This window comes from Hoplias malabaricus, chromosome 9 (genome assembly GCF_029633855.1).
Source record: "Hoplias malabaricus isolate fHopMal1 chromosome 9, fHopMal1.hap1, whole genome shotgun sequence".
In the NCBI taxonomy this organism is placed as follows: Eukaryota; Metazoa; Chordata; class Actinopteri; order Characiformes; family Erythrinidae; genus Hoplias; species Hoplias malabaricus.
Genome location: NC_089808.1, coordinates 40,346,337 through 40,490,515, shown reverse-complemented (window position 1 = coordinate 40,490,515; position 144,179 = coordinate 40,346,337). Strand labels below are relative to the sequence as shown.

The 144,179-nt window shown below is 46.2% G+C and overlaps 4 protein-coding genes across 8 annotated transcripts in view; 2 read left to right on the top strand and 2 right to left on the bottom strand.

The window, feature by feature from the left end:
* Window positions 1-23,098, bottom strand: part of eif2b3 (eukaryotic translation initiation factor 2B, subunit 3 gamma) — a 48,394-nt gene extending 25,296 nt beyond the window's left edge. The window contains exons 1-5 of the mRNA XM_066681778.1: window positions 22,760-23,098; window positions 21,435-21,594; window positions 17,737-17,894; window positions 10,154-10,313; window positions 8,459-8,570 (exon numbers count right to left, since the gene is read on the bottom strand). Coding sequence (XP_066537875.1) covers window positions 8,459-8,570; window positions 10,154-10,313; window positions 17,737-17,894; window positions 21,435-21,582 — 578 coding nt within the window. The 5' untranslated portion in view covers window positions 21,583-21,594; window positions 22,760-23,098. The remainder of the gene's footprint in view (window positions 1-8,458; window positions 8,571-10,153; window positions 10,314-17,736; window positions 17,895-21,434; window positions 21,595-22,759) is intronic.
* A 38,280-nt stretch (window positions 23,099-61,378) lies between these two features.
* On the top strand, window positions 61,379-76,967 carry klhl20 (kelch-like family member 20). The gene is made up of 12 exons (XM_066680924.1): window positions 61,379-61,494; window positions 62,854-63,220; window positions 65,177-65,383; window positions 68,202-68,360; window positions 69,858-69,952; window positions 70,126-70,241; window positions 72,425-72,608; window positions 72,892-73,035; window positions 73,266-73,399; window positions 73,673-73,881; window positions 75,013-75,119; window positions 75,210-76,967. Exons 2-12 carry the CDS (start codon window positions 62,885-62,887, stop codon window positions 75,292-75,294), a joined length of 1,776 nt encoding a protein of 591 aa, XP_066537021.1. The 5' UTR covers window positions 61,379-61,494; window positions 62,854-62,884; the 3' UTR covers window positions 75,295-76,967.
* A 660-nt stretch (window positions 76,968-77,627) lies between these two features.
* Window positions 77,628-84,305, bottom strand: cenpl (centromere protein L). Its single transcript, XM_066681518.1, has 5 exons — window positions 84,215-84,305; window positions 83,297-83,462; window positions 82,162-82,413; window positions 80,122-80,667; window positions 77,628-80,051 (listed from the first exon to the last, which is right to left on the bottom strand). Exons 1-5 carry the CDS (start codon window positions 84,229-84,231, stop codon window positions 79,977-79,979), a joined length of 1,056 nt encoding a protein of 351 aa, XP_066537615.1. The 5' UTR covers window positions 84,232-84,305; the 3' UTR covers window positions 77,628-79,976.
* On the top strand, window positions 84,300-120,468 carry dars2 (aspartyl-tRNA synthetase 2, mitochondrial). Of its 5 annotated transcripts, none has more exons than XM_066681514.1 (19): window positions 88,520-88,657; window positions 88,753-88,828; window positions 89,319-89,528; window positions 90,113-90,212; window positions 91,069-91,135; window positions 91,670-91,765; window positions 92,988-93,083; window positions 93,399-93,522; window positions 93,601-93,647; window positions 95,660-95,766; window positions 96,057-96,126; window positions 96,371-96,550; window positions 97,549-97,656; window positions 98,792-98,854; window positions 106,240-106,392; window positions 115,662-115,880; window positions 116,926-117,036; window positions 119,183-119,258; window positions 119,831-120,468. In XM_066681514.1, the coding sequence occupies exons 3-19, from the start codon at window positions 89,333-89,335 to the stop codon at window positions 119,998-120,000; spliced, it is 1,983 nt and encodes a 660-aa protein (XP_066537611.1). In that variant the 5' UTR covers window positions 88,520-88,657; window positions 88,753-88,828; window positions 89,319-89,332; the 3' UTR covers window positions 120,001-120,468. The 5 variants fall into 5 exon arrangements, with proteins under 5 accessions (XP_066537613.1, XP_066537611.1, XP_066537610.1 ...); XM_066681515.1 differs by having other exon boundaries at window positions 88,550-88,649; XM_066681516.1 differs by lacking the exons at window positions 88,520-88,657; window positions 88,753-88,828 and adding an exon at window positions 84,300-84,342.
* Window positions 120,469-144,179: the final 23,711 nt, after the last annotated feature.

The following is a 144,179-nucleotide window of genomic DNA, read 5'->3' as shown; positions in this document are numbered from 1 at the left end:
TATTCTCTTATTTCTCCACGCTTGTTGCATCTATTTTGCTGTGTATAACCACTTCTTTGTGCTTTTACATAAACGAGGGTCCAGCGCTGTGATTGGACATGCTCAGACAAAGGGGCGGGGCAATTCTTCAATACCTGCTATCTAAATAACAGGCAGAATAAAATCAGAATGTCCTCCATGCCCTTAGACACGGCGTTGTCCAGATCTCATGAGGTCCTTGGGATTTTTTTTCTTTTTTTTCCCCCCGTAATAAGTCGCCTTTACTGAAACAATTTGACGTGTTGTTGTTCTCCTCCAGGCTTTCAATCGTGTACATTATAATTAGATTCTATAACGTGTCCTCACGCTGCGCACGGTCTTTCATTTTCCCTTCAGTTCCGCTCTTAATGAAGTCCCTCTGAGGCTGTGTATGAGGGTAAAGGCCTCACAGCCTTAAAATAAATGATGGAAATAAAGAAATAGGGAAAAAAAGAAAAGAAACAATGAGGTGACATGAAAGGGAGCGGAGCTGTGTCTGTGCACTGTCCCTCGACACCCCACTCAAGTCCCTCCTCCCTCCCTCAAAGCCGTCCTTAATATTTCCTGCCTATGGAGATCCACTATCCAGATCCGGTCTGGACCAGAGCCGATTCCTGCTCATGAACGCTCACATGGACTCACCAGCAGACCACCCTCCCACAGACACTTTTACAGCCTGCTGCTGATATGACGACAGTCACACAGCGCTGAGGAGTCTGAGACAGGCCCCAGAGTCCGGCCACCTGCACGTCGGGGAGATAACGTAGTGCAGGCTGATTCTGAGCAGAGAGTCAGAGTCAGGAAGAGCACCAGGAACATCACGTGTTCACAGGCTTTAAACTTTCCCCAGAGCAGAGCAAACGCTGTAAAGTATTATTTAAAATAATGTACTGGATGGAGGTAGTGGTGCTGCGGAGAGTGTCGCTGCCACAGCTCCAGGGTTTTTCTGGGAACTAGCCTTGGACCGATACAGAAGATTATCGACTATCGCGATAAACTGATATTAAATGAATTATCGTGTATCATTGTCTTGTACCTTTTTTTCCCCCAGAATGCCATTGCTTTATATTTATTCTGATCTGTGGTTGGCAAAATATAAATGTAAGGCCTTCTGAAGCCCGACTGAGGATTGGTCCAATAAAATCAAACCTAAAATGGCTGTCACTGAAACAAAAACGTCTGTCCCTGTCCGACGCACATCCCAGCCGTCCGCCAACTCTTGGTACATCACGAAGACCTGACTTTCATTCACTGTGTGTGTGACAACGATGGATATGACTTAAACAGCTGAACCGACTGGTCTTGGGGGGTGTCAGTGAGGGTCACTGCTGGTTTCCAGTGTGTGTTAGAAGCAGGTTTAATTTGTAACCGGCGAAAAGAACATCAGCGAAAATGAGATATTTCTTAATCATTTGCAGGAACCACGTTAAAGGACGGGAAAGAGGTTAGGGAAAAAGTTAAAGAGCTGCTGGAGTTTATGGAGGAGTTAGTGTCTGGGGTCTGTGTGTGTGTGTGTGAGAGAGAGAGAGAGAGAGGGCAGACAGGGATCAGTGCTGGTCAGAGTGCTGCTCTCCAGTGACATTTACGAAGAGAGAGAGTAAGAAAAGCATCTCGTCTACAGCTTTACTGCAGCCCCACCGCCGAGTGTCTGAAACACTGAGCTGTTTACTCGCCCCACACAGAAAAACAGACCCACACACAGATCAATCAGCGTGTGTGTGTGTGTGTGTGTGTGTGTGTAGGAGGACAGTATGTAGGTGTGCTTTGTGTAGGAGTTTGGCTCATGAGAGAATATACTTTACAACGACAGAGAGAGAGAGAGAGAGAGAGAAAGAGAGAGAGAGAGAGAAGAGAGAGAGAGACAGAGAGACAGAGACAGAGAGACACAGAGAGAGAGAGACAGAGAGAGAGAGAGACAGAGAAGAGAGGAGAGAGAGAGACAGAGACAGAGAGAAAGAGAGAGAGAAGAGAGAGAAAGAGAGAGAGAAGAGAGAGAAAGAGAGAGAGAAGAGAGAGAAAGAGAGAGTAAGTGTGTGTCAATGTCCTGGCGATAGTGGCCATATGTTCCCAATGCGCTCGGGTCCCACGCGGCCCCTCCTCTCGCACGGCGCCCTGTACAGAGAATGAAAAGCATAAACAGCTATGACACTGATTTATACCGGAGCCCCCAATGTGTGACATCACCTGGGGGGGGGGCAGGGGCCGGTGAGAGAAACAAACTTGGAAGGGGCAAATGACAGAGGAAGTGAGTGATGATCCAGAGGCCCGTGGAGCGAATGAAGAGGGATGACAGATCTGAAGAGAGGGAGGGAGGGAGGGAAGGAGAGCAGCTGAACTCCAACCTGGAGAAACAGGTGTCGTTTACGGAGTGGGGGACGAAACTGTATAACGTTACTGTTCAGATGTGGGTCCTTACTCTGAATTCTCCTCTGATGGTGTGTCACACTCTGGGGAGACTGTGGGCTTTCTGGTGGTCCACACACACACACACACCTCCCTCCCGACAAATTTACTTAGCCAAGACCGCAGTTAAAGCCTTTGTATTGATGAGCTTGTTTTCCCAATCACATCCACGCCCACTGTAGTTACTTCCTTGCGTCAAATTCGTCAGCCTCCTGAAGGACAATTTATGCTTCCGTGTCGAATCGACGCCAAATGCAATGCGCAGTTACAGATCGGCCGTATTCCTGATGCCGTAGCCTGACACACACCTCCTCAAAATGTAACTACACACACCACAGAGCTGTGATTGGTCCGCAGTCGGACGGACGTCGACCAAGTGCAGGAGACGTTAACTGAGGGAGTCTGTCCCAAATGTTTCCCAAAAGCAAACTCCCCTCATGCTTTTTTTATTCAGAACTCTGCATGTTTTAAGGTGGAACGGTGTGTTTGAGCAAATAGCGACTGTAGTGTGAAAGGTGCTGAAGTGTAAATTGTCTACGTTTTTAATTCACGGTTTGAATTACAACAGAAACCTGTTTGTAACTTGTGGGGTTTGGTTTTGTAGCACTTTCGCTCAGTGTTTACTTTGATAAAGTTAGCAGTCACCAGAATTTCTCCAGAGTCTGTTCCACCTTAAGTGATCTGAAATAAGTCAATATTATCCACCTATGAAGCAAGAATAGAGCAGTATCCTCATCACTTTTCATGCTTTTTAACGTTGAGGTCTCATTTGATCAATACAAATACCCCCAGACGCGGTTTCTCGTGGCTCAGCCAACGATGCAGTGATAAAACGCCAGCACCATTTCAGACAGACAGTTATGTTTTTACCATTTACTGAGTTAGGTGCACAGTGGTGCAGCAGGTGGTGTCACAGTCACACAGCTCCAGGGACCTGTGGGTTCAAGTCCCACTCCAGGTGACTGTCTGTGAGGAGTGTGGTGTGTTCTCCCTGTGTCCGCGTGGGTTTCCTCCGGGTGACTGTCTGTGAGGAGTGTGGTGTGTTCTCTCTGTGTCCGCGTGGGTTTCCTCCGGGTGCTACGGTTTCGTCCCACAGTCCAAAAACACACGTTGGTAGGTGGATTGGCGACTCAAAAGTGTCCGTAGATGTGAGTGAGTGAGTGAATGTGTGGGTCGTCCTGTGAAGGCCTGGCGCCCCCTCCAGGGTGTATTCTCGCCTTGTGCCCAATGATTCCAGGTAGGCTCTGGACCCACTGCAACCCTGAACTGGATAAGGGTTACAGATAATGAATGAATGAATGAGTTAGGTTTGCGTACAAACACTGGGGCTTTATCCAATGTACAAAGAGAGTGTTAGCATATGGTGAGGAAACATCCTCTGAGTTTTTGTGTGTTTTAGATTCAAACTGAACATTGGCTTTAAAACCCAGTATGAATATATTATTATTTTCGGACACAGAACATGCGTTGAATGCAGAAAGTGCTATTTTATGATGTACACTGTGCACTACATAGTGTAGAGGAAGATATCTGTGATTCAGAGCGACCCACAAGAGTGAACGCTTACCAGAGCACAGTGCACTCGCACAGGCATAGCACTCGCACAGGCAAGGAAGAACGCAGCTAGCCGACAGAGCTTCATCCTACCATCAACAGGCTCAGAAGGTGTGATAATGGGAATCTAAGTGTGTTTGTAACATTGCAGCTCACTGACTCACCCTCCTCGGCCCTGCGCTTCCTCTCCTCGCTGTCCGCACACGACACTAGCAGCAGGAAAACCCTGGGGCTGGCAGCGTGACTCATCCTAATGGTTTTAATGGCTTTCTGTGGCCCATAGCAGCGTGGTATCGCGCTGAGCTCATGAGCCGCCCAGCGCGCCGTCTGTGGACACATTTACCCAGAACTCCAGACAAGCAGGCCTCTCCGCATCTGAGAACATCCGCTGCTGTAGGACTTTTTTTTTTCAGGACCCTGATAAAAGGATCTGGATACGCTGTGGATGCAGAGCTGTAATGAAGAGCTGACAGGAGCTGGGTTGGTTCCAATGACTCAAAATGTTTCCACACAAGATGTGTGACTGGATCTCTCCCTCCAAACATTCGGAGACATTCGAGACTGAGAGAGTAAATGGTGAACATTTAGATTCTAACAGAGAGAAAAACTAACACTGGCCTGTTAAGGTCAGCCCCCAGTGAGGGTCAAAACTTAGGTCTTTTTTAAAAAATAAAAATAACCCAATGCTCAAGGCCATGTTTACACTTGACATTAAAAAGGGAACATGAAACATCTGTGACCTGCTTTGGTCCAAACCCCACAGCAGTGTTCTCCCCCTGTGTAAACAGCCCGCTTACAGCTCTGGCTCCTTTAAATAATAACGAGTTGCTCGCCGTTCACCCCGACCCCGAGTGCACAGCAGTGAAGAGCGAGGAGGTTCTATTTCTTCTCAATTCTCATCTTCTCAGTTGTTCCCAGTTTGAGGCAACATAAGAATTCTGTACTGCAACTGGACCAAGTCCTTGTTTGTAGGTTGAGAGGACGCACCTCTGTCTCTCCTGTATCCGAAACTACATACTGACAGCTGCATGTGAACAATGAGGGCGGAGGAATAGATTCGAATGTGCCTTGTGTCACTCAGACAGCAAGGTATGTGCAGCATGGTGTTGGCAGCTCAGGACCAATATGGAAGACTCCTGACTGAGGTAATATCACAGAAGACGAAGAATATACACCGAACCATCAGCCAAAACATTAGACCCGTCCCTAGATTAAAAGACAACATTCATAGAAGTCCTCTTTAATACAGTTCTGAGGATCTCTCTCTCTCACTCTCACTAACTGCATGAGTAAACACAGAGCGAAAGAGCTACAAAACTAAACAGCTCGAGCTACACATGAGTTTCAGTGGCAATTCAGACTTCAGCCACGTACAAAACAGTTGTTCTTTTTCCTGTATGTAAACAAACCAGAGAGAACCGTGTTTCCACACAATCGTAGAAGTCCATTTAACCAACGTCACTGACCACTGCTCTTCGTCAGGGGTGACTAACTTCCTCACAGCCATGATTCAGTCTCCCAGCTGCAGAGGGACAAATCTGAATTCCTTGGATGAGCAGGTGCTACAATGTCTTCGGCTGCTGAGTGTAGTGTGTTTGTGTTATACTGGTTGTGTCGTGATGGATGTGTGTGTGTGTGTGTGTGTGTGTGTGTGCGCGTGTGTAAGGGTTAGCATTCTTGCTTTTGACAGTCTAAGTATGATCACAGCTGCTTCAGCTCTTTTCTTATTGGACAGGATTTACAGTGGGTAAGGCTCCTTGAAGTATTTACGAGCTTCGAGCCCAGTTGCTAACAAAGCCCTGTCGCTGCTCCCAGACCCCTGCGGCCCCCCGTTCCCCTGGGCCCCAATCTCCCGGCTCTGCTCCCCCTCAGGCTGGATCCACAGGGGACGCAGCTACACAATATATCGCTTGTTAATCATGATTACAATATTGACCAGTGGAAAAGAGCACTCCCTCAAATCTCAGCGCGTCCCATTGTGTGCCGTGAGCAACTGGATCAATCTCAGATGTTGCCTCTGAGTTTTTACACATGTTTTGATGAACTGAGGCATTCTATTTTCTAACAACTGTATGTTTGCAGGCAAAAGTGATGCAAGCTGCTCACTCTCCGTCAGTCTTAGATGCTGCCCTTATTGCCAGCAATGACAAAAGTGTGCTGTAATTCCTTAATAATTACTTCTCACTTGAAGTTCACTGAAACAAGCTCAAAAACCTGGCACAAGTTCCAATTTAACTCTCAATTCACAACAGATTTCTGTTTATAAGCAGAAGAGGCAATTTTTATGATTTGGTTTTTGATGAGAAGCGTTGTTTTAATTACAGAATAAAGCCTCCTTTTTCTATTACCAAATAAATCAAACAGAAACAAGAGCAGACTCCGCATTCTCTGTCTCTTCAGTGTATATCAGATGTAAATGTAATGCTGCTTGTAAAATAAGCTCAAAGAGGTATGAGTCTGAATCCAGAGTCAGATTAGAGTCATAAATCTAAACGGTGTGAGCTCTTAAATCTCAGGACTAAGTCAAGTCTTGAGACAATGAGTTGAGAGTCTGAGTTCAGTTTCGAGGCCCTGGGTAAAAGTTTGAAGTAAGTCAGTTGAAATGCTGATTAACTCAGGTAAGAGTCCTAAGGTAAGATAGAGGCCAAGCAGTGAGAGTCCAAAGTGAACTTTGGCAATGAGGCATCCTTGTCTCAAGTGTAAAGTCTAAAGCATGTTTCACATATTAACTTCAGAAAAGCTCTGTGAGTCCAAGTCAAGTCCTGGGTCTAAGGGGTGAGAGGCAGAAGTGTAGAGTGTTGAAACCAGGGGGTGAGTGTTGAACTGATTCTTGAGTCTAAGGGATGCGAGTCCAAGACTGGTCACTAGCCTTGTGTCACAGAGTTTGAGTCTAATCACATTTTTGTGATGACCTGACCAATAAATATGTTCCAGAGTTTGTCCCCACAACTAGACTCAGCTCTGAGCTCAGCAGCTTCCAAAAGAGGGGGAAGAGAGTATTCTCCTCAGATATCCTCGATCATTAGATTGGTACCGTACAGAAAAAAGGCCTTTCTTCCATGAGTCCTTGAGGAAAGTAAAAATACGCAGCTCTCCTCCAAAAGCAGGGATGAAGTGGCTGCCCGAAGAAAAGGGAAAAACAAAGGCAGGAGGGAGAAGAAAGGAGAGAAAGGCTGTGGAGTGAGTGGGGCAGGGAGGGAAGGTGGGCAGCGGTTGAAGACCCTGATGAGGCCCTTGTTAACAGGCAGCTCTTGTGAGGGGCCAGTGTGGAGGAGGCCCCTGTTTTTATTAGCCGTCCCACACACAAATGCAGGGTCAGCGCCCTGTGAGGCCGGGGCTTTGTTCTGGACGAGCTGCATCTCCTACACTGCGCTCAACCCTCCTCCCAAAGCCAATAGGCGGATGATAAGGTCCAAGCTTCGAACGCTCTACGGCTCAACTTTTCGCTCAGGTCCGACATTTCTAATTCCACCGTTCATGATAATGACGTCAAGACGTCTATTAGAGACAACGTTCATCTTCATGTCATCACCGACAGGACAACATCTTGTATATTTTTGCCATAGTTCGAAATAACAGCAGCTTTTGATCACGTTACAATTCAATGATAAACCGACCAATAGAAATGGCTCAACCACATTTGCAAAACTGCTCTGAGACCAGTTTACTCTGACAGCTTCGGCTGATTTGGATTTAGGACATAGGGTCTGTTTACACATGGCATTAACACGCTATGGTTTTTTTTTTGTTTTGTTTTGTGATCGGATCATGTTCAGATTTCATGGGTCTTCATGGAAAGCCAGGTGTAATCACCCCAAAGATGCACTGTGACCGGATTATGATCAAATCGCTCAAACCACATTTGGAGCCCAGTAAACATTTAGCCGTTGATTCAACATTGAAATAACGTAATGACTGCCGTCTAATCAACGTTCTCTTAAGGTTGAAAATGAAAGTTGAAAAGACGTCCAAACACAGACATTGAAAAGACGATTATTAGACGCATTTTGGACGTCCACTGACGTTATCGATTGGTCACCACTTAACTAACTTATTAAGATGGATTTTGGACGTCCATTGACGTTTAAAATATAACCTTGACGGACAGACTACTTTTAGACCTATTTTGAAAGTCCAGGGATGTTCCTTGTTTACTGGGAGGTGATCAGAGTCTGATCTCGTCCACATTTATCCCACGTGTGAACAGAATGCAGTTTCCACCCAGATTGCTTTCTGTGTCGTGTCCAAACAATACTCTGGACATTTGTGTCACTGAGCACTGCAGAAATAACAGCATAAAACACTAAAGACTTCCAGGCTTCTGAGTGGTACCTGGTCAATGGATTATTTCCAAAGTCTTATCTTTCCGAAGCTGTTTGACGATGGTGTGCAGGTAAACACACTCTCACTGTCATCAGGAGCAGGATGTGATCCCCGAAACCTAGCAGTGATAAAGGAGTCGAGTGAGAGATCTGGTACTTACTTGCGCATGATGGACTTCCTGATGATCAGACCATCCTCCAGATCAGCTTCATTAGCCATGAAGAGCAGCCTCGTCCCCGTGCTGTCCAGTCCCACAAAGTCCCGCTGTTCTCCTGCCAGAGACCACAGAACCCGTCCATCAGTCATCGCTCAAACATTTTTTTCCCCACTCAAAGCAATATTCTAAATAATGTCTATATTCCAAGAGAATGTTCCACGTCTGACGTTTACACTGCAGACCTGCTGCTGCTGTTTTTGGTCAGAATTTCAGTCGTTAGCTTGTTAGAGTGGAACAGTTAGTCTAAGTGCTGACTCTATCCTCAGTTAATCTCAGGTTCAGCCCCTAGTTGGATCCCCACTGAGGCCAGAAATCAGAGGACTCTCTCTTTCCTCCCTTCATCACACAGCATGGTGCTGGTCTGCACTGGCACCTTTCCGCTGATGTGATAGACCTGAGCAGTCGCCATTCTCCTCTGGTGAGTGCATTGGCAGCTGTGCGAAAAGAGGTCATTTCTCAGAGGAAGCACATCGTGTGATGGGGTTAACGGCTCATGGGATAGAAGCGGAGACGAATAACGGTTGGGTGAAATTCGAGGTATAATGCAGAGACATGCAGTTTCCCTTAAATATTTCACTACGCTTTTAAAGGGAACGCCAGATTGTGGGGAAACTCTGTTCTCTGGTTTGTTTAAGCTTAGACACTGTCTTTTAAGGTGGAATAGTGTATTTGAGGAGAAAAATAACTGCCGTTTATATGCAGCTGAAGTTTTTATTCACTGTTTGAATTACCACAGAAACTCACAGAAAATAACTAAAGTTATTTAGTTCTGTAACTCTTTCGGTCTGTGTTTACTTTCATGCAGTTAACGCTGGAGTTTAGAGTCCGTTCCACTTTAAGTAATGTAACTGAAACAGCAAAAATAAGTCAATATTATCCACCTATGGATCAGGAATAGAGCAACATCCTCATGTTTGGGGGCTCTCCTCTTTGTCTAAATAGGGAAAATTCAGTTTTTCTGCCGTGAGCAGAGAATTCCGCCTGTGGTGAGTGGATGGTTTGAGTTTCCCTTGTCAGGGTAGTCCCACTGTTTCGAGTTTCCCTTGTCAGGGTAGTCCCACTGTTTCGAGTTTCCCTCCCTTGGGGTCTGATGTGCCTGATCTGGGGTAGCACAAGTAGACCACTGGTTCCCCCATGACAGAGATAACAGCTGTGTTTTTGGTTTTGTGCTGCGTTAACACATTTGGCACCAGTAATAATCTACAGTACAGTTTAAATTCAATCCCAAAGACATCAACCGTTCAAAAAGCAAGTCTTTACAACACACAGGTCCCATTCTCTGCACATGTCAGTTTCTCCCCAAACCTGCTTCAACTCATTAGGAATGAAGCTTTGAGCTTGGTCAGGTGTGGTACAGATGGAAAGCACTAATAATGTGCATACCTGGGGTTTCTGAGGCCAGAATTAGCTCCAAAGGTTTTTATACCTCGCCTCTTTACTGGAACTCTCGTAGGTTTGTGTTTAAAAACAAAACAAAATCCCTGGTTAGGAAAAAGGGGGGACCTGGAAAAAGCAGCACATCCCCAGTCAAAAATCTACATGTGCAAAAACCACAGCCTGTTTTCTATGTCCAAACCCAAGCTTTGTCTGTCTGGTGGGAGCAGGGTGGGCAGTTGGCAGCTGGTGTGAGGGATGTACCTGCTTTTTTCTTCCCCTTCTGTCCAGGAACAGTCTCTGTGAACTCGTGCACTTTGCTCATGAGCATGGAGAGCGTGGCGTTGTGGGCGCGGAACAGATCCACCACTTCGTGCAGCGCCACGTCGGTGATCAGGTCACAGCTCACCACCAGGAGGTCTGTCTGTGAGAGAACAGGAGCCCTGTGTCAGTTACAGGACAGACACTTTCTGACTAAAGCTTGAACACAGAGTGCTGTGCAACTCGGACAGTTAGTCATGGTATGGTTGTGATGCAACTGCACATAGCTGTTCGGCTGCTGTCTGATCCGCTTGTATCAGGGCAACACACACTAACACACCACCACCACTACTTCACCAGTGTCACTGCAGCACTGAGAATGACCCACCACCCAAATCATACCTACTGTGTGATGCATCTGTGTGGGTCCTGATCATTGAAGAGCGGAGTAAAATGGGGGCTAACAAAGTATGCAGAGCAGCAAAATAGACTGTAATTGTAGACCTAAAAAAAGTTACTGTAGATCTGTATATAGCGATCATTCAGCACACACACACACACTTTTCAAAAAAGTTGGGACAAACTGTAAATAAACACACAATGCAAAGACACATTTAAACCTTATATTCAATTAAAACACAATATTTTAAAATTATTGAAATTTTTTCACACGTTTCCATTTTGCATTTGTTATTAGCAAGACATTACAAACAAACCTAGGAGAGGGGAATGTTTGCGTGTTCATCACAACATTTTAAGTGAGCGTTTGGGAACTGAGGAGACCAGTCGCTGTAGATCAGAAAGTGCTTTTACATTTGATAATGCATCGAATGTTTACAGTGGGTGACAGATCGGGACAAGATTAGCACTCCTCTTTTACTATAGGACAGTGGTATTGTAATCCATGCAGAATGAGGACTGGCATTGTTTTACTAAAATAAACAAGGCCTTCTGAGAAAAAGACGTTGTCTGGATGGCATCACATTGCTCCAAACCTGTATATATCCTTCAACATTAACGGTGCCTTCACAGATGTGCACGTGTACCAATGCCCCCTTATACCATCTTGGACACTGGATTTTGAGCTATGTGCTTACAACAAGCCGGATGGTCCTTCTCGTCTTTAGAACGGAGGAAACAGCTCACATCATTTCCTAAAAATCCAGTCCATTTTTTTTTAACCTGTGTTTGAGGATGAAGTGGTTTTGGGAAGCGTTTCTGAGCCCATTTCCACTGCAGAAACCTGTCCATTTTTAATTGTGTCGTGTAATGACCCAAAGACCACGGACACTCAATACTGATTATGGATCAAATTTCCAGTTTCTCTATTTTAAGTTGAGAAACGTTATTCTTGAATTGTTTCACTATTTGCCTACTCAGCCTTTTACAGAGTGAAAGTCATTTTGAAGCATGTCTCAAACACATGTTGTAATTTATATTTATATATACACACACATTAAAAATCTATTTAGGCAGGTGTGTACACACCTGAAGGCTACAGTGTACACACACCTTTAAAGATCCCTCTGTGTGTGGAGGGGATCTTTCTTTCTGTATTTCTCTTGACGACAGTCACAACAAAAGCAGGTTTATAACACGACTGAGCGGATGACGTGGGAGCCAGTGTGAATGAGAGGGAGGTCAAACCACCTCCATAAACACTGCGCTCAGGCCTAGCCCGTATGCTTGTGTGCGCGAGCGTGTGTGTGTGTGTGTATGCATATACATATGCATGCGTGCGTATGTGTGTATGAGCAAGTACAGGCACGGAGGGGAAGCGGGCGATAAATCCTGCTGGTCGTTGCCATTGTTTCTGTTTGAGTTGTCTGGATCCCATCTGGTCTGCCCATCTCACTGTGGATAAATAAACGAAGGAGTGCACACAGAGAGAGAGAGTGAGAGAGAGAGAGAGAGAGAGAGAGAGAGAGAGAGAGAGAGAGAGAGAGAGAGGGAGGCCCTGTGAAAGCATGCTTCTACCTCTGGGAGTGCTGCATGCCTCATTGGGGACATCTACTGAGGGAGAGAGTGAAGGAGAGCAAGGCTAGCAGAAGGAGTCTCTCTCTCTCTCTCTCTCTGGGCAGTTGGCCAAGCAGTGGCAGGAGGACCCATGCTGAAACGATAAGAACCGGGGCCTGACCACTCACATAGCTTTAGCCTAACGTCTGATGTTTCCTTGTATCTGATTTGAAGAGGAAAGCACTTCTGGGGTCTGACCGATAAAAATGGACCCAGGAAATCAGTTTCTCCAGCTTGAATCGTCCCACACCCGTAGGTGTTTTCCATCCACGTTCAGATCTGATCTCAGAACACGCGACTCGGTTTAAACAGGCAGATCGGATTTCGCGTGGGAGGTGTCGTCATTCGAGGACAAAGCTTCTTAGCCTTCTGTCCCTAGTGTACTCACGCCTGTGGCTAGGTCAGGAAACAGGACGACAGCCTGGGTGTGAAATCAGATTTGGTCACCTGTAACTTGTGCACACAGAGATCAGATTATTCGAAGAATCGATTTGAGCTGTCTGCCTGAACAAGGCCCATGTTTGTGGTGACATCTGCAATCCAGAACCTGGGGGAAAACTACACCTACAGACGTAGCTTGTTGTTGATCTGATTCCCCTCAAAGTAAAGCTGATTCGGATCCATCCGAGTTATTATAACATTAACTTTTAAAGATTTAATCAACTCTTTAAACCTTCTGCCATCGCTGGGATCCAGTGCTGCTGCCATTTCCAGTCTCGCATGTTGGTCTGTGGCAGGAAAGAGCGATTTGACCTTTGCTAGATAAGTGTGATATGTCTTCTTTTTTCAGCACTCTTCTCTCCACCCTTTTCCTCTTCCTGCCACCACCCCCCTTTCCTAACCCTTCTGGGTGGTCTCACCTGGCTGCCTCAAGGCCTGGGGGTTAGTCAGGCAGAACCACAGCAGTATGTGGGTGGCCTGACCCTCCCTCTCCCAACTCCCTCCCCATTCCTCAACCAACTCTTCCAACCCCCACCGCCTCCCTCTCATCTCTGAGAGCCGCTGAGAGGCTCAACAGCACCAGAAGTGCTCGGACAGTCGGGAGTGGAGCCCACTCTCAGCTCCTGTATCAGCCCCTTATGTCGCTTCCACTTTCCGGCTGTGGTTTTATACAGCGTCACAGTCTTAACGTAAATGAAGATACACTGGGAATATAATCCAGTATTAAGTGAAATCATAGTAAAGGGAACTTCATTCTTTTGCTTTTCCATGAAGGATCACAATTCTGGTTCTTCATATAATATCTGTGACCTGCTTTGCTCAAACCCATACAGCAGCATTGTCCCCCTTTTTAAGAATGGCCGCTTTCAGCGCCTGTTCCTTTAAATGTTAATGAGCTGCTCGCTGTTCACCCCGACCCCGAGTGCACAGCAGTGAGGAGCGAGGAGCAGAAGCTCTGGTCTTTAGCCGTTTTTTCTCGGGTTGTCTTTCTTCTCCATTTTTACTCAGCGCTCTTATTTCTCCGCACTCCTTGTGTTTAACCTCGTCTTTGCGCTCTCACAGAAACGCGGGTCCAGTGCTGTGATTGGACAGACTCAGACGAGGGGGCGGGTCGACCCTAAAGTCTCTGCACTTGACGTCAGAAGTGGAGCAGAAAGATCACAGAAAACTGGGTGGTCTTGTTTCACAATGTGTGGGTTGGTGGGCTCCAGATACAAGCATTTATATACAGAGTAAGGTTTTTATAATAAATATTGGATATATATTATGCATATTATCAGATTATGAACAAGAACATACGTTTTTTCTATTAATTTTTACTAAAAGTGTGTGACGTTAATAAAGGCTGTTAACAACTCAACTTCCCCGAGGAGGAAAACAGCGCCGCTCTGAGGAGGGAGGAGCCCTGCAAACCACTGCAGCTGCAGACAGCAGTGTCTGTTGTGTGTCTCATGGCTAATATTGACGCTCCCACCCTCATAGAAAACTGAACTAGGGCCCAAACCTCAGATCAGAAGTCTACGTACCATTAACAAAGTGCTCCACAAGGGGGCTCTCTTCATTCCTTTGCATCAATGACACTATTAGCAGAGCCAAGGTATAGTGCTCACGCTGGGGCTGGTGCTAGCTGCCGTAAACTGCCCAATATTTTCGTGACAGGCCTTGCATTCCCACTGGAGATCCCAACGTGTGTGTGTGGCGGGGGGGGGGGGGGGGGGTGATTTCAGACCTCCTCCAAAAGTTACACAGTGCAGTCTCTACAGTGCTGAGCCTGGAACAGCAACGACAGAGGCTCTATTCTCCGTTAAAGGACAGTGGAGCATCACAGTGATTTTGAGGCTGTAATTTTAAGGTTAAAATATTATGTAGTGTTCCTTTAAGACAAAGCTCAAAACAAAATCCCATTCCCTTTCGAACCAATAAAACGCACCCCCTACTTTCCAGTGTTCTCCTCTGATCAGCAACTTCTTAATACTGCATGTGAAAACCAGGAGGACATGAGGTGTCTGAGAGCCCTTCAGAAGTGAGGTGAGGATGGAGGGACGGTGACTAAGGTCCACAACAGCAGCTGACACACGCTGACTCCCTCTCGTCCAGAGGAAGCCCACCCTGAGGCCTATGAGGGGGCGAAACCACCAGCGGCCCTCAGGCATTCCACCACTTGTTGGGTCTGTGGCCAAAATAGCAGCAAAGCTATGCCCTGTTAAGTGGTCAGTTCAGCGGTGGCTCAACTTTGAGTGAGGGAGGCTTGCATTGGTCACATTTTTGAGGGGCATTTCTCTGGTGTGTGTGGGGGGGGGGCTCTGCACAGATGGGATCCAAACTTTTTTTTTCCATGAGGACTGCAGTGTTTGTGTATTTATCCCTTGATTTTTCATTCCAGATCGGCCAAAATATTAAAACTACCTACTTGTTCTTACACTCACTGTCCTTTCTCTCAGCTCCACTGACCACACAGGAGCACTTTGTAGTTCTACAATTACAGACTGTAGTCCGGCTGTGGCTCTGCATACTTTATAACCCCCCTGACCCCCTTCATCAACGCTCAGGACCCCCACAGAGCAGGTGTGATGTGGTGGTGGATCATTCTCAGCGCTGCAGTGACACTGACGTGGTGGTGGTGTGGATCAGACACAGCAGCAGCTGCTCAAGTTTTTAAACTCCTCTTTTTAAACGTGTTAGTGATCCAGATCTAATGATCCAGCATTATGAATACGGCCCTGTTGCTGCCATCAAATACTTACAGAAATGTTCTGACCTCTAGTTCAAAGCCTTCCCGTTTGCCTGACACCAATCCCTCGCCTAAACTACAGGACAGGGCTGGACGATACGGCCAAAATGTATAATATTTTATAAATAATGTTGGTTGTTACGATATAATTCCGATATTGATATAAACACAGTGTAAAATCCACTGAAAAACCTCCAAGAACAAACTACCTGAGTGCTGAACTGACGACAGCGCCCTCTAATGACCGTTACTCAGTGACCGATGCCGTAAATAATGTTTACATATAAATGTATAAGTTCAGCGCTCCTCAAAGTCCCCTCACCACAATCCGCACACACTTTCAGATCACCTTTTGCGATTGTCGGAAGGAGCCAATCGGCCCCAAAATCCCGACTATCCCGTAGCAGGAGAAAATAAACTCTATGGTTTCTGTCTTTTCCTGAAGTCTCACCTCTCACCCACTCTGCATTTCACACGAGGAACTGAATGTGTGAACACCAGGTCGCACCAGACATTACCCAGACCTTATCCTGTGCGAACAGAGCAGCTAATGTTCTGGCGAATTGGCAGTGAATTCATGCAGTGTCTCTCCTGCAGGAGGTGGACAGTCACTGTCCCACGCCTGAAACATGTGGAACACTTCCAGCTGTGAGAAACGTCTCTGACCCGGGAAATCTCCTGCTGTACGCTACATGTGTGAAAGGGCAAATCTGAACTGAGAGCTACCGTTTGTTTCACGTACGGATTAAAATGTTCTGTATGTTTTCATGTGAATGTAGTTACATCTACCAGAGTGAGGCTAATCCTCAGGAAGACGCCATTAAAGTGGCATTATTGTTCTGATAATGGAACATACCATTGACTTCACTCAGTAATATTCAGAGATATTAGTTACTGCTGACAAGTACACAGCAAAACACTTCACATCTGGGCCAAAGATGAGCTTTTTTTTTTTTTTAGACTAAATGTCCTAAAATGAAGTCCTTCCTCGTATACACATGGACGCTAAAGAGCATTTTTGGGAGAGTTGTGTACACACATCCTGAAAGAGCACCAGACCTCCCTGAACCTGGGGCTCTGTTTCTGACAAGACCTGGCAGAATGCTGCATAACACAAGATTATTCAGTTTCTGCGCAAACATTGACTCAAGGCGTCAGGACGAACCCAAACAGGGGCTAATGAAAGAGCGCTTTACAGCTCGGCTCTTTGTCAGATTCCGCCATTATGTCGGCGTTATTTGCTGAGGAAGGCGAGTAGCCTACGTGTTTGGGTCTACACAATAAACAGGGATTTGAAGCCCTCATTGCCAGCTGCCGTCTCTCAACACGTAACGGGCTGTTCGTGCACTGGAGGGCTCCGCAACTCAATGCTTCTAATCTCTCCGTTTCTCTGCGGGATTAGAAACAAACGCATCTGCAGCGATGCTAGCGTGCAAGAGCAGGCCCTCCTCTGGAACGTTCCCCTTCCAGAGCAGCCGTGTTTATTATGGCGGAGTTAATCTCCTGTGATGTGCTTTAACACATGTTTTTACCATCCTCATGTGCCTCAGACGGCCACATTTCCATGGACACACACACAGACACGCAAGGTGCTGTAAATGATACACGCTTCTTGCTTTTAAAAAAGAAAAAAAAGCACAGCCCAGATGTGACGACACCTTCAGACTCCCTAAAACCTCGTAACACCCGACTGCAACCCGCACACGCCACCTGTCCTGGGCAGAAGTTGCCGAAAAACCACCACACATGTCCAGCAGGCTGCAGCTGGGTTTGACCAGAGACGGACTGGGAATTCAGTGAGTGGGTGGGTGGGGGCTGGAAGGCAGGGGCTGTGGACACTGGGTTTTCAGCAAATTAAATGAGGCGGTGAACAGAGCTGGAGTCAACAGCACGGATCAGCGCCGCAGAGTTCACCCAGATCCGCTCGTCCACACTGAACCCGCTCACACAGAGTCTGCCGGGTCACTGCAGGGACAGCCACACGCTGGGGATCGAAGATATGGACAAACACTGCAAACTAAGGGTTAACCAAATAGATGTGCGAGTATCTGTAAGTGTTAATGGGGGGGGTTAATAGGTGATATAAATGTAGCCGGGAGTCCAGGAGAGCATTACTGACCTAGCACTGGGTCATTCTTAAATAGTTACTTAAATAGTCTAAATTATGGATCAGGTCAAATCTGGAATTCAAGTAATGCTTTGTTGGAGTACAGCGTTGGCCAACTCTGTAAATAATCTCTGTGCGCCACTCTACTGGCCTGTAGGGGGCACACTGAGTGGAGATCAAGCAGCAACAACGTGCGGAAAACAGACTACAACAAGGTTTGATGTTATTTTAAAGCATGTCATTAGAGGTGTGCCTCAGGGTTCAATGCTGGGCCCACAGCAGTTCCCTCACCTTGATCTTCTGCTGGATGTGTCTCAGGGCGTCTGCCGTGCCCATGTCGGCTTCCTCCTGGATACACACCACGTCCAGCTTCATCTTCACGTCCAGCTTTACCCTCTGTTCCGTGCTCAGGGCCTTCTGCACATCTTTAGTGGTGATTACTATAACCTCTGGAAAAGGCGAGATATAAATATTCAGATAATTGTCCAAAAGGCACATCATTACCATCATTCTTCTTTCTCTGTGATAATCTCAGTGCTGTCATGTGGACTTCCACTTCTGTGAGGCCCCTCTGACCAGAGCCAAGAAACAAGCAACACATCTGATTAAATGCAAGCTGAATCATAGGATAACAGTAGTTGTGTTGCGTTCCCACGGTTCTTTTCCTTCAAGATACCTTTAAGAAAGTAGCCAGCAGCTCTTTCACTCGGGCTATATAACTGTTAACCTGCTCTGTAATAAAACATTGCAGAAAAGAAGGATGGCTGCCTTTAATGCAAATATTGTGGCATTTCAGGCCGTGAGAGCATTAGTGGACATTCTTTGTAAGTTCCACGAAGCAGAACCTCACATTTATCCTAAAATCTGGAGTAAACTTAATGAAAAGTTAGACGTTACCAGGCGAACGCTCCTCAAAATATAATCAGACGCACACTTTTAGAGGAGATGTTTTTGCCAGAGAACCCTGCACTTGGGCCAAATGGACAGGGCTCATCCCGGAAACCAGCTTAAGTGCGTAAACATTTTTGTGCAAAGTTGCTTACTTACTGTAGTTTGTGCTAGGACTTGTAAAAGCTAATTGCGGGGCCTTGCTGGCGGGCTCTCTGGCCGTTAACAGGGAGCACTGAGACACACAAAGGTACACACTGTATCGCCAGGCAGGCAGACGGTCATAGCTACAAACTTTGTCCCAGTGGGATTACTCAATAAGCGCTAGGTGTGAACAATAAACATTTAATTATCATTAATCCCATAAAACTCAATCCCCAGGAATGTGGGCCTCCTTATCCTGCAGTCGCCTGACTGGACTTTTTCTAAACGTTAGTTCTTCGTAACTTACAGAGAAAACTAGTGCGGATAAATTTACTTCTGTTGTGTCTTAAACCAATGTTACAGCAGTAAACCTCAAATTTAGTCCATGCAAATATAAAAGTCAAATCTCCAAAAACCACTGACAGTTTCTATGAACAGATAATAAAGCTGGGGTATCCTCAAAATCAATTAATGTTCATTCATTCATTCATTGTCTATAAGTGCTTATCCAATTCAGGGTCACCAGTTCAAACCCACGCAGACACAGGAGAACACACCACACTCCTCACAGACAGTCACCCAGAGGAAACCCACGCAGACACAGGGAGAACACACCACACTCCTCACAGACAGTCACCCAGAGGAAACCCACACGGACACAGAGAGAACACACCACACTCCTCACAGACAGTCACCCGGAGGAAACCCACGCAGACACAGGGAGAACACACCACACTCCTCACAGACAGTCACCCGGAGGAAACCCACGCAGACACAGGGAGAACACACCACACTCCTCACAGACAGTCACCCGGAGGAAACCCACGCAGACACAGGGAGAACACACCACACTCCTCACAGACAGTCACCCGGAGGAAACCCACGCAGACACAGGGAGAACACACCACACTCCTCACAGACAGTCACCCGGAGGAAACCCACGCAGACACAGGGAGAACACACCACACTCCTCACAGACAGTCACCCGGAGAAAACCCACACAGACATAGAGAGAACACACCACACTCCTCACAGACAGTCACTCGGAGGAAACCCACGGAGACACAGGGAGAACACACCACACTCCTCACAGACAGTCACCCGGAGGAAACCCACGCAGACACAGAGAGAACACACCACACTCCTCACAGACAGTCACCCGGAGGAAACCCATGCAGACACAGGGAGAACACACCACACTCCTCACAGACAGTCACCCGGAGGAAACCCACGCAGACACAGAGAGAACACACCACACTCCTCACAGACAGTCACCCGGAGGAAACCCACACAGACACAGAGAGAACACACCACACTCCTCACAGTCACCTGGAGGAAACCCACACAGACACAGGGAGAACACACCACACTCCTCACAGACAGTCACCTGGAGGAAACCCACACAGACACAGAGAGAACACACCACACTCCTCACAGACAGTCACCTGGAGGAAACCCACACAGACACAGGGAGAACACACCACACTCCTCACAGACAGTCACCTGGTGCCAGACTTGAACCCACAACCTCCAGGTTCCTGGAGCTGTGTGACTGTGACACTACCTGCTGCACCACCATGCCGCCCAAATTCATGTTAAATTCAAGTCTATTTTATAACAAAGCAGCTTTACAGAAGTCAGGGTCCTTTAGAATTAAATTACGGTCCTAAATATTCTGAGCTTGTAACATAATATTCACAAATACTTTCACAATTAGTGGTTGCGATTTTGTGCACATCGAATCCCTGTATCAGAATGTGTGAACTTGTGAGAAGATATATACATTCTCACTACTGTTTGGAGAAAGTATATTAAAGATTTACAGCTGTAGAATTATTTTGTACATGTGTTAAAAACTTTGAACACCCAGATATAATTTGCATGTGTAAACGATTTTGTAGCTGTAGAAATATTTTGTATATAACAAATTAACATTGTTGCAGCAATATTTCCTTCAGTGAGGTTTCACATGTCTGAGACACAGACGAACAAGCTAAAGTTACAAGCTCGAATCTTAAAACACATGCGGTGTGTCCGAAGCTGAGCCCTATCCACTGTATAGTGCACTGTTGTTTTGGGATCCACCATTTTGTACGAGTGTCTGAAAACCTAGTGCAGAATTTTAAGTGCATTTAAACAATCCCACAATGCACCGCAAATGTTAGCGTACAACACATGTACACTAGCTGACACTAGTAGATAGTAGATACCCATAATGCACTTGTTTGGTAAAAACGTGTACAAATTAGTGTCTGAAATGGTTCACTAGCCTCCTTTTTAAAGTTCCCTATAAAAGTGCACTGTATTAAGAGTAATATGAAGGATAGTGAGTAGGGAGCCATTTCGGACAGTGACACTAACACATTTAACCTCATCTTTGCGCTCTCACATAAACGCAGGGCCAGCGCTGTGATTGGACAGACTCAGGCGAGGGGGCGGAGCAACTCTAAATTCTCTGCACTTGATGTCAGGAGGGGCGCAGAATCCGTTCACGTTTAATCCCATGTTTTCTCACTTAAGCCCCATTCAGGTCAGATTTATTTTTCATACCCCCTCTTTGATACAACCCTCGCATCTACACGGCAAAGTAAAAAAATAGAGGATGAGTGAGTTTCTAGTTCCTGGATAATAATGTATTGTCACATGATCATGGGCGAGGTTCTAATTTTTTCCTTCTTCTGAAAACGCTGTCCGACGTCAAGTCTGGAGAACCTTTAAAACCTTTACCAAGTAACTGGTCCAGTAACTCTTCACTTTTCTTATTGTTTTGCTGCACATGGGATTCCTCCGGGTGACTGTCTGAGGAGTGTGGTGTGTTCTCCCTGTGTCTGCATGGGATTCCTCCGGGTGACTGTCTGTGAGGAGTGTGGTGTGTTCTCTCTGTGTCTGCGTGGGTTTTCTCCGGGTGCTGTTGCGTGACGTTACACTTGCACACGTTACAGTAGACTACAGTTTACCTTCAAATCCAGCTCTCTCCAGCAGGTTCAGGGGGTACCAGATGAGGGGCTTGTTGCCCACAGGCAGTAAAGGCTTGGGCATATTGTACGTGAGATCCATCATCCTGGACCCACCGCCAGCCGCCATCACCACCGCCTGCAACTCCATCCCTTTCACTCTCTGCAGAAGACAGGAAATATTTACAACCTTTTCCATACGTTACGGAGGTGTATGATGTTCTACTTGCAATGAGTTAAAATACACAGATCAGGACCCCCACAGAGCAGGTGTGACGTGGTGGTGGATCATTCTCAGCGCTGCAGTGACACTGACGTGGTGGTGGTGTTTTAGTGTGTGTTGTGCTGGTGTAGAGTGGATCAGACACAGCAGTGCTGCTGGAGTTTTTAAACCCCTCAGCATCTAGACCGAGAACCGTCCGCCGACCAAAAACATCCAGCCGACAGCGTCCTGTGTCACTGATGAAGGACTAGAGGACGAGCGACACACACTGTGCAGCGACAGATGAGCTACTGTCTCTGACTCTACATCTACAAGGAGTGTCTCACAGAGTGGACAGAGAGTGGACACAGGGTTTAAAAACTCCAGCAGCCACTGCTGTGTCTGATCCACTCTGGCAGTTGGAATTATTCTTCCTTACAACACCCTGGATTTACGAGTCATGAATGTAAATTAGGATGATTAAACACTTTCCGATAACCCCAGTCATTAGAGATTTGAGGTGCTGGCCCCATTCCCACTCATCCAAGAAGAATTGGATAGAGCTCCATCGATGTTGGGAAAGTTCTAACTCAAGGTAGGCATTTCGTGTGGGGACCATAGGATCATGTGCAGCTGCTCTGGGGCAACTCACTATTGGGCAAACCATGTCTTGTCAAATTAATGTTAGTATGTTAATAAAACAATATTTGTATCTTTTCTGGTGAGGCTTTAGATTCGATTTTGGAACACTGCTGTGAGGGTGTGTTGGCAGCCACTAAACTATCATTAAACTGAGATACAGTGTTGAATGGAGCTCCACTGTTGATCCTACACTCTTGTTGCCCACGCTTGACATTGGGCATGGTGCGCTTAGAGTCACGTGGAGCTGCTCCAGAGCGTCCAATTTCATTACATACGTTTCTAATAAGATCAAACAAGCGGTTTAACGCCGAATGCGGTCATTTTAAAAAGAGAGTTTACAGAATTTGGCGAATATAGAGTAAAACACTTCACATACAAACTTTCCCTGAAGACCAGGCGGTGTGAGAAGCGGGACCCAGCGACTTTATTAATATTTTAAAGTAAATGACAAGTGCAGGGTGGAATTAAATGCGATAGACTGTACCTGTGTGGAGATTCAGATGGTTTAATAACAGCTGGAGTTTAGAAAAGAAGCATAAACAGAGCTCCAGCAGCTGCACAGTCAATGGGACTCAATGCTGTTAGCCACCGGTCGCTAACGGACCGCAGCGGACACAGAACCAGCCTCAGCCCGGGGAACAGAGAGTCCGATTCCCGAGGAAAGAGGGAGAAGCTTTAAAACACGGAAGAACAAAGTCCAAGTCTCTTCTGAATAAACAATATTTATCTCTCTATCTCTCTCACCGCTAGCATGATGACATCCATACCGCTGTTCTGAAACACGCCGGCGGGAAACATCAGCCCGCGACTTTAGTTCCTACCGTAGGGAAGAGGCAGAGAGGTTCCTACGGTAAACAATAACAAAAACAGCGAGAAAATAGTTACTCACACAAACAAACCAGTCCAGTTTCACACACTCAGACCTGTGTACAGTTTCACATACACACCCTGTCATTCATACACACACACACACACACACTCTCACACACACACACACACACACACACTCAGACCTGTGTACAGTTTCACATACACACCCTGTCATTCATACACACACACACACACACACACACACACTCAGACCTGTGTACAGTTTCACATACACACCCTGTCATTCATACACACACACACACACACAGACCTGTGTACAGTTTTACATACACACCCTGTCATTCATACACACACACACACACACACACAGACCTGTGTACAGTTTCACATACTCACCCTGTCATTCATACACACACACACACACACACTCACAGACACCTGTGTACAGTTCACTAGGGGTGGGCGATATGGCCCTAAAATTTTATCACAATATTTTAGAGTATTTTGGCGATAATTATATTCTTCCAAAACACTGAAAAAATCAGTGTTATATTAATTATATTAAATACATTGTATATATATATGAAAAATATGAAATTATTATAAAGGCTTCTTTGATTTCTAACATAATACCATGGTTTATTTTACATCTGATGTATTTATTAATTCATTCATTCATTGTCTGTAACCCTTATCCAGTTCAGGGTCACGGTGGGTCCAGGGCCTACCTGGAATCATTGGGCGCAAGGCGGGAATACACCCTGGAGGGGGCGCCAGTTCTTCACAGGGCAACACAGACACACACACACACATTCACTCACACACTCGCACACTTACGGACACTTTTGAGTCGCCAATCCACCTCCCAACGTGTGCTTTTGGACTGTGGGAGGAAACCGGAGCATCTGGAGGAAACCCACTCGGACAGAGGGAGAACACACCAACTCTTCACAGTGATATATTTATATATTATGTATATCTGATTTATAACCAAACCACCTCCACATGCCACGTCACTTTTTTGGAGCAAATTCCTCCGCCTCAGAGCCACTTTTCATTGTATTTCACTGAGACTAAATGACTCATGTAAAGAACATATGCCGTATTATGGGTAACTGCATGACATCATTACGTAATCAAGTCGGAATATCACTAATATCACACTACAGTTCACACACTCACCCAATCATTCACATACACACACACACACACACACACACACACACACACCTGTGGACAATTTCACATACTCATCCAGTCATTCAAAAATGTGGACAATTTCACTCATTCTCCCAGTCACTCACACATGTGGAAAGTTTCACTCATTCATCCAGTCATTCACACACTCACACCTGTGTACAGATTCACACACTGACTCAGTCATTCACACACACCTGTGGACAACTTCACACACTCACCCAGTCACTCACAAAAATGGACAACTTCACTCATTCACCCAGTCACTCACAAATGTGGACAATTTCACTCATTCACACAGTCACTCACACATGTGGACAATTTAACTTACTCACCCAGTCACTCGTAAATGTGGACAATTTCACAAATTCATCCAGTCATTCACACACTCACACTTGTGTACAGATTCACACACTCAGTCAGTCATTCATTCACACACACCTGTGGACAATTTAACTCACTCACCCAGTCACTCGCAAATGTGGACAATTTCACACACTCACCCAATTATCACAAATATGGACAATTTCACAAATTCATCCAGTCATTCACACACTCACACCTGTGTACAGATTCACACACTCACTCAGTCATTCACACACACCTGTGGACAACTTCACACACTTACCTAATCACTCACACATGTGGACAATTTCACTCAGTCATCCAGTCATGCACACTCTCACACCTGTGTACAGATTCACACACTCACTCAGTCATTAACACACACCTGTGGACAACATCACACACTCACCCGGTCACTCACAAATGTGGACAATTTCATTCATTCACCCAGTCACACACACATGTGGACAATTTCACTCATTCACCCAGTCACTCACTCACTCACACCTATCGCTACATGTTTGAGTAGCCACCTACCAACGTGTGTTTTTCGACCGTGGGAGGAAACCGAAGCACCCAGAGGAATAAAGTGTTAATACAGTGTTTCTAAGTTGTTGCCATGGTGTCCCAGGTGGTTTTTATTCCTTATTATATATATATCTATTACCTCCTGTTATTTTCATTCCTCTTTTTTCATTCTTTCTTTCTATTCTATTTTATTCACGTTTTCACTTGTTTCAATTCCTCTTTTTCCCTTTCTTTTTTCAATAAATTCATTTCTTTCTCTTCTTTATTTATTGATTCATTTATTTTTCTTTCTTTCTTTTTAATTCCTTTCTTTTTTTCTTTCATTATTTCTCCTGCTTTCTTTCTTGTGTACAGCATTGTGCAGAAGTCCACAGTACACGGTCTCATTAGAGTTAGGAGCTTTATACCCCTCTGGCCCAGTCGTGATGTCAGACATGGTGAACTTCATGTAGCTCATGTGCAGCTGCTCTGGAGCATTACTCCATCATTGTATTTCTACAGAGATCACACTGACCGTGACTGCACCTCAGTGCCCACAGGGGGTCCACCCTAAAGTAGCAGAACTGAAGAGATATAAAACTTTTGGACGTCCAGTTTATATGTGAACCGTCAAGGAAAAGGAGACGGGAGAAAAGTAGCTCGCAGTAGAAATGTGAATATAAACTGTACATTTTTTATTTAATTACATTAGAGTCCGGGGATAAAACCCTGGACACACAAAGTGGCAGAGGAAACATAACAGATGCAATATTTTACGTCCATTAAAACGTAGCAGTGTGTGCCAGAAGAGCTGGTGTAGAGTGGAGCAGGAGAGAGGCCTCCACTCCGCCCAGTTCCCTTCAGTCAACAGACATGGCTCAAACCCCAATTCTCAGAGCTCCGATGTAACAGCAAATTGAACTCTGGGAATGTGGCTTGGCTTTGTTTTCTCTGGACAGGAGATGAGCTTCATTGCTCGCTGCCTGTGGAGGAAACAGTGGAATAACAGGGCGAGCTGCAGAAGCCCCTCCTTAATGACAGAACTGAAAACGCAGAGAAAGATGAAGTGAAAAGTCAGTGAATAGAGATCTGGAGAAAGGGCTGGAGATGAGTTGATATTCTCTGTCAAAAACCTGTTCTGTGTTTCTATAAGATGGAGACACTTGGGTCTTAAAAAAAAGTTCAAAGTATGCAGCACATTAAATAACTGTAATTCAATTATAATAATAAATACAGACATATGAGGAACACACTTGTTCAGTGTCTGTGCAAATTGTTTGGATCTGGAGCCCACCAACACACACTCTGTGAAACAAGACCACCCAGTCAGTTTTCTGTGTACCGTCTGAAAACACGGGATAAAGAGAGGCGTTCTCCGCTTCTGAAGTCAAGTGCAGAGACTTTAGAATCAGCCCCACCCCCTCATCTTAGTCTGTCCAATCACAGCGCTGGACCTGTTTTTATGTGAGCGCTGAGTAAACATGGAGAAAATGGGAACGGAGAATAAAGAGAACTGAGCAAAAACAGCTAAAAAACAGAGCTCCTCGCTCCTCACTGCTGTGCGCTCGGGGTCCGGGTGAGCGGCGAGCGGCTCATTATCATTTAAAGGAACAGGCGCAGAACAGAGCTGTGGGGTTTTAACCAAAGCAGGTCACAGGCGTCTCATTAAGAACAACACTGGCCAATCACAAAGCAGCACAGTAGCAAAATGTATCTCCACATAGTAACAAATCAAATTTCTCACTGATATTCTAATGAGGTCACAGTCGTTTGTCCATATTTACAGGGTCTGTGCCCACGGATCCAAACAAAACAAATAGAAATTAGAGCTAGAATTTTGAGTGTGTATTTTCTGGAGCTGTGGTCCATCTTTGGTCTGAATGGATGGGAACACTGTTTCCTGTAGCTCTGAGCATTTAGGGTCTGGTCGAGCCTGTAACAAACAACAAATGTGTCTACATTTCTGGATTGATAACCTTTGAACCACAAGAAATGTTGCAAATCGGATTGCAGCAGTCGAGTTCTGAGTCAAGTCCGGTCTTGTTTGATACGCTACATGACCATCTTCCCATAGGAAAAACTTGCCCTTCATCTAATATTGTGGCTTCCAAGATGGCGGCCATGTTCCAGACACAGCCTAAAAGACAGGCCCCTCCCCCATTACTGGCTGGGGGTATTAAGATATGTCATTTTCTCTTTTGTTTCTGAAATAAAAGGGTGTCCTGAGACTTTTGACTCACGCTGTATAATTTTAACAATTTTAAAAGTAGTGGTGTTTACAGATTGAGCCAAAACATGAAAAACATTTTATACAAGATTTGCCTCTACAATATACAGTATGTTAATAAAGACACCTTATCCAAGATTTTTATATACTACGTGCTTCTACATTAGTATACACCCCTTATAATGAGCAGTCACACAGCTCCAGGGTCCTGGAGGTTGTGGGTTCGTGTCCCGCTCCGGGTGACTGTCTACGAGGAGTGTGATGTGTTCTCCCTATGTCTGCGTGGGTTTCCTCCGGGTGACTGTCTACGAGGAGTGTGATGTGTTCTCCCTGTGTCTGCGTGGGTTTCCTCCGGGTGACTGTCTGTGAGGAGTGTGGTGTGTTCTCCCTGTGTCTGCGTGGGTTTCCTCCGGGTGACTGACTGCGAGGAGTGTGGTGTGTTCTCCCTGTGTCTGCGTGGGTTTCCTCCGGGTGACGGTCTGCGAGGAGTGTGGTGTGTTCTCCCTGTGTCTGCATGGGTTTTCCTCCGGGTGACCGTCTGTGAGGAGTGTGAAGTGTTCTCTCTGTCTCCGTGTGGGTTTCCTCCGGGTGCTTCTGTTTCCTCTCATAGTCCAAAAACACATGTTGGTAGGTGGACTGGAGACTCAAAAGTGTCCGTAGGTGTGAGTGAATGTGTGAGTGTGTGTTGCCCTGTGAAGGACTGGCGCCCCCTCCAGGGTGTGTTCCTGCCTTGTGCCCAGTGAACCCGTGTAGGCTCTGGACCCACCGCTGCCCTGAACTGGATAAGGATTACAGACAATGAATGAATGAATGAAGTGGAGAAACTGCACATAAGCTTTTGACCATGCTCAATGCCAAGTGAGGGCATGTGGAGTATAAAGCCTCCTAACACTGGGCTGCAGAACTGGAGTGACAGAGCGGTACGCACTAAAGTACAAATCCCTCCACACTACTAGAGTACCCTAAATTGAGTAAATGTAACTAGTAACTACTCGCCTCTGAAGTTTACCTTCTGGCACACGGCCCTCTGTGGGGACAGGACCGCGGACGTGTGGCCAGCAGGAATCGCAGTGATGATCGCAAACAAACGGCGAGTACAAACAAGCACAGCCATTTCCATTTCTATACGCTGCTAAACACACAGATTAACTCTTTCGTTTGACCGTGAGAACGTAATGATTCTAAATGAAGTCGGGGACGTGCATCAGATTAAACCTCACACCAGGGGCTTCAGATGCGTGTGTGGAGGTCTGCCGAGCGCATGTCCACATAAACGCACTGCAACATAAATAAACACTGCACTATCACACTGGACCCCCAGCGCTGGCCACAGGCTACTGATCTCATCTGGCGTGGGCTAATGGCGGACATGGGCTTTTATACACGACGAAGTACAACATGGTACCATTGTCCTTACAGCAACAGATTAGACACTAGGAACAGGGCCATTAAATGCCATTCATTCATTCGTTCATTCGTTCGTTTCCTGGACACAAGGCATCACAAACTCACCCAGTCACACCTGTGGACAATTCCACACACTCACCCAGTCACTGACTCGAACACATGGAGGGTATCCTACATTCATCCAGTCACTCACACACTCAAACCTGTGTTAGAGAGTTACACTCATCTTGTCACTCAAGCACTCACACCTGTGGACAATTATACACTCTCATCCAGTCACTCACACACTCACCCTGTCACTCACATTCACACCTATGGACAGCGTTACACTCTCACCCTGTCACTCACACACTCACAACTGTGGACAATTTCACACACTCACCCTGTCACTCACACACTCACCCTGTCACTTACATTCACACATGTGGACAGCGTTACACTCTCACCCTGTCACTCACACACTCACAACTGTGGACAATTTCACACACTCATCCTGTCACTTACATTCACACCTGTGGACAGCGTTACACACTCACCCTGTCACTCACATTCACACCTGTGGACAGCGTTACACTCTCACCCTGTCACTCACACACTCACAACTGTGGACAATTTCACACACTCATCCTGTCACTTACATTCACACCTGTGGACAGCGTTACACACTCACCCTGTCACTCACACACTCACCCTGTCACTCACATTCACACCTGTGGACAGCGTTACACTCTCACCCTGTCACTCACACACTCACAAATGTGGACAATTTCACACACTCACCCTGTCACACCTGTGGACAATATTAGACACTCACTCTGTCACTCCCACACTCACCCTGTCACTCACACACTCACCCTGTCACTCACATTCATACCTATGGACAGCGTTACACTCTCACCCTGTCACACAAACTCACACCTGTGGACAATTTCACACACTCACTCTGTCACTCCCACACTCACCCTGTCACTCACACACTCACCCTGTCACTCATACACTCACCCAGTCACTCCCACACTCACCCTGTCACTCACACTTGTGGACAATCTCTCACACACTGACCATTTCATTAGAAACACCAACCCTCTCTGTGCACTCCCTGACTTCTTTAATATCCACAGAAAGCCATTGCCAATGGAGCATTCTCAGCTGACACTAAACTAAAACTAATCACTCAACCTCAGTACCAGACCTCACTAATGTTCTTATGGTTGCCATCAAATCCTCACAGCAGTGTTCCAACACCTAGTGTAACACCTGCCCAGAAGAGCATGTCGGATGAGATTTGGCCACAGATTATAGGTGTTTCTAATCTAATGGCTGTTCTGGAGAGTTCCCAACACAGCTTTGTCCTTCAAATGTAGAAGAGGCAAACATTCACACACCACCGTCCTCTCCCTAAATCTCCCGTGAACTCGTGTTGACTGGACCTCTCAGAAAACTCATGTAAACACACACAGATTATCTTCACTGTTACCAGTATAAAGTTTAAAGGCTATGTGGTTTCTCATGGTGTTGAGAATGTCTGTTCTTATTATGGTGCAACTGGTGCTGCCTTCTTGGGGACGTCTTTTTCAAAGACAGCATTAAGCCACATTCTGCACGTGTTCCAGCAGCACAGCAGTGTAATTACAACGCCCAGGACAGACTGGCCTTCCTCTGATCAAGATCATATGATAATTAGTAATGTTTTTAAAAGCGAAGGTGTTAACCATGTGGCTGTCGCATGTTTTTTTTTTGTAATGTTTTGCAGGCGTCAGGTTTGAAAAGATCATAAATTTACACCAAACACCTCACACCCTGGGCTTGGCGCTGTTAAACAAGTCACGGCTTCCATCTTTTACTGCTTCTGGATTTGTATTTCAGCACATACCCCAAAGGTTCGGTGGTATTTTTGAGGTTGGGTATTTTTTCACAGCTTTATTCCGCTCGGTTCCACTTTCACAGCCCGGAGCTCATCTGAACACAGGTGTACGACTGCACAGAGCCACAGCACAGACACTAAAGCCATGGTTTGGAAAGCTCTTCGAGACAACAAGTCACACTTAACATTAACACCCTGGCCCCTCCCACAACCCCCCCCCCCCCCCCCCCCCCCCCCCGAGAGGGACAGATAGAGTCCGAGTAAAGCTCAGAGTCGTAAGGCTACCACAGACTTGAAGCTGTGCCCCGATTTCCTCTGATTTCCTATTCTTGGCCGAAGCAGGCCTTGTAAATCATTCTCAATTCCCTTAAACAAGCCAGTTGGATTAGGTTGGCTTAGATCATAAACATTCGCCGGGGCCAGACCACCCACTGAGCCATCGGGGCCCGGACCGCCGCCTCAAGGCCAAAAGCACAACATGCTCAGTGTGGTCTGTGTTTGCGCCTCTTCCAGCAGTCGCACAGAGGGAGGGAGAGAGAGAAGAGAAAAAAAAGGAAAGCAGAGATAAAGAAAAAAGAAAGACTGAGAGTGAGCGAGAGAGAGAGAGAGAGAGAGAGAGAGAGAAGGGGGCTGAGAATTAGAGCAGGACAGAAGGAAGTACAGAGGGCAGAGATTTAAAAGAGTAAGAGGAGAGAAAAAGAAATGATAAACGATAAAGAGAAAGAGTGAAAAAATATGAGGGAAAGAGAGAGAGAGAGAAAGCAGGAGAGAAGGAAATACATAGAGAGCAACAGTGAGAAAGGGAAAGAGAGGAAAAGAGTGAGAAAATGAGGGTGGCAGTTGCCATGGGAATAAAAACACCCCACCCCCCCCACATGCCTCCTTATTCACGCTCAGCCACCGATAGACTGTGACAGAGATAAACACACCTCTCTCCACAGAGCCGCCTCCGTCCCAAACCTGCAAACTTCAGCGAGAGGGAGATATCTGCCATTCACAGGCTTCACGGGCCTGGCCTCGCAGACACAATAACGCTCCGGAGAAAGGGAGACAGATCGTGTTGAGACAGGAGGAGAGCGGAGGACCCGTCCTCCAGAGATCAGGGATTACGAGAGACGACGAGGAGAAATGTGCAGGTTTAGGGACGGCCTGCTGAGACACAGTGGAGGAATTAGGCCAGAGTCCTCTTTGTGTCAGTGATTGAGTGAGGGTGTGAGTGACTGGGTGAGTGTGTGAAACCGTCCATGGGTGTGAGTGTATGGGTGACTGGGTGAATGATTGTGTGAAACTGTTCACAGGCGTGAGAGGATGGGTAACTGGGTGAGTGTGTGAAACTGTCCCTGGGTGTGACTGGGTGAGTGTGTGAATGTCCACAGGTGTGAGTGACTGTGTGAGTTTGTGGGTGACTGGCTGTGTGAGTGTATGGGTGAATGGGTGAGTGTGTGGATGTCCACAGGTGTGAGTGACTGTGTGAGTGACTGCGTGAGTGTGTGAATGTCCACAGGTGTGAGTGACTGGGTGAATGTGTGAAAGTCCACAGGTGTGAGTGACTGGGTGAATGTGTGAAAGTCCACAGGTGTGAGTGACCGGGTGAGGGGGGTAATAAAGTATGCATGCTGTTGCCACTCTGAGTCTGGTAGCATTTTCCACCTGAAGCTCTTTACGGATTTCATTAGCTGTGACTTTTTTTTTTTTGGGGGGGGCTAAACTCAGTTCACTCTGAGCGATTCAATTCTGACTCACAAGTCCACGCTGTGTTTCATACGTCAGTGTACTGAGAACAGTCCACCGACCGAAAACATCCAGCCGACAGCGTCCTGTGTCACTGATGAAGGACTAGAGGACGAGCGACACACACTGTGCAGCGACAGATGAGCTACTGTCTCTGACTCTACATCTACAAGATGGACCAACGAGGGAGCAGTGTCTCACAGAGTGGACAGAGAGTGGACACAGGGTTTAAACTCCAGCAGCACTGCTGTGTCTGATCCACTCTAGACCAGCACAACACACACTAACACACCACCACCACGTCAGTGTCACTGCAGCGCTGAGAATGATCCACCACCACATCACACCTGCTCTGTGGGGGTCCTGAGCGCTGAGGGACAGGGGGAAAGGGGGGGTAATAAAGTATGCAGAGCAACAGATGGACTACAGTCTGTAAAGTGCTGCTGTGTGGTCAGTGGAGCTGAGAGAATGGACAGTGAGTGTAGATGTCCCTGACGCTGAGTCTGGTAGCATTTTCCATTATTCATTATTCACGGATTTCATTAGCTGTGACTTTTTTATTTGGGGGGGGGGGGGCTACAACCTCCGCCACCTTTGCTCTTTGTCATTTGCACTAACTGCACTGAGAGACCCCTACAGCTTTAAGCCCAGGCTTCGCAGGGTGACACTTCATAAAACCTGCTCCCAGCGCCGAGATCAGGTGTAATCAGGTTTTGGTAGTAAGACGACATTCTCACAGTCAATAAACCACAAATAAACTCGCAAAGATGAAAACAGAAACGCTGGTGGGCGAGAAAATGAGACTCCGTCTAATCCACAGCCTTTAGAGAGAAACAGGAATAACCTGGAACAAGTTAATAAACCGGAACAAGGCTTTTCTGAAGGTTTAACTGGAACACACCCACTCCACAGGTGTGAGTGACTGGGTGAGTGTGTGAATGTCTACAGGTGTGAGTGACCGGGTGAGTGTGTGAATGTCCACAGGTGTGAGTGTGTGAATGTCCACAGGTGTGAGTGACCGGGTGAGTGTGTGAATGTCCACAGGTGTGAGTATGTGAATGTCCACAGGTGTGAATGACCGGGTGAGTGTGTGAATGTCCACAGGTGTGAGTGACCGGATGAGTGTGTGAATGTTCACAGGTGTGAGTGTGTAAATGTCCACAGGTGTGAGTGACCGGGTGAGTGTGTGAATGTCCACAGGTGTGAATGACCGGGTGAGTGTGTGAATGTCCACAGGTGTGAGTGACCGGGTGAGTGTGTGAATGTCCACAGGTGTGAATGACCGGGTGAGTGTGTGAATGTCCACAGGTGTGAGTGACCGGGTGAGTGTGTGAATGTCCACAGGTGTGAAAGACCGGGTGAGTGTGTGAATGTCCACAGGTGTGAGTGACCGGATGAGTGTGTGAATGTCCACAGGTGTGAGTGACCGGATGAATGTATGAATGTCCACAGGTGTGAGTGACTGGGTGAATGTATGAATGTCCACAGGTGTGAGTGACTGGGTGAATGTATGAATGTCCACAGGTGTGAGTGACCGGATGAGTGTGTGAATGTCCACAGGTGTGAGTGACTGGGTGAATGTATGAATGTCCACAGGTGTGAGTGACTGGGTGAATGTATGAATGTCCACAGGTGTGAGTGACTGGGTGAATGTATGAATGTCCACAGGTGTGAGTGACCGGGTGAGTGTGTGAATGTTCACAGGTGTGAGTGACTGGGTGAGTGTGTGAATGTCCACAGGTGTGAGTGACCAATGATTACTGGGTAGACTCTGGACCCACTGCGACCCTAAAGCAGTGATTAATATTCAGCAGACTGCGCCTGTCCCTCACCAACAGAGTCACACTCACCTGGAGTCGACACTGTGTCCACCTTGTGTCCGAGAACAGTGTGTAGCTGTTAGCACCGTTGTACAGTTGTCTGTTGTGGCATTTGATTTACCGCGACAACCCCCTCTAGTGTATTCTGAGTGCATATGTTAATGTGAGCGGTGAAATGGTGGGCACCTGGTCACAGTAAACACACTGTCTCCCACTGGACTACAGCTACAGCGAGGGACTGCACAAGCACATGGTTTCCATTACGGCCGACTGGACGCCGCTGGGGCCAGTGAGTGCTCGTTGACAAGAGGTCGAACTAAGAGCGCTCACATTCACAGTCCCATTAGCAAGCGATAAAGAGGCGTAAATCACAACCACACAGTCCCAGGACCCCCGACACCACCACCACCAGGTACAGGCTCAGTGCCTGAGTCGAGAAGCAGAGGTGCGATTGACAAGCTGTGATTTGTCATTCTCGCTACAAAACCTTGTTGGCTGCTATTGGTAATGACATGAATTAAATACTGTTTACTTTCACTCACATGAGGAAGAGTCACTGGATAAAACGACTGCTAGGTCTTGGCTAGTCTTCCTCTGGTTCGTTACCCATGTAGCAACACTTTAAACCTGAGTACACACTCAGGGTGCTCTGCCCACCTCGACTGAGGAGAGTGTGAGGCCCGGGTTACTCTCCTCTTCTGATGGGAAAGTATTTACAGCTTAATTTTATGAATCAAGCACCCAATTACAGCCCTGTTTTACAGCCCAGCCGCATCCACTTGTCCACGCACACAAAAACGAAGAGTGTGTGTGAGGCCGAGAGACAGAGGGAGAGTGTGTATGTGTCATGCTGCAGGTTTTATGGCCTTCCAGCTGCAAACTGGAATGCGAGGCACTTTTAAGAGGAATGATCTAATTGTTCACTGTTCACTCTGAGCGATTCAGTTCTGACTCACAAGTCCACGCTGTGTTTCATACGTCAGTGTACTGAGAACAGTCCACCGACCGAAAACATCCAGCCGACAGCGTCCTGTGTCACTGATGAAGGACTAGAGGACGAGCGACACACACTGTGCAGCGACAGATGAGCTACTGTCTCTGACTCTACATCTACAAGGTGGACCAACGAGGGAGGAGTGTCTCACAGAGTGGACAGAGAGTGGACACAGGGTTTAAAAACTCCAGCAGCACTGCTGTGTCTGATCCACTCTACACCAGCACAACACACACTAACACACCACCACCACGTCAGTGTCACTGCAGCGCTGAGAATGATCCACCACCACATCACACCTGCTCTGTGGGGGTCCTGAGCGCTGAGGGACAGGGGGAAAGGGGGGGTAATAAAGTATGCAGAGCAACAGATGGACTACAGTCTGTAAAGTGCTGCTGTGTGGTCAGTGGAGCTGAGAGAATGGACAGTGAGTGTAGATGTCCCTGACGCTGAGTCTGGTAGCATTTTCCATTATTCATTATTCACGGATTTCCGCCACCTTTGCTCTTTGTCATTTGCACTAACTGCACTGAGAGACCCCTACAGCTTTAAGCCCAGGCTTCGCAGGGTGACACTTCATAAAACCTGCTCCCAGCGCCGAGATCAGGTGTAATCAGGTTTTGGTAGTAAGACGACATTCTCACAGTCAATAAACCACAAATAAACTCGCAAAGATGAAAACAGAAACGCTGGTGGGCGAGAAAATGAGACTCCGTCTGATCCACAGCCTTTAGAGAGAAACAGGAATAACCTGGAACAAGTTAATAAACCGGAACAAGGCTTTTCTGCCCAGCTCCGACGTCCGACTTGATAAATGGGACACAGCATCAGGGGGACATTTATTCACCACGGGACGGGCCCCAGTTTGAAGTGGATACTCCTGGAGGAACAGGCCTCGTACCCTATCTGTAGGTGAACCAGGTTTGCTCGGTTGGTGGGGCTCAGTTGTCTCTCGAGGTTTGAGTGTTTGTGTTGTGTGAGGCACTCCCTCGCTTAAGGGCAAGGCTGCCCAAGGCTGGAGCTTGGAGAGTTCCTCCGAGTCGGGGGCTGGGTCTGTGGGAGCCGGGCAGACCGGTGGTGCCCCCCTGACTAGAACACACAAAAGAAGCTGCACCATTGAGTTTTTAAACAGTGCAATGGACCGTCCACTCGCTGCCCGTCAAGTGTGGGTCACTGCTCACCTGTCGTCTATGGTCCAGTTGATAGGAAAACCTGGTCTCCATTTTGAAAATGAGTAACAATAACGATATAGAGAGACACTCACTTCTGGAGAGCAGCATCTATCTGACAGGTGGTGGAGAGCATCTCACAATCACTTGGACTGGACTGTGTGTGTGTGTGTGTGTGTGTGTGTGTGTGAGAGAGAGAGAGAGAGAGAGAGAGAGAGAGAGAGAAGGGGACTGAGAAAAAGAGCAGGATAGAAGGGAGTACAAAGAGAGCAACAGTGAAAAACAGAAAGAGAAAAAGCGGGAGACAGAGAGAGAGAGTGTAGACAGAAAAAAGATAAAGAGATAGGAAAAGGGGCAGAGACTTAAAAGAGAAAGAGGAGAGAAAAAGAAATGATACAAGAGAAAGAGTGAAAAAGACAAACATGAGAGAGGGAGAGGGAGAGAGAGAGAGAGAGCATGGATGAAGAAGAGAAATACAAAACAGAAAAAAGGAGAACAAGAGAAAGTGAAGAGAGAGACAGAGGGGTAAAAAGTGAAGGGGGAGACAGAAATAAAAAGAGAGAAAGACAGAAAGAATGAGAGATGGGGCAGAGAAGAGTGGGAAACAGGGAGGGGGAGATAGAGACAGAGAGAGAGAGTGTGTGAGAGAGAGAGAGAGAAGGGGACTGAGAAAAAGAGCAGGACAGAAAGAAGTACAGAGAGAGCAACAGTGAGAAATGGAAAGAGAAAAAGCGGGAGACAGAGAGAGAGTGTAGACAGAAAAAAGATAAAGAGATAGGAAAAGGGGCAGAGATTTAAAAGAGAAAGAGGAGAGAAAAAGAAATGATGAAAGAGAAAGAGTGAAAAAGACAGACATGAGAGAGAGAGAGATAGAGAGAGAGAAAGAGAGAGAGAGAGTGGACAAAGAAGAAAGAGAAACACAAAAACAGAAAAAAGAGAACAAGAGAAAGTGAAGAGAGAGACAGAGGGGTAAAAAACGAAGGGGGAGACAGAAATAAAAAGAGAGAAAGACAGAAAGAAAGAGAGATGGGGCAGAGAAGAGTGAGAAACAGGGAGGGTGAGAGAGACAGAGAGGCCTGGAGGTAGTCTCTATCTGTCTAAACAGGGTTAGGAGTGTGTGAGCGGAAAATGGGAGTTTCTTTCTTTCCTTTTCTTCTCCCTCTGTTTTTTATAGGCCCCAAAGAAGAAAGCTGTGGCATTCCGGCTGAAATCCCCTTCCTCAAGCTCTCATTCGCCCGGCTGCCAGTTCTCACGTGTGTTTAGTTTGATAATGTCTCATCTACGCTTGGTTACACACAGATCATTCTCAGCGCTGCAGTGACACTGACGTGGTGGTGGTGTGTTAGTGTGTGTTGTGCTGGTGTAGAGTGGATCAGACACAGCAGTGCTGCTGGAGTTTTTAAACCCTGTGTCCACTCTCTGTCCACTCTGTGAGACACTCCTCCCTCGTTGGTCCACCTTGTAGATGTAGAGTCAGAGACAGTAGCTCATCTGTCGCTGCACAGTGTGTGTCGCTCGTCCTCTAGTCCTTCATCAGTGACACAGGACGCTGTCGGCTGGATGTTTTTGGTCGGTGGACTGTTCTCGGTCCAGACACTGAGGGGTTTAAAAACTCCAGCAGCACTGCTGTGTCTGATCCACTCTACACCAGCACAACACACACTAACACACCACCACCACGTCAGTGTCACTGCAGCTCTGAGAATGATCCACCACCACATCACACCTGCTCTGTGGGGGTCCTGAGCGCTGAGGAACAGGGGGAAAGGGGCTAACAAAGTATGCAGAGCCATGGATGGACTACATTCTGTAATTGTAGAACTACAAAGTGCTCCTGTGTGGTCAGTGGAGCTGAGAGAGTGGACAGTGAGTGTAGATACAAAGTGGGTGTTCCTAATCCAGTTATTGTTCAGTGTCACATTTCACCTGGAATCTTCATTTAAACTTAACTTTAAATGGTTGGTAGAGAACTAATTCATTCATTCATTCATTCATTCATTCATTCATTCATTCATTCGTTGTCTGTTACCTTTATCCAATTCAGGATCAAGGTGCGTCCAGAGCCTACCCGGAATCACTGGGCGCAAAGCAAGAACACACCCTGGAGGGGGCGCCAGTGGTAGAGAAATGACCACTTTTCTAACAGTAGTAAATGTGTCATTTTTTCATACTTTTTGAGTTATTAACACTCAAAAATTAATAAAAAAAAAATACAATGTGTCCATAGGTGTGAGTGTGTGAGTGTGTGTGTGTTGCCCCCTCCAGGGTGTGAGTGTGACTGGCGCCCCCTCCAGGGTGTATTCCCGCCTTGCGCCCAATGATTCCAGGTAGACTCTGGACCCACCGCGACCCTGAACTGGATAAGGGTTACAGACAATGAATGAATGAATGAATGAATAATACAATGTGCTTAATCTATAGTTTTGTACAAGAAATCAATAAATAAATTGCCCTTACCTTAATACATTAATCAATTTCCATATTAAATGATCTGAAACAACACAAAAATGTCAATATGGAGCAGGAATAGAGCAACATCCTCATCTCGGTTTATGCTTTTCCACATCTGGAGTCTGTTCATTGGCTAAAACACTGACAGAAGCCTAGCACACCAGACTGAGACGGTTTGTTTTTTTACTCATTTACAGACACTGTGGCTTCTAGAATTAGACTGGTTTCCAACTCCCATAGAAACATCTTCTGAACTGAATAAAAATGTGTGTTTTGATTAAACTAGAAACATCAAACTCGGCAGGATTACAGACCCTACAGCTACGGTTGTCAAACAGCATTTGTGTAAAATTTAACACAGATTTAACTGACACACACCATCGCTCACACACAGTACACACAGAGCCACACACACAGACTAATGTATCATCACAATACAGAGAGTTCAGAGAGTATCTTGGACTCAGCACTGTCTAATCCTGCAGCGATGGACTGGAAGGTCCTGGTTCTGAAGTTTGTGTGTGTGTGTGTGTGTGTGTGTGTGTGTGTCCCTGCTACAATCACAGTTTTGCAGCCGCCGCAACACACTCACAGTTCCTTCAGAAGCTACACTCTCCAGCTGTATTCAATTTCTTCTAAGAATTGTAAATAAAACAAATTTGTTTTGATTCATTTAAATTTCAAATTTCCCATGAGCCTCTGTCTCTCAAAATATCTGTAAACAGACTCAGCAGAAGACCCCAGGGGGCAAGCCACAGGAGTGTACAAAAATGTGCACACATGCATGCTCTTTTCCCCTCCTGACACACACACACACACACACACACACACACACACACACACACACACACATTTGGTTGGCTCTTAAGATCTGTGTGTGTGTCTGTGCTGAGAGTTTGCTCCAAACCCATCAATCTGTGAGGTCTGACCACGCTCTCTCTCTGTCTTTTTTTTTTCATTTTGATGAAATGGTCACCATACTCAATGCCAAGTGTAGGCTTGAAGTGTATAAATCCCCTAGCCCTGACCCTGATGAAGAGCTGTTCATCCACCATCAGCCCCTGACCTCACTGCTACCATCAGCTCCTCACAGAAATGTTCCAAACGTAGTGTAAAGACTTCCCACTTCAGCGACTAAAGCAGAACGGAACAATTTCTTGATTGATGGCCTTCAGAAGAACTTTAGACAAGCAGGTGTCCACAAACATGGGGCCACGTGGTGTATCTGGACGTCTTTATTTCTGCGGGGACTGGACTCAATGCCGCGAGTGGCGTCCAGCTGGCCTCGGTCCTCCAGGCCTCGGGCCGAGAGGGAAATATAAAAATCCCAAAGCGGATTCATAAAGATTTGATTTATCCTTCGACGACAAGGAAGGGAATCGCTGGCAGCTCTCTGGACAAACTCAGTCGCGGTTAGGGGGGAATATCTGTCGGGCGGCATCCCTCGCCCATGTCTGCGCTGCACTGGAGGGAAATTAAGAAGAGGTGTGTAAACCCTACTCAGATTTAGTCGTGTTCTCCAAGAGCTGAAAATATAAAACAGGCCACATTTCATCTCTCGCTCTGAAAGCACAGCTGTACACAGCTGTCCAGCTCTTACAACACACAGCACAGCTGTAGAGGACCCTGCGATTGTGAACCGTTCCCACCTGGGCTCTTTCTCTTTCCTGGCTCCACCCTCTCATCACCCCACACCCCTGCAATCACTTTCTGGACTCATCAGAAGATAGCAGCCTTGAATGAGTCAGTGGCTGCGTCCCAAACTGTGATACTATACCGTACATACTATGTGTGCTAACCTTAAAACCAGGCTAGTTCACAAAATATCAACAAGCTACACTGTTTCTTACTAAAAGGATGTGATGAACTGTTGCTATGACAACGCAAGCCATACCAAGCTGTTGTTGCAATGTTGTGTTCCGCTTTTTTAAAAGTTGAAACTCAAATATTTCCCTCCACACTGCGTAGTGCACAGTGTGGGTCACAAAATGACTGCTTCTGCACTATAGTGCACTCTTCGTCAGATAATAAAACCATATTCAATAAAAGCTTTCTGTCTCTCTGACATTTAGTGCACTGTTTAGTGTAAAATTAATTTATAATCTGTGAAGTGCACTTTGTTTGGAGCAGGGCACTATTTGGAAAATCTGTGAGACCCTCCTCCCTTTACGTTTCCTATTGGATTATGGGACAGTGTCCATCACCACCCTCCTCAAAAATCGACTGGTTCTAATGGTGCACTGGGGATGTTTTAGTATACGCAACTTTGACATTTGTAACTACACACTACACACACAAACACTAGTCAGATTAGTATTTAGTGCACTATTGGGACACAGCTACAGTCTCAGTAGGCTGGGTTTGAGCTTAAAACCTATAACTGAAGTGAATTGTATACACACCTCAAAAACAGCTGTATTTCATGGAGAACAACAGGCTAACGTTAGCTAGCTTAAATAACTGGAAGGGTTGGAGGCAACAACAGAGTGAGAAATCTGTGGCAACTCTGGCTAGTGTTGTTCTGAGGTAACCTTTACTTGTAATTGTTCAGAAACATAGCTGGGCCCATCACGTCACTGCTACGTCTGCTGTTTTTGTCTGACGTATGTTGCTAACCCTGCTGGTTACCCAAATGTAAGGCAGCAAATGTTACATACAAGTGTAATAAAAACACTCGATTCAGACCTGATCTGCCACCTTCAGAGCACCCCCTCAGGCTGTTAGACCCTTGCATCCAAAAGTCTGTGCTGATTTTCTCAGCTGTTCGAGTCCAGAAGGTGAATTCACTGTGAAGGATCCTTCATTTACAGCAGAGAAATCCAGGCTCCTATCAGAAAGACCTGGAGGACAGTCCCGATGTGTCCTTTACCTCCCTCACTCACATAGTTTACTGTACTATATTCAATTTGGAGATAAGAAATGCACCAAACTTGGTGAGAAGTCTCCTGACTGGAGTTATTCTTAAGAAATAGAGTTGTGTATAAAAGTGTAGGCTCCTTTGGCCAGATCAGACCTATTTTTGCTATTTTTCATTGACGAGTTGAAAACACAGCCCTGGTAGCCAATCAAACATGAACACTATCACCACATCCATCAAAGGGCTCTATCATGTGCTTACATTCAGTAAGAAGCCTTTATTTACATGGATTTTGCAAAATACTGGCAGATTGTGTTCCCGCCCTGGAAAAAAAGAAGTGGGGGAATGCTGCACAGCCCTCCCCTTACAGAGTGAACTACCATTTACTCGTAGCCAATGTTGTAGTTTTTTAAAAACATTTATTAAAGCTTAATTATGAAAACTGAAACATGTAGTTTACATGTAAAAATATTTCAGTTTCAGATTTTCAGTTATTAATTAATAAAAAATAAATAAATAAATATTTCAGGTCATCTGGCGTACCACTGGTCCAGTATTTACATTCATTCATTCATTCATTGTCTGAAACCACTTGGTCCGGAGCCTACCCAGAATCACTGGGCACAAGGCAGAAACACACCCTTGAGGGCGCGCCAGTCCTTCACAGGGTGACACACACTCACAAACTCATACTTACGGACACTTTTGAGTCTCCAATCCACCGACCAACGTGTGTTTTTGGAGCATGGGAGGAAACCGGAGCACCCGGAAGAAACCCACACAGACACAGGGAGAACACACCACACTCCTCACAGACAGTCACCCGGAAGAAACCCACACAGACACAGGGAGAACACGCCACACTCCTCACATACAGTCACCCGGAGGAAACCCACACAGACACAGGGAGAACACACCACACTCCTCACAGACAGTCACCCGGAAGAAACCCACGCAGACACAGGGAGAACACACCACACTCCTCACAGACAGTCACCCGGAAGAAACCCACGCAGACACAGGGAGAACACACCACACTCCTCACAGACAGTCACCTGGAGGAAACCCACACAGACACAGAGAGAACACACCACACTCCTCACAGACAGTCACCTGGAGGAAACCCACGCAGACACAGGGAGAACACACCACACTCCTCACAGACAGTCACCTGGAGGAAACCCACACAGACACAGGGAGAACACACCACACTCCTCACAGACAGTCACCCGGAGGAAACCCACGCAGACACAGGGAGAACACACCACACTCCTTAAAGACAGTCACCTGGAGGAAACCCACACAGACACAGGGAGAACACACCACACTCCTCACAGACAGTCACCTGGAGGAAACCCACGCAGACACAGGGAGAACACACCACACTCCTCACAGACAGTCACCTGGAGGAAACCCACGCAGACACAGTGAGAACACACCACACTCCTTAAAGACAGTCACCTGGAGGAAACCCACGCAGACACAGGGAGAACACACCACACTCCTCACAGACAGTCACCCGGAGGAAACCCACGCAGACACAGGGAGAACACACCACACTCCTCACAGACAGTCACCTGGAGGAAACCCACGCAGACACAGGGAGAACACACCACACTCCTCACAGACAGTCACCCGGAGGAAACCCACGCAGACACAGGGAGAACACACCACACTCCTCACAGACAGTCACCCGGAGCGGGATTTGAACCCACAACCTTCAGATCCCTGGAGCTGTGACAGAGACACTACCTGCTGAACCACCGTGCTGCCTCAGTATGTACAGTGTGTTTGGATTATTTTATGACTGATTTTTATCTCCTCGGGTTGTCCATGTAAAATTGTTGGTAAAGCTTGTGAGGTAAAGCTTTAGCTTTTTTGTGGAATCAATTCTTCCCTCCAACGATGCACTATTGCCAATGTCACAACACAGCAGCAAACCAACACACCACAATCAAAGCATGATGCATCCGCCCCCATGCTTCACAGCTGTCAAAGTGTGAAATTTCCTTTATTTTTTTCCAAATGTACCTTTGCAGATCATGGCCAAAATGTTCTGTTCTGACTTCATCCGTCCAGAGCACGTTTCCAAACTTCATCAGGCTTGTGTCTGCTGTTTAACTGAGTTCTAAGCCTTGTTCTTGTCTCTTTTACTGACCTTTACCTTATTTTTGAGGATTTTTGATTACACACTAAACAAAAATGCATTTCCCAGCCTGTTCTTGGGCCCCAGCCCAGAGTTTTTGCATCCTGACGACATGCCTCCTGCACTGTAGACCCCTTCACTGCACTAGGTGTCTTAATCTGCTGATACCTGTTGCTCCTGGACAGAGTCTGTTGAAGTAATTCAGACTGTGTGATTAATACAGAGTGAAAATAAATAACAGCTTAAAAAAATATCCAAGTCTATACAAATATGGCGTGCACGTGGGGTGGGTGCGTGTGAGGGTGGTGTCGGTTTAAAAGCAAAACGTAAACAAGCCCCAAAGTAATTCGTCATGAATCAAATTCCAATGAACACTTAATGAATCTCTCCTGTCGCTGGAAGCGCTCCGAGATGAAAGGAGAACATGAAATGAGGTCATGAAGCCCTGAACGACAGCAATTACAGAATTAGAGTCATATAGCTTCAAACACTTTGGACAGAGGTTCAGTGTTAAGTCTTTTTCAAATAGAACTACAAACCTGGGGTGCTTTCAAAATCACTCTGAGTGTGATGGAGGTCTCCCACAGTAAAGAGCAATCAAACAACATCTGTCAGAACGTAATATCACTATAATGTATTAATTCACTGTCTGTAAACTTTGTTGGTGGTGGGTCCGGAGCCTACCCAGAATCACTGGGTGCAAGGCGGGAACACACCCTGAAAGGGGCACCAATCCTTTACAGGGCGACACACATTCACATATTCACTCACACATTCACACCTACTAACACTTTTTAGTCTCCAATCCACCTACCAATGTGTGTTTTTGGAGTGTGGGAGGAAACCAGAGCACCCGGAGGAAACCCACGCTCTGTCGTGTCTCTTTAATATCTCTGTTGTGTCTCTTTAAATATCTCTGTAATATCTCTTTAATACCTCTGTAGTGTATCTTTAATATGTCTGTAGTGTCTCTTTAATATCTCTGTAGTATCTCTTTAATATCTCTGTAGTGTCTCTTTAATATCTCTGTAGGATCTCTTTAATATCTCTGTAGTGTCTCTTTAATATCTCTGTAGTATCTCTGTAGTGTTTCTTTAATATGTCTTTAGTGTCTCTTTAATATCTCTGTAGTATCTCTTTAATATGTCTGTAGTGTCTCCTTAATATCTCTGTAGTATCTCTTTAATATCTGTGTAGTGTCTCTTTAATATCTCTGTAGTATCTCCTTAATAGCTCTGTAGTATCTCTTTAATATCTCTGTAGTGTCTCTTTAATATCTCTGTAGTATCTCTGTAGTGTCTCTTTAATATCTCTGTAGTGTATCTTTAATATCTCTGTAGTGTCTCTTTAATATCTCTGTAGTGTGTCTTTAATATCTCTGTAGTATCTTTTTAATATCTCTGTAGTGTCTGTTTAATATGTGTGTAGTGTCTCTGTAATATCTCTGTAGTGTCTCTGTAATATCTCTGTAGTGTCTCTTTAATATCTTTGTAGTGTTTCTTTAATATCTCTGTAGTGTCTTTTTAATATCTCTCTAGTGTCTCTTTAATATCTCTGTAGTATCTCTTTAATACCTCTGTAGTGAATCTTTAATATCTCTGTAGTGTCTCTTTAATATCTCTGTAGTATCTCTTTAATATCTCTGTAGTGTGTCTTTAATATCTCTGTAGTGTCTCCTTAATATCTCTGTAGTATCTCTTTAATATCTCTGTAGTGTCTCTTTAATATCTCTGTAGTATCTCCTTAATATCTCTGTAGTATCTCTTTAATATCTCTGTAGTGTCTCTTTAATATGTCTGTTGTGTGTCTTTAATATCTATGTAGTATCTCTTTAATATCTCTGTAGTATCTCTTTAATATCTCTGTAGTGTCTCCTTAATATCTCTGTAGTATCTCTTTAATATATTTGTAGTATCTCTTTAATATATTTGTAGTATCTCTTTAATATCTCTGTTGTGTCTCTTTAATATCTCTGTAGTGTCTCTTTAATATCTCTGTAATATCTTTTTAATATCTCTGTAGTGTCTCTTTAATATATATGTAGTGTCTCTTTAATATCTTTGTACTATCTCTTTAATATCTCTGTAGTGTCTCTTTAATATATATGTAGTGTCTCTTTAATATCTTTGTACTATCTCTTTAATATCTCTGTAGTGTCTCTTTAATATGTCTGTAGTGTCTCTTTAATATGTCTTTAGTATATCTTTAATATCTCTGTAGTGTTTCCTTAATATCTCTGTAGTGTCTCCATAATATCTCTGTAGTATCTCTTTAATATCTCTGTAGTGCCTCTTTAATATCTCTGTAGTGTCTCCATAATATCTCTGTAGTATCTCTTTAATATCTCTGTAGTGCCTCTTTAATATCTCTGTAGTGTCTTTTGAATATGTCTGTAGTGTCTTTTGAATATGTCTTTAGTGTCTCTTTAATATCTATGCAGTATGTCTTTAATATCTCTGTAGTGTCTCCTTAATATATCTGTAGTGTCTCTTTAACATCTCTGTAGTGTCTCTTACATCTCTGTAGTGTTTCTTTAATACGTCTGTTGTGTCTCTTTAATATCTCTGTAGTGTCTTTTTAATATCTATGCAGTATCTCTTTAATATCTCTGTAGTGTCTCCTTAATATCTCTGTAGTGTCTCTTTAATATATCTGTAGTGTCTCTTTAATATCTCTGTAGTGTCTCCTAAATATCTCAGTAGTGTCTCTTTAATATCTCTGTAGTGCCTCTTTAATATGTCTGTAGTGTCTCAGTAATATCTCTGTATTGTCTCAGTAATATCTCTATATTGTCTCAGTAATATCTCTGTAGCATTATTGTATTCAGTGATATTACACCCAAGTTTTACAGTTACAATGTCTCAGTGGTTAATAACATTAACAACTTACTTCACCCAAGATCTTATTAGTATTAATTTATTCATTTAATAAATTAACTGTGATATGTTTTTGGACTAATTCTAATATTATTATGAATATTATAATCGTATTTAATTGTCATAAAAATAATTATTTATTGATGATATAGATTTTATTTAATAATCCTTAATAGCAAAGCTATCATTCGTAAATGATGAACATTACAGGAACAGGCTGGATTTAAAATGTTCTCATTTAATAAGATGTCACTGTTTAGTGTGTGTGTGTGTGTGTGTGTGTGTGTGTGTGATTGTTTTGATTGTGTTTGTGGCTGGGCTTCGGGCTGTTCTGGCAGTTCCTCCGAAGCTCCTCCAAATTTCCTCTCTCTGCCTGAGGGTGACTGCCAGCCTCTCACACACACACACACACACACACACACACACACACACACACACACACACACACACACACACACACACACACACACACACAGAGTGTCGGAAGCTGAGCGCTGTGTGAGGTCCACATTCACTGCGAGAGCAGACTGCTGTTGGCAGAACAAACATGGGTGGGACCACTCACCACACACAGATGCAAACACATATACATGCATGCATAGAAAGACACACACACACACACACACACACACACACACACACACACACACACTACATGCTGAAAGTGCTGAAAGTTTGTAGACTCTATAGAATCACTGAATTCTAATTCTGAATACTGAGAGGTTGCCGTGGAAACTGATCACTGAACTCCCTACACAGAGGAGAAGGGTATAACTGCAGATCAGGACGCAGCAGTTCCAGGAGCCTGTGTTTTCATGGCACTGCCACTTAGTCGAGTGGATATAATGACATGGAGAAGATGAATGACAGTCGGCTGTGTGTGTGTGTGTGTGTGTGTGTGTGTGTTGATATCTGATACATATTACACATTTTTGTTGACTAAAATGACAATTGTAATATTTAATGGTAGCCAGCAGTCACTATATTATGTCAAAAGTTAGAATTCTGAAATACAGACACAGGGGGTCAGTGTGCATGTAAACAGTGCAGATCTCAGCGTTAGTGAGGTCAGGTACTGATGTCGCATGCTGAATTCTGGCACTCAACCACATTAAAATAAATCAACTAACAGGACTAATCAACCAACATCAGCACCTGACCTCACTAAAGCGCTCTTGACTGCCATTAAATCCTCACAGAAATCTTCCACATCTAGTGTAAGGCTTCCAATAGCTAACATTCTGCACTTGTACTTGTTACATTAGGATCAAGATATCCACAAAGGGTCCACCTTAAAGGGGATGCAAAGTTCTGCCTGTTAAAGGAACGCCTGTTCCTTTAAATGATAATGAGCCACTCGCTGTTCACCCAGACTCCGAGCGCACAGCAGTGAGGAGCGAGGAGCAGAAGGTTTTTTAGCTGTTTTCTCTTTCTTCTCCATTCTCTTTCTCTTATTTCTCCGCGCTCGTTGTGTCTGCTTTGCTGCGTTTTACCTTGTCTTTGTGCTCTTGCGTAAATACAGATCCAGCGCTGTGATTGGACAGACTCAGACGAGGGGGCGGGGCCATTCTAAAGTCTCCGCATGTTGGAAGTGGAGCAGATTCAGAACAACTCGTTTTATCCTATGTGTTCTGACTAACTGTGGGTGGTCTTGTTTCACAGTGTGTGGGTTGGTGGGCTCCCATTAATGTGAACATACACTGAGCAAGGGATTTATTTTGTTTTCTTTTTCCTTTAAAGTAACATTTAGCCCGATATCGGGGTCACACCATGACACTCTCAGGGTTATTTAATGACCTCAGGGCCTCAGTTTTACATCTCATCTGTAGGAGAGGTCTGTTTATTCAGTACAGTGTCCCTGTCACTGCGCCCAGGCATTGGGGATCCACACAGACCACAGGGACAGCGCCCTCTGTTGGCCCACAACTCCGGCAGCTTTTACGGGAGTCCTGGCCCGGACCTGCTGAGCTTGAGTGGATCTGTTTCTTTAAAACTCCCAGAACATGTGTGTATCTCTGAGTGCTCATCTGCAGAGATATTTGCGTGTTTTTTCTCGCTGGAATGCCGGCCTGGCCCGGATGTGTTTATTATTGCTCTCAGGTGGAGAAACACAGTTTGAAATGGAGCAGTTTTGGTCGCTGTTGAAATAAATGTTTACAGCCATTCCAGCCATTTTCTGCAAGACGATACGTGTGGTCCTGTCAGCACCTCGACTCACAAAGGTGTGCTCCATGTACCTGTGTGTGTGTGTGTGTGTGTGTGTGTGTGTGAGAGAGAGAGAGAGAGAGAGAGAGAGAGAGAGAGAGAGAGAGAGAGAGAGAGAAACAAAACCTTTATGTGACTGTTTCTCAGGAGCAGGGCCCATCTGCTGAAGAGCTCATGACTGCGGCCGAGTCTCCTGCTGCACCTCAGAGGTGTTTCAAATGGTCTGTGAGAGAAAATGAGGGGAAGGGAGAAGGAAAAGGACGACAACGTGTGACTGAAGTATAACGGCAGGTGACTGTCACACGACGATGGCAGGGTCCGCTGGGCTTGTATCAGTGATGGAGATGTACTCGGGCGGTCAGTCTGGGAGGTAGCCGCAGGCCTCGGCCGCACGGGAGAGTAAACATCTCCACTGAGACCATAACCGCAAACACCATAAAACCTGTGGAAACAACAGTGTGCAGTAAAGACCTTTATTAAACCAGAGGGGAGAGAGAGAGAGAGAGAGAGAGAGAGAGAGAGAGAGAGAGAGAGAGAGAGAGAGAGAGTGATAGAGAGAGAGAGGGTAGAAGACAATAAACAAGACCTAGAACTACAGAAGATTAGAAAGAGGATGGCGAAAAAGGAGTGAGAGAGTAAAGGATGAGAAGCAAGGGACAAGATAAAAGAATGTGTGTGTGTGTGTGTGTGTGTGTGAGAGAGAGAGAGAGGGAGAGAGAGACTTGGCCCATTTTAGAATAATGTACAGTAAATTCTTTCCCTCCTTGGTTTTCTGACTCATTTTCACAATTCTCTGTTTTTGCTGCACCTCCTGGTGGTCGGAGTGTGAATTACAAGTGCTGACAATAGCATTGTCCTCACTATAAATTTATTCATTCATTCATTCATTGTCTGTAGCCCTTATCCAGGTCAGGGTCATGGTGGGTCCGGAGCCTTCCCGGAATCACTAGGTGCAAGGCAGGAATATGCCCTAACAGGACGACACACACACACACACACTCAGTCACTCACACACGCCTATGGACAATTTTAAATCACCAATCCATCTACCAACGTGTGTTTTTGGACTGTGGAAGGAAACCGGAGCACCCGGAGGAAACCCACACAGACACAGGGAGAACACACCACGCTCCTCACAGACAGTCACCCGGAGGAAACCCACGCAGACACAGGGAGAACACACCACGCTCCTCACAGACAGTCACTCGGAGGAAACCCACACAGACACAGGGAGAACACACCACACTCCTCACAGACATTCAGCCGGAGGAAACCCACGCAGACACAGGGAGAACACACCACACTCCTCACAGACAGTCACCCGGAGGAAACCCACACAGACACTAATAAAGTCTCTGGGTGAAGCCTGAGGCAGGGCATGTGAGAACGGAGCGGGAAACCTTCCGGAGTTCCTCCTGCACGCACTGCACAGGCTCCGCCCCCAGGCCTAAAGCACCTGTTTCATCTCCCGCGGAGAGAGCGTGTCTCACGCTGAAAATCTCCCGCTCCGGGACATCTCCTGACCCGAGACTCTGGAGTTTCTTCAGAAACTGTGTGAAAGAGGTATAGGAGTGTCTAGCTTTGTGTGAATGTGGTCTATACACACCAAACACACACAGATTCTCAGCTACACACCACAAGGTTCACAGGGGACAGGAGGTGAAACAGCAACCTCGGGCCACAGGTTAAAGCCTTGCAATGAATTTGCAATCACTTTGCTGTTGTTGGTTGAACTTTAAAAATTACAACACTGAAAAATAAAATGCCTCAGATCTGTGTCAGTGAACACACACACACACACACACACAGAGGGGCAGGCAGCCATCCCAGCACCAGGGGAGCAGTTGGGGATTGGATGCCTTGCGCAAGCATACATCAGCCGTGGATGTTGAGGGAGAAGACAGTGCTGTTTCTTCACTCCTCACCAAAATGTGTGTTCCAAACATGACCAGGGATGTTCAGCACATTTGAATGGGAAGGTATCTTCAGTCCAGAAACCGTGGACATAATAAACATACAATGTTTCGAATGAAACAGAAGCTCTGCATGCTCTGAGACTGAATTGTTGTGATGTTAGAGGCTCGCGGAGGTGGATGTTCTTCACAGACACTGCTCGGTCAGAGCTGATAAATGATTGCCATCTGCTGGGAGTGTCGTGCAACATCATACAGAGCTTCCAAACGAGCCATGGGTTCCGGATTTGTCTCTCAGACCCTCGTCTGCAGTGAGCTCATGGCACGGAATCTACTTCTGCCACTTGTATAAGTATACAGCCATTTAGTGAGTCATGATATCAGAGTTCTGGTGAGTTTTTAGGATGTGTATGACATGCTATCGTAATACAGACAATAATTAAATGATTAAATCTTTAAGGGGGGGGGGGGGGGGGTAGCTACATATAAGGTGATGTGAGTTAGCAGATGCTGAGGAGTCAACATTAAAAAATGCATAACACTTGCATGTAAATAACACACAAACCTGTGTACACATGGAACACTATAATGTGAAGTCACATTAACTCATGTAAAAGTTTATTCATTCATTCATTCATTATCTGTAACCGCTAATCCAATTCAGGGTCGCGGTGGGTCATGTAAAAGTTTAAAGGGATGAAATAATTACTGGAGTAAAATGAAATGAAACAGTGTGGGATTCATTAGTATCAGCTTCAAAAAGCTTCACTCTCTGACTGGGTGAGTGTGTGAGTGACTGGGTGAGTGTGTGACACTGTCCACAGGTGTGTGTGTGTGTGTGAGTGACTGTGTAAACTGTCCACAGGTGTGAGTGTGTATGAGTGACTGGGTGAGTGTGTGACACTGTCCACAGGTGTGTGTGTGTGAGTGACTGGGTGAGTGTGTGACACTGTCCACAGGTGTGTGTGTGTGAGTGACTGGGTGAGTTTGTGAAACTGTCCACAGGTGTGTGTGTGAGTGACTGTGTAAACTGTCCACAGGTGTGAGTGTGTATGAGTGACTGGGTGAGTGTGTGACACTGTCCACAGGTGTGTGTGTGTGAGTGACTGGGTGAGTGTGTGACACTGTCCACAGGTGTGTGTGTGTGAGTGACTGGGTGAGTTTGTGAAACTGTCCACAGGTGTGTGTGTGTGTAAGTGACTGTGTAAACTGTCCACAGGTGTGAGTGTGTATGAGTGACTGGGTGAGTGTGTGACACTGTCCACAGGTGTGAGTGTGTGAGTGACTGGGTGAGTGTGTGACACTGTCCACAGGTGTGAGTGTGTGATTGACTGGGTGAGTGTGTGAGTGACTGTGTGAGTGTGTGAAACTGTCCACAGGTGTGTGTGAGTGACTGGGTGAGTGTGTGAGTGACTGGGTGAGTGTGTGACACTGTCCACAGGTGTGAGTGTGTGGGTGACTGGGTGAGTGTGAAACTGTCCACAGGTGTGAGTGTGTGAGTGACTGGATGAGTGTGTGACACTGTCCACAGGTGTGAGTGTGTGAGTGACTGGATGAGTGTGTGAAACTGTCCACAGGTGTGAGTGTGTGAGTGACTGGATGAGTGTGTGACACTGTCCACAGGTGTGAGTGTGTGAGTGACTGGGTGAGTGTGTGAAACTGTCCACAGGTGTGAGTGTGTGGGTGACTGGATGAGTGTGTGACACTGTCCACAGGTGTGAGTGTGTGAGTGACTGGATGAGTGTGTGACACTGTCCACAGGTGTGAGTGTGTGGGTGACTGGGTGAGTGTGTGAAACTGTCCACAGGTGTGAGTGTGTGAGTGACTGGGTGAGTGTGTGAAACTGTCCACAGGTGTGAGTGTGTGAGTGACTGGATGAGTGTGTGACACTGTCCACAGGTGTGAGTGTGTGAGTGACTGGGTGAGTGTGTGAAACTGTCCACAGGTGTGAGTGTGTGGGTGACTGGGTGAGTGTGTGAAACTGTCCACAGGTGTGAGTGTGTGAGTGACTGGGTGAGTGTGTGAAACTGTCCACAGGTGTGAGTGTGTGAGTGACTGGGTGAGTGTGTGAAACTGTCCACAGGTGTGAGTGTGTGAGTGACTGGGTGAGTGTGTGAAACTGTTCACAGGTGTGAGTGTGTGAGTGACGGGGTGAGTGTGTGACACTGTCCACTGGTGTGAGTGTGTGGGTGACTGGGTGAGTGTGTGACACTGTCCACAGGTGTGAGTGTGTGGGTGACTGGGTGAGTGTGTGAAACTGTCCACAGGTGTGAGTGTGTGAGTGACTGGGTGAGTGTGTGAAACTGTCCACAGGTGTGAGTGTGTGAGTGACTGGGTGAGTGTGTGACACTGTCCACAGGTGTGAGTGTGTGGGTGACTGGGTGAGTGTGAAACTGTCCACAGGTGTGTGTGTGTGAGTGACTGGGTGAGTGTGTGACACTGTCCACAGGTGTGTGTGTGTGAGTGACTGGGTGAGTGTGTGAAACTGTCCACAGGTGTGAGTGACTGGGCGAGTGTGTGACACTGTCCACAGGTGTGAGTGTGTGGGTGACTGGGTGAGTGTGTGAAACTGTCCACAGGTGTGAGTGTGTGAGTGACTGGGTGAGTGTGTGAAACTGTCCACAGGTGTGAGTGTGTGAGTGACTGGGTGAGTGTGTGAAACTGTCCACAGGTGTGAGTGTGTGAGTGACTGGGTGAGTGTGTGAAACTGTCCACAGGTGTGAGTGTGTGAGTGACTGGGTGAGTGTGTGACACTGTCCACAGGTGTGAGTGTGTGAGTGACTGGGTGAGTGTGTGACACTGTCCACAGGTGTGAGTGTGTGAGTGACTGGGTGAGTGTGTGACACTGTCCACAGGTGTGAGTGTGTGGGTGACTGGGTGAGTGTGTGAAACTGTCCACAGGTGTGAGTGTGTGAGTGACTGGGTGAGTGTGTGAAACTGTCCACAGGTGTGAGTGTGTGAGTGACCGGGTGAGTGTGTGAAACTGTCCACAGGTGTGAGTGTGTGAGTGACCGGGTGAGTGTGTGAAACTGTCCACAGGTGTGTGTGTGAGTGACCGGGTGAGTGTGTGAAACTGTCCACAGGTGTGAGTGTGTGAGTGACTGGGTGAGTGTGTGACACTGTCCACAGATGTGAGTGTGTGAGTGACTGGGTGAGTGTGTGACACTGTCCACAGGTGTGAGTGTGTGGGTGACTGGGTGAGTGTGTGAAACTGTCCACAGGTGTGAGTGTGTGAGTGACTGGGTGAGTGTGTGAAACTGTCCACAGGTGTGAGTGTGTGAGTGACTGGGTGAGTGTGTGAAACTGTCCACAGGTGTGAGTGTGTGAGTGACCGGGTGAGTGTGTGAAACTGTCCATAGGTGTGAGTGTGAGTGACCGGGTGAGTGTGTGACACTGTCCACAGGTGTGAGTGTGTGAGTGTGTGAAACTGTCCACAGGTGTGGGTGGGGGGGCTCTGAATTTAGTCCATGTTTAGATTTCAGAATCTGAACTGATGTCTCTTCAGTTCTTTGGCCAGTCTGGGTGTTTATCAGTAAACTTCACAGAAATGAGGACTGAGTGTTCTCCTCCAAGCGCATTGAGCTGATGTTGTTAAATGTCAGTTTCACTTGTTTTGACGGGAACATGTTTTAGCCTTGTTCTAGCATCATGTGACTTGGTGAGACATGGATACTGAGACCGAGTGAGACGTGGCAGATGATGCAGTCTGTTTAGTATTTATCCCAACTCAAGGACAGAGGCGTGAGCATGTGCCCGAGCAAGTCACACCTCTTTCAAAGATCGAGGACAAAACAGTGTCCAGTAAAAAGTTAAAACACCCAGAGGAAAAACAAAATTATAAGAGGATATCTTTGCACTTTCTCTGAAACAATAATGAGATCAGAAGGAGAAGCAAAGGAGACTTCACCTTACGTCTCCTGCTGCTCACACATTCTTATCTTCATCTTCTTATATAAAACCCTCAGTGATCTCACGTGTGTCTTCTCTGGAGCTGTAGTGGAGACCTCAGTAAAGATTTGCCACATGAACTGAATCCTAGTCTCTCCTTCATCTCTGTCTTCGTCTCATGTCTCATTTTTGTCTCACTGTGCGGACTACACTCATAAATGGTTTAAAATGTGTTTATTAAAAGTCTATTAATTCGGGTGTAAACACTTTAATGGTCAGCAATAATCAGCAATTATCTCATGTAGAGATAAAAAGGGAGATAGGTACTTCACTTTTTGTCTCATAGTGAAAACGTAAGAGAACTTACTGAAAATGTCGACGTAAAGATTAAGACCCGAGAGTGTGAATGTGGTCATTTCACATCATCATCAGTGTTTAAAGAGACTTTCTAGCGATGGTGAACTGATTAAACGTGGTGGTGAAATGGTTAAACTTAATAAAGGCATGCTGGAGCTGACAGGGCTAACGTCGACTGATGGAGAAGACAACGTAAGGTCAGTATCTGGCAAGATCTAAGCTTAATAGTGTAGATGGATATGGGTTCACTATTTGGCAAATAACAGGTCACTGTTACCCCTTCTATCTAAGTGTTATAAATGATTATAAATGACTTTTAATGACTTTACCACCTCACTTATAAACCATTTATAAGCCTTTATAAGAAATTTAGGAGCAGAGCAACCTTTGAGCAATAAAATGTTCCTTTGGTGAACCTCCGGCTTCTGTCGAAACCACACAGATAGAACTGATACTGTGGGAAATGAAGAGGTCTGTGTCTGTAAAACCAGTAAAATAAAGCATCTCAGATAAAGGAAGGCAATAAATATTTAGTCCAAGCCCAGAATGACAAAGCTACGTGTGCCCAAAGTGAGCCAATCACATCTCGGCCAAAGATCAAGGTCACAACAGTGTCCAGTGAAATGGATTAACCTCCAACAAGCTCAGCTGAGAGGAGGCTGTGCTATAATCCCCTGCAGGGGCAATGAGGCACGCCCCGTACCTCTTCTCCCTCTGCAAGGACCCTTACACACACACACATACACATATGGACCCCCCCCACCACCACCAACCTCACCATACCCCCTTCGCTCCTTCCCCCTCCCTCCCCCTCCTCCTTGCTCCTTTCTCCTGGTTGCCGGGGCGATGCCTAACAAAGCCATCATTTTACCAATTTCCACAGAAACAGGTGCTGGCACAATGGCCGCTTCCTTGGCGGCTGAAAGGGAAGGTTAGTGAGGTTCATGGGAACCCACGAGGACAATCTCGGGCCTGTCCAAGTGTCGTCCTTAGGCCCTGACATAAAAGAAGGCTAATTTGTTGTCGCTGTTTTCCCAGGAGGGGGAGGAGGGAGTGAGGGAGGATGGAGGAAAGAGGGTGGGGCAACCCCCAACCCCACCACCCCCACACACCCCAAATACAAACCTCCTGATATTAACCTCAGTGACGTGTGTGTGTGTGTGTGTGTGTGTGTGTGTGTGTTTATGCAGAGTCAGAAGCCCAAAGCAAAAGGAGATCCACACACACAGGTTTGAATGAGTGTATGTGGCCCGGTCTGGATGATACACACACAGCCCCACTAACCGTCTAACAATCTACACCACCCCCTCCGCCACAAACACACCACGTGTCCCCTGCCCAAAACAAAGCCAGCCAGTGGCCCACTGGCAGCACTACAAAGCAAAGCCCCGTTTTTTTCTTGTTGTTGTTGTTCCTGCTCTCCAGACTTACTCACGTTCTGTGGGGGGCACACACACACACACACACACACACACCCCATCATCTGAGAGTTTCCACTCACTGTGGGACTTGGCTGTAACACACAATGGCCTCTGCCTACAAGGTTTTACATGCTCTCCGTCTGTGGGCTGCAGGTTCAGGGCCCTGTGTTTAATTATGTGGAGATATATCCATCTCATGAAAGAAAAGAAAGGCCCGTAAACATTCCTGGATCCTGGAAAATGAGCTTGGCCCAATTAGTCTGCGTGCTAATCCTATTTGTAGGTCTTTGAAATACCCTGTGTACAGTTTTATACATCATCAAAACCTTGTATCATGGCTTTAGTTGTTTTGGATGTGAAATCTCGGCCGGGCAGCATGGTGGCGCTGTAGGCCCTGTCTCTCTCACACTGCTCCAGGGTCTCGGGTCCTGGGTGGGATCCTCTCCTCGGGTCACTGTCTGTGAGGAGTTTGGTGTGTTCTCTCTGTGTCTGTGTGGGTTTCCTCCTTTTGCTCGTGTTTTTCCCACAGTCTAAACACACACGTTGGTAGGTGGAGTGGCTGTGTAACACTGTCCACAGGTGTGAGTGACTGGGTGAATGTGTGAGTGACTGGGTGAGTGTGTGAGTGACTGGGTGAATGTGTGAGTGTGCGAGTGAATGGGTGAGTGTGTGAAACTGTCCTCTGGTGTGAGTGACTATGTGAATGTGTGAGTGACCGGGTGAGTGTGCAAGTGAATGGGTGAGTGTGTGAGTGACTGGGTGAGTGTGTCAGTGACTGGGTGAGTGTGTGAAACTGTCCACAGGTGTGAGTGACTGGGTGAGTGTGTCAGTGACTGGGTGAGTGTGTGAAACTGTCCACAGGTGTAATTGACTAGGTGAGTGTGTGAGTGACTGGGTGAGTGTGTGAAACTGTCCACAGGTGTGAGTGACTAGGTGAGTGTGTGAACCCTCCACAGGTGTGAGTGACTGGGTGAGTGTGTCAGTGACTGGGTGAGTGTGTGAAACTGTCCACGGGTGTAATTGACTAGGTGAGTGTGTGAGTGACTGGGTGAGTGTGTGAACTCTCCACAGGTGTGAGTGACTGGGTGAGTGTGTGAGTGACTGGGTGAGTGTGTGATTTTTATGTCCAGGGTGTAATCCTGCCTTGTGCCCTGAAAATGAACCCAGGAATTAATGAAAAATCTGAGTTCCTTGATGAGTAAATGAACAGGCGCCCAGTGATTCTGGGAAGACTCTGGACCCACCGCGACCCTGAACTGAATAAGCGCTTACAGACAATGAATGAATGAATGAATGAATGAATGAGTGAGTGAGCAGACAGGGTCCAAAATGACTTGGTGTCCGAGTCGGCTCCAGGCCGCCTTCCAGTAAGAGATGTGAAAATGTATGGTGTCACAGAGTGAGGTGTGATTTTTATTTGTAGCTAACACCGTGCTAACTGTTAGCACAAGTCCAAGAAAAAGGTGAACAAATGGTGTATTTGTTTCTGCGCTAGAACTCAGCAAATGCTGTGTAGCAAACCGCACACACACTATCTAACTTTACGCCAAATAAATACATTGATTTTGAGATTTTGAAACTGATTTGGTCTGAATTTAGCCCAATGGAGATAGCATTTTGGACCATTTACCACTCTTCAACCACTTGTTACAGAGATCATCTTTCACCTTTCACCTCTCAACCAGACCTCAAAACTCTTCAGTCGTCTGATCTTTGGAAAAGTCGTCTTTTCAATGAGTTTGATTTGTGAGGGTAGGGGATAACTGTAGCTAATTTTACATGCAGACTAATTATTTATTAATAATCCAGCTCAAAGGGAATAGGATATGTCCAGACACACCTCAGCTGGAATAGAGCAGTCTGACTGAGGACGGAAGGAGGTGGTGATCTTGTAAATAATCAAATGAACAGGAGAACTATAGCAATGTTATCTTCTGTATCTGATTACATTCCAATGTTTTGTAGTTGTGAGTAATTTATTCTAATGCAGTTTGGACATTTTGACGTGTTCTCTGGATTCCTTTAGTCCTCCTCTCTCTCTCTCTCTCTCTCTCTCTCTCTCTCTCTCTGTCTCTCTCTCTCTCTGTCTCTCTCTGTCTCTCTCTCTCTCTCTCTCTTCATCTCTCTCTCTCTCTCTCTCTCTCTCTCTCTCTCTGTCTCTCTGTCTCTCTCTCTCTCTCTGTCTCTCTCTCTCTCTGTCTCTCTCTGTCTCTCTCTCTCTCTCTCTCTCTCTTCATCTCTCTCTCTCTCTCTCTCTCTCTCTCTCTCTCTCTCTCTCTCTGTCTCTCTCTCTCTCTGTGTCTCTCTCTCTCTCTCTCTCTCTCTGTCTCTCTCTCTCTCTCTCTCTCTCTCTCTCTCTCCATTTCTCTCTCTCTCTCCATTTCTCTCTCTCTCTCTTCTCTCTCTCACCCCCCCTCTCTCTGTCTCTCTCTCTGTCTCTCTCTCTCTCTCTCTCTCTCTCTCTCTCTCCATTTCTCTCTCTCTCTCTCTCTGTCTCTCTCTCTCTCTCTCTCTCAGTTCAGTTCAGCAGTGCTTTATTGGCGTGAATGTAATACAATACACTGTTGCTAAAGCATATTACAGAAAATACATAAACATATAGATACAGTTACAATTACAACAACAGGAAATGATATTTACAAGATTACTGATAATCAAATAAGAAAAGGAAAATAAGAGCATGGAGACACACACATATATATAATAATCATTAATAATCAGTAATAATCAGTAATAATTATTTACACTGTTGACTGACCACACTGGTTGTCCCTCAGGTTGTGGCAGTCTGTCACGTATTTGGCTGCGTGTGTGATCAGCTCCTCCTTCTCTCCCAGTTCATACTGGAGCTCTCTCTCTCTCTCTCTCTCTCTCTCCGGTCTATACTAAGTACACGATGCATGTGATGCTCACTGCCTTAGCTCACTACGCTTAATGAGAAATGTGAAAATCTATGAATGTGAACATAGCTACAGCTGCCCCCTCACAGATGGCTGGGTTCAGTGCCCATCTTAGGCAACAGCAACTATACTAAAAAAAACAAAAGAGTGATATCCCTAAGGCTGTAACAGGTTTAAAACTGTGAGTCAGTGTGGATGAGAGTGTCAGACCAATGCTGTTGTTGTGTGTTAACAGTTGTTCCTACAGTATCCACACCCTGGAGCTGCCACAGCTCGTAGTAAATGAAATGTCTTGTTGGCTCTGTGCTCTGTGGATGGGGGGTGGGGAGTGGGGTTATTTTCTCCCCAGGACTAAGGAGCTTGTTTCCCCCCACAGTGCTGCTGTTTCCCTCTGATCCCTTTAGAAACCATGTCCTCTATAGAACTGCACTGGGGGGCCACCAACAAACACACACACACACACACATCCCATAAAGAGCTGAATAAGATATCCGTACCAGCAAGAGAGAGAGAGAGAGAGAGAGAGAGAGAGAGAGAGAGAGAGAGAGAGAGAGAGAGAGAGAGAGAGTGTGTGTGCAGGCATCACTGAGCTTGTAAACCGCTCTGTAAACATTCCATTGAGGAGTGAAGAATGCAGACCCATAAGAGTGCTATTCAAACACACACACACACACACACACACACACACACACACACACACACACACACACACACACACACACACACACACAATGAAATAACACAGAGCTCAACAGAATCAGAAAAGGCTGCCAGACAACTCAGCAGCGACATGATCCATCCATAACACAGCACAGTACATGGACAAAAGTTTAAAGACAACTGCGTAACGAAGTGTAATCAGCGGGAGCTGTGTCTCATGTTTGATGCAGTAACAGCTTCTTCTCTGATGGGAAGGCTTTGAACTAGATAGAGCATTGCTGTGAGGATTTGAGGACACTGACCATCTAAACATTAGTAAGGTGCTTGTGTGTGTGTGTGTGTCACATGTATCTTTTAGTGAGGATGTGATATTATTATTATTATTAGTAGTAGTAGTAGTAGTAGTAATATTAGTATCAGTGATGGATGTACTGTATTAGGGCCATTAACTTTGTTCAAGTAAAGTGTTATTGTAAGCCTTTCCCACCAGATGGCGCTGTAGGTCCCATTCTGAAGACTCTAATCCACTGTCTGGTCAGTGCTAAACTCAGAGAATAGACCTCCAGTGGCAGACCAAAGGAATTACAACAATATACACATGACAACGACCAAGAAATACTGGCGCCCCTCCAGGGTGTGTTCCCGCCGTGCGTCCAGTGATTCGGGTACGCTCCAGGCCCAGCGCCGCCCTGAACTGGATAAGCACTAACAGACAATGATTTTACTTTCAGGGACATGATTTAGGGCTCTTCAGTTCACTTCAGCGTTATAAGCTCTCATTTGTTCATCTGCTGATCAAACTACTCTGAGTCCTGCAATGTTTTGTGTGATGTTTATTTTTTGTAGTGTAATATTTAATATAGTTTTTTTGTGACACTGGATGAATTGAGGAGGACTGGGAGTCACAGATAAATTTTCCCAAGAGGATAAAGTTTAATTTAATAAATATTCAGTTAAATCAGAATAGAAAAAATAAATAAATAATAATTAACAAAAAATATAGATTATTATTATTATTATTATTATTATTATTATTATTATTATTATTATTATATTATTATTATTATTATTATACCTGTTACCTGTGTAACCTAGGTTATTTACTAAACGTATTTTAAACATGTTTTTAAAAACGAATGAGAAACTAGATATTTTAAATTATTTTAAATATTATGTCGTTTGCACGCTTTCAATTATTATCTTTTTATCAATTATATTATTACTTATGATATTTGCTTATGATTAAAATCAATATTTAATCACTCCACCAAGCCTTGGGCTGCCGCTGGAGTTTTAAAGTCTTTCAACGACTCTTATTTTGAAGTGCGTCGCAGGGGGCCACCATTTCGCTGAGCGCTTATTGCGGTGGTTGTGTTGGGGCTCGGCTCGGTTCTGTTTCTCTGTGTTTCAGAGGCTTAAACTCCACTCTGGACCGGTTGAATGGGCAGATAAGGTACGGAGGCACTGTTTGTTGGCTGTTGTGGTTGGAGCGAGGAGTTCTTTGGGTTTGGTTCAGACGAACTCAGAAATAGAACAGACAGCTCAGCACCATCAGAGCTTTATTAAACCCAATTTACTCCTCTCACTCTCTCTCTTTATATGCATGCGTGTGAATGTATGTATATATATATATATATATATGTGTGTGTGTGTGTGTGTTAGTGTACGTCAGCAGTGTATTTATTTACTCCTCAGGTACAGTATTTTCGGCCCGCTGTCTCCTAGTGACACTTTATCACGGACCTCTGCTGGTGACACCCCTTCGTTTTAAAATGTAGGCGTGCGATCGACATAAGGCCTGAGAACTTGATGTCTAATGCGTGGGAACGCCTTAATAAGACACCCAACTAAATTTTAAAATGAATTCCTGTGCATTAAATATTTCAGGGGTGAGCCTGTGCGGTTGTCCACAGGTGTTTGTGTGTGTGTGTGTGTGCGCGCGCGTGTGTAAGACTGGGTGAGCCTGTACGGCTGTCCACAGGGGTGGGTGGGTGTGTGTGAGTGAGAGAGAGACTGAGTGAGTCCTGTGCGGCTGTCCACAGGTGTGTGAGACTGGGTGAGCCTGTGCAGCTGTCTACAGGTGTGTGAGACTGGGTGAGCCTGTGCAGCTGTCTACAAGTGTGAGTGAGTGAGAGACTGGGTGAGCCTGTGCGGCTGTCCACAGATGTGTGTGAGCCTGTGTAGCTGTCCACAGGGGTGTGTGTGTGTGTGAGAGAGATATACTGGGTGAGCCTGTGTAGCTGTCCACAGGGGTGTGTGTGTGTGTGAGAGAGATATACTGGGTGAGCCTGTGCAGTTGTCCACAGGGGTGTGTTTGTGAGACTGGGTTTAGTCTGTGCAGCTGTCTACAGGGGTGTGTGAGAGAGAGATAGAGAGAGAGAGACTGGGTGAGCCTGTACAGTTGTCCACATGGTGTGTGTGTGTTTGTGAGAGAGAGAAAGAGACTGGTCAGCCTGTGCGGCTGTCCACAGGGGTGTGTGAGAGAGAGAGAGAGACTGGGTGAGCCTGTGCAGTTGTCCACAGGGGTTTGTGTGAGAGAAAGAGACTGGGTGAGCCTGTGTAGCTGTCCACAGGGGTGTGTGTGAGAGACTGGGTTAGCCTGTGCGGATGTCCACAGGGGTGTGTGTGTGTATGAGACTGGGTGAGCCTGTGCAGCTGTCCACAGGTGTGTGTGACTGGGGGTGCCTGTCCACAGGGGGGTGTGTGTGTGTGCGTGAGACTGAGTGAGCCTATGCAGAACAGATTTTGCTGCTCACACTTTCTGTATATTATTATCAGTCTTCAGATTATTTTTCTGTTACTATACCCCCAGGGGTTCCAGCGTGCGCTCGGAAACCGCCGCCATGGACATCACCAGCCGCTGCACCCTGGGCGACCCCAACAAGCTTCCGGAGGGTGTCCCCCAGCCCGCCCGCATGCCCTATGTCTCTGACAAGCACCCACGCCAGACCCTGGAGGTCATCAACCTGCTGCGGAAGCACCGGGAGCTGTGTGACGTGGTGCTGGTGGTCGGAGCCAAGAAGATCTACGCTCACCGGGTCATTCTTTCAGCCTGCAGCCCGTATTTCAGAGCCATGTTCACGGGGGAACTGGCCGAGAGCCGGCAGACCGAGGTGGTCATCCGAGACATCGACGATCGCGCCATGGAGCTCCTCATTGACTTCGCCTACACGTCACAGGTCATTGGGGATCTCGGACTGGGCTGTGGAGGGCTTCTGGTTTAGTGAGGTTTATAACCCCAAGCCCAAAGTCATAATTTTATATTCTAAAAATATAGACTAAATACACCAAATGTTCATTACCATACAACAAATACACATTACTCATTCACAAGGCTTAGAACAGCGCCTGTAACAGTGGGAAAGCTAGAACACTTTCAGTTTCACACGTTCATTCTTTCATTGTCTGTAACCATTTATCCAGATCAGGGTCGCTGTGTGTCTGGCAGTGTTTGTTTACCTTTGGGAGTGTTTATTTGAGAGAAGCAGCCTGATCTATGGCGTCGGATCCAATAAAAAATTTACGAGCGGAGAAAATAATTTCGTGTGAGGGAAAACCACGTCAGGCAACGAACAGCGCTCTCACAAACGGGAAGACATTTCCCGGGAGGACAATACACTTTGAGGGAAAGTTTCTGTGCTTGTGTTCTGACAGGGGGTCACCATTCCAGACAAAATACACCCCAACACACGGGGTGAAGAGGAGCCTATCACATTAATGTTTATATTTGTATCACATACACACAAGCACTTGAATTAAGCCTATTACAGTCTTGTTGACGTCCTCACGTTCATGACGTCTCCTATGTTACTTTACCGTAATAACATGAGTACACGCACCTGATGCGTTAACCGGGAATAGAAATGAAGGTTTATTGAGCTCTGTTACCCAAAGCTTATCATCGTTATCGAGTTAAAAAGGTATCACAAAACAAATCGATATCATTTTATCGCCCAGCACTAATTGAAAACACTGTCAACACTAATTAAAAGATAATGAAGCATATACACACACAGAGAGCTAAGCACGTTACTGAACAGCCCTGAAAAGCTAGAGAGGAAAAGTAGGTTTTCAGGTGTTTCTTAAAAGATGATATAGACTCAGAGGACCTGTTTACACCTGCCGTTAAAATGCTTATTTTCAATGCTTTGAATAAAGTAGACTGGTCATTCCAATGTGTCTGACCAGGTGAGGTCCGATTTCAGCACCGTGTACATCACTTCATTTTTCCTTTCGCTGACCAGCTGTGGTTTCTGTCCTGCTGCTCCCAGTGTATTACACTCTCTCAAACTTCAGAAATAAACTTTTAAAACAGGTAGGGAAACAGTGGCCGAGTTTAAAAAGGCTGCATCCTTTATTCGCTGGGAATTCTGCAGAGGGATTTGTGCATGCAACAAGAATTCAGGACTGCAAAAAGAAATGTTTCCACTTTTGAAACGTAGGATACCAGTCATTATTTCACATGTGCACCTTTCACACATTCGCAATAATTCAGAAATGTTCCAGAGTTGACCCGGCGGAGCCGTGTGTTTGAACGCAACAACCCACACCATTCTTCCCGGACATTACTCTGACTTTATCTTAGTAGCGCCCTGGTTAAGAACTCTGAGTAAAGTCAGAGTCAGCGGCTGTGAGAACGGAGTGTTCCAGAGTTTCGCCTGTACACACTGCACAGTCAGTGCTCTAAGAAGCACGTGTTTGATTTCCCACTGCGTGAGCCCGTCTGATGCAGAAAATCTCCCGCTACGCCCTGCGTGTGAACGACTGCTCTGGAACAGCTCCAGACCCGATCCTCCGGAGTTTCTCTAGAAATGGTCATTCAAGTAAATCTGTGAAAAATCTGGCCACTTATCTCCAGGAAAGCACCACATCTCTAAAAATCACTCTACCTCCTCTCGACCGATGCGTTTCCGCTCGCAAAACTCACGGACACGGAAACACATTCAGTTTACACTTGTGTTAAATGTGAATGAGATCAATCTGTGTCTTCGGGGTGTTTACACCTGTCTCTCACATGAAATCCGAAAATGATCTGATCCCCAGGAGCACAGGTTAATGTCAGGTGTAAACAGGTCTCTGCAGCCCTTATTGTAGCTGGTCCACTGAAGATTAACAGATGTGTTGGTGCTGCTCAGGTGACCGTGGAAGAGGGTAATGTCCAGACTCTGCTGCCCGCTGCCTGCCTGCTGCAGCTGGCTGAGATACAGGAGGCCTGCTGCGAGTTCCTGAAGCGACAGCTCGACCCGTCCAACTGTCTGGGAATACGGGCCTTCGCCGACACACACTCCTGCCGAGAGCTGCTGCGCATCGCCGACAAATTCACACAACACAACTTCCAGGAGGTGAGTGAGCACTCTTTACTGTGTGCAAACTCCGGGTCAGAGAGTTATAAATCATTAATGTGATTAATGACAACTTCACAACTGCAGTGACTTCTGCACCTGGTTTTGATTTTGAAGGAGAGGATAGGGGTTTAAAAATAAATTACAGATAAATATATTAATCATAGAGTACAACAGATACATTGTTTGAAATGTTACCTGAAATATTATCAAGAATAAAATCATCCATCCATTATCTGTAAGCACTTATCCAGTTCAGGGTCGTGGTGGGTCCAGAGCCTACCTGGAATCACTGGGCACAAGGCAGGAATACACCCTGGAGGGGGGCGCCAGTCCTTCACAGGGCAATTCACACATACGGACACTTTTTGAGTCTCCAATCCACCTACCAACGTGTGTTTTTGGACTGTGGGAGGAAACCGGAGCACCCGGAGGAAACCCACGCAGACAAAGGGAGAACACACCACACTCCTCACAGACAGTCACCCGGAGGAAACCCATGCAGACAAAGGGAGAACACACCACACTCCTCACAGACAGTCACCCGGAGGAAACCCACACAGACACAGGGAGAACACACCACACTCCTCACAGACAGTCACCTGGAGGAAACCCACACAGACACGGGGAGAACACACCACACTCCTCACAGACAGTCACCCGGAGGAAACCCATGCAGACAAAGGGAGAACACACCACACTCCTCACAGACAGTCACCCGGAGGAAACCCATGCAGACAAAGGGAGAACACACCACACTCCTCACAGACAGTCACCCGGAGGAAACCCACACAGACACAGGGAGAACACACCACACTCCTCACAGACAGTCACCTGGAGGAAACCCACACAGACACGGGGAGAACACACCACACTCCTCACAGACAGTCACCCGGAGGAAACCCATGCAGACAAAGGGAGAACACACCACACTCCTCACAGACAGTCACCCGGAGGAAACCCACGCAGACACAGGGAGAACACACCACACTCCTCACAGACAGTCACCCGGAGGAAACCCACGCAGACACAGAGAGAACACACCACACTCCTCACAGACAGTCACCCGGAGGAAACCCACGCAGACACAGAGAGAACACACCACCCAACACTCCTCACAGACAGTCACCCGGAGGAAACCCACGCAGACACAGAGAGAACACACCACACTCCTCACAGACAGTCACCCGGAGGAAACCCACGCAGACACAGGGAGAACACACCACACTCCTCACAGACAGTCACCCGGAGGAAACCCACGTAGACACAGGGAGAACACACCACACTCCTCACAGACAGTCACCCGGAGTGGGAATCGAACCCACAACCTCCAGGACCCTGGAGCTGTAGTGTAGGGTCCTGGAGGTTGTGTGACTGCGACACTACCTGCTGTGCCACCGTGCCACCCCACTGAGCACACTGAACTTCTATTAGAGAGTTAGACCAATCAGAAACAACCAAACACTGTACTGTGTACATAACAACCACAAACAAATAAGATTCTGGCACAGAGTGCTCAAATTTAAACACAGATTTTCTTGGTCTTATTGCGTCAGGCCTGCATCTTCATTTGAAAAAAATACACATGTCAGATACTGATTATTTTTGAAGGTATCTGATCATACTTCTATGATTTTGATGCTATTGTTTATTTCTAGATCTTCCACTTGGTTCTAGGAGTTGTCTGTACTTCTCTTTAATATACACCTTCATTTCATTTCCTTCTGTTTAAGTCGCAGGGCCCTGTCATTGAACCTGCTGATAAAGGATTGTTTTCTGTTAAACATTACATGAGATACGGTGATCTAAAACACTAGCGTTGCTGTTAAGTAACAGTGTCAATGAGGAAAAGGCAGGAACGCCTTTGTGTTTGTGGTTACCTCAGGCTAGTAAAAGTTAAGTCCATTTGAGCGTGAGTAAGAGTGAGTGGAGTGTGGCGTCCCCCGGGTTAAGTTTAGCTGTGCTCCATGGTATTAAACTATATTATGTGTCTCCTGTTTTCCGTTAGCTTCGTGTTTCAGAGATGAAAGTGCACACCAACGTTATTTTTAACTCCGAGGAGTGAGTTTAAAACCTCACTCCTTCCCTGGAGTCAGATTGACTTCCCAGTCTCTGCTACTGATCTGTAGAGTTTTTCATTGTTTATTTATTGTATTGGACACAGCAAAGAGACACAGACTGCACTGTGAATAGAAGGGATTCAAAAATGTAACAGTAATTCAGTGCAGTTTATTTAAACAGTGATTTTACAAAGTGTATCATCATGCACACGTGTCTAGACGCCTCAGAGCAGACGGAGAGAGGACACAAACTAATTTGTAAGGGCTCTTTCAAAGCCATTTTTCTTCTGTAACTTTATTAAACCCTTAAACTCCTTTTTAGTTTGATCCATTTTGGCTTTTTGTGAACGGTCCCCTTCCCCGTCCCTCCCCATCACCAGCAGGAGGAGGCAGGACAGGCATAAAACTGATAAAGTCATTTTTATTCCCCTCATTTCTCTCTTTGTTACTGAATCCTACAAAATGTTTCTACACCTTTGGCCCATTTTCACCAGAAATGTTCACTGTGATGTTGAGTCTCAGGTTTAGAGGTCTCTCCTCCGTCAGTGAGAGTGAAGCCTGTTGTTGTATGAGCAGCAACAACGGTCCAGTGATGGCCGCAGAGTGGACGGATGTTCCTGAAAGATCTGCTGCTGAGTTTCACTTTGCTGACTGTGGGAATGTAGCTTTGCACCAAACCAGCACTCCGGGGCTTGTGTTAATCTTCTCTGCTGTCTTGCTGAAGCCTGTTTCTCTGTTTATTTACCCCCCACCCTCAGGTGATGGAGAGTGAGGAGTTCATGCTGCTCCCGGCCAATCAGCTGATCGACATCATCTCCAGTGACGAGCTTAACGTGCGCAGTGAGGAGCAGGTGTTTAATGCGGTCATGGCCTGGGTCAAATACAGCATCCAGGAACGCCGGCCACAGCTCCCCCAGGTCTCTCTCGCACTACACTGTCACGAACGTTACCACCGCTACACTGTCGCACACATTCGGACTGTCCGAGAAAAATCTCCCTCAGCTCTCTTCCTATTGGACAGGCTTGAGTTTGAGCTTTAGTTATCTGGCTAAACTGAGAAACCCAGCTTCATGGAACCCCGAAACGAACGTATTCCGTCTTCTAACCCTCTACAATTCTAAGACTGTCATAAGCCAATGAGTTAACAGTGTGTTTAGTGAGTAAGAAAGCTCTTCTTAAAGGCTAAGCACCACTTAAAGGACCTCCATGAATATTCCACATTATTGTAGTTACTGACAGATATAAGTATGAATTAAAATTAAAATAGCAGCTTAATTTGCTTTAAAACTGACAATTTTATTAAATTGACGAAAAAACCCGAGCTCTCTACGGAAATTCTCGAACACAATCGTGACGTCACTGGTGGACAACAGCTGAACAACGCAGTGGTAAAACACCGTTATGACTGACTGTTATGACAGTATCTAGCTAAATAACCAACATTATTCATGACAATAGCCTAGCAATAAACTAAACTCAAATTTAGAGGTACCGTTATTCTTGTAAATGTGATCGAAGTCGAACTCGAATTCATCCGACACTATAAACCTCCGTAATGCAGCTACGTAGCCGAGTATAATCTGAGACACCGAGTTTAGCGAGTCAAGCTAACGTTAACTAACACCAACTAAAACAGGCGAAGTGAGTGTCCTTACCCTGTTTACCTCCATGTTACAGAGGCTCTTGAACACCTTTCGTTGGTGTCCTTACATGCCCATATTGTTGAAAAAGCGCCAGTGAAATGAGCTACAGATAACGGAGTGAGCGGATGGTCCTTTCCAAAGTGTCCGTTTAAAGTGGACAGATTTAGTCCATTTTCTGGATATTTTGGGATCTTTGGGTCATTTGTTCACAGATGTCCCACTGTACATTGAATGATTGCAGCCAAAACGGTCTTTTAAACCTTATTCCTTCAATTAGTAAGAAATAACATGTTTTCTGACTATCAATAAACACAAGTTAGGAACTCAAACTCCACTGTATTTATTTGTTTGACACTTTCATATCGCTGCTGCTTAGCCTTTAATTAAATGGTGCTTTGCTTTCCTCTTGTTTACCTTCCCGTGTGTTCCTGTCTGTGCTCTAATTTTTGTTTTGCTCCTCGCTCCTCCTTTGCCCAGCCCTAGTCATGTGTTGCCCCTAGGAGCTGGTCCCATGTGTTTCTTATTCCAGACCTTTGTCTCAGTCCTGTTTTGGCCTTGTCTTTTTAACGGTAGTTTGGGTAGTCGTTGTGTAAGCTTGTATCTCAGTGTACGTGTACGTTTTACTCAATTACTTAAATGTACTTGCATTTCTCATCAAGCGTTACCTTTAACTTGTTAACCTCTTTAGTCCAAACATGAAGAGGCCAACCTCTGATGGTTAAGGTCTTGTCTGATTTTTCTAACCCTCTGTGTAATCTATATTTCACACAGGTCCTGCAGCACGTCCGTCTTCCACTCCTCAGCCCCAAGTTCCTGGTGGGAACGGTGGGTTCAGATCCGCTGATCAAGAGCGATGAGGAATGTAGGTGCGTACTCAGACAGAACTTGATTAGTTTCTACGTTACAGAGGACATATTAAAATATCTCAGAGTTAAGCAGCATGTCGGGTTTAACCTTGAAATAAAGAAAGCGCTGTTATTTCTGCAGATCACCTCATGATTTGGTGTCAAAGTATTTAAAGCTGTTTTTTTCATTGTAGGGATCTAGTGGATGAGGCGAAGAACTATCTTCTGCTCCCTCAAGAGCGCCCCCTCATGCAAGGACCTCGCACCCGCCCCCGTAAGCCAATCCGCTGTGGAGAAGTCCTGTTTGCTGGTAGGTGATTCCTGCCCATGTGGACTGTGATTTAATGAACAGATCAATGCTACGCTGTAGTGCTGAATGAGAGGGACGTATTTTCCCCTCTTCCTCAAGGGAGCGCAGTTCTGGGTTTTAAAGGCGATGCCTGCGATTGTGGGGAAATGCTGTTCACTGGTTTGTTTGACGTTCAGAAGCTCTGCGTCTTTTAAGGTGGAAGGGTACAGTGCCAGTCAAATTATTATTATTTTCTGAATTGTAAATGAATGCGGAAAAGACATTAACACTGAAGGAACACATATGGAATTATGTAGTAAACAGAGAAGTGTTAAAGAAAGCAGAATGTGTTTTACACTTTAGACTCTTCACAGTAGCCCTCTGTTGGTTTGATGACAGCTTCACACACTCTCTCCATTCTCTCAGTCGGCTTCATGAGGTCGTCACCTGGAACGGTTTTCAGTGAACAGCTGTGGCCTCGTCGAGAGTTAATCTGTAGAACCGCTCCCTTCTGAATGTGTCTGAGACTGTAACTGGGGTTGTACAGAGGTAGGGGCTGGTACACAGCTCTATACAGTGATTAGCTCTACTCCACCAATCACTGATGAGGAGGTGTGTCCACACTTTTGACTGGTACTGTACATCTGAGGAGAATAATGACTGTTATTTGTATACGTCTGTAGTGTAACTTGCCTGTAAGTGTTTATTCACTGTTTGAATTCCCACAGAAACTCATTTGTAAGTCGAGTTGGTTAGTTGTGTAGCACTGTCGCTAATGCAGTTAGCCGCCTCCCGAGTTTGGAGACATTCCACCTTAAATTATCAGAAACAGCAAAAATAAGCCAATATTACCCACCTATGGAGCAAGAATAGAGCAATATCCTCATCTCAGTTCACGCTTTTCAATGTTTGGAGCTCTCTCTGTCGTCTAAAAATAAATGAGGGAGCGTGAGAGCCACAGCAGAGCTTTCAGCCTGTTTTTAAAATGATCTCTTAAGTGGCACCTTAAGAAATGTAACACAGTAACGCTCAGTTTGGGAACTGCCTGTCAGCGAGGAACCAAGCCCCTGCACTGGGACATGACACGACCCCTCCCCCCCAAAACAAACCTGGACCCTAAGGTTTAGACAGTAATCACAATGTAAAGGGACCATCTACGATTGTATTCAGAACACAATTTTTATAAAATTCAAAAGATGATTCCTCACCTCTCCAGCCGGTTTGTGCTGGAAACTGGTCTAATGTCTCCCTCTCTCTCTGTGTCTGTCTCCCTCTCTCTCTGTCTCTCTGTCTCTGTGTCTCTCTGTCTCTGTCTCTGTGTCTCTCTCTCTCTGTCTCTGTGTCTCTCTCTCTCTGTCTCTGTGTCTGTCTCTCTCTGTCTCTGTGTCTGTCTCTCTCTGTCTCTGTGTCTGTCTCTCTCTGTCTCTGTCTCTCTCTCTCTGTCTCTGTGTCTGTCTCTCTCTGTCTCTGTCTCTCTCTCTCTGTCTCTGTCTCTCTCTCTCTGTCTCTGTGTCTGTCTCCCTCTCTCTCTGTCTCTCTCTCTCTGTGTCTCTCTCTCTGTCTCTGTGTCTCTCTCTCTCTCTCTCTCTGTCTCTGTGTCTCTCTCTCTCTGTCTGTCTCTCTCTGTCTCTCTCTCTCTGTGTCTCTCCCTCTCTCTGTCTCTGTGTCTCTCTGTCTGTAAGTCTCTCCCTGTCTCTCTCTCTCTCTGCTCATGGCACAGAAACGGCAAAAGAGAGAGCCCTCTAAACATTGAAAATCATGAAAAGAAATGTGATAATGTTGACTTATTTTTGCTGCAGTTGGAACTGACTCTAAATTTTGGAGAGCAAATGCATGAAAGTAAACAAAGACAGTGCTACAAAACTAAACTCGAGTTACCTTAGAGACAAGCTCCACATCAGACACCAACAAGCAACACATTTCTCCTCAAACACACCCTTCCACTTTAAAAGACGCTGAGCTTCTGATACATAAACGATCCAGAGACAACTGCAGGCCCCCAAAACTGTAGACTTTCCCTTTAAAACAAACAGAACCAAGAGATCGCACTGAGGCACTTTCCCCTGATCTTTCAGCCCTACCACAGCTCTCTTATTTCACATGGAATATGTCAGAGCTTGCACCACTTTCAGTTTTAGCGGCACATTTCCAGCACTGTGTCAGAGGGTGATCTATGTGTGTTGCTCTGTGTATGTATCCCTCAGTAGGAGGATGGTGCAGTGGCGATGCCATTTCCAGTGTGGAACGCTACGACCCTCAGACGAACGAATGGCGAATGGTGGCGTCCATGAGCAAGCGTCGCTGTGGAGTGGGCGTCAGCGTCCTCGACGACCTGCTGTACGCCGTCGGGGGACACGACGGCTCGTCTTATCTCAACAGCGTGGAGAGGTGAGGGGTCTGGATTAAGTCAGAGAAACTACATCAAATTTGATTTGAATTGTTCCCATTTTTGTGTCAAATCGTCATTTCAGTTGAATTAAAGTAAAAGAGATTGCTTCTCTGCGTTTGACTCGTCCGTGGCCGTGAACACACAAACACACACTAGTGAGGAATTCTCCACACACACACACACCAGGGAGCCGGAGCAGGGGGCTGTGACCACAGCCCAAAAAACAAGATGTCTTTTGGGCTTGTAGTGTCTATAACACAGCGCTGTACTGGTTGATTTCAGGTATGACCCAAAGACGAACCAGTGGAGCAGCGACGTGGCGCCCACCAGTACGTGCAGGACCAGCGTGGGAGTGGCCGTTCTGGGCGGGTATCTGTACGCTGTTGGAGGACAGGACGGAGTCTCGTGTCTCAACATCGTAGAAAGGTTTGTAGAGCAAGTAAATCATGGATTAATAGTTGCTCATATACACCTCACTATTAATGATCACAGTTATCATAGAGCCTTTTACATTGGTAACTTCCAATAAATGATTATTACAAGGATATTTCTACAATTGACAAGCCTTTACAACCGTTATATCACTAGCGTAGGTTCTTCAGGTCCTGAATGTTCATAGCACCCAGCCATTCTTCGTATTCTTCTGTCCTGTGCAGATATGACCCTAAAGAGAACAAGTGGACTCGAGTGGCCTCTATGAGCACCCGGCGCCTGGGCGTGGCGGTCGCAGTCCTGGGAGGATTCCTCTATGCAGTGGGTGGCTCAGATGGCACCTCCCCCTTAAATACAGGTACGTCCATCAGCACAGACTCCGGTTCGGTGGTTGTATTTGACGTCCTGATGCTAATAACATTAGAGGGCTTTGGTGAAGTGAAAAGAATCATGAGTCATGAAGCATATGGTATAGACACCAAATAGTGGTTCAGAGTCAGAGTGTGAGTCAGAGTCCTGGTTTCTTATTGTTGTACTCACTTTAGCACATTGTCTTTATTTGTTTCTAATGTTGTTTACGGTGAATTGCTTTGAAATGTGCCGTAAAGATAGCTGTTCTTGTTGTGTGCAGTCGAGCGGTATAATCCTCAGGAGAACCGCTGGCACACGGTAGCACCCATGGGCACGAGGCGGAAACACCTGGGCTGCGCCGTCTACCAGGACATGATCTACTCTGTGGGCGGCAGGGACGACACCACGGAGCTGAGCAGCGCAGAGAGATACAACCCCAGAACCAACCAGTGGTCTCCCGTGGTCGCCATGACCTCCAGACGGAGTGGGGTAAGGCTCCAGCTCGACCGCGGTGGGGTCTAAACTCGACTTGGGCTTAAAGACGCTGCTCTCAGAAAAGTTTGCTGCCTCTGGGGGATGTGCAGTCAGAGTCTGTGAAGAGTGTGATGTACTCCCCCCTCCACAGTGAAAAACACACGTGTTGCGTTGGCTGTGTGAAATTATCTACAGGGGTGTGTGTGTGAGCAACTGAGTGAAATTTTTCACTGGGTGTCACCTGTGAGTAATTCTACACACACACACACACGCCCACAAGTGGGTGGGTGACTTGGTGAGGGAGGGAGGGAGTGAGTGACTTGGTGAGGGAGGGAGGGAGTGAGTGACTTGGTGAGGGAGGGAGGGAGTGAGTGACTTGGTGAGGGAGGGAGGGAGTGAGTGACTTGGTGAGGGAGGGAGGGAGTGAGTGACTTGGTGAGGGAGGGAGGGAGTGAGTGACTTGGTGAGGGAGGGAGGGAGTGAGTGACTTGGTGAGGGAGGGAGGGAGTGAGTGACTTGGTGAGGGAGGGAGGGAGTGAGTGACTTGGTGAGGGAGGGAGGGAGTGAGTGACTTGGTGAGGGAGGGAGGGAGTGAGTGACTTGGTGAGGGAGGGAGGGAGTGAGTGACTTGGTGAGGGAGGGAGGGAGTGAGTGACTTGGTGAGGGAGGGAGGGAGTGAGTGACTTGGTGAGGGAGGGAGGGAGGGAGTGAGTGACTTGGTGAGGGAGGGAGGGAGTGAGTGAGTGACTTGGTGAGGGAGGGAGGGAGTGAGTGAGTGACTTGGTGAGGGAGGGAGGGAGTGAGTGAGTGACTTGGTGAGGGAGGGAGGGAGTGAGTGAGTGACTTGGTGAGGGAGTGAGTGAGGGAGTGACTTGGTGAGGGAGTGGCTGAGTGAGCGTAAAATAGCCCACAGGTGTGTGTGTGTGTTTGATTGAGTGAGCAAACAAGGGAGCGATTGGGTGGGTGTGTGAAATTGTCCACAGGTGCGATTTTGTGACTGTGTGCGTGTCCAAGGTGTGTCCCTGCCTTGTGATCAATGATTCCACCACAGAAAGATGAATGAATGAACCCTCTGGGCTTGTTGTGACGACACTCGTCGCTCGTGGGGTAACTCAACGTTGCTGCGTTTGTACACGTGTGTTTCAGGTGGGTTTAGCCGTGGTGAACGGCCAGCTGATGGCAGTGGGGGGATTTGATGGAACGACCTACTTGAAAACGATAGAAGTCTATGACCCCGACGCTAACACGTGGAGGTAAGTCACCGGACGTGGAAAGTCTTTAAAGGATCCTGTGACGAACTGAGGGCATTAACTAATCACCTGTGTTCTTCTGCTCCCTCCCAGACTCTACGGAGGAATGAACTACCGCAGATTAGGAGGAGGAGTCGGGGTGATTAAAATGACTCACTGTGAATCACATATATGGTAATGCACTCAGCCACCACCACCGCCCCCTCCCCCCACCCCATAGATGCCTCGCCATAGCTTGTGCCTCTCATTGACACATTGTGATTCATGACTGAGGAAAAGACTTCATACGCTGAGACTCTTACATCTCAGGCCATTGAGATCGCTAAGCCAAGGATATATCCATCTGCGACGCGCGTGCGACGCTGATCCGGGAAGACGCTGAGCTGTGGCGCTACGGTTCATCGCTCTTGGAAAAGTACCTGCCCATAGCCAAAGGCCAGTGTCCACAGACCTCTTGAGTCATGTCTCCGCCGTGTTGTCGGCTTCATGGCCGTGTTAGGAGTCCCGGGTCTGAGCTGGAGTTCTCTGTAATGGAAATGAATGGGGTTTTTGAAAGCTGTTCCATGTGCTTTACAGGACCTTAAAATCACAGCTAGAAAATGAACGTGACGCTCAGCCGAGCTGTAACAGGGTGAACACAGCCTCCGTCCTTGCTACTCTAGGTTCAGCACTGCAGAAACTGCACTATGTATCTTTAGGATGATGGTAAAAATGTCATTTTCGTAAACCCCAGTCATTTCTGTCACAGAGACATCCGCCAAGGACTTTTAATCTGGCCACAAGGCGACTGCAAATCTACAGAGGACTTCAGAGCTCCGTTCGAGGCGACGTCACTGCAGCGGCACTCCTCGGTCGCGTTTTAGGACACGCGTCTCTGGATCTTTACTGCCAGTTTGAATCGCGTTGAGGATGCACCGCAGTCACGCGTTCATTTGGGTTGTAGTTTGTCTGAATGAGGTTTTAATTTTATAAAATGATGCACTGTGATTTACTATTATTTCTTTTTTTGTTTCTCGTCCTCCGTCAGTCGCTCCTGCAGTAACGTGGGCCCCATTGGTCCAGTGATGCATGTTTTTCTTTTATTTCTAATAAAGTGGTGCTCATCCAGCTGTAACTTATGGAACATGCACTGTACGTCCAAAAGTTTGTAGACGCCTCCTTATAATAAGGTGTAAATAATTAAGGTCAGTGCTCAATGCCAAGTATGGGCTAGAAGGGGTTAAATCCGCTCGGCACCGGCCTGTGGATCATGGCCGCTGTGTCCTCCGGAGGGATGGAGCTCCATCCAATAACTCTGGCTTGAGCTGAAGTAGCTTTGACTAATCCTCCATCAGCACCAGACCTCAGTCGCTTTAACGCACCATCAGATCCTCACAGCAATTCCAGGGTCTAGTATAGAGCCTTCCCAGAGAAGCAGATGAAAAACTACTCTGAAGAAATGAGGTGTCCACACACTTTTGGCCCCAGTGTCCAGTCCTGTCTCCAGCCGCTGCAGACTAATGAAGGCCTGTGCATCACTGAGCTGGGTTCATTTTCCCTGAAGTGTTTTTATTTTTTCAGCATTTGACACTAGCGCTGTTTGCTGTTGTTCCACAGGAAGCATCACTGATTGAATCTGTGCACTTTATCTTTATCCTTTTATTTTTATTGGAAAGATGTTCGGTTTCTTTTTCTTTGTTTAAAACCCTAAAAACATTTGGTAAAGTCATGGTTATTATGAGTTTAGATCGCAGGTTTCTCCAGCTGTGGGCTGTAGACGGTTCTTTGAAGACGGTATACACAGTTTTCAGCCTTAGCCCGCACTCTTTGCATCTAAATGTTGAGAAGAACTAAATAAAGGGATGCAATGCATTGGACTGTTACACTGTGTCTGTTCTGCTGCTGAAAATGGGTCACGACACAAACAGAGCTAAAGGAAAGAGATAAAATGTGGTGCTGGAACTGAATATATCTGATCTCTACGTTATTTAGCCGCTTATTGGTTCTATCCTGGTTTATCCACCTCAGAGGAAACTGTCGCACATGAAGGGTCGAGGTGGGTCTGGAGTGTACCCTGAATCATACCCTGGAGGGGGCGCCACTCCTTCACATGGTGACACACACATTTACTCACAGCTAGGGACACTCAAGTTACCAATCCACCTACCAACATGTTTTTGTATTGTGGGAGGAACCTGGACCACACTCACACATTCACTCACACCTACGGACACTTTTGAGTCGCTGATCCGCCTACCAACGTGTGTTTTTGGACTGTGGGAGGAAACGGGAGCACCTGGAGGAAACCCACACGGACACAGGGAGAACACACCACACTCCTCACAGACAGTCACCTGGAGGAAACCCACACAGACACAGGGAGAACACACCACACTCCTCACAGACAGTCACCCGGAGGAAACCCACACAGACACAGGAAGAACACACCACAAAAATAAAAATGTTAGAAATCCACTACACAAAAATGGAGATACAAGGTTGGTGTGCGTCAGTAATAATTACATTTTATTTCAATCAATAATTCAACCAACACACGGGGGGAAATAAGACTGAGGAAAGAGAGTCACTGCTCAGGTCTTGAGGTGTGGAGGTGTTAAATATCCTGGAGTCCCGGAGGGGGCACAGGAGTACTCCACAAAGCAGGAGTCCTCGGTTTAAATGGATAACAACTCAAGAGTCAGCTGTGTCCAATAGGAAATGAGCTGAGGGGCTTATGGAGGTGACTCGCACCCTTCTTTAGGAGCAGTTCCCCAAAGTTAAAAAAGACAAACACAAAAATATTTACACTCTGTGAAACACGTAAGTTTACTTTATATTGTGTCTCTAATAACAGTGTAGTCACACATTAAAAATGCATTCAGCGGCAGTGTAACCGAGGCTTTACAGACTGGGTTCACACCTGGTGTTGTATCAGAATTCTGGATAGAGATGATCCACATGTAAAAGCACAGATTCACTCTCAGCACTTTCAGAGAGGCTCTGAGACGCACTGGAGCCACACGTAATGAAAGTGTGAACGCAGCAGTCTCTCCGAGCCACGTTTGAGGACACGTGATCACAGGGGAGACGCTCTGACCACTCGGGGTAAACGTACACGGTTAAAACCCAGTCAGGACACAAGCCACGCGCTGGACTCCTGAGATGATCAGGGGGTAAACAGGGTCATATATTTACACTAGTGTGTCTCGTTAGTAACAGGTAAATCACCAGTAATTACACTGTTAGTACACGTGACTTTAATATGTAACTACACAGTAATTGGAGCTCGCACTTTAAAATACAGAAGTATAAAATGTAAAAGAAAACCGAGGATTAAACTGAAAGCTTAACTACATTTCAGAACTTTCTAAAGTAACTGCAGGCACATCGTTTACAATCATTCAGTGCTCTTGATTTGGAGAAAGAGCATTCATTCATTAATTCATTCATTCATTATCTGTAACCCTTATCCAGTTCAGGGTCGCGGTGGGTCCAGAGCCTACCTGGAATCATTGAGCACAAGGCAGGTATACACCCTGGAGGGGGCGCCAGGGAGAGAGAGCATTTCACCACAAATTCATTCAAATTCTCCACAGGGACCAACACAGCCTCAAAGTCGAGGGAGCAGACCACGTATCCGATGAGAAGGAGCATGACACCGTGTTTGATTTCATCCGTTTCATCCATGTTTTGATAGAACAGACTCTTGTTTGAGCTATGACCGAATCAATCATCAGACGTTTAGCTTGTATCTGACACTGACTTACAGGAGCAGTCCGCCATTTTCTCCAGTGACTCTACGTCATTGTACTTCAGTTTACACTGACACCCAGTGGCCTGAATGTGTCAGATTCTGTAACTAAGCCTGCCACTGCCATGTGGGAGACCCACTCTATGGAGCATAACCTGGTTCGTTCAGAGTCAACACAGCGGTTTGGTTCTTTGTCTTGTGAGATTTTATAGAACGAATGGAATATAAAATTGTAAATCACTTTTTTTGCTGGCTCCTTTAAGTCGCATAAACAGGAGACGGGAACTACCCCAGGTTTAACCCCTGTCTGATTACAGTGATTCAGTCTGTTTTTATGACGTTTAAAAGCAAAATGCTGTACACTTTCTCAGAGGCAGCACACAGCAAGGTCGCTCACTCGATAACGAGACACAGCCGGTGTGACTCACTAAGGTCTTCCTAAAGGGTTTAAATATTAGGTGTAGAAATAAGTTTCAAAGCATTTTGTGTGTGTAACGTATTCTTGTAATTCAGACATTCTCCTGCTATTTTTCAATTTACAGTAACTCCTGTAAAAACATGATTTATTTTTCTCTGTTCTGTGTGAGGTTTGGTTTAGACACAATATTTCTACAGCTTCAAAATCACTGATGCTCCACTGAGCTTTAACAGGGAGAACAGAGCCTCTGTTGTTGCTACTTCAGGCTCAGCGCAGCAGAAACAGCACTATGTAACTTTTGGAGGAGGAGGGTAAGAAACCACCACCCCTCCCTCACCTTCCCCAGAGTGGCGTAAAAATTTATGGCACTGGGGGGAGCCCCAAGAGCAACGAACCCAAGTCGTACTTTTCGATGTTGGAGATGGTGACCACTACGTATTAATACTTTGTAATATTATAGGTTATTTTTTGTTGAAATGAGCTGCCATTTTAACCACTACACACCAGTTACCGTAAAACGGCAAAAGAGCTGGAGAATGTTTGAATTCTGAATTACATTTATACATTAAACGCTTTAAAACTTCGGTACGCTTAATATTTTAAACCCTCAAAGACAGATCTTTATCCATGGAAAATAACAAAAACAATAAATACAAAACTGAGGGACAATTTACAAAAGTGCACTAGTAAGAATACGAAACGACTAACAAACTCAATCGGGGATTTTCAGCAGGGCACACTCCGTCAGCAGCGTCAGTAACAGGGTGATGTAGTCACTGCAGCCGATCTGAAACGAGAAAGAGTCTCAGTCTCGAGTCTCACGGCCAAATAGAAATAACTCAAATGTAAACCACTACCTTCATTTTCCCATCATGCTGCGCTGAGCCCAGGGCAGTGGAGACCCTCGTGAGGGTACCGGCCGAAAGGTAGATTTTAAAGTGTTTGAAGAAGTGAGTCTCCAGCCCGTTCATGAACTGCTGGACCTCCTCGATGTCGACTCTGTCGTCTGCGCCGTCCTCCGAGTGAATGCTGCTCCAGAGTTCCCAGGCGTCCTGTGGGTTGAGGCTGTATTGGATGTTCAGAGGCGGCTGAGAGGGCATGGTCCAGGACAGTTTCAGGTAACTGATGTTGCTGGTTGAGTGGCAGCCGGTCCAAAGGGCAGCCAGCCAGCGTAACGTGGTGGAGCTGAGCCGCAGCGAGCCGAAGTTACAGTCAAACGTTTGCTGGAACCAGGACTTCACCAGAACCGTGAGGCTCTCCGGACCGCTGCTGCAGAACAGGGGAAGGCTCACAAAGTCGGGAGGAAGCGACCTCAGATACTCGGGGTCTCCGTTAACACACGTCAGCCAGCCGCGCCACACGGACTTCAGAGCGTCCTCCCCGAACAAGGGCTTCGAGTGAATCTGAGATTAATCAGAGAGAAAACAGCATGGCGTCTTATCAGCTGAACCAGGTCACTAGAGGTGTAGAATTAGAGTGGGTCAGGATTACGGGGTGTGACAATACACTCATGATCCATGATACACAGGGCTCGAGGCTAACATTGTCCCAGACCGATATAAATACCACACGAGTCAAGGCAAAAGATCTTTTAGGATGACAGTGTTATGTGCGGTAACACTTGGTGTCTATAAAAGACGTATGTCTTTTGCCACGTATGTCCTTTGCCACGTCAGTCCGTGGACTAGTTGCTTAATGCTATGCCCTCCTTGATTCCCATGGCAACGGTAATCTGGGAAAGTGCACGACCCGCCCGGTAACTACGACCATATTTTAAGGCCACTAGTTTAAAATACAGGAGGTCCTTGGGTTACGTCAGTCCTGAGTTACGGCGTTTTGTGGTTACGACACATCTCCCATTTACGATATAAAGCCTTGTTTCGACGTAAGTGGTTTTGCGTCGTAAGTGTCGTAACGTGAACTTCACGTGTGGTGTGTGCGGCGGAAGAATACACGGTTACGCGGCTCGGGACCGAGGAGGATAGGTGTGAGGATAGGATAAGTGCTTACAGTATGTTATTTACGTACAGTATGTACGTATGTTCCGACTTACACGGAAAATCGGTTTACGACGCGACGTAGGAACGGATCAATGTCGTAAGTCGAGGACCCCCTGTATATAACATGAAATTAAAGTCGTAATATTTCGAGTACTGATTTTGGGCTAAAAGTGCGTGAGGGGTTAACGGTAGAGTGCTTGGGTCTGTCCAATCACAGCGCTGGGCCAGCGTTTATGTGAGAGCACAAAGACGAGGTTAAAAAGCAGCAAAACAGACAACGAGCGCAGAGAAATAAGAGCACTGAGTAAGAACAGAGAAATCAAGAATGGAGAAGAGAACTGAGCGAAAATTGATAAAAACCAGAGCTTCTGCCCCATGATAAAATCAACGTAATGTGCGATCTCCAGTGGCTTAAATTACACCAATGATCAATTCATAAATGTATTTATTTACAAATAAGATCAAAAACTCCTGTGTATCGTTGTGAAGGTTGAACTCTAGTGATGTGGCAGAGCCACTCCAGGAGATAAAAAGTGTTTGTGTTTATTCAAGGTTTTCTGTTGAGTAGAAACACAGATTTTTGTCGTCTTTCTGAAGGGACTCTTACTGTAGAGAAGTTGCAGGAAGGGCATGTGTCTGCTTTTAGCCTTAAGCTCAAGAAGGTGAGCATCATTAACTTCTCTGATTAATCTGTAGCACAGTATTTCTGTCCTGAAAGCACGCTGTTTTAAGAGGCATATATCGCCCCCCTCCTCCCATCTGCGTTACTGCAACCCCAGCCCCACCCTCCACTGATAAACCTCTGGTGATGTCCCTGTTCTGGACAGAACTGACTGGGTTTAATACGCTAGTGCATTACTATTATTACTATTTTGTGTCTTCTGTGTCTGAACTCACCTGAATGAAGACCGTCTCAGCGTCCTCCTGTGACTCAGCCATTCCCAGAATGGCGGTGAACATGACTCTGAATCCAGCCTCCAATCCCACCTCCACAGCGACGCCCTGCTGCTTCTCGGCCATGATGAAGGCGCAGAGGTGTTTGGAGTAGAGTTTCAGCTGCGTGTGTCTGAATCTGTACAGAGGAGTGACGTAGGACAGCTTCCACTCGTTTTTCACCAGAAGAGCCACGTGCTCTGGGTCCACTCTGGCCTGTGGAGACAGAGGGGGAGCACAAGAGGAAACTGGGGGAATCAGACTTCAGAAGGGAAAGGTACACAGACTTACACCGAGCGCCCCGTCGAGAAAGACACGTCTGTACACGTGCCACACAACACAGCATTGAGGAAAACAGCTCGGAAAATGAGGAAAATAACTTTCTCTTTTGTATTTTTCTGTCTCTAATAAATATAGGAAAGGGTTTGTAAAAAGGCTGGGGTTCTTCATCACAGTTAAAGGACATGTCTACGATTCGGGGCACCTGCTCTTCTCTCTGGTTTGTTTATGTTCAGGAGCTCTTGTGGAACGGTGTGTTTGAGGAGAATAATGACAGTTGTAAGTGTTTATTCACTGTTTGAATCACCACAAAAACTCATTTGTAACTCATGTGGTTTATTTTTGTAGCACTTTAGGTCTGCGTTTACTTTCATACAGTTAGCGCTCTCCCAAATTGAGTCAGTTCCACCTTAAGGAATCTGAAACTGTAAAAATAAGTCAATATTACCCACCTATGGAGCATAAATAAGAACATATAGTCAACTCTTTTCATGCTTCTAAGTGTTTGGGGGTCTATCCAATGTCTAAAAGCCTCCAGATGCCATTTCCTGCCATGAGCAGAGAAAGAAAGCGTAGCATGTCCACCTGAGACCCTTTGATATTTTTTTTTTTACTGTTTACTGGCGTTGAGCTTCGTAAAATTTAAATTGTATACGTCACCTTTAAAAGGGAAACAATATTCAATGTCTTGAATATTTACCCATTTAAAGTGTGTGTGTGTTATAGCCCCCTGCTATGAACAACCCCAACGCCACATTACAGCTGCTCTGTGCTACAGGGGACATGCCCTAATGGATCAGTGGGACGTGCGGCTGCTTACGGTGATGTTCTGAGACTTGGCGGCTTTCCTGCTGGTGGGGATCCTGTGTCCCAGAGTCGTTAAATGTCCCGGCGTCTGCCAGAAAACAGACGGAGACTCCATGCAGCTCCTCCCGTAACTCTTACTCCTCCTGGTGAAGGGTCGGTTCACTGGGGTCTTCACAGCACTGAGGAGCACAGTTAAAGTACCTCAGACCATATCTACTCCATCACATCAACATCAGGACTTCTTCAGTATGGATTACCTCACAGACCCTGCATCAGCCATAACATTACAGCCACCACCTCGTCTCTACACCCACTGTCCGTTTTACCAGCTCCGCTGACCGTACAGGAGCACTTTAAAGTTCTACAGTTGAATACTGTGGGTCATCTGTTGCTCTGCATACTTTGTTAGCCCAATTACACCATGCTTTCCAATGCTTATGACCACAACAAAGCAGGTATGATTTGGGTGGTGTTAGTGTGTGTGTTGTGCCGACAGCGTCCTGTGTCACTGATGAAGGACTAGAGGACGAGCGACACACACTGTGCAGCGACAGATGAGCTACTGTCTCTGACTCTACATCTACAAGGTGGACCAACGAGGGAGGAGTGTCTCACAGAGTGGACACAGGGTTTAAAAAAGAAGGAGGTGGTTTTAATGTTGTGGTTTATATACCTGTCGTTTTCTCTGAGCTAAAAACGCCACTTTAATAAAGAATTAACGTTAAAAGGTAACGTTTGTCGAGTCTCGGTCTCTCCCCTCTGCTGACACAGACCCGAGGTAAACACCGCGCTCCTCTCGCTCAAAACACGGATATTTAAGGTGGAACTGCGGCGGTACCCTCCCTCACAGCGGGCAGAGCCTCTCCGCTGGGGTTTAACCGTGATACCAACGAGAAAGGTGATGTTTATCGGGGAGAAAGAGGTTTCTGACCTGTTCGGGGGCTCCATGGCGGACGGCGGAGAAACGGGTTCAAACTGCGCGCTCTCGGATGCAGCAGCCAGGCATAAATAATCAACCGCCGAGCCCTGCGTCACTCGGCACTCCTAAAAGCCGTTAAGGTCTGAATTAGATTCACAAATCGTTCCCACGATAGATAGATAGATAGATAGATAGATAGATAGATAGATAGATAGAAGCTATTCTGATCACTTATTTATTTAAAGATTACTTTCGATATCTTTTTGGCTTCTTTCATAATTCTTTTTCTTTCTATTTTAATGTATTTGTGGTGTTTACATATAATACATATTATTTTCTTGAACACAAACCCTCTCCCAGAAAAGGTAATTTGTTAAAAATGTGTTAATATTTGCCTATTAAATTTAACACTTCCACAAAATTATAGACTACAGCCCATAGCCAAACACTACTTATGTTTTCTGCTTTGAATCAAGCCTACTTTGTAAAAACAAGTATTATCATCGCGTTCCACAAGTTGTGTTTGGTCTGAGAGCGATTAGTCGAGTCTGAGTATGACGCGATTGTGGATTCACGAGCTCCGCTAGTGTCACGTGGTTTCACTGAGAGGCGGGGCTGGGGTCTCAGTCCCTCTTTATGGAGATAAAGGGAGTGCGGATGGACATTCCCACTTAAGGAGACCGGAACTCTTTCTGCTCCTGTGGCTCGAACAATCAATGAATCGTCTTTAGGTTGTTCATAATCTTCAATAGGGGACACGAGAGTTAATTCATTCATTCATTAACTCGATTCCTTTAGCCGCTTCACCCCGATAAATGTGGCAAGGGGTTAGAGCTTACCCAGAATCACTGAGTAAAAGGCAGAAACACACCCTGGAAGCACTCACCCAGTCACTTACTCTCTCTCTCTCTCTCTCTCTCTCTCTCTCTCTCTCTCACGCACACTAGATTAAAACAGCTAATAACAGAATTACTAAAAAACAGAACTGGTGTAGTGCCGCATTTTAACGGCGGGTGGCAGCAATGCGCTACAGCAGCGTCTCAACCTGTCAAAAGCATGGGAGAAGAATAACAGGTCATGTTCCAAACCACATACTACCACACTAGATAGTGCGCAAATATTAGTAAAAGGGAATTCCTTACTGAGTCTGAATCTTCATCATACCTCACCATGTGTTAAATCAGTGTGTGGTTTTGAATGCAGGTTTTTCAGGAGGAGAGTGTGTAGTCCCAGTCTTTTAGTGCCATGCTCATCATCTTAAAGTGGCAGATTAATATCAGATTTTTGCTTACAAGACTCTGCCTCAAACAGGAAGGATATAACTTCAGATTCAGAGATGGACTGACTGCGCTGTGGACCAGTGGAATATGGATCTCCATCTATAGTCCGAATGAGATGGGAATCAGACCTAATCCCTCAGCATCAGTATCTGACCTCCCTAATGCTCTGTCTGCCATCTAATCCTCACAGCAGAGTTCCCACTAACGTAAAGAAGAGGAGACACTGCAGCAATGGGGACAAACTCTCCTGCACTTTTCAGTAAATCCAACAACAAGAGCAACAGCACAGGGGAGAAGTGTGGAAATGTGTGAGAGTGGGCTTGTGGAAGTGTAGGAGTAAGTTTGGAAGAATATATGTATAGACGTGTGGAAGAGAAGAATTATACAAAATGTAGACATTTGTAAGTCTATAAATGCAGAAATGTGCAAGTGTAGAAGTGTATCACTGTATACGTGTGGAAGCAGTAGTGTGAAAGTGAAGAAGTGTAGAAGTGTCAAGTTAAAGTCTGGAAATCTGGAACAGACTGGACGTGAAGTGTCAAAGAGAAGAAGTGTGGTAGTGTTGGTGTGTGTTAGTGTACAAGTGAGGTAGTGTGTTAGTGTAGACCTATGCTAGTGTGTTAGTGTAGACCTGTGGTAGTGTGTTAGTGTAGACCTGTGGTAGTGTGTTAGTGTAGACCTATGGTAGTGTGTTAGTGTAGACCTATGGTAGTGTGTTAGTGTAGACCTATGGTAGTGTGATAGTGTAGACCTATGCTAGTGTGTTAGTGTAGACCTATGTTAGTGTGTTAGTGTAGACTTATGCTAGTGTGTTAGTGTAGACCTATGCTAGTGTGTTAGTGTAGACCTATGTTAGTGTGTTAGTGTAGACTTATGCTAGTGTGTTAGTGTAGACCTATGGTAGTGTGTTAGTGTAGACCTATGCTAGTGTGTTAGTGTAGACCTATGTTAGTGTGTTAGTGTAGACCTATGGTAGTGTGTTAGTGTGGACCTATGCTCGTGTGTTAGTGTAGACCTATGCTAGTGTGTTAGTGTAGACCTATGCTAGTGTGTTAGTGTAGACCTATGGTAGTGTGTTAGTGTAGACCTATGGTAGTGTGTTAGTGTGGACCTATGCTAGTGTGTTAGTGTAGACCTATGCTAGTGTGTTAGTGTAGACCTATGGTAGTGTGTTAGTGTAGACCTATGGTAGTGTGTTAGTGTAGACCTATGCTAGTGTGTTAGTGTAGACCTATGGTAGTGTGTTAGTGTAGACCTGTGGTAGTGTGTTAGTGTGGACCTATGCTAGTGTGTTAGTGTAGACCTATGCTAGTGTGTTAGTGTAGACCTATGGTAGTGTGTTAGTGTAGACCTGTGGTAGTGTGTTAGTGTAGACCTATGCTAGTGTGTTAGTGTAGACCTATGGTAGTGTGTTAGTGTAGACCTGTGGTAGTGTGTTAGTGTAGACCTATGGTAGTGTGTTAGTGTAGACCTATGGTAGTGTGTTAGTGTAGACCTATGGTAGTGTGTTAGTGTAGACCTGTGGTAGTGTGTTAGTGTAGACCTATGGTAGTGTGTTAGTGTAGACCTATGCTAGTGTGTTAGTGTAGACCTGTGGTAGTGTGTTAGTGTAGACCTATGGTAGTGTGTTAGTGTAGACCTATGTTAGTGTGTTAGTGTAGACCTATGGTAGTGTGTTAGTGTAGACCTATGGTAGTGTGTTAGTGTAGACCTGTGGTAGTGTGTTAGTGTAGACCTATGGTAGTGTGTTAGTGTAGACTTATGCTAGTGTGTTAGTGTAGACCTATGGTAGTGTGTTAGTGTAGACCTATGGTAGTGTGTTAGTGTGGACCTATGCTAGTGTGTTAGTGTAGACCTATGCTAGTGTGTTAGTGTAGACCTATGCTAGTGTGTTAGTGTAGACCTATGGTAGTGTGTTAGTGTAGACCTATGGTAGTGTGTTAGTGTAGACCTGTGGTAGTGTGTTAGTGTGGACCTATGCTAGTGTGTTAGTGTAGACCTATGCTAGTGTGTTAGTGTAGACCTATGGTAGTGTGTTAGTGTAGACCTGTGGTAGTGTGTTAGTGTAGACCTATGCTAGTGTGTTAGTGTAGACCTATGGTAGTGTGTTAGTGTAGACCTGTGGTAGTGTGTTAGTGTAGACCTATGGTAGTGTGTTAGTGTAGACCTATGGTAGTGTGTTAGTGTAGACCTGTGGTAGTGTGTTAGTGTAGACCTGTGGTAGTGTGTTAGTGTAGACCTATGGTAGTGTGATAGTGTAGACCTATGGTAGTGTGTTAGTGTAGACCTATGGTAGTGTGTTAGTGTAGACCTATGGTAGTGTGTTAGTGTAGACCTATGGTAGTGTGTTAGTGTAGACCTATGGTAGTGTGTTAGTGTAGACCTGTGGTAGTGTGTTAGTGTAGACCTATGGTAGTGTGTTAGTGTAGACTTATGTTAGTGTGTTAGTGTAGACCTATGGTAGTGTGTTAGTGTAGACCTATGCTAGTGTGTTAGTGTAGACCTATGTTAGTGTGTTAGTGTAGACCTATGGTAGTGTGTTAGTGTGGACCTATGCTCGTGTGTTAGTGTAGACCTATGGTAGTGTGTTAGTGTAGACCTATGCTAGTGTGTTAGTGTAGACCTATGGTAGTGTGTTAGTGTAGACCTATGGTAGTGTGTTAGTGTAGACCTATGGTAGTGTGTTAGTGTAGACCTATGGTAGTGTGTTAGTGTGGACCTATGCTAGTGTGTTAGTGTAGACCTATGCTAGTGTGTTAGTGTAGACCTATGGTAGTGTGTTAGTGTAGACCTGTGTTAGTGTGTTAGTGTAGACCTGTGGTAGTGTGTTAGTGTAGACCTATGGTAGTGTGTTAGTGTAGACCTGTGTTAGTGTGTTAGTGTAGACCTGTGGTAGTGTGTTAGTGTAGACCTATGATAGTGGGTTAGTGTCCGAGTGAAGAAGTGTGGTACTAGGTCTAGAAGTCTGGAAACTTTGAAGTGTCGAGTGTGGAAGTGAAGAAGTGGAAGTGTGCGGAATGGGACGCGCCCCGCTCCATTGACTCTAACCCTCTGCACTGTTCACTCTCCATGTGTGAATGTTTATCGCTGACAGTTGTAGTCGGACTGGACTCGGTACCGTCCCGGAGAGATTCGGTGGGCTATATCCCAGAGGACAGGCGGCGAAGGTGAAGCAGTAGGTCTCGGTGAAACTGAAAGGTGACCGAGACCGGGGCTCGTTAACGTTTCACTCAGTCACACAGAGCTGCTTGTGTTTTTTAAACCATTCAGACAGTGAATAACGGGCTGTGTCTCTGTGATTGGACCCTCTCTCTGGGCAGTTTTGTCTCCTCTGGACTATAAACAAGTAAGTTAATAACTATATTGTAAACGGATCAGCCATAAAATTATGACCACTTCCTTGTTTCTAAACTCACTGTCCACTCTCTCCACTGACCACACAGGAGCACTTTGTAGTTCTACAGTTACAGACTGTAGTGCATACTTTTGGCAGCCCCCTCTCCCCCTGTCCCTCAGCGCTCAGGACCCCCACAGAGCAGGTGTGATGTGGTGGTGGATCATCCTCAGCGCTGCAGTGACACTGACGTGGTGGTGGTGTGTTATTGTGTGTTGTGCTGGTGTAGAGTGGATCAGACACAGCAGTGCTGCTGGAGTTTTTAAACCCTGTGTCCACTCTCTGTTCTCTCTGTGAGACACTCCTCCCTCGTTGGTCCACCTTGTAGATGTAGAGTCAGAGACAGTAGCTCATCTGTCGCTACACACACACACACACACACACACACACACACACGTATAATCAGCTAGACGTTCTAATGAGGCTCTTCTTTCTTTTACAGCTCATCCTGACACCATGTCCCACAGATGTTCCTGTGCACTGCTGAGAACAGTTCGCCACATTTCGCAACGTCCACATCACACACTGTGTGCCCCCAGAAGCAGAGTTTTGCCTGTGTTACCTGTAAAGACACAGAACCATTGTACTTCAGAAGGACCACCTCTGTCCTGGTCCAGAACCTCCTTCAGACACAGTGCTACCGTCTCCTCAGGTAAATAAACATCAACCAATGAACACAGCCCTCAAAGCTTGTGATTTCAACTGTTCCACTGGATTCCCATTGTGGTCACAGATGTTCAGTGGCACACATTTGAGGGGCAGTTGTACATAAGGTAACAAGGTAACCCAGTGCTAGTAGTAATCCAGTGATTATACACAGCCCTGGCTCTGTAAGGCGCAGCCTTAATGCAGCTCCATCCAACTTATCATCCAACGTTAGCCCCAGAGCTATGTTGCTCCTGTGGCTTCCATCAAAACCTCACAGCAATCCTGCAGCATTTAGGGTAAAGTTGTCCCAGAAGAGTCGAGTCCACAAAATTTTGGACATGGTGTACTTGTTGTCACTGAAAAGCGGAGGTGTGTGGCGTGTCCTGAATTCATCCTCCTGTGAATATATTGTTGCTGTGTGAAAATACAAAGCTTTCAGCTCAAACCACAAGCCACTGAAGTCCAGAGTGAGGGTGCTGTGGTCAGTGGACCGTCAGGAGGTCCAGCGTCCATCGGCGCAGGAGCTGAGATGTTCTGAATCCAAGAAGATGAACACTTTTGCTGAAGAATGTCTTTCTTTTTCTGTAGATTTAAGTAGCCTGTCCATACGAAGCCACACCTGTGGGGAACTGTGTTCCAGTCACATCGGAGAGGAGGTCACGCTCTGCGGCTGGGTCCAGTACCTCAGGTTTGCTCACTCTAGCCTCCAGAACCTCTTCTGAGCTTTCACTGTATCATCATCCACCTCAATTTAAGGAAAATATGATGTGTCTTTTTGTGCTCTAACTGTTTAAGGGGCATAAAGACCTACCTTACACTGTTTAACCTGGGTGTGTGTTTACTACGTAACGTTTTTCCACTGCATGGTACCTACACTACCCAGCTCTACTTTGGAAACCACAACGGCGGCGGTAACGTTAAGCATTGTTTACTCATGGTGTATTGGCGTGTTGTTGTTGTTTGGGACTGAACACAGCTCCGTCATCAGTTCAGACAGATCAGTAGAGTTTGTTCCTTCCTTCTTGCAGCGTCCAGCTCTCGCTGGATTCTTTCGTCGGCCACCGATCCAAGGAGCGTTTGAACCTCTTCAAAAGACCACGGCGTCATTTTACGAGCTGCCGTCGTGAGTCGGATAAAAACAAACCTGATCTCTGCTGCAGCTGGAGATTTTACAGATGGAGAGTTGGTGCTGGTCGTCTGCGTTGCGTGGCGTAGAGTGACGACTCTCTCTGGACAATCAGCGCTCTGCAAGGTTTACACGCCACGGTTTAGTCCCTACTCGACTCGCTCTGAACCACGAGAGAACAGCCACTAAACAAGAACCAGGACCAGGGCTAGATTTAACTGATGGAGAAGAAAAATAGCCGAGTAAAGCAGGGTAGTGTAGGTACCATGCATTGGAAAAAAGTGTATGGTTACTGTATCATCCGCAAGTCGGGGATGTTATTAAATTTCTACACCACGTGACGTCAGCATTGTACATGATGTAGTTCTGTAATGCAGTGCACACTTCAAGTAATTTCTCTCTTCTTTTGAAATGCCAGACAGGATCTGTTTGTGATTTTGAGGGACTTCAGCGGACTGGTGCAGGTGCTCATCCCTCAGGACCAGGTAGCTCTGCTCTGTTCAGTTTGTAATGTAATATTGTGAGAGTGTTACATTTGTTTTTTAGCTTTCCTGAAATTGTGGAGTGTCCCTGGTACTGGGAAATGCACATATAATAATATATTATTATTATTATTATTATTATTATTATCATGATCTTCAGTTTGACTGCGATAAATCAATCACATTAAAAGAAGAGTCAGTCACTTTCTTCAGTATGTTTCCTTCACATCATAAAACAGTGGTTATGCCCCCTAGTGGCCTGAATGTGTCAGAGATTCTGTAACGGAACCTGTTTAAAACATGGCCGCCCCCATGTGGGGGACCCGCTCTTTGGAGCTTAAGTTCATTAATTCAGGGAAAATAATCTTCTGTTAGTTGAACTGTATAGAAAAACATGTATGAATTTTAAATAAACGCATTAATAAATATTGTTTGTTTACGTTTGGAGGTAAAAAGTGACAGTGTGTTCCTTTAACTGTCATCTGTGAAAGCTGGGATTGCCCTTAATCTGAGCTCTTTTTCCATTTCTTTTCCAAGCCTGAGCTGAGGAGCGCTTTCTGCGGCTTGTCTGTCGAGTCGGTCGTCAAGATCCAAGGAAGGGTCAGGGCACGTCCGGCTGGCCAAGAGAACAAGGTCAGTGTCTCATATCTCTCCGTGGACACCGCAAAATGTCATAGCATTAAATCAGGGGAAAACTGGAACTAATTATTTGTTCTAAAACTTGTTACACGTTTGGCTTTCGCTGGAGATTTTCCCCGGCCACCGACCCAAGGAGCGTCTGAACCTCTTCAAAACCCCTCGGGGGAATGTTACGAGCTGCGAGTCGGAAAAAACAAACGTGAACGCTGCTGTAACTGGCGAGTTTGTGCTGGAGCTCTGCATTTCTCCGGCTCTGCAGGGTTTACACATCACCATTTATTACCTACTTGGCTCGGCTGGAACCGGAACTGAGCAGGGATGTAAAAAGTACCTGGTTCCAGGGACCAGGACCGAGTCGAGCCGTGCCGAGTCGAGCGGTGTAGGTCCCATGCAGTGGAAATGTGACATATCCACAATCCATTTAGTATTTCCCTGAATTCAGTTATTATTTTATTAACAGGAATCACATGTGAGCTGGGTCACATGACTTGAAACATCTCCCAGGTGTGGGGCGTGGCCAGAGGAGACACACGGGAGTAACATAGGACAGGAAACCTATAGAACACAAAGCAGACAAAAAACAGAGATGAATCCTGGGGCGTTGTGTTTTATTCTGACTCTGTTTGCTGCAGTGTGTAACAGTGGCGTGACTGTGGTTTCAAAATCATAATGTCAGCCCCATGTCCCCCCGTTCTTCAGCGCTCAGGACCCCCACAGAGCAGGTGTGATGTGGTGGTGGATCATTCTCAGCGCTGCAGTGACACTGACGTGGTGGTGGTGTGTTAGTGTGTGTTGTGCTGGTGTAGAGTGGATCAGACACAGCAGCAGCTGCTGGAGTTTTCGTACCTGCTCTGAGGAATGTATGCAGATGTACAGATGTTAATTTTTTCCCAGATACATCCATAAAACACAAAACACACTTATGTAGGTCAGATAAACTCGGCTGTGCGCTCCTTGAGTAGAGGGCTGTCTAACCAATCACATTTCCAATAGACGCTTCCAGTTCCACGCTTACTGTGCACTGAAATGTTGCTAATCTGCGATGAGAATTAATGTTCACAAGCGTCATATCTGTCATAAATAATCACAGTAGTCCGTCTGAACATAATTACCCAGCCCCTCACGTCCAGCCCGCTTCACTATAACGTACATGAAGCGACCGAAACGGAAAGCCTTTTGAGATGCCTGTTTTTGTGTGTGTTATCCCGACTTTCAGAACATGTCCACGGGAGAAATTGAAGTGTGCGCCGAGCACTTGGAAGTGCTGAACACCTGCCGGAAGCTGCCGTTTGAGATTAAAGACTTTGTCAAGGTAAGGTTGAATCTCCTTGTGTATTACAAGGAGGAAAACATTCATACACTGCTCTGAAAGCTTCCCTTTGTAGCCTTTAGTGTTGATGAGGAATTAGCATTCACAGTTTTCTCATTAGTATGCGGCTTGCTTTTTTTCTCCACACGGCTTTACAATACCGAGTACCGGCTGTACGTTCCTGCCGCAGAGCTGTGCTGGAAACAAAAGCCGTGGCTCCTTTTAGTTTGTAGAGATCGGCATTGATGTAAAACCTCAGTGAAATGTGCTAGGGCCCGACCCGTGCCTGACGTGGCGCTGCTTGCTCTCTCGCGGCAGAAATCCGAGGCCCTCCGGATGCAGTACAGATACCTTGACCTTCGCTCGTCTCAGATGCAGTACAATCTGAGACTGAGGTCACAGCTGGTGATGAAGATGAGAGAGTATCTTTGCAATTTCCACGGTAAGACAAAGACAAATCTCCACTCTCTAGTGTTCAGCTCTGTGACTGGGAGTTAATGGCGTTGTCCTTGTGTTTCAGGGTTTGTGGATGTGGAGACCCCAACGTTGTTTAAAAGGACCCCTGGGGTAGGTTCCGTCTCGTCTTTTTGAAACCACACTCAATCAGGGAGAGGCTGGTGGCCACTAAAAATAGCAAATAGTTTAAGAGAATGATCATTTACTGCTTTGTATTCATGGTAAGAACCAGTTTAGGCTCCATAGAGTGGGTCCCCCACATGGGTGTGGCTATGTTTATAATAGATTTAGTACAGAATCTCTAAAACTGGCCACTAGGTGTCAGTACAATGGCTGTTTCATAACATGAAGAGGAATTTCAGGGGAATATGTAGCATATAAAGGGATTGCCCCCTCAGCTCCTCTGTTACTGACTTAACCCAATTCAATGCATAGTCCAGTGGTACGGTGCTTTTCCACTGCATGGGCTCGGCTCGACTCGACTCACTTTTAGCTTTTCGCTTTTTCAGTAGCACAGCTCTCCCGCGAAATGAGCTGGTGACATCACAAAACCCCATCTCTAATGGGTAAAGCAGGCTTTAAAGACCACACCACGTCGGCGGTAAAGTCAGGCGCTGTTTATTCGTTGTGTATTTGCTTGTTGTTTTGGATCTGCGCCCCAGTTCTCACAGATTGGTTTTCCTCGTCGCACGTTCGGCTTCCGCTGGAGATTTTTGTCGGCCACAGAGCTCTTGAACCTCTTTAAAAACACGCTAATGTTATGAGCTGACGTTGTGAACGCTGCCGTAACTTCAGGTTTGTGCTGGAGCTCTGCATTTTGTGGTGATTGATAGGTCTCTCTGGCCAATCAGCGCTCTGCAGCCAGTGGAAAAGCAAAAGAGTCGAGTCGAGTAGGTTCCATGCAGTGGAAAAGAGCCATAAAATAGCTTTTCTGTTATGTGTAGTAAAGTTTAAAATACATTACAGCCCCGTCCACATGCATCTAAATGTAGGTCCTGACCAGTGAAAAATGGGGATAAGAAAGTATGCAGAGAAACAGATAGACTACAGTCTAATTGTAGAACGACAGAGTGCCCCTGTGTGGTCAGTGGAGCAGACAGAATGAACAATGAGTGTAGATACAGTTAGGGCTGGACAATAAATCAATATCAATATATATCACAATACAGGAGGTCCTCGGGTTACGTCAGTCCTGAGTTACGATGTTTCGTGGTTACGACACATCTCCCATTTACTGTATAAAGCCTTGTTTGGACGTAAGTGGTTTTGCGTCGTAAACGTCGTAACGTGAACTTTGTGTGTGGTGTGCGCGGCGCGGCGGAGGAATACATGGTTATGCGGCTCGGGACCGAGGAGGATAGGTGTTAGGAGGAGGATAAGTGCTTACAGTATGTTATTTACGTACAGTATTTACGTATGTTCCGACTTACACCGAAAATTGGTTTACGACGCGACGTAGGAACAGATCAACATCGTAAGTCGAGGACCCCCTGTATAAAATGTTTGAATAACAATGATATGATGTTTAAACACATTTTCATAATTTCATATACTCAATGCACATCACAGCATCTGCCACTGACTGACGGTCATTAGGGGGCGCTGTTGTCAGTTTGTTGAACTCATTTTTAAAGTTAGTTTAAAAATATTAATATTAACAAAGCCGAGAATTTACGTTTGAGGCTGATGTCTTGTTCATGGAAGTTTCAGTAGCTTTTATACGGTTCGTATCGATATCGGAATTATATCGTATCGACTGAAATTAAGAAATATATCGTGATATAGATTTTGGGCGTATCGTCCAGCCCTAGACACAATATAGGTGTTCCTGATCCAGTGATGGTTCAGTGTATATTGTGAAACGTCTCTGACTGATGCTGTAGGTAGTTTTTTGATCATTTTTACTGAATGTTGTGTGGCCTTTTTTTAAATATATATTTTGTATTTATTTAGTATTTTTTCATCCTGATGCAGTTTCTGCCTCATCTATTATTTGCAGTGGACTGTATATTATCTCTCTGACAATTACGCACTCCTCTACGATCTCATTTCTGTAATACGCGTGAGCTGGAGGGCCGCGTTAAGGCCGTATTCAAATTCCGCTGTCACTCTTCATTTCTCAGGGAGCCCGAGAGTTTGTGGTGCCGTGCGGAGAAGCGGGGAAGTTTTACTGTCTCCCGCAGAGCCCTCAGCAGTTCAAACAGCTTCTGATGGTGGCAGGTCTGGATCGGTAAGAGTAGGCCTGCTTCAGTGGAGCTATAACCTGAAAAACTTCACATTCCCTGTCTCACACACACACACACACACACATACACACACACACACACACACACAAGCAGCCGTCGAGGCTTTTATCTGAAGTGGGTCGCGCAGACATCGCGCTGGTTCATTTTCCCTGGCCCTCTTAAAGGAGCGTTTAGATTTAGTGTGAGGTGCCTTGACTTAAAGAGGTTACAGGAGTTCCACACACCCACGCAGACACTCTCTTATTTGTCTTATGTTTGACTGCTGTAATCTCAGGTACTTCCAGCTGGCGCGCTGCTACCGGGATGAAGGCTCCAAACCCGACAGACAGCCCGAATTCACGCAGGTAAGGGACTGTTCCATCACTCCAGCGGAATGCAGTTTGACCTGGATGCTGAGCCGACTTGTAATGATGTCTCTCTCTCTCTCTCTCTCTCTCTCTCCGTCTCTCTGCCGCCCACACATGTCGCTCAGTGTGCTAATAGGCTTCTCAGCCAACTCCGAATAAAACACAAGCAGAAAAATTGAAAGAAATACGAGACCTTGGTCAGCGCCGACCGCCTCTAACACGACCCTGTCTGCCCACGCAGGTGGACATCGAGATGTCCTTCGTGGAGCAGGCCGGAATCAGGGCTTTGATCGAGGGCCTGCTGCAGTTCTCCTGGCCCCGAGACAAGCAGCCGCCCAGCGTCCCCTTCCCCAATATGACCTACGAAGAGGCGGTGAGGGATTACGGAGTAGACAAACCCGACACCCGATTCGGAATGAAGGTATGTTCGTTTTCCAGCAGCCGCGTCCTCCAGAGGGCTCCACAGTGTTTAATAGCGCTCTTCAGGCACGAGAATACGGCATGTAAACAAGGCTACGATTAAAGGAAAACAATGTAATGACAGCTTCAAAATGACTGTGATGCTATAGAGCCTCTGTCATTCTGGGCTCAGCACTGCAGAAACGTCTCTGTGTAACTTCAGGAGGAGGTAGGAAACCAACCCCCACTTCCCTCCACCTCCACATTGATTTCTGTGGAGTGCTGTGAACATGACTTACACTAGGGGGAGCCCCAGGAGCACAAAAGAGATACAAATATGGGGTAGAAATCAAACAAACGGAACAAATGGAAAGTGTAATGATGATTAAAGAATGAATGCTGTACGCAGCGGTTACCGGCAAATGACATCACTACATCACTCGAACCCAGCAGCTCTTCATGAGGAATGAACCAATAGAAACGCTCCGAAATTATTTGGAATAAATCTTTTACTTTCATTTCCACTGACAGTTAGGACAGGTTTATTTTCCTTCTCCTGTAAAGGTGATATTTTGGGAGATACATGTTTTTAATTGGACAGAGACCATATGCATTTACCGCGTACCCTTTTAGTGAAAGGGCTGAGTACGATGCAGTGGGAGGGATTAGATCAGTGAGATGTGCCGTTACTTTACCAACACCATTCAGTTACATTGCCGCTATTTAAATATTTGGGATATCAACCCTTTAAAATCCACTTGTAACGTAGCCGTTCAGGAGGTCGTGACTATCCGTAGATGCCCTGCGTTAAAGAGAGTTTTCAGTTGGTAAATGTTTGTTAAAAAGTGGAAGTCACGACTCTGTGAGGCTGGAGTTTCTTATTCTGTGTTGTGTATGAGTTCGGTCTTTGTTAATGATTCTCCAAGTGTCTCATTATTGCAAGATTCTATCGGGTAATGGAGGTTATGGTGTGTGTGTGTGTGTGTGTGTGTGTGTGTGTGTGTGTGTGCGTGTGTGTAGCTGGTGGATGTCACCCAGACGTTCCAGGACACGCAGATTGACTTCATCAGGGAAGCGATGGTCCGGCCAGGCGGCTGTGTCCAGGCCATCTGTGTTCCAGAAGGAGCCGTGAGTAGACGAGACCCCTGCTCTCGCTCTTTCTCCTCCGACGCTGAGTCATCTCACTCCGAGAAACTTCTGACTCTGTCCAGCTGTGCCTCTGTCTGGAAATTAGTCAAAGACGGATGAGACTGCTCCTGAATCGTGGAGCCGTCCACAGACACAGCGCTGAGCGAATGTTAGAGACCACCCTTCTTTTATTTCTTTCTCGGTCCAAACACTGAACACGTTATTCACACATTTTTTCTTTGCCTCTCTTTCTTTTTCTTTGTTTTCACCCTGTTCCTCAGTGATCAGGACCCTCACAGAGTGGGTGTGGTTTAAGTTCTGGATCATTCTCAGGGGTTTAAAAACTCCAGCAGCACTGCTGTGTCTGATCCACTCTACACCAGCACAACACACACTAACACAGCACCACCACGTCAGTGTCACTGCAGCGCTGAGAATGATCCACCACCACATCACACCTGCTCTGTGGGGGTCCTGAGCGCTGAGGAACAGGGGGAAACGGGGGGGCTAGAGTTCGTAATTGTAGATCTACTGAGAGAAATGCAGTGAGTGTAGAAACAAGGAGGTGGCTTTGATGTTAGGGCTGGGTGGTGATCTATTTATATTCTCTTTGACTTTTATCGTTTTTTAAAACTCCTTTAATTTCTAGTTTTTCTTTTGTTTTGTATTTAATCTCCTCAAAAATAATATCTTCCGAAAAAGGAACCTGCTGTTGACGTTAATGGGTGGTCTCTCTCTCTCTCTCTCTCTCTCTTCCTCGGCACTGTGTTTGATGATGGAGTTAGTGGAGTGAACGTTACAGGGCTTTACATTGCACTGTAATATATAACATTCGCTTTAATATTCACAGAGAAACGGCGTCTATTTACGCTGTAAATGTGTGTTTGAGAATTGCTGTTTGCGACTTCTACAGAGATCAGTGCGGAGATTTCCACGAGCCTCTGTTCTGCGAGCGCTCACGCACCCAGCGACGTCTGCAGCGTTAAGATAACGCTAATGTAAACGCGCTCTCCCAGGCATCGCGCAAATATTTACAAACTGCCACGAACCTCCACATTGTGTAAGAGGCACATGAGAGTAAACACAGGGGGCTTCGCCGGGAGCTGATTTGCATGCGCTTGTTTTGCATTTTCAGAAACACTTGAAGGGCAAGGACGTGGAGGCACTGAAGCAAACCGCCAAGACTCAATTTGACCAGGTGAGTTCTCTTTCTCTCTCTCTTTATTCTCTCTCTCTTTCTCCTGGAGCATCAGCAGCATTTAGAATGCACACGGCACACAGATACAGACAGCTCTCATGAAATATTTATCTGAAAGGTAATCCACGAGGCAGGATGATAGCGCGGTAAAAGCATCAAGCACAGCATATGGCGCACTTACCCCCAGGCAAGGGTAGACCTCAGGCTCGATTTGTGGTGGAGGCCCCTAACTCACGGATAGAAAAGGAATGATAAATACAGAGTATCTTCATCTCACACACACACACACACAAATGATAAGCACACACCCATAATTTGTAGTCCGTGGTGATTTGCCCTGCTTTGTTGAATAATTAATTAATGGCTGATAATGGTTCCTCCTTTTGCAATTATCTGTTTGTAATGAGATGGTAATTATGCAGGTAATTTGGGCGGAGGTGCTGAGGCCAGTGGCTTTCACTCTGGGGATGTTTAGGGAATAAATATATAGTGCAAACTCTGCTCCTGGAGGATTAACTAATGTGTCGTTCAGTTGCAAACTTCATCCATCAGGTGCCTGACACATGCGAGGTCACAGATACGTCATACGCCGATGAACGGAAAACATTCAGTTATTATTATTATTATTATTATTATTAATGTTATTATTGACGGAACTACATCTCATTATTACCATGAACACATCTGCATCACAGTTCAGTTTGTCATCACTGGGATGGAGCCCTGCGTTCGATCCCCACCTCGGGGTGACTGTCTGTGAGGAGTGTTGTGTGTTCTCTCTGTGTCTGCGTGGGTTTCCTCCGGGTGACTGTCTGTGAGGATTGTGGTGTGTTCTCTCTGTGTCTGCGTGGGTTTCCTCCAGGTGACTGTCTGTGAGGAGTGTGGTGTGTTCTCCCTGTGTCTGCATGGGTTTCCTCCGGGTGACTGTCTGTGAGGAGTGTGGTGTGTTCTCCCTGTGTCTGTGTGGATTTCCTCCGGGTGACTGTCTGTGAGGAGTGTGGTGTGTTCTCCCTGTGTCTGCGTGGGTTTCCTCCGGGTGACTGTCTGTGAGGATTGTGGTGTGTTCTCTCTGTGTCTGCGTGGGTTTCCTCCGGGTGACTGTCTGTGAGGAGTGTGGTGTGTTCTCCCTGTGTCTGTGTGGGTTTCCTCTGGGTGACTGTCTGTGAGGAGTGTGGTGTGTTCTCCCTGTGTCTGTGTGGGTTTCCTCTGGGTGACTGTCTGTGAGGAGTGTGGTGTGTTCTCCCTGTGTCTGCGTGGGTTTCCTCCGGGTGATTGTCTGTGAGGAGTGTGGTGTGTTCTCTCTGTGTCTGCGTGGGTTTCCTCCGGGTGACTGTCTGTGAGGAGTGTGGTGTGTTCTCCCTGTGTCTGCGTGGGTTTCCTCCGGGTGACTGTCTGTGAGGAGTGTGGTGTGTTCTCCCTGTGTCTGTGTGGGTTTCCTCTGGGTGACTGTCTGTGAGGAGTGTGGTGTGTTCTCCCTGTGTCTGTGTGGGTTTCCTCTGGGTGACTGTCTGTGAGGAGTGTGGTGTGTTCTCCCTGTGTCTGTGTGGGTTTCCTCCGGGTGATTGTCTGTGAGGAGTGTGGTGTGTTCTCTCTGTGTCTGCGTGGGTTTCCTCCGGGTGACTGTCTGTGAGGAGTGTGGTGTGTTCTCCCTGTGTCTGCGTGGGTTTCCTCCGGGTGATTGTCTGTGAGGAGTGTGGTGTGTTCTCCCTGTGTCTGCGTGGGTTTCCTCCGGGCGACTGTCTGTGAGGAGTGTGGTGTGTTCTCCCTGTGTCTGCGTGGGTTTCCTCCGGGCGACTGTCTGTGAGAAGTGTGATGTGTTCTCCCTGTGTCTGTGTGGGTTTCTTCTGGGTGCTTCAGTTACCCTCCCACAATCCAGACACATGTTGGCTGTGTGAAATTGTCTGTGTGTGTGTGTGTGTGTGTGTGTGTGATGGACTGGATGAGCGTGTGAAATTGTCCACAGGTGTGTGTGTGTGTTTGTGTGTGTAGGGACTGGATGAATGTGCGAATGATGAATTCATAATGAATGAATGAATGTTTAAAAATCATATCGTTATTGAAACATTTTATATTGTGATAAATATTGCTATTAAATCATTGTCCAGCCCTAATTCAAAGATATGAAAAGAAAAAGTTATCTCACAGTTACTTTATCTGTTTGTTTACATCTTGCTCATTAAAATCCTCACGTTTTCCACGCTTTTCCACAAGAGTGTTCAGTCAGGGACAGTGTCATGTGGAGCCTTTAGGGAAGAAGTAGAATTCATAAATAGTGGATGCCGAACATCGGTGGCGGCTGAGGCGCATCCCTAATGTCCCCCCAAAAAATGTAAAGCGCTTTGAGTGTCTAGAAATGTGCTGAATTACATTTATTCAAAGAACCCATCTAAGACTAAGGTACCCAGAGGACAGGTGTGATATGGAGATACACAGAGGGTGATGTGAGTGCTCCCTCGGTGTGCATTAGTCGGTGCTGATTTGGGGGGTGGTATCTGAGATCAATGAGGAGAGCTCTCCAGTAAATGGAAGATGAAATTAACCATTGAGGCAGAAACGTAGCGGCTAAAACAATGATTCATTAAAGCTGCCGCTAATAATTAGCAATTGATCGGTTCTGCTCATGATCAGTTGGGGAATTAGAGAATAAAATAACTCAAATAATAAAAATGAGCTTCACTGGACTGTAACAAACAGCGCGTAGCTTTTTAAAGATTCTACAAACAAATGTATTCATCGTAATGTCAAAATATACCTTAATTTTTACAGACGCCTTTTGTGATTCCTGCATTCCCATCCTTTACGAAGGACCACTGCGGACACCCTCCTATAGGTTATCAACTCTAGAAAAGCAGGAAATGAAATGTGACACTCTGGAGCAGCTACACATGAGCCATGCTCAATTCCAGTAGGGCTGGACAGTAATGCAATATCCATGTTGAGGGTGGGCCATTTATATGGATACACCTTAATAAAATGGGAATGGTTGGTGATATTAACTTCCTGTTTGTGGCACATTAGGATATGGGAGGGGACTTTTCAAGATGGGTGGTGACCATGGCGGCCATTTTAAAGTTGGCTTCCAGTATCCATAGTTTCAGGTGCTGCACATCTTGATGGTATGGTGTGGTATATGGGATACAAAGATAGTGGGGCCACTCTTCATCAATGGAAACCTCAAGGCCACTGGATTTGTGAAATTGCTACATGATGATGTGTTTTCCTCTTAATGCACTGAAGCTGGCACTTTCCCTGAGTTTTTCCAGCGAGATGGTGCAACACCACATTATGGGTGTCAGGTTCGAGCATTCCTAGATGAACAGTTTCCTGGAAAGTGGATTGGTCGTCGTGGGCCAGTTGAATGGTCCCCAAGGTCTCCCGATCTGACTCCCTTAGACTTTTATCCTTGGGGTCATCTGAAGGCAATTGTCTAATGCTGTGAAGATATGTGCAGCACCTGAAACTACGGAGACTGGAGGACTGTGCTAGCATTTTTCCTGTGGTGTTGCTATCAGTGTTTGAAGAGTGGGAGAAGAGGTTTGCATTGACAATCCAACACAATGGGCAGCACTTTGAACATAAGTGGTCAGAAACATGTAAATAACTCATGAAAGAATGATGTTACGTTAAAACCAAGCAAATCGTTGTTTTTCTTGTGAGATTCCCAATAAGTTTGAGGTGTCACATGACCCTCTTCCCATTGAAAAAACAAAAGTTGGATCCAAAATGGCCGACTTCAAAATGGCTGCCATGGTCAGCACCCATCTTGAAACGTTTCCCCCCTCCCATATACTAATGTGCCACAAACTGGAAGTTAATATCACCAACCATTCCCATTTTATTAAAGTGTATCCATATAAACGGCCCACCCTGTATATCGCAATATAAGCATTTGAAACACATTTTCAGCATTTCGATACACATTATTTACACCTTCTATCATTGACTGCCGTTCATTACAGGTCCCTATATATTTTAACATATAATAATATTGACAAAGCCAAACGTTTAGGTCTGTGATGTCATGTTTCTTGTATCTTGCTGGCTGTTATCCTGTGTCTTTTTTATTGTTCGTAACGATATCGGAATTATATCCTATCGACAGAAACTAAAGAATATATCATGATATAAATTTTGGCCCTATCGTCCAGCACTAATTCCAAGTGTTGACTAGGAGAGTATAAAGACCCCCCACTACCCCTTCTCTTTGGAGAAGTCAATGTGTGTGCACTGTGCAGTGATGGAGCTCCATCCAACACCTTTGGGATGATTCGGAGCAATGGTTCATTCGGAGTTAAACATCCAGCATCAGAATCTGACCTCACTGACGATTACATGGCCGAATGCAATCAAACCCTCACAGGAATGTTGCCAACAGGGAGGCACCATGTAAATACCTTAAGAGAACTCTAGGTGAGATTTGGTATATTACTCCTGGGCTCCCCCTAGAGTTGCAGAGTGTAATTCACTTTTACAGCACTGTCTTTAAATCCTCCAGAATTTACATAGTGCAGTTTCTGCAGTGCTGAGTCTGGAGTATCAAAGACAGAGGCTCTGTTCTCCTTCTTACAGCTCAGTTGAGCATCACAGTGATTTTGAGGCGGTAATTTTAAGGTAAAAATACTACCTTCATGCTCCATGTCACACTGTAAACACAGTAAAAAGCTGGACAATTCATCAAAAATTAATCAGAATCGACAGTCAGAATTTCTAATTTCTAATTTTGTCTATAACTATTATATCAATTATTGTTATTCTGTTATGTCCCCACTGTCCCTTTAAAACCCCGCTACCAAGCTGCAGTCACGTGATTCTGCCCCCTATCTGCCACATGGAAGCCACCTAAACACTGAGGCCGACCAAGCGACTCGAGCTCGTACCAAAGAAAAACACAGTGTCAGTGGTTTGGACGTGTTTTGCTTTTGACTTTAATTAATTATAACGACACTGAACAAAAAGAGGTCAAATGTAAACGCTGAACACAATAATTGTTCATTAATCGTAATCAGGGCGGCACGGTGGCACAGCAGGTAGTGTCGCAGTCACACGGCTCCAGGGGCCTGGAGGTTGTGGGTTCGATTCCCGCTCCGGGTGACTGTCTGTGAGGAGTGTGGCGTGTTCTCTCTGTGTCTGCATGGGTTTCTTCCGGGTGACTGTCTGTGAGGAGTGTGGTGTGTTCTCCCTGTGTCTGCGTGGGTTTCCTACGGGTGACTGTCTGTGAGGAGTGTGGTGTGTTCTCTCTGTGTCTGCATGGGTTTCCTCTGGGTGCGCCAGTTTCCTCCCACATTCCAAAAGCACACGTTGGTAGGTGGATTGGCGACTCAAAAGTGTCCGTAGGTGTGAGTGTGTGTGTTGCCCTGTGAAGGACTGGCGCGCCCTCCAGGGTGTATTCCCGCCTTGCGCCCAATGATTCCAGGTAGGCTCTGGACCCACTGCGACCCTGAATTGGATAAGCGCTTACAGATAATGAATGAATGAATGAATAATCATAATCATGGTAAAATGTACAATTAATCGTGATATTGATTTGCGCTCATATCGTCCGGCAATACCGTTCAGGCATGGTTTGAGGAGCATGATATAAAGTTCATGATGCTAACTAGACCTCCAGGTTCTCCAGATCTGAACCCGACATCGGGGAACTGAGGGAAAGTCTGATCCAGACTTTAATACAGGGATTAAAGTATCAGTCCACAACGTCTTGGTGCCAGAGACAGCGGGACCTTCAGAGGCCCTAAGGAGTTCATGCCTCAATGGGTCAGAGCTGTTGTGATGGCACCAGTTGGACCTAAACAATATTAGGCTGATTGTGTAGAATTATACACACACACACAAAAGGATTTGCATGTCCTCACAGTCTCTAATCCTCCATAAATGTATTTAAAGCTGTAGAGAAACAAATATATTACATTATAATCTCCTCAGTGCAATATGGATGTCATTTATTTTTATCTTATTTTCAGAACAACGGAACAGGAGAACCTCTTAAACGCTTAATCAGACTCTCGTGACTAAGTTAATACAACTGTAACGTCTTCACCGCACAAATCTTAAGTGCATCTTTGATACCTCCCCCTGCCGAGGCTCCAGGATCCGCGAGGAACCCAGTGATTTCACACGAAACGTGTCAAGTGTCTGTTTCATCTCATTCACTCTGCGCCCCTGGCGTTTGCGTCTGAAGTGAGTCATGCAGTGATGTGCTGTCTCATGTCATTTGCGCGCTTTATGTCGACTTATCAAGCTCTCTCTCTTCACAAAGTAAAGTGACGCTTTCTCTGTTTCCACACCAAGAAGAGTGTGTGTTAGTGGAGGAGAGAGAGGGTTGTTTTTGTTCACTCTCTGAACTGCTTGTGCCAGTTTAAAAAGAAAAAAAAAAAACGCTTTACACTTTGTTGTGTGAAGGTTATTTTCTGTCATTACTTTAAATAATCATCTAAAGCTCAACACACTCAGAGGAGAACACTAACTAGAAAGGAGTTAAAACACTTCTGGCAGGTTTTCACACCATGGGCAGCTGCAGAGTCTGGGGTTTAAACCCTGTCTAATACGCCTTATACAGTTGTGTGTGTGAGGGACTGAGTGAGTGTGTGAAATTGTCCTCAGGTCTGAGTGAGTGACTGGGTGAGTGTGTGAATTTGTCCTCAGGTATGAGTGCGTGACTGGGTTAGTGTGTGAAATTGTCCTCAGGTGTGTGAGTGAGTGACTGGGTGAATTTGTGAAATTGTCCTCAGGTGTGAGTAAGTGAATGGGTGAAATTGTCCTCAGGTGTGTGAGTGAGTGACTGGGTGAATTTGTGAAATTGTCCTCAGGTGTGAGTAAGTGAATAGGTGAAATTGTCCTCAGGTGTGAGTGAGTGACTGGGTGAGTGTGTGAATTTGTCCTCAGGTGTGAGTGAGTGACTGGGTGAATGGGTGAAATTGTCCTCAGGTCTGAGTGGGTGAATGGGTGAATTTGTCCTCAGGTGTGTGAGTGACTGGGTGAGTGGGTGAATTTGTCCTCAGGTGTGTGGGTGAATGGGTGAATTTGTCCTCAGGTATGAGTGCGTGACTGGGTGAGTGTGTAAAATTGTCCTCAGGTGTGTGAGTGTGACTGGGTGAATGTGTGAAATTGTCCTCAGGTCTGAGTGAGTGACTGGGTGAATGGGTGAAATTTCCCTCAGGTGTGTGAGTGAGTGACTGGGTGAATGGGTGAAATTGTCCTCAGTTGTGAGTGAGTGAATGTGTGAAATTGTCCTCAGGTGTGAGTGAGTGACACGGTGAGTGTGTGACATTCTCCTCAGGTGTGAGTGACTGGGTGAGTGTGTGTCTCTGGGTAGATCCAATGAGACCCTGAACACTGTAAAGCTATAAATGAATGAATGAATGAATTCCCTCTCTCCCTCTCTGCAGGAGGTGAGCGTTGTGCTGGTGAGGGCAGACGGCTCGGTGAAGACTCCTCTCGCTCGGTTGATGACGGACGCTGTGATGCAGCAGCTCCTGCAGACCACTGGAGCTGGGGCTGGAGATCTGCTGCTGGTCAGCGCTGGAGCACAGGAGGCAGTGGTGGGTAACATCTGAACCACACACACACACACCCACTCACACACTTTAGCTTCATTAGTGCTCTGTCAAACACATCAAAGGCCGCTGGACTCCACTCGCTGTGGAAATGTCATTTCTCTGGGTCACTTCTAATTCCAAATGAAAGGTATTTACCTGAGGCAGGTTCACAGTCGTTATGCAGGGACACTGAGAGTGTGTTAGGTGTGGGGTGCTTATGTACATAGTGACCTCATGTTAAAATCATGTTAATATTTGGTTCATTGGAATCCACTAAAAGAAATCTGTGTCAATATTTACTTTTACATATGAAACATGCTCCCAATAAAGATGTCTATATTTCTGAGCTGTACTGTGCTGTGATTGGAGAGACTCAGTCGAAGGGCGGGACATTTGCGTTGCTGTGATTGGAGAGACTCAGTCGAAGGGGCGGGACATTTGCTGGGCTGTGATTGGAGAGACTCGTTCGAAGGGGCGGGACATTTGCTGGGCTGTGATTGGAGAGACTCGTTCGAAGGGGCGGGACATTTGCTGGGCTGTGATTGGAGAGACTCAGTCGAAGGGGCGGGACATTTGCTGGGCTGTGATTGGAGAGACTCGGTCAAAGAGGTGGGACATTTGCTGGGCTGTGATTGGAGAGACTCGTTCGAAGGGGCGGGACATTTGCTGTGCTGTGATTGGAGAGACTCAGTCGAAGGGCGGGACATTTGCAGTGCTGTGATTGGAGAGACTCGGTCGAAGGGGCGGGACATTTGCTGTGCTGTGATTGGAGAGACTCAGTCAAAGGGCGGGACATGTGCTGTGCTGTGATTGGAGAGACTCAGTCGAAGGGCGGGACATGTGCTGTGCTGTGATTGGAGAGACTCAGTCGAAGGGGCGGGACATTTGCGTTGCTGTGATTGGAGAGACTCGGTCAATGAGGCGGGACATTTGCTGGGCTGTGATTGGAGAGACTCGTTCGAAGGGGCGGGACATTTGCTGTGCTGTGATTGGAGAGACTCAGTCGAAGGGCGGGACATTTGCAGTGCTGTGATTGGAGAGACTCGGTCGAAGGGGCGGGACATTTGCTGTGCTGTGATTGGAGAGACTCAGTCAAAGGGCGGGACATGTGCTGTGCTGTGATTGGAGAGACTCAGTCGAAGGGCGGGACATGTGCTGTGCTGTGATTGGAGAGACTCGGTCAATGAGGCGGGACATTTGCTGGGCTGTGATTGGAGAGACTCAGTCGAAGGGGCGGGACATTTCCTGGGCTGTGATTGGAGAGACTCGGTCAATGAGGCGGGACATTTGCTGGGCTGTGATTGGAGAGACTCAGTCGAAGGGGGGGGGATATTTCCTGGGCTGTGATTGGAGAGACTCGGTCAAAGAGGCGGGACATTTGCGGTGCTGTGATTGGAGAGACTCGGTCGAAGGGGCGGGGCATTTGCTGTGCTGTGATTGGAGAGACTCGGTCGAAGGGCGGGACATTTGCTGTGCTGTGATTGGAGAGACTCAGTCGAAGGGCGGGACATGTGCTGTGCTGTGATTGGAGAGACTCAGTCGAAGGGGCGGGACATTTGCGTTGCTGTGATTGGAGAGACTCGGTCAATGAGGCGGGACATTTGCTGGGCTGTGATTGGAGAGACTCAGTCGAAGGGGCGGGACATTTCCTGGGCTGTGATTGGAGAGACTCGGTCAATGAGGCGGGACATTTGCTAGGCTGTGATTGGAGAGACTCAGTCGAAGGGGCGGGACATTTCCTGGGCTGTGATTGGAGAGACTCGGTCAAAGAGGCGGGACATTTGCGGTGCTGTGATTGGAGAGACTCGGTCGAAGGGGCGGGACATTTGCTGTGCTGTGATTGGAGAGACTCAGTCGAAGGGCGGGACATTTGCTGTGCTGTGATTGGAGAGACTCGGTCGAAGGGGCGGGACATTTGCTGTGCTGTGATAGGAGAGACTCGGTCGAAGGGGCGGGGCATTTGCTGTGCTGTGATTGGAGAGACTCGGTTGAAGGGGCGGGACATGTGCTGCTGTGATTGGAGAGACTCAGTCAAAGGGCGGGACATTTGCAGTGCTGTGATTGGAGAGACTCGGTCGAAGGGGCGGGACATTTGCTGTGCTGTGATTGGAGAGACTCAGTCGAAGCGCGGGACATTTGCAGTGCTGTGATTGGAGAGACTCAGTCGAAGGGCGGGACATTTGCTGTGCTGTGATTGGAGAGACTCGGTCGAAGGGGCGGGACATTTGCAGTGCTGTGGTTGGAGAGACTCAGTCGAAGGGGCGGGACATTTGCTGTGCTGTGATTAGAGAGACTCAGTCGAAGGGGCGGGACATGTGCTGTGATTGGAGAGACTCAGTCGAAGGGCGTGACATTTGCTGTGCTGTGATTGGAGAGACTCGGTCAAAAGGGCGGAACATTTGCTGTACTGTGATTGGAGAGACTCAGTCGAAGGGGCAGGACATTTGCAGTGCTGTGGTTGGAGAGACTCAGTCGAAGGGGCGGGACATTTGCTGTGCTGTGATTAGAGAGACTCAGTCGAAGGGGCGGGACATGTGCTGTGATTGGAGAGACTCAGTCGAAGGGCGTGACATTTGCTGTGCTGTGATTGGAGAGACTCGGTCAAAAGGGCGGAACGTTTGCTGTACTGTGATTGGAGAGACTCAGTCGAAGGGGCAGGACATTTGCGTTGCTGTGATTGGAGAGACTCGGTCAAAGGGGCGGGACATTTACGGTGCTGTGATTGGAGAGACTCGGTCGAAGGGGCGGGACATTTGCTGTGCTGTGATTGGAGAGACTCCGTCGAAGGAGCAGGACATTTGCGTTGCTGTGATTGGAGAGACTCGGTCGAAGGGGCGGGACATTTACGGTGCTGTGATTGGAGAGACTCGATCGAAGGGGCGGGACATTTGCTATGCTGTGATTGGAGAGACTCAGTCGAAGGGCGGGACATTTGCTGTGCTGGATTGGAGAGACTTGGTCAAAGGGCGGGAAATTTGCTGTGCTGTGATTGGAGAGACTCGGTCGAAGGGGCGGGACATTTGCTATGCTGTGATTGGAGAGACTCGGTCGAAGGGCAGGACATTTGCTGGGCTGTGATTGGAGAGACTCGGTCAAAAGGGCGGGACATTTGCGGTGCTGTGATTGGAAAGACTCGGTCAAAAGGGCGGGACATTTGCGGTGCTGTGATTGGAGAGACTCGGTCAAAAGGGCGGGACATTTGCTGTACTGTGATTGGAGAGACTCAGTCGAAGGGGCAGGACATTTGCGTTGCTGTGATTGGAGAGACTCGGTCGAAGGGGCGGGACATTTGCTGGGCTGTGATTGGAGAGACTCTGCCAAACAGGCAGGACATTTGCGGTGCTGTGATTGGAGAGACTTGGTCAAAGGGCAGGACATTTGCTGGGCTGTGATTGGAGAGACTCGGTCGAAGAGGCGGGACATTTGCGGTGCTGTGATTGGAGAGACTCTGACGAAGGGGCGGGACATTTGCTGGGCTGTGATTGGAGAGACTCTGCCAAACAGGCGGGACATTTGCGGTGCTGTGATTGGAGAGACTCGGTCGAAGGGGTGGGACATTTGCAGTGCTGTGATTGGAGAGACTTGGTCAAAGGGCAGGACATTTGCTGGGCTGTGATTGGAGAGACTCGGTCGAAGGGCGGGACATTTGCTGTGCTGTGATTGGAGAGACTCGGTCGAAGGGGTGGGACATTTGCAGTGCTGTGATTGGAGAGACTTGGTCGAAGGGGCGGGACATTTGCTGTGCTGTGATTGGAGAGACTCGGTCGAAGGGGCGGGACATTTGCTGTGCTGTGATTGGAGAGACTCTGACGAAGGGGCGGGACATTTGCGGTGCTTAGATTGGAGAGACTCAGTCGAAGGGGCGGGACATGTGCTGTGATTGGAGAGACTCAGTCGAAGGGCGTGACATTTGCTGTGCTGTGATTGGAGAGACTCGGTTGAAGGGGCGGGACATTTGCAGTGCTGTGATTGGAGAGACTCGGTCAAAAGGGCGGGACATTTGCTGTACTGTGATTGGAGAGACTCAGTCGAAGGGGCAGGACATTTGCGTTGCTGTGATTGGAGAGACTCGGTCGAAGGGGCGGGACATTTGCTGGGCTGTGATTGGAGAGACTCTGCCAAACAGGCGGGACATTTGCGGTGCTGTGATTGGAGAGACTTGGTCAAAGGGCAGGACATTTGCTGGGCTGTGATTGGAGAGACTCGGTCGAAGAGGCGGGACATTTGCGGTGCTGTGATTGGAGAGACTCTGACGAAGGGGCGGGACATTTGCTGGGCTGTGATTGGAGAGACTCTGCCAAACAGGCGGGACATTTGCGGTGCTGTGATTGGAGAGACTCGGTCGAAGGGGTGGGACATTTGCAGTGCTGTGATTGGAGAGACTTGGTCAAAGGGCAGGACATTTGCTGGGCTGTGATTGGAGAGACTCGGTCGAAGGGCGGGACATTTGCTGTGCTGTGATTGGAGAGACTCGGTCGAAGGGGTGGGACATTTGCAGTGCTGTGATTGGAGAGACTTGGTCGAAGGGGCGGGACATTTGCTGTGCTGTGATTGGAGAGACTCGGTCGAAGGGGCGGGACATTTGCTGTGCTGTGATTGGAGAGACTCTGACGAAGGGGCGGGACATTTGCGGTGCTGTGATTGGAGAGACTCGGTCGAAGGGGCGGGACATTTGTTGTGCTGTGATTGGAGAGACTCTGACGAAGGGGCGGGACATTTGCGGTGCTGTGATTGGAGAGACTCGGTCGAAGGGTGGGACATTTGCAGTGCTGTGATTGGAGAGACTCGGTCAATGAGGCGGGACATTTGCTGGGCTGTGATTGGAGAGACTCGGCCAAAGAGGCGGGACATTTGCGGTGCTGTGATTGGAGAGACTCTGACGAAGGGGCTGGACATTTGCGGTGCTGTGATTGGAGAGACTCGGTCGAAGGGCGGGAAAAACGAATGAAAAACACACATTCTTTGAAGTTGCCTTTTGAAACAGCAAGTTCTAGCGGAAGCTCACAGCAGAAGATCAGGGCTCTCTTTTCCTTCACCACACCCCCCTGACCCCTCTGCGCCCTGGCCGTCCTCTCTGTTACTGCGCAAAGGCACGGCGTTCCCTGAGTGACTGATGACGGAGAGCTGCAGAAATCTGCTGGAAGTTGAATCCTGACGCGATCCAGTTGCTTTCGTTTGAAGGTGCACGTCTTTTGCTCAGATGCCGCTGCAGATGGCGCACTTGGCGCCGGGCGAGCCGACTGTTTAGTCACAAAGCACAGATCTGTGGAGATGGCGGGGGATCAGTGGCAGCTTCTGTGATTGGAGGCTGTGGAAGGAATTACAATGCCACGGTGTAGACCACACTCCCCTGGGGAACAGGAGAGCCCTTTCACTTGAAACAATGTAGAATAAATGAGGAGAAAGGTGTTTTTAAATATGGAGATGAGTGCTATCCACTGTTCAACGTTGCACTGTGAAACATTTCACCAGCTTCAGCTCAAAAACTTCAGTTCAAAAGCTGCCTTAGAATTTTAAGTTAAATCCAAATCGAATGACTATTTATTTCAGCACAGGATTTTAAGTCAAGTTTGGCTTGGAATTCCTTTCTGAAAGTTGATTTAACTATGTACTTTGAAAGTCAAGGACTTTTTCCATCCAGCGTAGGTAAGTAGTTAAGATAAAAGTATTGACGACTGGTGTCAAAAAGAACTGTCCAGCTTCACAGCTGCCTTTAACACTCTTTATAAAACAACATCAGAGAATAAGACCAAGCGACAGGAAGCATTTGGAGAATCAGCTGGAACCTCACCAAAGCTGCAGTGTTTCACTCTGAGGGTGAGGCCTCAGAAAAAACACAGATCTCACTACAAAGAAAGACGTAACAGACCCAAACACCAGTAAACATCCCATATATTACTCCCATGCTCACAGCACACAATAATGAAAATAAACCCCACAAAATGGAAAGAGGTGGGCCAGCAGTGCATGCTGGGAGCTCTTCCTGAGTGGACCTAAGCCCCGCCCATCGCCATGACTCTCAGTTTCAAGTTAATTTCACTCCCTCAAAGGGTATTAATTAGGAGAGGTTTTTGCTGCAGGAACAGTTTCTAATCCTCTGCAGCATTTCTGTGAGGATTGGGTGGAAGCCACAAGATTCTTGATAATGAGCCGCTCGCTGTTCACCCCGACCCCGAGTGCACAGCAGTGAGGAGCCATTTTCGCTCAGTTCTCTTTCTTCTCTGTTCTCGTTTTCTCATTTTTTCTCCGCACTCGTTGTGTCTGTTTTGCTGAGTTTAACCTCACATAAACACGGGTCCAGCGCTGTGATTGGACAGACTCAGACGAGGGAGCGGGGCCATTCTAAAGTCTCTGCACTTGACGTCAGAAGCGGAGCAGAATCAGAACGACTCGTTTTATCCCATGTTTTCTGACTCAGGCAGCGCACTACAAAACTGATGGTTGGTGGGCTCCAGGTTCACACATTAATGTGCACACACACTGAACAATAATGTGTTCTCATTAAATAGCTAGATTAATTCATTATAGTCAATGTCTGCAAACTTTTGGACACGGCTGTATTGAGTTTTTGACTGTTCTCATATTGGAACATGACAAAAGCAGTAACACAGACCAGTGTATTATAGAAGTTATACAGCACCATTAGGAAGCATTCCTATTACTGTTAAAAAACATGGCTACTTTCTTGTACTTCAGCACTAGGAAGGCCAATTACGGTGACCTCCTTTTGAGAGCATTGCTCATGCGCCAGTATAATATTCCTACAGGCGCCCCCCTGTTAAAATGGGATTAGTGAATGTAAGCTATGCTTTGTCACTCGGCTCTTTCCTTTAGTTTGTAGCAATTACAGAGATGTCCTGGTGCGTATGGCATTATGGTGAAATGATGTGTTAATTATAGGGACTCCTGTGTTTAGGAGGACTCCCAGCACAGGTTCAGGATCTAGGGTGAGTCTTTTAGTGATTTTGATTGATTTGCTGATGTTCTACTTTTGTATCTATTTCCTTTTCTATAATTGGTGTCAGCAACAACAGACAGCACAAACCCAGCTGACTCCAGTAAACAGCCGGAGAAACTGGTCATTTATGATCCTATTGTTTTAAACTTTTAATACTTTCTTGTTTTAGAGCTTTTAAAGGGGTGAGGACAACTTTTTTTGTTTGGTAGATTACACCGACCTGTCCACTGGGCACCAGGGTTTTATTAGGTCTTGTGTGTGTGTGTTAAATATTGTTTAAATAAATATCTGTTCGTAAAATAATAACTTTTCCCAGTTGCTTTCCTATAACTTCACAAGATACAGAACTGAACATTCCACAGATTTTACTGAGAGCTGGGAAAGAGTCACACGATGTAAAATATCTCAAGATCTTTTGTGATGCTTGAATAAATGCAGGATCCGAGGTCATTTAAACACTGCATTAAGAGATGAGCCTTTGGTCTGTGTTTGAACAAAGGGAGGGACTCTATTATTGGGAGAGAGTGAGAGACAGTGAGGGACAGTGGGAGAGAGTGAGGGAGAGTGAGGGACAGTGAGGGACAGTGGGGGACAGTGGGGGACAGTGGAAAACAGTGGGAGACAGTGAGAGAGAGTGGGAGAAAGTAAGGGACAGTGAGGGAGAGTGGGAGACAGTGAGGGAGAGTGGGAGACAGTGAGGGACAGTGAGAGACAGTGGGAGACAGTGAGGGAGAGTGGGAGAAAGTAAGGGACAGTGAGGGAGAGTGGGAGACAGTGAGGGAGAGTGGGAGAAAGTAGGGGACAGTGAGGGGCAGTGGGAGAGAGTGAGGGACAGTGGGAAACAGTGAGGGACAGTGGGAGACTGAGGGAGAGTGGAAGAAATTAGGGGACAGTGAGAGAGAGTGGGAGAGAGTGAGGAACAGTGGGAGACAGTGAGAGAGAGTGGGAGACAGTGAGGGACAGTGAGGGGAACAGTGAGAGAGAGTGGGAGACAGTGAAGAACAGTGGAAGACAGTGAGGGACAGTGAAGAACAGTGGGAGACAGTGAGGAACAGTGGGAGACAGTGAGGGGGACAGTGGGAGACAGAGAGAGAGTGGTAGACAGTGAGGGGAACAGTGGGAGACAGTGATGGGGACAGTGAGAGAGAGTGGGAGACAGTGAGGAACAGTGGGAGAGAGAGTGGGAGACAGTGAGGAACAGTGGGAGACAGTGAGGGGGACAGTGGGAGACAGAGAGAGAGAGTGGTAGACAGTGATGGGAAGAGTTGGAGACAGTGAGGGGAACAGTGGGAGACAGTGATGGGGACAGTGAGAGAGAGTGGGAGACAGTGAGGAACAGTGGTAGACAGTGAGGGGGACAGTGGGAGACAGAGAGAGAGAGTGGTAGACAGTGATGGGAAGAGTTGGAGACAGTGAGGGGGACAGTGGGAGACAGTGATGGGGACAGTGAGAGAGAGTGGGAGACAGTGAGGAACAGTGGGAGACAGTGAGGGGGACAGTGGGAGACAGAGAGAGAGAGTGGTAGACAGTGATGGGAAGAGTTGGAGACAGTGAGGGGAACAGTGGGAGACAGTGATGGGGACAGTGAGAGAGAGTGGGAGACAGTGAGGAACAGTGGTAGACAGTGAGGGGGACAGTGGGAGACAGAGAGAGAGAGTGGTAGACAGTGAGGGGGACAGTGGGAGACAGAGAGAGAGAGTGGTAGACAGTGAGGGACAGTGGGAGACAGTGAGGGGAAGAGTTGGAGACAGTGAGGGGAACAGTGGGAGACAGTGATGGGGACAGTGTGAGACAGTGGGAGACAGTGATGGGGACAGTGAGAGAGAGTGGGAGACAGTGAGGGACAGTGAGGAACAGTGGGAGACAGTGAGGGGAACAGTGGGAGACAGTGATGGGGACAGTGTGAGACAGTGAGGGACAGTGGGAGACAGTGAGGGGGACAGTGGGAGACAGTGATGGGGACAGTGTGAGACAGTGAGGGACAGTGGGAGACAGTGAGGGGGACAGTGGGAGACAGTGAGGGACAGTAGTGGGAGACAGTGAGGGACAGTGAAGGATTTCCAAGTTAAAAGATGAAGTTATATTCAATCTCCTCAGAAATGAAATGCCTCTTGAAGATACTACTTTGACTGAAAAGTAAATAAAAAAGCGTGGTCTCTGACTTTTGCACCTACAGATTTCACCTGTGTGTTTCTGATAAATTGGCCGGTGACGGCTATTGCAAGCTCACTGTACCTATCAAAGTGGCAGGTAATTATTTCTAACTCTGATGTGGCACCAACTCCTTCCTGTTGTGTGTTGTCTCCTGTAACAGCTCCCTCTCCTGGGGAAGCTGAGACTGCAGTGTGCCGAGCTGCTGGAGGGCCACGGCGTCCCTGTGCGCGACCCTTCAGTCTTTCACTTTCTGTGGGTGGTGGACTTTCCCCTTTTCCTGCCCAAAGAGGACGACCCGGGGCAGCTGGAGTCAGCCCATCACCCTTTCACTGCCCCCGTCCCAGAGGACGCTCACCTGCTCTACACCCAGCCCAGCAAGGTCAGTGTTCAGCTGTTCACTCACTGTGTCTCAGGAACGTATCGCCCACAAATACACAGCCCCTGAGTGAGTCACTGAGTGTGTGTGAAACTGTCCACATGTGTGTGTCTGAGTGTGAGTGTGTGTGACTGAAATTGAAATTGTGAGTGACTGGGTGTGTGTGTGAGTGACAGAATGAGTGACAGGGTGAGTGTGTGTGACAGGCTGAGTGTGTGAGTAACAGTGTGTGACAGGGTGTGTGTGTGAGTGACAGAGTGAGTGACAGGGTGAGTGTGTGAGTGACAGAGTGAGTGACGGGTGAGTGTGTGAGTGACAGGGTGAGTGAAAGAGTGAGTGTGTGAGTGACAGGGTGAGTGTGTGAGTAACAGTGAGTGTGACAGTGAGTGTGTGAGTGACAGGGTGAGTGTGTGAGTGACAGGTTGAGTGACAGGGTGAGTGTGCGAGTGACAGGGTGAGTGTGAGTAACAGTGAGTGAGAGGGTGAGTGTGTGAGTGACAGGGTGAGTGTATGAGTGACAGGGTGAGTGAAAGTGTGAGTGATAGGGCGAGTGTGTGAGTGACAGGGCGAGTGTGTGATGACCTGTCCAAGGTGTACTCCAGCCTTGTGCCCGTGATTGTGTGTTGGCTCCTGTCCCCAGAGGGTCCCCAGATGTGGGCGGTCAGTTGTAATAGAAGTGTACTACACAGTCTCTGACACCAGCCAGTGATAATGTGGAGCCTGTGCTGCCTGCTCAGTAAAGGCCGAGACCCAGTGAGGCTTCGCAGCCTCCACATGAGCGTTCCTCATCATTATGTGCGGTGAGTTTCTCCGACTCTCGAGAGACGGCCGTTTTCATAAATCTCAGTCTCTGACTTACATCACCAGCGCGTTCCTCGCGGGGAGAGCGAGGGAGATTTAGAGCGGCACGGCCGTCCGTCTCGCACCACTTTGTAGTGGTCAGTGCCGGTACCCGGTTTAGCCCGAGGCCAGGAGAAACCTTCGCTGCTTTCTTTTTGACTCCACATCCACACCGCTTCCTCCATTTAACCCCCGTCTCCTTCCTCAGGTCCGCGGCCAGCACTACGACCTGGTGCTGAACGGCTGCGAGATCGGCGGGGGCTCCATCCGCATCCACAACTCGGCCCAGCAGCTCTACGTCCTGGAGAACATCCTCAAGGTAAAGTATCTGTGATGGAAATTGAATTATTAACAGGAGCATCATGTTTCCATTTGCATTGTTTTAATTATAAATCTGTACTCAGCTTCAAGTCCAGTCTCATGTTGCGTTTAAAGTAACACTATGTAATATTTTTACCTTAAAATTACAGTTTCAAAGTTATTGTGAAGCTCCACTGAGCTGTAATAGAGCCTCTGTCTTTGCTACTCTGGGCTCAGCGCTGCAGAAACTGCACTATGTAACATTTGGAGGAGGGTAGAAATCCAGCCTCCCTTCCTCCCCCCTCTATCTCTATGTTTTATCCAGTGAAAGTGTCAGATCACTTGTTTAAAGTGGATAATTCTCCAGTTCTGTTTTAAATGAAATGTGTGATCTGCTTTTGTCAAAACCCCACAAGGATCAAACCCCACAGCAGTGTTCTCCCCCTGTGTAAACAGCCCTGTACAGCGCCTGTTCTTTTAAATGATAATGAGCTGCTGCTCGGTTCTCTGACTCCTCCCCTCTCCTTTTCTGAGCATTTCATAATCTCTTAATGAGAAATATAAAATGTATTGATCTGATGGTTTTGCAGTGCTGCGGCTGCACGTCTGGAAGACCATCCTCGGAGCAGAGTGTCTGCGATGAAAGACAAAAATAAAGAGGTTCCCGAGTGTCCTCGGGCTGTGGAGGATCCTCATGGCTGTGCTCTGGCCACATGTTTTTCCAAGAGCACTGTTTCCCGGCACTTCATCACGAGCGCCGCTCGCTCCTCTCACTTAACGCTCCCACTCGCTTCAATCAGCTCGCCCGCTCGTTGCCGTGGTAACCCGCCGGGCTATATTTAATGCTTAAACAATGGCTTTAGTTGCCGAGAGCTGGGCAAGAGGAACATTACGGCTTAGTGCTTTTATACGTGCCTACACAGTACCTTGAGGTTTGTTCCCACACGGCGCAGCTATTTTAGAGACTCGGGTCTGCTTTGTTTCGTTTAAAGCGGGACGGCAGGTTGATGCTGTTTGATCTTTAAAGGCTGCGTGACTGAACGCTTTTCCAGGACCAAAGCTGTGGGTACGTGCGGCTTAGAGACGGACATTTTAATATCGGCTTTAATATCTGTTTTCACACATCCCCAATAATTTTAGATTAACATTTTTCACAGTTATCTTCAGAGGCGACTCGTAATCTCATTGTGGTTTTCTATCAGTCGACCTTTGCTTTCAGAAAGCAAGGGATTTAAAAGGAAAACAAAGGTCAGGGCTGCTGCTTCTGTAGACCCTCCCCCCTCCCACACCCCCCTTAAAGGAACACTAGGTAAGAATTGGGCTCCCCCTGGAGTTGTGGTATAATTGATTTTTACAACACTGTCCTGAAGGGCGGCACGGTGGCACAGCAGGTAGGTGTCGCAGTCACATAGCTCCAGGGGAGGTTGTGGGTTCGATTCCTGCTCTGGGTGACTGTCTGTGAGGAGTGTGGTGTGTTCTCTCTGTGTCTGCGTGGGTTTCCTCCGGGTGCTCCGGTTTCTTCCCACAATCCAAAAACACACGTTGGTAGGTGGATTGGAGACTCAAAAGTGTCCGTAGGTGTGTGTGTGTGTTGCCCTGTGAAGGACTGGTGCCCCCTCCAGGGTGTATTCCTGCCTTACTCCCAATGATTCCAGGTAGGCTCTGGACCCACCGCGACCCTGAACTGGATAAGGGTTACAGACAATGAATGAATAAACACTGTCCTGAAATCCAAGGGGAGGGGGATGGTAGAGGTGGTTTCCTATCCTCCTCCAAAAGTTACATGGTGCAGTTTCTGCAGTGCTGAGCTCAGAGAAGCAACAACAGAGATACTGTTCTCTCTACTACAGCTCAGTGGAGCATTACAGTGATTTTGAAGCTGTAGTTTTAAGGTAAAATTAATACCTAGTGTTCCTTTAATTATATATATGTTATCAGTCCTCAGGGTGTGTCTCTCATCCAATCAGATTATTGGCCAGATTATGTGGAATATTAAAATATATATTAAAATATTCACTGACCTAGGTTTATTATCGTTCATTTGTTTATGTGCTGTGCCAGATAATGTATTACAAATTCGCTAAAGGAGGGAAGAGTATTACATTTCTCTTTTTTTATTATTCTCGAATGTACATTAAAATGTCCCAAATTCTCTGTTTTATCAGGAAGACCCCTCCCTCCTCTCTCACCTGTTGGAGGCGCTGGACTCTGGAGCCCCCCCGCACGGTGGGATCGCATTAGGTGAGTCCACACCATGACACCTGCTCCCCTCAGACCCAGCAGATCCATCAATCTGAAAAAATGAGGTCGCGCAGGGCCCTGACGACTGAAAGACTTTCTAAAGTTATCTCCTCATATCAGACGGCAGCGGTCATGCTCCGGGCCCAAATTGATTGTCCGACGGAGATTACTTGGCAGCACTGTGACTGTTGGAGGACTTGAGACTCGGGCGAGATTGTCCTCCCTGTGCATTCGAGCTTAGGAAGGTGCCCTCAGTCAAACGTCGGCCCGAGAAACGACGCCACTGCTTTTTTTATTCCGTCTGTGCAGGTTCATGTCGAGCACTTTTGAAAATGTAATTTAAAATGGTAAGAGTTTACAGGGTTAATGCTCCCCCTTCCTCGCTCCATCAAAGTACACATACAGTAACATACAGAAGAGTCAAAAGTCTCCGGACACCTCCTCCAACATTTATTAATGAGAAGATGCGAATCTTCTGGAAGATTCTGTATTTCTGCATTGATTTAAAGGGACCTACCACCTTGGATTTTCAGTGTGAGCAAGCCTTAATTTACTGTGACCCCTCCCCCTAGGTCTGGACCGCCTGGTGTCAATCATCGTGGGAGCCCCCAGCATCAGGGACGTGATCGCCTTCCCTAAATCCTTCAGAGGTCACGACCTAATGAGCCACGCTCCTGATTTTGTGTCTGAGGAGGAGCTGAAACCGTACCATATCTCTGTGGCGTGGCCGAAAGATGGCTGACCGCTCCCTCCCTGCTCCTCCTCCTTCGCCCAGTGTAACTCAGGACAGTTAAGAGCTGTGTGGACGGGGAGAGACTGTGGTGAGATTTCATGCTGGTCGCTCTTCATGGTCAGTGTTTGCCGCTGGTAAGAAGCAGAAGAACAGTGACACCCCCAAACCAAAGAGCTACAAAGCATCTGTATGGGTGAGGGAGGGGGAGACAGGAAGAGGGAAGAATAGAGAGAGAAAGGGAGAAGGAGAGAGAGAGTTCCACATATCAGTACAGTCACCACTAAATGTCATGTACACTGTCTAAACGTCTAAAGCCGGGGGGGGAGTTTGGGTCATTTCTTCTTCTTATTTTTTTTTTTTTTCATTGTTTTGATTACTGCATATTGTCTCATTGGCTTTTGTTTGCTGTTTTTCATCATTATTATATCCTTCTTTTGTGTTCTCCTTTCTTCCCACAATCTTCTGCTGTAAATAAGAACATGGACAGCATCTGTATAAAATAAATACATTTTACATTTAACAGAGCCTCGTCTGTTACTCCCCGGGCTTTAGGAGGAGTGTCTGAGCGGGGAGCTCCATCACTGCTGGTCCCAGACATGGACATCCTTGTTAAATACATGTATTTAGTCTCTGTGCTCCATCGTCTCACTCGCCTTCTGATGGTGCCCCTCACTGACAGTGTGGCCGAGGTAAAACATAAAATGAATAGGTGATGTTTTGTAACATGAAACAAATGAGATATTCATTCATGGTCTGTAACCCTTATCCAGTTCAGGGTCACGGTGGGTCTGGTGCCTACCTGGAATCCCTGGGTGCAAGGCAGGAACACACCCTGGAGGGGGCGCCAGTCCTTTACAGGGCGACACACAATCACACATTCCCTCACACTTTTGACAGACAGTCACCCGGAGGAAACCCGCGCAGACACAGAGAGAACACACCACACTCCTCACAGACAGTCACCCAGAGGAAACCCACGCAGACACAGGGAGAACACACCACACTCCTCACAGACAGTCACCCAGAGGAAACCCACACAGACACAGAGAGAACACACCACACTCCTCACAGACAGTTTAAACAAACCATTTAAAATAATAAAAATTATTGGAAACATTCAAGAATAACTAAAATTATAAGAAAAATTAAAACAATATAAAAGCTAAAACAAAAGTAAAAGGATTACTTAACAAGACCTTTAGTTCTACAAGGTGTTAAACAAGAATCTAATAAAACTAGACCAGACTTATGGTGAATCCCTTTTCACCCCTTAGCTCTAACCCTCCGGGTTGTGTGTGTGTGTGTGTGGAGGCGGGGGGGTGGTTATAGTCCTTTACTTTATAACAAGCAGCAAACTACTATTTTGCTCCCTGAAATTCCAGTTCCACCTTAAATGGCAAAGCAATTACATTTTAGTGCCTGTGGCTACTGCAAAATTTAAGATGGAACTGGAGGATTTGAACAAAAAGACGTCTAATAAACAGCTGAATCCAGCTCCTTATCACAGACTGTGTGTAAAGGAGTGGGTGATGAAATATGACTGTGGAACTCTTTGAAGACATGACGCCTTAAATTGCACTACCTTAAAATCCAGAAGCTCTGATATCACCGCAGACCAGCAGCAGAGCGCCGCTGAAACACAGCTTTTTAGTGTTCTGATGATGTATCAGGGTCTAGAAGATTCGTCCTGGTTTATAGGGGATGATTTTAAACACTACACCCTGTAACTCAGCTGCAAGGAGCAAGATAACACTCCAGATCAAGGGGTAGGGGTAAAATAAAGAAATATGATCCATCCCAAGAGTACGGTGGTGTATGGCCAGTGTGTGCTTTAAACATGAATCAGTTACAGCTTCAGTTACAGATGCTGCTTCTCTGAGGATGCTACGTTCTGCCACATAAACATGAGTGAGGTATGGTGGGACCAAACTGAAGTAAAGGGTGTCCACAAACATGTGGACATACATTTGTTGTACTTATTTCTGTGTCTTCTGTTTTAAACCAGGGAAGCCACTGTTTGTTTTTCCCCTCTTTATTAACTCTGACTGAAATGCTCTGGCGTGTGAGAGCGAGGGAAGGCTCCAGTAGGGGGCACCCTTGTTCCACCTCACTCTTTTCTCCACTGTGAACCTCCTGAATTCAGGCAGCGAAATGCATATCTTTACAGCATCTCCAGCAGCAGCATTGGACTTCCAAATCCAACTGGAGTTTTGTGTGGAGGGTCCAGGGCAGCAGCAGCATGCTGATCTCCCAGGCTCGACTCCACCGTCCGTGACATTGAGTGTTATTTCGGGCTACATCCTCCCTCCGTTCTGAGGGGAGAGAACGGAGATGAGCCAGGGCTGGATCTTATTATTACTTTTCTTTATTTTTGGTCCTCGTTCTTTTTCTTTCCTCATGTCTTGGCTCCTCCTCCTGAGGGTGAGAGGAAAAGCGGCCAGAGGGGGGTCTCTCCAGTTTAATTGGTACCTCCTTTTTTTCCTCATCATCCGGAAACGGGTCCAAATTTAAGTTTAAAGGTCAGAGGAGCGAGGAGGTTTTTCCACAGATGTGTCTTACACTGATTTATTTCTTGCAGCACGTTGTGGAACATTGTTCTCCGCCTCCTCAGTTATAGGGAGGGCCCTAAAGGTTTGATGAGAAGACAAGTGACTGAGTGTTGATCCCTCACTTCCGTCCCCTGTGCCTTAGCTCCTCCCCCTGGAGGCGAGGTGGAGGTTTGAGGTGTGTTTACCAAACGAGACGTCTATCACTCTAGAAAGAAAGCAAAGGTGAAAAACAATTCATGTGAATGGGATCCGCCCCAGGTTTTCAGTGTGGTTGAATACCTCCGGTTCACTCCTCTCTCCTGGTTAATGATGCCCAGCCCCCACCCCGCTGCACTGAAGGCCCCTCCTCTCAGCAAAGCCTCACCGAAACCGACGAAAACGCCATTCGCTGCGCCTTCGCTCCCTGACATCAACAGCCTTGCACACAGATGTTCTCATTAATTCTCCACACACACACACACACACACGCAGGTCCCTCTCAATGCATACAAACATCCTCCCAACCTGGCAACCCCAGATTCCAGATTTTGAAGGTTTTGAAAGGTTTGAACTACATCCAGATTAAAACAGCTTTTTAATTTGTTTTTCAGTCTTGCTTTTAATCCACTTTCATTTTTGCCATTTAGAGTTGCTGTGTATGTGTGTGTGTGTGTGTGTGAGTAAGGGGGAGAGAGGGGGAGGAGTAGATTAAAAATGTAAGATTTATTGCATATGCCTATAGTATTTCTACTTTCTGACTGGAGCATCCCACAGAAAACTGACTAGTGGGTGGTCTGTTGTTTCACCGTGTGAGGGTTGGTGGGTTCCAGATATTCACATCAAAGTGAACATGCACAGAGAGGGGATTTTTCTCGTAATTCCCCCTTTAACGGTTGTGTTGTAGTGCATTATTTTGTATATTGTTACTGCCCAATTAAAACTATGTATCTCCATTCATTCATTCATACATTGTTTGTAATCCTTATCCAGTTCAGGGTCACGGTAGGTCCGGAGCCTACCCGGAATCACTGGGCACAAGGCAGGAACACACCCTGGAGGGGCGCCAGTCCTTCATAGGGCGACACACACTCACACCTACGGACACTTCTGAGTCGCCAATCCACCTACCAACGTGTGTTTTTGGAGCATGGGAGGAAACAGGAGCACCCGGAGAAAACCCATGCAGACACAGGGACAACACACAGACAGTCACCCGGAGGAAACCCACGGAGACACGGGAAGAACACACCACACTCCTCACAGACAGTCACCCGGAGGAAACCCACGCAGACACAGGGACAACACACCACACTCCTCACAGACAGTCACCCGGAGGAAACCCACGGAGACACGGGAGGAACACACCACACTCCTCACAGACAGTCACCCGGAGGAAACCCACGGAGACACGGGAGGAACACACCAACTCCTCACAGACAGTCACCCGGAGGAAACCCACGCAGACACGGGAGGAACACACCACACTCCTCACAATCACCTGGAGGAAACCCACACGGACACAGGGAGAACACACCGCACTCCTCACAGACAGTCATCCGGAGGAAACCCACGCAGACACAGGGAGAACACACCACACTCCTCACAGACAATCACCCGGAGGAAACCCACGCAGACACACAGAGAACACACCACACTCCTCACAGACAGTCACCCAGAGGAAACCCACGCAAACACAGAGAGAACACACCATACTCCTCACAGACAGTCACCCGGAGGAAACCCACACAGACACGGAGAACACACCACACTCCTCACAGACAGTCACCCGGAGTGGGGCTCGAACCCACAAGGTCCCTGGATCTGTGTGGCAGAGACACTACCTGTTGCGCCTGTTGTTTTTTCTTCTTCTGGAAAGCTACTATTTTGGAAGAGAAATGTTTTTAATTACCCCATGATAATTTTTTTTGTCATGTTCTGCGATGGTGGTTGTTTGTTGGTAGGGTACTCACCATTCCTGGGTGCCCGGGTGATGCTGGTAACCTCTGGTGTTGTATGTGTGCTTGCGTAATGCTCTAGGTGCTGCTTTGCCAAGCTCACTGAATAGCGTCAGTTTAGTGAAAATTGTCCTTTCTTCTCTTTCATCACCAAGACCGCTACAATACGAAAAACAAGCATCAGTCATCACAGGCTTTGTGCCGAGGTTTCAAATGGCAGCAACTTTCTTAATCTGAGCAGATGGAGAGACGCTGTCGGCCCAATCACACCTTCTTCAGAAAGCCGAAGCACCCCAATGGGGGGGAAAAAAAAGCAAGCCTCTCTAGTGGCGCTCTTCCAGGCCTCAACGCTGTTAGGAAATTGTTGTTTAACTCCTGCTCCCCCATCGTGCGTCCTCGCTCTCTTTTTTCCTCCCCGAGCCCAAATCACCACCACCATGCTCAGTGGTGCACTCCACTGCACTCAAACCACAAATCTCAAAACGGCCTAAAATAAGCCGCCGCTGGTGTTTGAAGTACGTGACAAACAGGAAAGGTCAGGTAAAGGACTGCGAAGTTTCTCCCCGCTGCGTAAAGCACTTGGAACAGCCGAGTTTCCCCCCAGCGTGGCGTCTCTCCAGGGCTGCGGAGGAAGAGTAATTAGAATGGATTCCAGCTGAGAGTCCTATTCCTCCGCCGTGGTTTAATTTGTCTCCATGTGAATCTCGCCCCTTTTTGTAATCTCTCGGGACCCTTCGAGGCAAGTGGACGTGGTCAGCAGGGAGGACTCCTTTACGAAGCTCCCAGGCTTGCAGCGGGGATAACGAGCCCAGATTGATGGACCCAGGACTCTGGCAGGAAATCTAAAAGGAGATTTGACAGGTATAAGATAAAGGAATACAGATATAATCCTGTTATATCATTTTCTCCCCTCCAAAACCAAAAGATTTACACATAATTCATAGCTGAAAACGCTGGCTTCTCAGATCTTCCCCGCTGACGTTTATTATCTATGAGCCTCAGACACGGTGGTGTAGAGCCTCAAATGGTTGAAGGGAGTCTCCGATACACTTTATAGCAGTCTTTTTGTTGTACTTTTCACCAGAGATGTCTGAGTAGTCACATGTATGTGCAACCAAAAAAACAACCAACCATAGCCTCTTTTCGAACATCTGCTAACACAACAACACAAGCTCAACACACTTGGAGGAGAATGCTAAATGCCCAGCTCTGCTACGTCAGCCAACTCATGCCTGTGCTGGCTAGCACCATGCTTTTGTAATAAGAGTATAGCTGGGGCCATACTACCCAGCAAGAGAGTGAGGGCAGTTGTGCTGTCTTGGACTCCAACCCTCAGATAACTGCAGCATCACCAGAGGTCGATCCAGCGACCTCCTGGTGATAAGCTAATGCTAAGCCTGCTGCACCAAGCCTCAATTATGTCTTGGCTTCTTGCTTGGATTTCCCTCATGCTGGCAGACCATCGTTCAAGGTCACAGCCGTTCACACACCATTGAGACAATGATTGCGTTGCTATGAATGTATAGAATCTGTGCCGGAGGTTGGGTAATGTTCAGAAAGGCAATGTCCCATGTGGACCAGGAGCCATATCTGATTTCTAATGAGGGATAAGGCCATTATCAACACTTCTCTGTCTCCTCCTGCCGTCGCTGCATAGGAGCAAGGTGGAATTCATGTGACATAAATTATTCTTCCAACAATGGATGGAAAACTAAGGCTCGTCAGAGCTGCAGAGGCCATGGAATAACTCAAATGTTGGGGAAAGAAGGCAGAAGACTTTGTCACTAATCAAATCTGAGGGGAAAATGACCCCAAATGGACACCATGAATGTTCCATGACCCCAAGTCTCCTAACCATTTCTTTTGCATTTAACTCCATATTTTTGGAATATTTTTACATTTAATCAAATAACGTACACACATCGCCAAAATAAAAACCCAGTTGCACCCAAAAGGAAGTGTTGGATTGTATTTGAAAGGATGATAAAGGTCACGAATAATAAAATATAAAAAAATTATACTCGTCGGCAATATATATTGAGCCACACATGCAGAAGTAGATTCCCTCAGTGTGGGACTGGGCCGCCATGTTTGCTAATGTCTCGCCACTGAGTTGTTCATCCCACCCCTGGAATGAAGACCAAAGATCATCTGGCATCATATGAAATTGCATCCCACACCATGACACCAGGCCATTCATTCATTCATCTCAGTGCTGACCACAGTGTCTCCAGACATGAATTCGTTGCTTGTGTCCACCAGCACAAAAGTGGGACTCATCACTGAAGACGACCTGCTACCATTCTGAGTTAGTTTTTCCTGAGTTTCTCTCTGTCCGTGGTCCATATAGGTCTCCCAGAACCTTCATGTCACCTGTGTGAGCCATCTCTTACCCACTGCCGGCCATAGCATGCTGTGGTAATATCCACACGAGTGGTGTTGGGCACAATACATCGAGAAGACCCTCCTTAAACTCTTCCCAATGTTTGAGTTGCTTTCAAACTCTTCTAAGAGGCATACGTCACTTCCAAACATGCTACCAACACAACAAGAGGAGTCAGAATGGAAAGCACACAGAACGAGACGACCTTATATAGTCAGGAACAGTGATGTGTCTTGCATAATTTACTTAGGCAGCTGAGCATGAAACTTGAACCATTCACAGGTCTTGTGATGTCAAACCTACCCACCAAGTTTCACTCCTGTCAGTTAATTCCTTCCTGTGTATACACTCACAAACACCCACACACATTTTACAGGTGTAAAATATAAGTAAGAAATAACCACAAACAGGAGGGATGTATATAAATATATATCACATGTAAGTTTGTTACTTATCAGATCTGAGCAGTTAGTATTCTCCTGAATGCGTGTTAAAAACCATTGGCTGGCCTCACTCATCTCAGAGGAAGATGGAACTAGTACTCACTCACAGCTTTTTAGCATCGTTTGATTGAGGGAGTCATGACTGGGTGGGTGGCACTAGCACTGGATAAGATGGGAATGAGGGAATGAAACACCGCAGAATGGCTGTTTTGTGAGTAAATTACAACTGTTCAGTCATTTCCAAGTAATTGTGCTAGGGTCTTGCAGGTAAATTGCACCCATCTTCCTGGGATTTTGGCTGTATCCACATTTAACCCTTTTCCGGTGAATTACCATTAAACCCCAGCACAAATGTGGGCTTTATTGTGCAGCGGGACCCCACACAGAGCCGGTATGATTTGGATGGCGGATCATTCTCATCGCTGCAGTGACACTGATGTGTTGGAGTGTGATAGTCCAGACAGGATGAAAGGGGACTAACAAAGTATGCAGAACCACCGATGAGTTACAAAATGCTCCTGTATGGTCTGTGGGGCTGATCAAATGGACAAAGGCTGTAGTAACAAGGAGGTAATTTCAATGTTATGGCTGATCTCTGTGTGTACTGTATATATGTAAATAAACAACAGAGCACAATGAATGCAGAGCTGGGCAAGTCACTGCAGTAACACATTCATTGTAGAGTTCAGAGCTGTTGTAAACAAAACTAAACTAGGTTCTCTATAAAGAGGTTACCCTCTGCCCTGCCCCTCTCACACAGCACCGAACCTGTGAGTCTATGATGTATTATGGATTTTAAAAATTAAAAACATTAAGCAACATAAGCAGTAAGCTGCATAAATGTAAACGTAGAGAAAAATATATGAGAAAAATTCACAATAAAGCTACGAAAAACAGCAGAAAACTTCAAATCTAAGCATTTCAGCATCCTTAACCAAAGCCCACAGCCACAGCATGAAAAATGTTTATGGACCATTTCTATCTCACCTTTGGTGACTGTGTGGAAGTAGAAAACAATGCAGCGACAGCAGAAAAACTGGGGCAAGTTTCTATTTTTTTTTTTGAATCCTCTGCTGTGCCTGTTTTTAAGTCTTTTCCAGGCAGACCATTTAAATATCTTGAGTTTACAGCCACACTAGAAGGTCTTTTCAACTTAACATTACAGCTTCAGAATCATTGTGATGCTGCACTGAGCTGTAATAGAAGATCAGTGCCTCTGTTGTTGCACTCAAGCACTGCAGAAACCGCACTATGTAACTTTGGGGCCTAGGTTTATGTGAGAGCGCAAAAACAAGGTTAAACACAGCAAAACAGACACAATGAGTGCAGAGAAATAAGAGCAGTGAGTAAAAAAGGAGAAGAAACCAGAGCTTCTGCTCCTCGCTCCTCACTGCTGTGCACTCAGGGTCAGGGTGAACAGCGAGCGGCTCATTATCATTTAAAGGAACAGGGCGTTCTGAACAGGGCTGTTTACACAGGGGGAGAACACTGCTGTGGGGCTTGATCCTTGTAGTAATTGGACTAAAGCACATCACAGATGTGTTTGCTTGTGGAAAACACAAGTGCAGGAGCATTATGAGTGCACTCTGTACTACAAGGCTCCACCCTGGGCTCCTGTTGCCTATGAAGCTCTACTGACCATACAGATATTCAGGAAAGCCCTTTCTAACATTTGATGGACCATGATTTGATGCTAGTTTTTTCGCGGCTGTGCTGCTAAACAATAGCTCCCTGTGAGAGTCAAAGCAGATGTTTAGCTTCTATTACATAGCTCATGAGGACCCCCTAATGGCTTGGATCCATGGGCATGCGTCAATAAAACCAGGCTTGGATATAAGCTCACTTATTGTGTCTAACTTGCATAACAATCATATTCTATTATGAATATCTAATATTTCCTACACTGTAAGTACTGTAAGTAATGTATTCTTCAGGCTTTCTGCCATTTTCTAAGTCTAGCATATTCAAGGCGAAGGTCACCTTTATTTAACACAGTCCTACGCCAACCAATAGACTCAAGGCAAGAGCCAGGGAAAGAAAAACATATCAAGTGGCAGGTGAATTGTCTGGCTGCAGACGAGGCTAATTATCCAGGAATCTTACTCTTAGACTCTTAACAACACACAGACAATTAGTAGCTTCAGGAGGTAAAAGGCAGACAGTAATTTGCCACCTTCACAAAGGTTTATTACAGATGAAAATGAGTAGGCTGGACGTCTGCAGAGGATTTTCATTGTTCAAGTATGCAAATAGCATCGACGATCCATGAGATATCAATAGCACATGAGGTACATGCTAGAGACGCATGGTAAATCATTTAAGAAAGAGAATATTTCATAAAACCCAGCACAATCAGGCAAAACTACTGACAATGAGCCACCCCCTCAGCGGCAAATAATGAAAATCAAAGGCATGCTGAGTAGCATCCGGCTAATTCTGCAAGATCCATCTCTGATTTCTCGCCTCTTTCTAGAAGGACATTTTCTGCAAGTCTTACACTTGCTGCTCCTAATGGGGCACGCCTGTTGGATTTTTCATGAGGTCAGAGAAGTTGGGACGCTTTGGAGCCTTTGAGAGCGAGCTGGAGGTTTCCTGAGGTCTACTTTGCTGAGTTGGGAATCACTTCAGAGTGAAGCAGAGCTGGCACTGATTGCCCAGCCTCGGCCGTAATGATCGAGCCCATCAAATCACTGCTTTTTAATTGGTGCAAATAGAGGAGATGGGTAAAAAAAGACATATCAAATTAACCCAATTTTCCCTCATCCCTGAAAATTTGACAAACTGCTCAGACAGGTTTGGTGTCAGATGTTGGTGACTTCAGATCTTGGAGGCTAATGCAGCTAACGAGGCGTGGAAAACCGTAGCCACTCAACACTCTCCTCACACCGGATTGGTTCATGACTCAAAGAGAGTTGCTCATGAAGTTTCTGACACTGTGGAACATACTGTTTTCTGTTAAAGCCAAGGGTTCATCTCCATGACATGCCACGACACACAATTCTTAAGACCACTATTAAATATAAAGATGCTTCAAAGAGTTCTTTGAGTGATGCCATGGAAGAACCACTTTTGTTTAAACCTTAAAAGAAACCTTTAAAGGTTTAAAAATGCATCACTGGATCTTAAGGTTTGTTGCCTATTAGCAAAATGTAGCATGAGTCAAATAACCTTTTGTAGCACATTTATTTTTAAGACTGTGTTTCAATAATAAATGTCTTATAAACTATTCCTGAGCTTTTTTCCCTTGCTCTGTTTAGTCAGTCGCTAATGTAATGCCATTGGAATTCACAGGATGATGCTAATTCCTCAGGTCTTTGGTGTTAGCACTGCTAGCATCATGCTAAAGGAATGAGGAGTGGGAGAGCCTTCACTTTCTGGCCATTTCAATGGATTTGCTCGATCAAAATTCTTCTGGTGTTAACCAGTGCTCATGGACGAGTCCTGTTTGTCCTAGCCTAGGTTACAGGTTTGAGCTAAAATACTGTCACAAATCAAGAGTCAGTGCCAAAGGCATTGGTTGGCGGTGGTTCTCTTCATATTTTCATGACTGTTGTCACAATTGAGGCAAGAAGCGGACATACACGCAAGGAATATTGAATTAAACTAAACCAAGTCAAACAGAACACAAACAAGCATGGAGACATAGAACAAACTAGAACATAACTGTGAACTGGTGGCAATGTGTAAGACAATTGACACAGAAACACATCTACACAAACAAAGGGACTATATACACAGAGCACTGACAAGGAACACCTGGGGACAATAACGAGAGGGCAGGACTACAAAGGAGACTCTGACGAAAGGGCGGAGCTAAGGCAGGACTAGGGCGGAGACAGGAAGAATAAACAGAGCCATGTGCTAAATGAGCACATGGTGAGGAAAACAAACACAGGATATAACAACTATTTGTAAGATTCATGCTTTTGTCAGTAGTGTGGCAGGTAGATTATATAAAAATACATTGAATTAATAAAACATCAGCAGCATAAATGCTAGGTTATATATATTCAGCATTGGAAGTGGCAACGAATGGCATGTGCTGCTTCTGACATGACAGCCTTTTCTACTCACAAATGGTGCTACCGTATTCTTTTTCTCTCCAGGAGACACTGTGTGAAAAAGACATTTTAAACCACATTGGCGTGAAATTACACCTTTGCAACTTATAGGTATAAATCATGCAAAGTGTAGGATATTTTAATCCAGACTCCAGGTTAGAGAGGAGTAAGGGCAACTATGCTCACTCACTCCGGCCTCTGGGGAAATCTAATGAATGCTGTGTGTTGGAAAAGCACAAATATTCCCCATCGTAATATACAAATGACATTACTGTATGTACAGCAATTAATATTATTGCATATTAGCCCAGATATTTGCAGTAATATTTAAGGTATCTCTCTCATTTACTGCAGTTATTCAGGAAGTGTATATTTATTTATTTATTTATTTATTTATTGCATCACTCTCTTCAAGGACAATAATCTGTTATATATCCCTCAACACGTTCAGAGACCAGTCAATGTCTTATTTAATTCATTTTATTTACTTACGTGTTGATTTATCTTATTCGGTAACATTGGTACTTGTATTTTATAATTTAATATTGTTATGTAACTAATGCTGCTGAGAGACAAGGAGAATGCTGCACATGCGTAGGTGGTTTTTATTGAAAACAAAGTGAGTGTAAGTGTAACAAACAAATGAGAGAACAAAAAGTAAGAGATACCAAAACAGTCTTAACAAAGATAAAGAAGACTAGGACAAAAACAGCTGTAAAATAAATGACTGACCACTAGAGGAACAAAGAGGCACGAAGTAAATGCAAGAGAAATACCAGAAGAGGTGAGGCAAGAGATTATATGAGCAGACAGGAGCACATGGTTAGGAAAACAAACACAGGGAACACATGACTGAAACAGAACAAGGCAGAAGATAAAGATACATAAAGTAGTAGAAAGAAGACGTGTAAACCTTGCAGAGCGCTGATTTTCCAGAGAGAGTGTTCACTCTACGCCACGCAACGCAGACGACCAGCACCAACTCTGTAAAATCTCACGATGGCAGCTCGTAAAATTACGAAATGATGGACGCTGCAACTGTACTGATCTGTCTGAACTGATGACGGAACTGTGTTTAGTCCCAAACAACAACAACAACAAATCACTAACACACGATAAGTAAACAACGCTTAACGTTACGGACGCCGTTGTTGTGGTTTCCAAAGCCCACTGTTCCCATTAGAGACAGTGTACATTGGCAACATTTCTCAGGGGAGGTGTGCTAGCAGAAAAGCAATCAGGGCCTGAAAAGCACATACAGTACATCAATGCCAAGCCAAGCCAAGCCGAGTAGACACCATACAAAGGAAAAAAGCCAGTGGTTCTATTTCTATTTATTGCACTGTCAGAGAAAGAGGGTACTCTCCAGCTTCTTTTGTTTGCCAAAGTCCAAACAACAACCATCTTCAGACACAGTAGCATTGGTGAGGTCAGGTCCTGATGCTAGATGATTAAGTTAGGATCACTCCATATCAAACCAGATCTACTGGATGGACCTTCATCACATCAGAGAACCACTGGCCAAAGCTGTCAGGCTTTCAACCCCAGTAGACCACACTTGGCACCGAGCATGGTGAGCTTACACTCATCTACAGTTGATTCAGTGTCCCATTTCCCACGTTTTTGATGCTGCTGGGTTTGCCCAGTTTCGTTAAGTCCTGCAGACCTTTTACAATCCTTGTTTTTTTGCTGATGCACCCTGTGCTCTACTTCAGAGGAAGAGTGTTAGCGTAAGGTTAAAGCGCAAGAGCTTTTTCCACCACGTTCACCGTGAGAAAGAGGGGAAGGAAAATTGGCAGAGTTCAAAAAGGCAATGGGGCAGAATTATTTAAAGGTACAGTAACGCATCAAGCCGTCCGCTCCTTTATTAAAACTCATTAGTAGAGGCTTGCTGCTCGGTTCCCTGGGGCTTGAGGGAGATTGTGTTAATGATGCCGAACGAACGGCAGGGCCAGCATGCGCTCGAGCAGAATCTCGGCTCCGTGCTGGCCATTAGAGCCTCCCTCACAGAGCCGAGAGGGCTTCAAGTGGAGACGCGCTACTCCAGCCGCCTGCTTTAAGAGTCTATTTTGATACATTAAGGGTCCTTTCTGCCTTAAATCCTCTCTGAGGAAGGGAGGCAGTGTGGGCAAATGTTGCTTATTTTTTAAAATGTGTTTTTCCACTGCTCCTGTGCCAGTCACTGCCGCACTCTGACCACTGCTTTCTGGCCGGCAACATTCATCACGGCTGTTTTATTTTGGCAGGAAAGATTGAGACGTGCGTCCGACCCCTCCCTCAATCTGCCGAGACGTGTTGGGGCTTGAATAACAGATCGTCTGTCAGGCCTCCTGATGGCGTTTGCTGTCAATATTGAAACAGCTTGTTTCGCGCAGTATGCTGAGGGCCCACAGGCCTGCTGAATAATTTGGAGGGTAGAAAAAAAAAAAAAAAAAAGAAAACAAACTTTGAGCATTGCTAATTTGGAGCCCTGCCCACTGCTCTGGCGGAGGAAAGGTAATATTGACCCGCGGGCCTGTTGCACCCAGAATAGATTCCCGATCAATACGATAAACGGTTTGGTTCACACGCAACACTATTTTTCATTGCAATTTAAATACAGGCATGATGCAGGGTCATAAATAAATGCTTATTTATATGCAGCAGACATCTCATTCATCTTAAATGAAAGGTAATTCATTTTGTTTGTTCTATAAAGAACACAAGGCCATGCATTTTCCCTTCAGAAGGAAAAGAAAAAACATCATAACTTTGGGTCAAACTCCTGCACTTACTGAAGTCATTGTGAAATTCAAAGCTGATCTGTTAAAAGCTTGTTTTTAAACTGGAATAAACAGTGATTTATTTTGATGAGTGAGTCTGTGCTCATTTGTAATGGCTGTGAACTTTACTTTAAAAATTATAAATCCAAAAAATAAACATTTATTGAATTCAATTAAAGCTCCCAGCATGCACTGCGGCTCTTTGTTGTTATTTTGGGGCGTCTACTACATTATTTAGGTGGGTAGTAAAATATGTTGTTGTTCTATAGTGCGTCTGTGTGTTTTTGTGTGTATTTGGGCTCAGTATGTGACCATGGAGCTCACACTCAGGTTATGCTAAAATACCATGTCCAATACTGCCTTCCTCAGTTTATATTCTTCCCCATATCAAGTTCAGGGGCGGGGTGGGTCGGAATCATTGGGCGCAAGGTTGGAACACACCCTGGAGGAGGTGCCAGTCTTTCACTGAGTGACACACACTCACACATTCACACCTATGAATGTGGAAACCCACACAGACACAGGGAGAACACACCACACTCCTCACAGACAGTCATCCAGAGGAAACCCACACAGACACAGAGAGAACACACCACACTCCTCACAGACAGGTCCCTGGAGCTGTGTGACTGCGACACTACCTGCTGCACCACCGTGCCGCCCCACACATGAAGAGATTATGAGGAGTATGTCCCTATCCTATGTATGCTCAGCTTCCTGACCCCTTGAACACTCACGCCCCGTTTTGCTTCAAAAACGTCAGCAAATGTCAAAGTACACACTTTGAGGAAGGGTTTAGGACTTATGGGAAGAATTGGCACGGGGAAGAGTGTGGACAACAACATCTGATTTAGTAAATCTGTGATTTAGAAATCCCGGCCTGACGCATGTTTTTGGATCCCTAAAAGAGGACATGTCCAGTAAAAAGAGGACATGTGGTCACCCTACTTAAGTCATCTCAGAAGTGCAGACAAACTACCCGTTAATTCCCTTCATTCCAGAAGAAACCTGCCAATTCCAGTCTGATTCCAGCTGCTGTCAATAAGAAGTGATTCATCAGCCCTGAAGAAAGCCACTCATCTGAGTAACGTAGATATCTATAGAGAAGACAACAACAGAGCTGTGCAAGAACAAAATGAAGTTCCTTTGTGTACACGAGGATCCACACACTATAATCTGACCGATAATAGCCCTCTAGCGATTGCCATTCGATTGAGGGTCCTTGCAGTACCTGCTATTTGTTTGCTATCTGAAGGACAGCTCCAGAGATCCAGAGGGAGCGAGCTGTGTAGATTTGTTTACACACTTGTTTACACTCTTGTGTACCGACACTTTCCCACTGATTACTAGGTCGGGCGTCTTAAGATAATCAAGATGGACACTGCTTGTGAAGAGTTGTGGTGACCCACAGTCCACTCACACCCAGAGTACTTTTAAATTCGGCCTTGGGAATGAGTGTCAAGCCAAAACTCCTCTTTCTCTGCCTCAGAGACAGATGCTGTGGACACTGTTACGAGAGAGGAATGTCTCTCTCAGTGCCACTTTGCTCTCCACACCATTAAAGCTGGTTCAATGAATGTGCTCCATATTTCAGCCTCTGAAAATTTTTTTAAAAAACTCGCTGTGTCATTCCAGACGACCTGTAGTGGTCAAACAAAGGCAACGAGCCGAGAAGCCGTTTACATATTTAAAAATATAGGCTTCTGAAAGGCCAGGGCATATATCAGCTCTCTCACAACCTCATCTGCCTACATGAATGACCTTTTGGAAATAACATGCGCCGCCCCGAGCTCAGTAATTGTGATGGATTTTCTTTTACCCCAAATTGATTTCTGTCACACTTATTGACTAATCGTCAAACGTTTGTGTCGCCATAATTGCTGCCAGTGTCCGACCCGTTAGCACCACCTCCGTCCTATCTGCGTTATCCAAGTGGAAAACTAGTGTGTCTGTCAATGTTCCATTTGGAAATGTTAAACTGCTTGATAACAAATGTGTGTGCACTACTTCTACAATAGTTCGGACCCTTGTATCTCCTTAAAAGAGGCATGTAGCACATTCATTCAGATCTGCAGTCCACAAACACAGACACTGTGAAAGAAGACCTGCTACAAACCAGAGCTTCTGCTCCTCGCTCCTCACTGCTGTGAGCTCAGGGTCGGGGTGAACGGCGAGCAGCTCGTTATCATTTAAAGGAACAGGTGGCATTATGAACAGGGCTTATGGGGTTTTGATCAAAGAAGGTCACAGACTTTTCATTAAGAAACAGAGCTGTGCTCCACTGTGGAGACGAGGGGGAGTATTTCCCCTTTAATGTTGCTGTCTACAAGGTTTTATAACACATGAATTCAGGTGCTTTGTGTGTATCCAGACATTCATTTGTGCACACACTGCTGCTGTAAACTCAATATAAAAGCAGCATATGGGACTAAGGTCACCAGTGCCAATGCCAAGACCAGGGAAGAGGTATAAATCCCCGCAGCATTGAGCTATAGAGTAGTGGAACTGCAGTCTATGGCGTGATGGCACGGCCATATTGGGGTTTTTCTGGATTTATCCAGTTGGGATTGCTCTGAATTGGTCCTGTATTGGTATATATGGAGATGTCATCAGTTACTTAGTATATTAGTGTGTTTATTTGGTAGTAAGTGCCTAGTGATTGTAGTAATAATGTGGTTGGGTTTGTGTGTGAGCGTGAACATACTGGAGAGTGAGCACAGGTTATCAGTTTTGGGAGATGGGTTGAAGCAACTAGTTTGAAAAAACTACAGGTCCCACAGTGTTTTGCATGTGATCTATATAATAATCTATTGATCAGATGTTATTTCTGAAGTGTGAAGACTTGGGGGCTGCGGTGAGAGAACACGGGTGGCACTATTAAAACTGGTAAGTGGATTTGTAGCCAAGTCAGCCACATCCGTGCTCATGCAGGTTGAATTTAGAGACTGAAAAGTAAGGGCAGCTGTGAAGGGGTTATCAGAAGTAGCTGAAAGGTCTAGTCAGTGGTTGTGGAGAGCACAGACTCATTGTGGAAATGCACTATAAAGGCTGAAGTGTTTGCTGTTATAGGTCCATGCAGGAATGGGGTTGGGGGTTGGGGGGGTGGGGGGTGAGTAGGGTGTTGCGGTGTGTCAATATGTGGTGTCCCTGGGTCTGCAGTTTTAGGAAGCATCTGAGGTGCTGGGGAGGCCAATATGGATGCGTTAGGAAGTGACGGACTGTGTCAGGGCAGCACAGTTTTGTAGTGCCTATAGCCCATAAGGGTTTAGGGGCGCTGAGCATGTGGGGCTGGGTAGGGTCTTAGATCCCATCCTCACGTATCTGGATATTTTTAAGGAGGTTTTGTCTGTGTTTTAGCCTACTGTCCACATGAAACTGGCATTTTAGGTCTGTGAAATGCAGAGATTTGGGAAAGTGCTCTCCAAAGTAGAGATTTTTGAAATCTCCGTTGTCAGTGGTGTTGTGTTAACGGCAAAATGCAACTTTTGGAAAACTCACACAGCATGCCTTTGTCTGGCTGAAATTCAAATCTCCTCATCTATATAATGAATTATATAAATCAGAAAACTGCAATTGCTGCACCGCGACCCTGAAATGGAGAAGCGGAGAAGAAAATGATGATGATGATGCAATTGCTGCAGATTTCAGATTCCCAGAGGTACTGATGTTAAGAGGCCCTCTACTGGACTGGCGTGGTAATGCATCCATTTTTGTGTTTGTCTGGATGGGTATATTTTCAAAAATATCCAGGTACTTGTGGATGTGGCCTATTTGATAGATGAGGTGCAGCTTGGATTTAAAGTGAGCTTGTGGGGGTGGTTGGGGCTGTGATGCCAGAACCAATTGTTGATACCTCTGGAGGGGTTCAGTGAAACACAGATGAAAGGAGGTGTCTACCTGACGATACCTGAGAAGAGCTCAGAGTTTTGTAATTACTGGTCAGAGGAGAGTGAGCTGGGGTCTTATCTGAGGGGATATTTGACATTTTTACACCTATAAATAAGAAAGGAAACAGAATGCGATTCCGGATTGCTGCAGTTTGTTTGGAGGAGAATCATGTGTGGGTTTCCTGAGCGGTTGCTCCGATGTCCTCCACGGTCCAAAACGTGTGTGTGACTGGGTGAGTGTGTGATGCCCAAAGCAAACAAGACATGGATGCTGTCTGTAGGCTTTGTCTTTTGTCGTGCATTGGGTGCTTTGGTGTCCTGTGAGAACTAGATCAAGTGTGTGTTCACAAATGCTCTTTGCTTTTTGCCAATACCCTTATATTATCCAACAAAGGCTTGAGGGCCCTGAATGTAAAGACACATTCATAATTTTTTCAATGTACGGCCACTGTAGACTGTAGAGGCATACATTATATATGACCAGAGACTCTAGTAAGCGCTCACGCCTCACGTCCTTTTATCATTCCCAACATGTTCTCTGTTGTGGCTTTTGATATTAATGGAAACTTGAGGCCTGTGTGTGATCTTTTGATGGGTGCATTTCCATATGGCTACTAGATCAGAAGTAATATTGACACAGAAACGGAAGCGTATGTGCATTGAGGGAGAGCGTGAAATGGAGAGAAAGAGTGTAAGAGAGAGAGAGATCACATCGCATCACATGTGAAACATGTGAAACACTTATCGTCATGTCAGAAGATTCCCCAGACTTGTTACTTTGATCTAAAGTCAAGGAAATTTCCATATGTGCTTCTCCAGAGATAGTGCCTTGGAGGGCAGCTGGATGAGAAGCAGTGGTGATATGAAAAATAGTTTTTTTTTAGGGCTTTGAGCAGAGAGGTGCAGATAGGAGAGAAATGGGTGTGTGGGGTGTGTGTGGGTGTGTGTGTACTTGTGAGAGAGGAAAATAGAGTGAGAGTGAGAGGATGTGCCTCAGATCAACTCCTAGTTCCACACAGTGAACTGAACAGACTGTAAAAATTGGCTGCTGCAAGATACCTCCTTAAAATGCATTTCGAATAAAACCCACCCACAACAAATGCCTTTTCCATCGGGCAGGATGTGGGTCACCTATAGACCACTGACAATGTCTGGCTGATGTTGTGCTGGCAGTGTCATGCCCATTGAAACCAGATTTGCTTGTGTACACTTCGCTGACAGCTCTGACATTTTACTAATTATTTCTTTGGGATAATTGTAAATAGTCACAGCCCTTTTTGGTCGAACAGCATGTGTCTATTCGTCATGTTTTGTTTAAACAGAAGACTGCCTCACCACGGATATTTTCAGTTGTAAATAAACACATTTTGCCAGTGCAGTTGTTTAAAACTGTAAAGGCCAGTGAGGAATTACTAATTTGTGTGTGTTTAAAGTTACTCACTCTTCAAGATAAAGCTCCCTCTGCTTTAGAAAACAGTCTCTCTGCTGCTGTAAGCTACATACGTTAAAGTTTGCGCCTGCAGATGCAAATCAGTGTCTACATTAGTGGGCTGATTTGTCGCTAAGTGTTCGCAGAAGGGAAGAGATTCACGTCTAATTCCCCTCAGAACTGCCACTGTGTACTGCAGCTACTTGCTACTACTCTACAACAAAATTTGGCATGGTAACCTCAGCCTCTTGTGAATCCAGGACGGCCAGTCATCTGGCTTTAAGATGGACAGTCCAGTTCGTCAGCTCCCTGCTCTCCGTTGGTTTTGTTTTATGATTTGTTGTTGGCTCCCACAAAAGTCAGAAGGAACACCTCGTATTTCATTTGTTTATCTGTGTTATGGGAGAGTGTAGCTCACCTACACATTACTGCAGAATCTCTACCCTCCCCCTGTGTCCTCAGTGAGGAGCACAGTATGGAGAAATGAGGCAAATCGTCTTGAGGAAGATAGTGTCAAAGTGTGTGTGTGTTGGGGGCGGGACGTTGCTTGTGGGGGTGCACTTTCTGCGGGGGTCTGGGAGTGCGACAATGGCTTTGAGTTTCAGATTGCATTTCCTATGGAGGTTATACGAAAGAGAGAGAGAGAGAGCACATTGTATGCCTTTGTGTTTGTGCACACGCTGCGAGATTCAGATAAAATGGTGGGTGAGCCACCTGTCATGTTCATACTCCGAGTCGTATCGCTAAGCTACTTGATGCTCATATATTGATTCGCTGACGATGGGAAGCTGTAACACCATCGTCCCAGAGATCTGGCCACTACACTGCAAGCCCGCACTGCATGCTGGGATAGGCCTCCCCTTACAGGTTCACAACGAAGCCCCGTTCAGTGCTCCGATAGACTAACGTTACCTTCCTGAAGTGCGTTAAAGCCTCACAGCTCCTCAGAATTCAATCAGTCATTGGAGCTGGCGGCGGGTTTGTGCCGCTCTCCATCGATTTCAACCCCTCGACCCGAGCAGCTGATGAATAAAACATCCGGCTGCGCTTTCATCAGCCAGCCGCCGTTTCCGGGATAAAATCGGCACGCGTACTCGTACACAGAGTCCGAGGCCCGCAAAGGCACTCTTGCGCCAGGTCATGAGAAAAGAGAACGTAGCCTCTGCTGGTGGCAGCAGCATTGTTTTTTTGCAGGAACCATCAATACTCCATTTCTGAGGTGAGGAGGGGTAATGAATAGTTCGTATTACTGTTGTTCACTGACAGTGATTAACTGGAATTATTACTAGAGCCCCGGCTGCCATATGCAAGACGTTCTGTCGTGGAGGCGAAATGATGGATAGCAGAATCACCCCGAGACTCGAAAGAAACCCCAGACATCCGTTACGCCGGCTTCATTGAGATTCCAGCAGCCGAAAGGCAGGCCTCTTCTATTTTTATTTAATAAGTGGACGTTTCTCATATGCGTGGAGTATCTGCGACGTGCTAATTCATTGAGATTTACAGCTGGCTGACAAATCGGCTCCAAAAAAGGAAGAAAGGAGTGGTGAGTAATGGCCCGGGGGGACAGTCTGGGATTCTATTCGTGCCATAAATCCGCTGCAGTGGCAGCTGATATTAGGACCGCCGCAGCCGTCACACCTTATCTGGGTTAACCTTGAGCTTAGGACTCTTCTTCTCTCAGAGATCTGTCGCTGCAACTGAATCTCAAAATGGAATCTGCCTTAAAAAGAGAGTGTGTTTCCGGGTTGCTGCCGGATACAGCAATGTATCCTCAGGTCCTCACTCCGTGTTTCATTTTCACTTCCCAAAACTACTACGTCCCGTGTGAATTGGCAGTGCTGCCTCTTCTCTTGCTACAACCTCCGTGTTGTGCGATCAGCACTGAAAGAAGCAGGAGGCGTTTCTCGCCATCACAGGTGTTTGACGTGCCTCGAGGATTAGCCTGACCTCACCTATCGATTGATGCTGCTTTTGCATAATTTATTTTTCTCTTTCTCTCCATGGGCTGTAATTACAAGACAGCCTTAATCCCCCTATCTAATCCTCCTGCCATTTTCCCTGGGAGGTCTGACCTCTATCACAGATAAAGAGACCACCTTCCTTCCCATTCGACACTAATACTCCTGAGCCCGGCCTGATAAACTCCCCCTTTTAACAGCCTTTTGTCAGACACTGAACCTTGACCTCTGGAGAACTCCGTTGGAACGTGGACATGTCTGAGGAGGAGAGGGTCCCTCAGGTGGTGTAGCTGCTCTGTAGAGGGCAGTACTGTCCTGACTGAGCACTGGGAGTGGTGTTGAAAAGTGACAAAGTTACTTTACTGCATCTACATGAAACATCTGCAAGAGCTTATTCCATCAATCATCCTCATCACAAAATGCCATCAAAACTGGGCACGTGGGCAGCTCAAAACTTTTGGAGGAGAACACTAAATGCCTCTCCTGCCTGTACGCTATGAAGTGCCAGATAATAAGAGCCTAGCATTGCAACAAGTGCTGTCCTTCAAACCCAATAACATTAAAATCCCAATGACCACTCCTTGGCTAAAAAACTCTTCATCTAAAGGAGGATGTTGCTTTGTAGTTTGTTCCCCATGTACTGAAGTAACAGCTTCTATACTCTTCTGGAAAAGATTTACACTAGGTGTAGGAATACTGTTGTGAGGATTTTGTGGCGGCAAAGTCTGGGACTTATGTAGGATGATTCATTTTAGATCCACTCCAATTCATCCCAAGGTTTTGGATGGTGAACCTAGTGTTGGGAGTCTTTGTAACTCACTGGTGGACTATTGGCTTTGAGCCGGATGACCACACTCACTTCCTGTACCCAAACATCCTACATCATGTGATGGTGTTTATGGGGTTTATATATTATTTTGATATGAAACACACAGAGTTAGAATACTACTTTATATTGAGGTCAACAAATGCTATTTTCATCTCGACGATTCTAGCAGATCTACGAGCAAAGGCATTTTCCATAATGAGCCAAAATGGGACTTTCTGACAAAGCGGAGACTTCTTTCAGATCGTATCCGCATGGATACCCCTCTGTATTCAGTCGCTGGCAATTGGACTTTGATAATAAATGCTGTCTTCCCCTAAAAAGGGAAAGATTGATTCTATTGAGGTACATCAGATCCAGGCTATGCTATTGCCTAGAAAGCCCTGCTATTGCCTTGAAATGGAGCCTACCCTTTAAGAGCTGGTAAAAAGTTCATTCAGTCATCAAAGAGAGGGTGGAGAGAGCTAAAATCGTCTGATTCATATTCCCTCAGTCCTCTGGAGAGAGGAGGAGAAGAGAGAAAGGAGTCTAGCCTGGAATTTTGAATGCAAATGCCCAGAGTAGGTAGAGACTAATGAGGTGTAGGGTCGCTTCTACTGAACAACTTGTCATTGTGAGCCCCATCGGCTGGCCACAGTGCTTATCTAATGCAGCCACACAGCTCCAGCACAGGACCTTGGAAATGATCTCACTCAACCACAGTGGTTTGGAAGCGGGATGCCTAATAACTGGGCTCTAGGCTTCAATAGAATTCCATTGCGGCAGAGCAATTTTCACTTGTAATGATCCCGGGACATGATCATGAATCTTTCAGATGACTGTTGCATGATATGACGCTGGTTTGTGGACCTGCAGGAGCCATTACTGTTACAGTAATGACCGTTTCTTACAGCGTCTAGGAACAAAGTGCCATATTGTTTCCTGCGGATTAGTTTAATACAACTTTCCAATGGGTTTCCAGCCTTGCGGCATTTACTGTGGAATTCATTTGCTCCTCCAACATTTCCTCGGATATTAGGGTTATTTGCTGCAGTAGCAGAGTCTACTTTTTGAGAAGGCCTTATACTAGTTAGTGGAAAATTGCTGTGTGGATTTTATGGTGTCTGCCGAAGCATTAATGATGTTGGATTAGTTCTGGATCACAACAACCCTCCAACTCGTCCCAAAGTTACAAAACAGCATTTCTGAAAAGAACTATGCCATACCCCGCACCTGTGAACTTTTAGCGTAGTCACAAGGCTGTACTCACAGGTGCATCCTATAGCCTCTGGTTATTTAAGCTGAGTGGTTATAGAGTTAGTTGTTCATTGTATATGTTCATGTCTCTAGGTATTCCAATACAATATAAAGAGAAAGTGTTTAAACATAAAGTGTTGTGTTTACTCTGTTTATTAGACATTAACCACCTAAGGACATGCTTCCAACTTCATTTCCTTCGCTTGATATATGACAGGATGTGTATATTGAGATTTTAGGAAGACACATTCTGCCATCAAGGTGACGTCTTTTTCGTTGAAGTCATTTCAGAAAGACAATGTCAGGCCTCACTCTAAGTGCTTCCACAGCATTGCTTTGTAGACAGAGTGCCTGTGACTGACCTGCACGCAGCCCAGATCTGTCAGCATCAAGAATCACACGATGGCAAATACATTTTGTTGAGCAGCTGAAGTCTGGTATCTAGTGAAAATGGGTGAAAATTCCTCTTTCAAACCTGCAGTAATGAGTATCATTAAAAAAAAGAAAGGTCATGTAACACCATCTGAGATTTACCTCTGTCCCAGCATTTTTTTGAGTTTGTTGCAGGTGTGAGATTTTAAACGTGTTTATATTTTCAAAATACCATCAAGTATTATTCTGTGCTTGTTATACCATCCCAGCTTTCAGCGCCCCATCTCAGCCTCACAGACAGCTTGTCCATTTTATTCCATGCGATTCTATGACTCTGTGTGGGAA

Coding starts and splice junctions, on each gene's coding strand:
- klhl20 (XM_066680924.1), top strand. CDS start 62,885: ATGGACATCACCAGCCGCTGCACCCTGGGCGACCCCAACAAGCTTCCG. Junction 63,221..65,176: donor ACTTCGCCTACACGTCACAG/GTCATTGGGGAT, acceptor GGTGCTGCTCAG/GTGACCGTGGAAGAGGGTAA. Junction 70,242..72,424: donor TGGAGAAGTCCTGTTTGCTG/GTAGGTGATTCC, acceptor TGTATCCCTCAG/TAGGAGGATGGTGCAGTGGC.
- dars2 (XM_066681516.1), top strand. CDS start 89,333: ATGTCCCACAGATGTTCCTGTGCACTGCTGAGAACAGTTCGCCACATT. Junction 90,213..91,068: donor GGCTGGGTCCAGTACCTCAG/GTTTGCTCACTC, acceptor TTGAAATGCCAG/ACAGGATCTGTTTGTGATTT. Junction 95,767..96,056: donor ATGGTGGCAGGTCTGGATCG/GTAAGAGTAGGC, acceptor CTGTAATCTCAG/GTACTTCCAGCTGGCGCGCT.
- cenpl (XM_066681518.1), bottom strand. Junction 82,414..83,296: donor CCAAGTCTCAGAACATCACC/GTAAGCAGCCGC, acceptor CTGTCTCCACAG/GCCAGAGTGGACCCAGAGCA. Junction 80,052..80,121: donor AGCATGATGGGAAAATGAAG/GTAGTGGTTTAC, acceptor TTCTCGTTTCAG/ATCGGCTGCAGTGACTACAT.